Source organism: Semicossyphus pulcher, unplaced genomic scaffold (assembly GCF_022749685.1).
Source record: "Semicossyphus pulcher isolate SPU_LCO1_2020_fin unplaced genomic scaffold, fSemPul1.0.p SCAF_15, whole genome shotgun sequence".
NCBI lineage: Eukaryota > Metazoa > Chordata > Actinopteri > Labriformes > Labridae > Semicossyphus > Semicossyphus pulcher.
In genome coordinates this window covers 22322416-22466594 of record NW_027211659.1, presented here as the reverse complement: position 1 = coordinate 22466594, position 144179 = coordinate 22322416, and the positions used below count along the sequence as shown (strand labels likewise).

General features: G+C 41.5%; 2 protein-coding genes across 2 annotated transcripts; one reads left to right on the top strand and one right to left on the bottom strand.

The window, feature by feature from the left end:
* Positions 1-39313: 39313 nt before the first annotated feature.
* Positions 39314-104226, top strand: hdac4 (histone deacetylase 4). Its single transcript, XM_069663165.1, has 26 exons — positions 39314-39395; positions 46897-47094; positions 47199-47344; positions 47846-47996; positions 51634-51754; positions 53368-53486; positions 60747-60875; positions 61234-61340; positions 61427-61546; positions 62932-63145; positions 64344-64561; positions 71826-72098; positions 74057-74240; positions 74725-74858; positions 75584-75686; positions 77567-77613; positions 80927-81034; positions 82868-82923; positions 83064-83151; positions 84702-84821; positions 84918-85015; positions 91845-91963; positions 92618-92751; positions 100959-101043; positions 101169-101310; positions 102668-104226. Exons 1-26 carry the CDS (start codon positions 39392-39394, stop codon positions 102705-102707), a joined length of 3258 nt encoding a protein of 1085 aa, XP_069519266.1. The 5' UTR covers positions 39314-39391; the 3' UTR covers positions 102708-104226.
* Positions 104227-118756: 14530 nt separating this feature from the next.
* twist2 lies at positions 118757-122100 on the bottom strand. The gene is made up of 2 exons (XM_069663283.1): positions 121407-122100; positions 118757-119242 (listed from the first exon to the last, which is right to left on the bottom strand). Exon 1 carries the CDS (start codon positions 121931-121933, stop codon positions 121439-121441), a length of 495 nt encoding a protein of 164 aa, XP_069519384.1. The 5' UTR covers positions 121934-122100; the 3' UTR covers positions 118757-119242; positions 121407-121438.
* Positions 122101-144179: the final 22079 nt, after the last annotated feature.

Sequence of the window (144179 nt, the reverse complement as noted above, 5' to 3'; positions counted from 1 at the left end):
TTGATGAATTATAATAACTGAAAGGGATGTTCTGACATTTGATTGAGCACTGTAGGGGAGGGGGAAAATATCAATATGGCAATGTATCGTCCTGACTTGTGCTGTACAATTATCGACAGGCTGGCGCCAAATATCAATGTTTTACTTTACAAATATACTGCGCTCTAAACAGATGTCCTCGTGATTTGACTCACCTTGTCTCTACTTAATGACTCCATGTGCGGTGGCACTTATGACATAAATGAGGGTGACGGAAATTGATTGGCCGAAAAAGAAGTTAATCAGATATCGTGATGTATCATTATATTATTGTCTTGCAATATATCAATTATTGCAGAATTGCTGTATATTATCGTTATCGGTATCAAGTATTGTATCATGAGTTACCCTGCGATTCCCACTCCTAATCGCTAGGCTTAAAACCTAAATGAATAAATAAATAAATATATAAATAATTATTATAACTTGGAAGATGCTAGTATTCTGACATGCCTAACTAAAACAATGACCATGCTAAAGATTAGGATTATACGTGGTCTCTTTGAACATGTTGCTGTGCAAACATTTGTGAAGTACAGCCTAACAGGTCCACCCATGTGATTGTAGCCTTGTTTCTCATATGCATTTAAAAGTAAATGCTTCAGAACTGCTCGTATGTCCTCAGTGCAGCCTCTGAGTCCAGGTGGCTCCAATAGCAATGCTGCAGACGGGATTAGCCAAAGTAAAAATGCCGGACAAACGCATGGTTCTTATAATTAAGCCTGTAGTTATTCAGTCACTGTTCTTAGCACTCCTAAATTATGTTCCAATTTAATTCATAGACAGGGTCAGTCAAGCAGCAGCCCCAGCTTCATCCGCAGTGGGTAATGTTAGCAGAAGTTAAAACCGTTGTCTATCGCTAAACGAGGGAGAATGACACAGGAAAAACATGCAGAATGTCACAGAGCTGTCGCCAAGTTTATTATAAAAGATTTACTTCACTACAGTTGAGTCCAGTTGGTTTAGGTAAGCTAGTAACTGATAGCTCACCTAAATCTGGATTTTAAGTTGCCATGACAGCCAGAAAACTATTTTTGCTTTGCTTATGATTATTACTTTTAATACATTTACTGTTAACTGTAGAGAGATGACCACAGCCCTTAACCCCAGTTACAACCACCGCTTCCAGAGGCAAATTATCCGAAACCTTAATAAGGACATGTCTTTATTTTTTGCCCCAAATAACATGGAGTAGTATCAATAGTAAGAGAGTAATAATAAGTATCTATATCGATAAGCAGTATCGGTATCAATACCGGTATCCATTAAACCCTAACAATACCCAACCCTACTGAGAAGTAAAAAAACATTGGTCTCAAAGATTTGCAGGACATCAAGAGTTAGACGAGGAAGAAGCTGATGGCACTAAGATTGCTGTGTTTGACATAGCTTTTAATTGGTTGTTTTTTGAAAACAAATGTTAATGCTGGGTCAGTTTGACATGACTTTTTGAGGTCTGCAATATGCATCCTCAAAATAGGCTGGTACATGAACACATGGAACACGTGGTTATCTGTGATCATGGGCAGTAGAAAGCGTTTTATGTACTGGGATTTGAACCAACAACCTTTTAGCTCCAACATGGCATGTGGAACCAATCTGCTAATAATCTGGCCGGAGAAAAGGTCAGGCTGAACATAGGCCCCCGTTATTGAAGGCCCTTTTGTCAACACGACCACAATAAACAAGCGAGCCATTCTCAGCTCTGCTCTGGTGTGCTTCTGCTGCATGAAAACAAGCGTGACTATTTTAATTGTAATTAGAGGGAGAAAATTGGTGTAAAGAAGGCTGAGCCAATCAAAGAGAGTGAAGAGGGTGACTGTGTGTGTGTGTGTGTTTGTGTGTATCTGTTAGTGTATGCTGATATACTCCTTGTATAGTTGTCCAGGGCAAGCACAGTCACAGGCCCTTTCATTTCTCCCTTTTGTGTGAATAGTGAAGCTGTCATGACTGACACTTCATGAAATGGCGCTTTAAAAACCAGCAGTCAAAGGGCGTAATTGTAGCGTGTTTAGTCATACTGTTAATATATTAGTTAGTGTGAGAGTGTTCCAGAGGGGTTTATTCTACCTTTATTCAGTCACTGCTTCATTAGTATGACTCACATCCTGACATTTCATTGCCTGTGTGTCATCTCACTGTCATATCAGCCACTTAAAATCTGCAGCGAGCTCTGCTGCTCAGTGAGGCTTTCAGCAGTGTTCTCACTGATGTTTCATAAGGCCAGTATGTGAACACTTTATGAAACACCGGACACGACCACTTGGATGGATTTCTTTGAAGAATAAAAGCTGAACCCCCCCCCCCCCCCCCCCGCTGTGTGGGCTGTATAATTGGTAGCAAAATGACAAACTGATAGAACTAGGCATAAGTTAGTCAGATCACACTTGATGTATTTGGTTAAACTGCTACAGCACTATAATTGATTCAGATTTTCACAATGCATCAAGTGCACAGCAAGCAACAATGAAACTCACTGCAAGCCAAACCAGTGCAGGTGATAATGTAAGCATTGTTACATATAGGTTACTAACGAGACTAACAACCAACAGCCCTGCAAGCAGCTCTGCGGATAGGCACAGCTGTGTTTTAAGCTAACTGCTAATGACAGCATCCCGGGTTGCTTGGAAAGACGTAGGCTTCATGAAACATACTGATTTCTATCAGGTGTAATGTTCTACAATGTTTCCATTTTTAGCCTAGCTAAATGCAGACATTTGCTGATGAGTAATTAAAACAAACTACATCCAGGGATGATGCAGGTATTTGGTCATAAATGACAGTTCATGGTGGAGTTTGAGGAAAAGTCAGAGAATCACCAAAGACATTAGGATACATCCTCTGGGCTCCGTGGGTATCTGTACCATACGAGATGACAATCCACCCAGTAGTTGTTAAGGATTTCCATCCGAACCAAAATAGTGGCCAACATTGCCATCAGTACGGCCATAATCTTTATTGCAAATGTTCTGGTGTCTGTTTTTACTATGCTTGTAGTCAAAGTAATTTTGACCAATCAGGTATCAGCAGGCTGCGACGTATGCCGGAAAAACAGTTTGTGTGGAGAGCAAAAGCAGGCTGAACATAATGTGCCGTAATGACATCCTGGCTCCCATCAGCGGCTATCTGACAATGATTAAGCTTGTAATTCAACTTGAGACAAAAACCCTTGACGTAGTGTCACGACAGCGGTTCGGCGTTCAGGTTTCCCGACTTCCTTGAATGCATCATGATCGATCCGACCTCCGTTCAACAAACGAGCATTTTAAAAGTAGTTTTCTTCTCCTCTTGAGGACAGACCTGACAAAGCTTAATTTAGTCTTTTTACTAATCTGCATCATGCTTTATCGTCAGACTATAGCTGATGGGATCCGAGATTGCTACAGCCATGCTCATAGAATGACAGCAAACACTGATGCTTTTGTGCTTGCATGATTGCATGTCAAGAAAACATGGGCGACAAATGGCAGCATTGTTTCTGTTTTGGAGCCATAGCCCATGTTCTAGATAGTAGACATGCTGCATTTGTTTCAGTTTAATATAGCACCTGTTTTCATTAGATTTTCTTACAGCTCAAAATAACCCGATATGCTGTGTGATGTTACCAGGCAATATGTAATACACTATAATGTACATTTTAGGTCATACTTCCCCCCTAGAATAAATATGCGGATATGACCTCAAGCTTCTAGTTTGTTTTTCTAAAGGATGATATATTCTCCCCTTTATCACAGACAAAGCCTGATCTTCCTCAACCCCGCCCCCTTCCCCACATCCCTGCATTTGCCTCAGTCAAACGATTTATGTCTAATTACCGGTTATAAGCTCTGCACTTCCTCTGACAGGCTCCATATTAGAAACCAAATCTTATAATTAACCCATCCTCTCACATGAAAGTAATGGCAGTGCTCTGCCTTGTCAGAGGCCCATGTTGATAGTTCTGTCATCTCAGCCCAGCCCTCCCCACCACTGCCTTTCCAAATATCCTAGCAGTTTAAGGAAAGATGAGCTGCCTAATGGCCTGCTTACTCGTGGAGATGAGTGAAGAGATTGACCTTGAAGGTTTTTTTTAGTTAAGTTGTCTGAACAGAGAAAGCATCCTCCAGATTATACAGCTAGTGAGCGTGCTGTGACTTTCCATTCATATACCACTGAATTTGTTTAATCTAAAATCTTGATATAATTTCAAATAACATGTTCAAAAGTTTTAATCATTTCTCAAAAATCATTAGTAGTCCAATCACTAATCTGATGTCTAATTCATCATATTTACCTGGATGCCATTTTCCGCAGACATCACACTCATCATGGAAAGCTCAAACGCTATTGTAATGTACTGCTGTGTCACAGGTTGTAAGCTACACAGTATAAACACCAGCTTGATTATTAACTGAAAAGACAAGGGGTAGTGAAAATCAGGAGGGACATCAGGACATATTTCAGGGTAAAACAACATATTGCAGTACACAGCCAACATTAGCATTCAACCACTTCCTAGTTAACGGTTTGATAGTGTTAAACGATACAGTAGGAAAGACATAAATTCCTGGCTTATGGTAATGTTATTTGCTAGACGTTAGCTGGTTATACTAAGCTGTCGGTAGCGAACGCGTTATCAAAAATGTTGTTTTACCTGAAAATTAGACCAGATTTTCACTACTTTAGAGTAAGCTAGCTAACCTGTAGGTAACGGCTAATAAATAAAGGTAATGGCTTATTAAATCTGTTGTTTTAACTTGAAATATGGCCCCATGTCTCTGCATATTTTCCCTATCCATTGTCTTTTCAGTTGATGATTTATAGAGAAGCAGTGAAATGCTAGCTTTAGGGCCTGTGTCCACTAACGGCGCTTTTTGCACTTATTTTCTATACAAAACCAATGCGCAAAATGCAGCGTTAGTGGACACAGAGCCTTATGATTTGTCATTTTAAGATTATAATGTTAGGAAACCTGGAACACGGCAGTATGAATTTATAACACTATTCGAGCTTTCGACCCCGAGCGTGACGTTGGTGAAGGAACCATGTTTAATTTAAGAGAAGTAGTTTTGATTGTACATTAAGATGGCCTAAGGAAAAAAATTATGAGGTGTAAAGAAATTTAAAAAAGAAATTCATAACTTAAACATCACTTAGCTGTCTGCATGTACAGGCAGCATTGTTTTCATTGCTTATCCATATGAGACAAAGATATCTTTTAAATGTCCTTTTTTTGGCTTTGGTAACGTCTCCTGCTTTCAGTAAAGCTTCAGTCTCAACAAGTGATGGACAGTACCGTCCGTTAGTAATATGTTAATACCATTTATTTATGAGGTGATTTCTTGCGTTTTAAACACCACTTGTGTGAGACTTGGCTCTTCTTCAGATCGCTGCCGCTGCTGACTGATATAGGGGAGTTTTTGGAGTGGATTAGTGTTACTGAAGGAGCTTGTTGACATCAGATGGCATGGGAACTACGAATCCACACACAAGGCTCAACGGAGGAGCTCATGCAAACCTGCAGCAGGCACGTAGAGAGGGGGAAAAACAAATAAACTAAGCCCAAAGCAAGTATCCCCACACTTGGCATGTTCCCATAGACATTTGGAAGAGAGGGAGGACGGATACAAGAACATTCTGGTTATCAGAAAATGACTTATAGATGTCTCAGTTTGTGGTTATGAAAAACAAATAAACATGCGTACCAATATAAATAGATCTGAAGATATGTGTAAGTCTGTTATTTATGTTGAACTGAAAACCAAAACTATTTTATGTCACAATTAAAACAGTGCAATATATCTTTAGTTTTTACGAGGATGGCGATTTATGTGTCATGTGACAATCCATGCTTGTGCAAACATGGCACAAGAAACATACAGTGTAAATCACAGAGCCCGCTATAATAGATGATATTAAAAACAATAATAACAATGATAATCACAATGACGGCGCAATCCACTCAGCATCAGATTGTCGGTAATCCCACGGTAAACTCTCACTAAAACCTGAGTGAATCAGTATTATTACAGATAATCCCTTGGTCTGGTTTATGTGACGTGCTGGTGAACGCAGTCCTACAACACACACACACACACACACGCACACACACTTTCCATACTGATGCATTTCTGCTATTGTCTCAGTTTCAGCAGCTACACAGATCACAGTACAAAGCAGATGGCAGCTGTGTATAATGTCACTAAGAGATTGTTTTAGTTTATTGATGCACTGCTGGCTGAATGCTGTCAAAGTGTCATCAACGTAATGTATGAACCAGTGTTTACTTGCACTAAAGGACATCTGGTTGTCATCAATTGTTTCTCTGAGCAAATATACTACTTTAAAACAGTCATTTCAAGAATCCGGCCTGTTAGAGTTACTTATAGCCTTCTGCTCTGCTGTTGATCCCCGAGTTTGGTCCAGATTAACTTTTGGATTGTCGTTAAATTAAGTTCAGTTCGTTTAAGCCAAAGTACCTCCCCTTTTGGTTGACTCATGGGACCTCCTTCATAGTAATTATGTACGGTCAGTTATGTCACCCTAAAAAGTTCCCAGTTTAAAAAAAAAAGAAGCTTAAAACTAGAAAAGTGGCATTTACTTTGGTGTTAAACTGCTCAGTGAACTGCGTCTCGCACAATAAACATCACCAACACCTACGTCCTCCTGGCGTTTCCACTTCATTCTTCAGAACGGGTGAAAAGTATCAAAATAGGTTCAAGTTAAGACACTAAGTACGGCTTCAATTGTTGAACAGAAAACTGGAACTTTCTTTACATGGAAAATTATCTTTTAACTGTTCAACATCAGATGTCTAAATAATGGCACAATTAAAACAGGGTCAGGATTTCTCTCATCATTGACTACCGTACATCAGTCTTCCGAAATGGAGTCCCATGGTTCTTTGGGGGGTTAGGGTATACCATTGAAACTGATCATATTATCCTGATCCATTAGCTTTAGCTGCACATGGGTTTATCGCTTATTAGCACATGTTAGCATGCTAAACTAAGATGCTGGAAACAGGGTTAGTAAACAGTGAAGATGTTACGGTGGTCAGGTCTTTATTGTATCTATTACTCTGTTTATCAAACTCGGCGCCGACAAATTTGGAACGATGTTCGAGCGCTGCTTGGATGGAGACGGGCGTAATTTGTAGCTGAGATGACAAGGAGTTACCAACGGAGCACAGCATCGTGCCAGAAAGGGGCGGAGATTAGCGTGTCGACACAGGTTTTGTGTTCCCATCATTGCCGATCGGAGCCGAGGCCATAATTACCTGTGTCGTCATTTGACCTGGGTCTGAATGCTGATTGTAGCCTTTCCCACTAAGCAAAAAAGCTGGGTGTTAGTGGGTTTTTTGACCAGTGGGAAAGCGGCTTCGGGCTTAAGTCTTGTCGCAAAATCTTCCCTCTTTGGTCCTGACCTAATTTAAATGCATTTGCAGTTTGCAGAGAGATATTCTAAAACGTCCTCTTCAACATGTGCATTACTACCAGTTCTTTTCTATTTATTTGTAATGAATTGATTCATTGCTGGAGCAAGACAGAAATCTCAAACAGAGGAAATGTCATTAAACACAAGTCAGGAGACCTTGCATGGCTGCATGCAAATTCAAAGAAACTATTTCAAAAGGACCTGATGGAATGATCTTCTGAGTGTATTTCAAAGGAATTGTTGCTTTACCTGGAAATGTATAATGTAATAAGAGCTGTGTCCAGATTGAAACTATTGACCCAGTTAGTTGTTGTAGAAAGTTAAAGTAGGACTCTGCTATCATACTCGGCAGATATGGTCGATTTGCATAGAAACATGCACTGATAGAGAAATGATTTTCATTTGTTTCTTTAAATTCAACTCGCCTCAGTCGGGTGTTTTTAGACATGGCCACATATAAGGTCAAAAGAGCTGAAACTTCACAAGGAATTAATCATGACTTCACCCTCAGTGATCATTTTTACTGCACTCCAGTCCAGTACAGAAATGGTCTTTAAGGATTGTCACTGAAGTTCCCTGACTTTTCAGCACTTGGCTCTAAATATCCCAAACTTTAAATCCTCTGGGCTGCACTGATGTGGCAATAGCCAACATACACATAAACACTGTGCAGAATCACAGGAGAGCCAAATACTTGAACTGAGGTTACCATGCTCATCCTTGCTTGCTTTTCAAACAAGCAGAGAAACCCCACCCTCCCCCCTAAACCTCCCCCAGCACCCAAGTCCAGGAGCTTTGCCAAAAGCAGTCTAACGCTAAACATTCACAGCGCCGGGGAAGAGAAAGCAAACTCTGGGAAGGTACAGGATTGACGTCAGAGAGAGCCACATGTAAGAAATTCCTTCCTAATTACTGGGAATGCTCTGGCTTATTGTATAATAATGTTCTGGGTCATATTCATCTTTAAAAAGGTGGGTCTTTGTTTTATAGCCCTCGCAACCTTTCAGTGTTGTAATCCTCTCTGCTCTTCCACTTTAGCCAGCCCTATTATTTCACACCCTCCCTATTAACTCCTTATTTTTCTATTCCCCTGTGCCGTTTCAATTTCTCCGTCCTTCTTTCTCACCATATTTCTCATCCTCCTCTGCTCCACTCCTTCTTCTTCCAATCCAACTTACAGAACTGCTTTACACTAGATAATTTAAATTTGCTGGCTGTCACGTACACCCTCTTCTACAGGATTTTTTCCTTGTGTGCAGTTTGGCAGATGTGTTTGGATTATTTCTGCTGACCAACTGGTCTTGCTGCTGCACCTGTTATTTCTCCTTCCAGGAATGCACACGCACTTCCTGAGTCGTGCATATGGCCTTGTTTCCCATCACTTTTTAACTGGACTCAACTATTTAGGCTCACTCTTTATTGTCTCTACAAGACCCTTTATCTCTAATGCTTTTATAGTTTTGATGAAGTAGCACTGCATGTAGGAACATCTTCTTTATGAAGTGTGAAATAGTTTATGTTTTTACAGCGTCTTAAAGTTTGACATAAAAAGGGAATACATTATAGAAGGGTATATCTGTCTGAGAAAGTAGTGCGAGGGTTTATCTCAGTCAGAGTTATATCTGATTGGAGGGATATTACGTTGGTGGTTTGGTATGAATTATGCTAGCTTGCTCAGGATGAAGAAGGTACACTGTTGCCGCCATGTTTATTGGATTTTGATTTAAAAAATGCATGACATAAGTTTACTAGAAAAATTCTGAATCTGTAAGTATAAATTATTTTAAATAATAAATTTAAAACACATTCAAAACACACATACCTTACAGCCTACCATCTCTTTTCACCATGTCAAGTTTGCGATCCTGCTGCTAGCGGTAGCTGGCAGCCTACGGTCACGTAAATTGTTGTGAGGGTGGCGGCTGCAATCGCGATCATGACCGTGCATGTCCGTGACGAAGCGTTAGCAACAATTAAGATAGTTTTCTTCGGAGAGGAAACACAAAACAGCTGTGCGTTATATTGTAAATAGGAGACGTTGTAGCGACTTGGACCCGGAAACAGTTTAATGCAGAGATGTGGAGTCACAAGTTAACAAGCTGATAGCGCAATCGTCTGGGGAAAATAAAGTATTACAATAAAATACCTCTCTCTGCATTTTATACTGGTATATTGGTCACAGTGATATAAAGAAAGTAGCCCACTTTTTAGATGAAAAAAAAAAGTATTAAAAATGCGTCTTATACACCGAATTTTACGGTAATACAATTTTACAAGAAACTGAAAGAAATTATGACACTTTTGTATACAGACACAAAAGTGCACATTGCATTCTCCCTCTATATCTTAAATATGTTGGAGACATTAAAACCCTACCCTGCTTTGAAATTCTGTTCCTATACTCATTTACAACTGCAAATTAATTCTGCGAGGAACACTATGATTTAATTTGTTTTCCTAGAAGATGTGCATGTTACTGAATAAAGTAATTTCTAGAAGATAGAGTTGGAAAGTGATGGAGCAAAACAAATCTAAAATTGGAACAGGGTGTCTGTAAAATCAATCATTTTACAGTCTTCAGAGATACAGTACTTTAGTGAAGGGGGAAAGAAAATGGGATTGGCTTGGAAAAGTGAGCAGCGAGTTAATTTAGGAGAAAAGGAGTGTGATGTGAGGTGTGATGGAGTTTCACACACGCAGGAAGTATTTGTGCTGAAATTGAGACAGGATGGAACCTGGGGATTTGTGGAGGCTCCCATATCAGCTGGAGGAATGCTTTTGAAGCTTTTTCTTCCTCCCTCTGCATGCATTTTATTAGATGGGGACAGCTACTGATCGGACACATTCTGGTGGAGGGGAAGACAGATGTTGGAAACAAAACAGAGTTGGCAGGAGGAGGAGGAGGGCACCAGCTCTTGTAATATAGTGATGCAGCAGCCCACTTTGATTTCCTTTACAGGCACTGTGCTTCAGCTCCAGTTAGATTCATCAGTTATTTTGAGAGAAGCAAAAGTGCACGGTGGTGGTTTTCTTAAAACATTTCCTGCACCTTCATTTTAACCAAACCACCAACTGTGCACTGATATGCACGGGAAAAAAATGTGCTTGGCCTCAGAATAATGGTCCAATAGTTCCCAGTGAATATGGAATGGTATTTTAGCTTGAAATGCCCATCCCTAACACACACCAAGTTCTGCTTAGCTTCTCACCCAATTATGTGCAATAATTATGTTTCTTAGTACTCAGTGGTGACCAGAGCAGACTTAAGTAGACAACCACGACAACTTGATAGAGAATAAAATCTTAGCTGGGTAATTTTCTTTTGTCCTTTTGGGAAAAACAATCACCGCAGCTTTAGAACATGCAGGAAAAAAGCAACGCTTCTGGAAAAGGACTTAACTTTTGAGGAAACATTGAGATGCTATAGCTTTAACCTTGTTCATCCACCCTGTGCATGTACGCACACGGCCCTCAGAGAGTCACAAACTAATCACAGGCCTCTAAAACAAGCGCACACATACGCTGATCCTCAAAGCTGGTGGCTGCAACACACACTTAACATGATTCAACATGACTGGACATGTTGGAAATCACACCCATATTTCAGGCATCGACACAGTGAACTCAGTGCTTGTGAAAACAGACCGTAAGACACAAACGGTGTAATTAACTGCAGTGGTTTACAGCCTGCTGTGTCCAGTTCTATTTGTCTCACTCTCTCTGTTACATCCAGTTTTCTCAGTGAACGTAAGAAGGGTTTAAGTGGCAAGCCCCAGAATTAGGTTGGAAACCAGAAGAAGTTAAAGGGTGTTTACATGAACGTTGGGTTGCCATTGTGATGGCCTCTGTCGTGCATTTTAAGCTGATGGTGACAGGATACTGTGCATTTGGAGGTATTAAAGTGGCAATCTCGACGATCTCAGTTTCTCTTTGGCAGCACCTATGGCGATATGTTGCATGTGTGACGTCCACGGTTGGCTCCAGTTGTTACTCTTGATTTTCCTTGCTGACTGTCGCTTTCCTTTTCAGACTGTTTGCCTTCATCTGAGCGTCGATTTTGTTTCTTTTTCTTTGGATTTTCACTTATTTTTTAAGTTGTATCTGTAGTCATCGATCTGTTCTTTGTTTGTTCAGCCATAGTAGATTACCGTTTACACTTGCAGAGACCGGAAAAGCAGCCGCTTAGCTCCACCTACCCTCTCTGGCAGACCAACCACTGCTGGGTGATGGAAAACACGTCACTAACTGGGCACCGCTTGTGATTTTTTTCTGTGAAAGTCAAAGTACAAGGTACAAAGGCTTTCATCAGTGGGCCATAGGCTCAATCACCATTGTGTTACCTCATTCGGCTGATTGGTCTCTTTGGTTTTGTATGATATGGAAAAACAAGGTTTTTTTTTAGGTTTTTTTGTTGCCATAAGGCTAACGGCAGGCTACGTAGCTTAGGTATCCTGAGTTGAATCAATCCTGATCTGTCCTGAAATTTGTACTAACTTCTCATCCTTTGTGTCTCGCTTGTCCCTGTCAAGGTCAGAAAAACACAAATGCAGTAAAAATACTGTGAAAACATCCCCACATAAAGTAATCATTGCTTTGGTCAAAGCTTGTGGTCACAACAAACAGAGGATTTTGGGATATTAAGGGTTTGGAGAATGTAATGATTTGTCCTCGCAGGAACTTAACAGGCCTCGATCAAATGGTTTTAGTTACAAATACAACAAACATGAACATGTTTTATTGTTCTATGATTAGATTTGCAAAAAGGTCACTTTTCCAGTGTAGAATCTGATAATTTGCAGATGTGCTCAGGTCCCAATGCCCCTCTTACAGTAGAGGTAGGGCTTGGATCATGCACATGGACTGTACTTTGCCTGAGTAGTATTAATATGTGTATTATAGACTCATATATGCATATACTTAAATACTTTTGTCCTTATTGTGTAACCAGTAAGTGGAACTTACCATGTGATGACCACATGTGTAATGCTCTTACAAACAGAAAGGCCCTTCTCTCTACCCAGTGACCCCTCCACTCCTCCACAGATGTCTCTGTTCCTCTCAGCACACTCTCAGCCCTTTCAATAGAGAAATGCACAGACACGCACACACACAGCGGGTCCGTCTTAGGTATCACAGGGATCTCCTGTCTCCCTATGGATTTACCTCGTGTTGCTTGCCTGCTGCCAGACCACACGGCCTCTCTATGTGGACTGTTATTGTGTGTGTGAGGCACAGTGAGAGTGATGGATAGAAGGGCCGGACAGCCTGACTTAAAATCTATACTGCGATAAATTGTCAATCTTTACTTGATAACCAGTGAAACAATATGTACATCAGTCATTTATTTCCTTTCCTTTATCCTAGTTAGTTTAAAGGAAACTTTTTCTGGACTCTTCGGAGGATTGGTTGAATATTTTGTTGCTATTATCAGGTTGTTTTTTTATTCAGACAATGTATGTATTGATGTTCCTAAAGTATATACACAAAAACATTACAAACACCTAAATTGTATTTTATTTTTCCTATTAACAAACAGTACTATACTACACAAAATACTATAACAGGACACATGCAGGCAAACACATGTACACACACAGACACACCAGCCTCAAAGGTGAGTAAAAATGAAACAGGCTGTGGTTTGTCTTCTAGGTTTAAAATGCCCAAAGGAAGTGCTGTGCAGCTGACCGCAACAAGTGGTTTTGTGCAAGGCAGTGGTGGTCGTGGTTAAATGGGTTTGATCCTTCACACAGAGAAAGTCTCTACTAAAAACTAGAAGCTCTTAAAATCATCTAATTTGTTCTTTATTTCACTGATGTTACAAATCTTTGATTTGGCCCCAATTTTGCCCAAATCCACTGCTTGCATTTGTCCTCACTATTATTTGAACCACTGAGCAAACCAAGTTTTTTCTCCCATTGGAGGGGGGTGAACAGTTGTTTAATTTGTATAACATAAAGAACATGAACAATAATCTTGATACAGATCCCTTGCACTTTCTTTTAAACAATTGTGACCAAGATAGATCGGTTGTGGAACTTTGTATCTTGTAGAAATAGATTAAAGATCCTGTGAGGAGTTTTTCACTGGTTATGTAGCAGACTGAAATTAATTCTGATGACTGTATATGACCTACGAAAGCAAACCAAACCATCAGCGACACGATTTATTATTTCTATATAGTTATTTTTAATGCCTGAAACTGCTGGCGGGGGGTAGGTGTCAGATGAAGTATTAACTGCACGCTGCCTTTGTTTACATTTTCCAGTGCAAACATTTAAAGTGAGTGATACATGTGACTGTTAAAGAAAGCATTAAAAGATTGTTTGTTTAAAACACTGCTTCAGAATGTACAGGACAAATTCAGCAAAGAGAGAAGAGGTACAGCTTTGTCCAAAGGGGGCGCCAAAATCAACACAAGCTGAAAGTTCCTCAGCAGCCTTAATGCTCTGTGGTTGACAAACGGTAACACTTTCTTATTTTCCTCAAATCAAAAAGTCATTTCTGTTCTGCAAATGTCGAACACTCATCACCAGAAATGTACTCACACTGATACAATATATCTGGAATAAGCTGGTAATGAACTATCACATTGACCTGCCCAATATAAAACTGCCTATGACTCACTATCAAGGAACTTCATTTGTTCAGATGTTGGTGTAGAGGTAACTATACACTGAAAACATATAATATGCATCACATGGTTCAAATGTGAGGAATATTGTGTTCTACCAAGGTGAACCCTTTCTCAAGTGCCTCTGCTGACTCTTGGTGTACAGATCTGGCTGTGGTTGTGGCAGCTTCACTTGCTGCCATTAACAAGGCAGCAGGACATGTTTTACAGCCTGGCACCTACAAGTGTTGTTGGGAGGTTCAAGGGCAAACAGAAAGTATACCTCCACTAGAGTCAGGTTAGAGGGACTTCTTTTCAAGCCCATGAGTCTTATGGTGCGTGCAAACGGTCATCAAATAAATAAACTAGACTAAGCGTCACTTAGATCCCAATGAGGAACCTGCCTCTTAGAGAGAAAGCATCAGAATTTTGAAAAGTAAGTAGTGAAATTGCGTTTCAACTTTTTCAGAAAAAATAGTTAATTTGGTTTTCAGTCACATGATGATATCTCATTTTGGGAATGAATCTCCTCATATATTGGCTTCCCAGCAGGTTATCTTTGGTTTGGAGTGGTGGTGACAGGTTGGAGTGGCTGGCACACTCACAGACTGGCTCAGAGTTTGGTTGCAGCAGAAGGGCAATTTTGGTGGAGCCTCGGCAGACAGGATGGCATAGTTGGCAGAGCGAAGTATGGCAGATATCTGAGGCTGATATGGACCGCTCAGAATACACCAGACTGAGATCTATTGGACTAGACTGGTTGACGTGGCATGGGACAATGTTGTGGGGATCGGATGTCAGGTGGAAGTAAAGGTGGCCCAGAACAAGGTGATTGGCTACTTCATGGGCCAAAGTAGCAGGAGGAAAGGTGTGTGTACTTTGTGCCTTTGATCCCAAGTGTGCTTTTATGAATGCTCATGTGTGTTATCTTCTCTAACATCATGTAAGGGTTCTCCCAACCATTGTACACCGGGTGTGTATCCACTGAAGCAGGCACTCCTGCTTCCTGCTAGCCTCTGAGCCAAATTGTCTTCATGCCAGACGTCGGTAACTTGGCACACCATCGTTTCCTTTTCCATGTGGTGATCACGTATGTCCGTCCACAAGAAAGTCTGTCGACACACTTAGGCTTTAACTAGTGGGATATGATGACACATGTAAAAAGAACAAACGCTTGGAGGCATGCATGTACTTTTTTTTGTTGGCGTTTATGTGCTTTTATACACCATATGTATCTTCCTACATGACACTGGGGAGATGGAATATGCTTAACTGAAGCTGAGGGGCATGCATATGGCCAGGTCACACAGGTCAACACATTAGAGTATCCATCAGTGTCCAGAGTCTGTCAGAGTAGCGGCGTCCTCAATTGTAAATCTGCTACACACAACTCTGCAAAGCAATAACACCCTGAAGGACATTACTTACATAATATCACATTGCAACATACATTATGATGTCCGTATGTTCTGCCTACCAGTCTACAATGGTACCAGCCAAAATCGGAATACAGAACGAGCTGTGAGAGATAATGAACCTCTCTGTCTCATCTCTCTTGAACTTTATCTATTTTGTCGCTGTAACAGCAGATAATAGTTTTACTGTAGAGAGGGAAACTATTCAGTCACTACTCTGAGACACTGACGTCGGTTGGACAGGATGGATGAGTACCTTGTTTAGAGCGGACAAGAGTGCTTTGCAGGGAAATGAGTGGCTGTACACACAGTATCTAGTCCAGAGTGGACAGTTTATACAGGGACATGAACAATTATGACTTTAAAGGCAGTGAATCAGTTGAGTTGTTCCATTCTGAAATATCTCAACAACGACTAAATGGATTGCAGAATGTTCATGGTTCCCAGATGATGAATCCAAACAGCTCCTCTGACATTTGCTCTAACACCACCATGAGGTCCAAATTTTGATTTGTCCAATGAACTTTTATGCTTTTATAGACTATGTTGCAAAATGCTCCGCACATCCGTTTTAAAACAGGTGCGTAGGAGAGGAAAAAGTCAAACAAAATAATGTAAACTCCCACACACTGTCTAACTTGCAGAAATGATATTTATTTCAATCATTGTTTGCCTGATGAAGGCCTAGTACCAAAAAGTTGCAAATAAATATTATTTCTGCAAGTTAGACAGTGTGCAGGAGTTTACACTTTTTTGATGCTTTTATAGACTAAATACCTCCAAAACTAATACCACACATTGTTCTTTGGAGAGCATGTAATTTGTTTCAATAAAATAACAACTGAAAATCTGAAGTGACCACAAAAGCTACAGATAACTTAAGGAATAGTAAGATAAGGAGCTGATTCTAATTCACTCGTGTCAATTATATTATATCAGAAAAAATACTGCATACAGTGTTCCCCATGTAAAAATCTTGGACACTTTGATGATAACATTTCAGCGAAGGTTCCCAGTCATCCAGGTCATAGTCATTTAAAGTTAAATCCAAAAGGCAACTGGACTTTCGTTGAAGATCTTGAAGATGTTTCACCTCTCATCCAAGAACTTCAACCAAGTCCAGCTTCCTTTTGGATTAAACCTCCAACTCAACAATTTTTGCTTAATTAATGAATGAAAATATTAATTGGATATCAGAATTGCTGGCAGTTTTGACTACACTGAAGCTCTTTAAACATGGTATGAATAAACTCATATCATGTTCAAAGAGCCAAAAGATTCAAATTAGCTTGTGAATTATGGAGACAGCATACCAGTGTGTGCAGTACGTCTTTTGGCAGATGCTGAACAAATGGCAACTAAAATGGCTGAAAGTGGGTTTAGCTCAGCGGTTAAATCAGCGACCCATATGCAGAGTCCTCGATGCGGCGGCCCCGAGCTTGACTCCCACCCTTGGCCCCCTGCCATGTGTCCTTCCCTTTTCTCTCCTCCCCTGTTTCCAACCCTATCCACTGTCCTCTCTATTAATAACAGCATAAAAGGCCAATAAAAATCATACAATGGCTGAAAGTCATGAAGGAAAATGGATAGAACTTGTTGCTGGATTTTGCTTATATCATTCTAATGGTGACCTCCTTTACATTGTGGATATATGAAGTTCTTAACAAGGCTACTACAGTTGTTTATCAGGGACTGTTTGGTATTTATCTGCTGCCTTGAACAGAGAAAGGTAAATGAAAAACAGCTTGCATTGACGTCCCTTGTGTACGTCTCCGTGCTGTTTAAAGTGCATCCTAAACTTCTGTCAAATAATAAGACATCAAGGCAAATAAGTGTAGTGCAAAACTAGATTTACAATAATAATGTTCCTTTCCCGTACACGGGTGTCCTCTCTCTCACTCTGCATATTTGTTTGTGTTTGTTACCATGGAGATCCTCTCTCATCACTGTGTGCTAAGGCAGAAAGCACTTGACCCGTCTTCCTCTCCAGGCGCTGGAGGTCATAATCTGCTGCTTGGTCATGGGTGGACAACCAATAAACCTGCCTGGTTTCCATGAGATATGTTTCCTGTACACATAGAGATAAATACACACATCCATACATTCTTCCCTCTGGTTTTGTACACAGTCTGTGGCTACATAGACACACAAGCAAACTCACACATACACATTAGCATTTATATATAAATCTCAGTTTTTCTGTTCTAACCTTTTTCCTTGTTCATTACTCTTGCAAAGGTTTAAAGGCGACCAAAGAGGAAAATGAAGAATAGTGGTGGCCTTTACGTAGTGCAACAGAGGGAAGATGCAAAACACTCACTTACACTTTCAGCTCTTGCGTTGTGTGTGTGTGCGCGGGTGCGTGTTTGAGTGTGTGATTGCTTGGCCTGTCTCTCGCCTATCAAACTCTGGTGTTGTCTTTCTGCCATCTGCCACTGCCACCCTACTGACATGCACACACACACACACACGTTCGCAGACACGCACACACACATGGTGCTTTCACGTACTGTAATACTTAAATCACAAGTACATCTTTTTCTTTTCCTCCTGTAAAAAAGTTAGCAGTTATGTCTCCCCCTCACTGAGATAAGGATATGCTGGTGTTAGTTTAATCTTGTTTTCTGGTGTTTATTCATGTTTTCTTCGTTTGTTAAAGAAACAAAGAATCCGGCTTTGCCTCAAATATGAAATTCAAGAGTATGCATTTGGTGTGTGTGTGTGTGTGTGTGTTTGTGCGTGAGATATGAATATTTAATTCAGCCCCTCCCTCCATCATGTATTAATCATGGAGCAGTCTGCTAAGGCTGAAAATAGCGCCTAGCAACCCAGAAAAATAAAATCCATAGTAGTGCTGGGTATGTCATGTGCTGCTGCTCGTTCATGTGTGACACAGCACATGGCCTCCGCTCACATTTTCCCTTTCCTCAACACTTAAGTTCTCTCTCCTCATATCTGTCTGGGATGGTGGCGAGTGGAGATTTCCGATGTTTGCATGAGGAATACTGGCAGTTTTTCAGTGTTGCAGTCTTTAAAAAAAGTTGTTTATCGCTTTTAGACTTATTTGCTTGTCTAGCACAGATTTTTTAGCTGAACTCTGAATGCAGCCTGCTGTGTCTGCACTGCCTGACACCCACTGAGTATAGGCACAGTCGGAAATATGTGACTGTAAGAAAGTCTGCTCGCTGAAAGTGGTGGTAATTGCAGGATTACTGACCCCACCATCCGAACCAGCTGCCAATCTGAAGTGAAACTGATGTTGTAGGCAGTACACAGGATGCTGCAACACACAGTCTAATGGCTTATCTCAGAGTGGAATTATTCCTGTCATTGACTGCAAGGCATATATGCATCTAACTTCAATATGAAAGTTACAATAATGATGAATACATTTAAAGGGGCCATGTCCTTCAAATGGATATTCTCATATTTTGCACGGGTTTCACATTTTTGGGTGTTTATTGTTCACAGCGAAAAAGTGAAAACTGCATAATTTTGTGTTTTTCCAGAATCACATTTTTAAAAAGGGCCGTTCAGAACAGCTGCAGGTTTCTACGTAGAACCTTGCTTTCGCTGAAATCAATCAATCGTCATTCACCTTTATTCACCTCAGGCTGCCTTCTTGCTCTAGCTTGTTGTCAAGTCGATTTCAACTCACCATTCAGATATCTCCTGGCGATTCTGGCTCGTACATATCAGGCCGAATAACCGATCCTAGAGCAGACAAACTTTGGAGTGACAATGCGGTGCGACCGCTCCCCCACGTGGGATCGCTATGCGGTCACTCCAAACATCGTCAGCCAATCGTGGCTATGGTCTAACCTGTAAATGGCAAAACAGCTTGTTTGTTTCAGGAGGAAGGAGAGGCTCCAAAAATATTTTTTCTAAATTTTTAATTAATTTTTAAAATTAAACAATCTTTTCCAACGTCATTCAAAAACACAGTAGAATAATAGAAAATTGATTGCATAGCTAAAATATGTCCCTTTGAGTCTTTTTATTATAAATCCAATGTGCTTGAATACAGAGCCCATATGTACTTAAAAATAGTCTTTATAGTCTTCATAGTACTTTCCTCGCCACACTGTTTTTGTTATGTGACACATGCCAAATCCAGGTCAGATCTTGCCTTGAATACAGTATATCGCGTCACCTTCTTTCAACATGTTAACACCTGGTTGTAGTTCAAGGGGACTTATTGTCCTCCCTTCACAGCGTTAGACAAGAACAAGAACAAAAAAGATAGTATTCATCAGAGGTTATTCACTAAATAGCGCAGATTTGTAATAATTGAGTCTTCAATTGCAGCAATTAGTGGAATAGGTGAGAAGAGGACATTCGTCTGAGTGTATTTCATATCAGAGCATTTGCAGAGAGGTCGTTCAGGAATTTAAGTAGTTATCTTTTTCTGTGAAAGCTATTTTTTATTATCAGCTATCTCTCTCTGTCTCATATTCGGTTGAAAAGATATCATCTGTACTGAACACTGCTTTATTCTTGTCACTTTTTCCACTCATTCATCACTCCTCCTCCTCCTTTTGGTTTCTCAATACCCCTGTCTAATAGTCTATACCTCTATTACCTGTGAGCTGTGATTGTCATTTGAATCTATTTAGCTGCTGATTTTGATCCCACACTGAACACCATCCCTTCCCTCTCTCTGACAGGTAGCTTGAACATTACCGAACAGCCACTGGAGCTTCTGAAACCAGCTGCTAACAACCATTTCGGTAGGAAGTCTATGTTTGCATATATTTGTGCGCTAATTTCTTTTGGACTTATGAATAGATGGATGATGTTGCAATTGTTGGAAACCATTGCCCAAACGATTTCCTTTCATCACCCTCAGAAATCGTTGACTCAAATGAAGACGGCCCTGAACCTTCAGCAGCATGATCAAATTAATCTTTTTGCAGGCTGACGTATGAAGAGAAATTCTCCAGCAAACAGGACGTGATGCCTTATCATGGCCAAATTCTAACTAAATTAAAGAGCTTTTAGTGTGATATCTAATCAATGTCATACCCTTAAAATCCACAGCCTTGGTGGCCAAAGTGATATATTAATAGGTGACCTTTGGAGTGCAGAAACAGCTGATATTAATTTATTTATAGCTGTAGTAACCCTGATGCTTCCTTACTCACGGCCTTTAGAGATTCACTCACTCTGAGCTGAGTGATGGTTGCCGTCATGTCCTCTGGTTAACTGATGTGTAATACACCACAGGTGACAGCAGGACATCAGTGTGGTTTGTGATTTGGTGATACCGTGCTCACCTAATGCACGGCTCAAGAACACACTCCGTCAGTACCTGTTTATGAGGAAACGTATCATTTACTCCCGAGTGTGTGTAATCATTTCCACCAGCTGACGTCGCACGTTGTTTTTAGTAAATGGCACTGTATTATTCAGTGAGCGCCTCCTTTTAGAATTCGCACTGCGCATGCAGGAGCACATGTGCCCGGAGGCCAAGTACATGTGAAAGGAGACAGTTTGTTGGAACTTCACGCTCTTGTTGACAGGAACGTGGGGTGATCACGCCACATCAGCATGTCATCAACCCACAAGCGGTATGTTTGTCCCATGTGGCGCGAGGAAATGCTGATGCAGCAATGATGTCACAGACATGGTTGCCAAGAGCTGAAGCCTTGGCCTGTTAATAGCATGTTTCTTTGCACGCAGGAGTGACACACAACTGCATAAACACACATGCAAGTAATGCACATGGTCATAGTGTTTAAATGCTTCTTCATGCTTGTTTGGAACCTATCTGATGTTGATTAATTTAGGACATATTTTCAGGAATGCAGAAAAAAAGCATGATTACTTAATCAGGAAACCATTTTTTGAAGAACACAATATAAAGTTTATAGTTCTTAGACCTGGAGTTAGAAAACTGAAGCCTCGCGTAAAATTTGTCTTGAATTGTATAATGAAAAGATTGAAGAGCATTTTAGCTTAGCTTAAAATATTAATATTAGCTCTGAAAATATAAATGCATCCACTCCTCCTTATACCATATAAAGACAAATGGCTGTTGGAGGGATCAAACGCAGAGATATGTATTGAGATATGTATGCATGCGTGGATTCTCTCCGGGTACTCAGGCTTCCTCCCACAGTCCAAAGACATGCTCGTTAGGTTAAATGGTGACTCTAAATTGCCTGTAGGTGTGAGTGTGAGCGTGAGCGTGAAAGGCTGTTTGTCACTATGTGTCAGCCCTGTGATTGATTGGCAATCGGTCCACGGTGTACCCCGCCTCTCCCCCCATGACAGGTGGGAGCCTCCAGCCTCCCCGCGACCCTGAACAGGATAAGCGGTATAGATAATGGATGGATGTTTCAGATTTGTCTGCTTTCATAACAATTAACATATTATAAAGTTCTCACATTAATTGTTTGCTTTTGCTGACTTTTGTAACAGAATATCCGTTATTCTTTAAAGTGCTGCTAATCTTGAAGATAAATGTACTGTACTTATATAGCGGTTTTCTGGTCTTTGCAACCACTCCAAGCTGCTTTTACACTACATGTCACATTCACCTATTCACGCGCACATTCATACACTGACGGCAGAGGCTGCTACCCAAAGTGCCCAGTTATCAGTTATAACATCCATACCCGTTGGCTATGCCACCGGGAGCAATTTGGGGTTCAGTGTCGACATGTACTGAGGGAGCTGGGGATTGAACCTCCGACCTTCCGATTGAAAGACGACCAACTCTACCACTTAGCCACAGCTGCCCCACAAGTTCTCAGTTTGGTTCTATTTGGCAGCACTTTATGGCAATATAAGACAATTGCGGGCGCATTCGTCCCAAATAACCAGACGTCCACGGTTGGCTCTGGTTGTAACTCTTGATTTTCCTTGCTGACGGTCGCTTTCCTTTTTAGGCGTCAAATTTGCGTCACTTATTTTTGAAGTTGTATCTGTAGTCATCAATCTTTTCTTTGTTTGTTCAGCCATAGTAGATTACTGTTTACTCGCAGCAGAGACCTGAAAAGCAGCCGCTTAGCTCCGCCTACCCTCTCTGGCAGACCAACCACTGCTGGCTGATGGAAAACGCGTCACTAATTGGGCGCCGCTTGTGATTTTTTCTGAAAATGTCGCCACAGACACCCAGTCCTTAATACTGCAAATGCAAAGGCTTTCATCAGTGGGCCATAGGCTCAATCACCATTGAGTTACCTCAACAGACATTTATTCAGATGAAAATCTTTGATGTGATCTTTGATCACATTTAAAAACTTTTTCCCTTATTACTCAAATGTTACAGACAAATGTCAAGTTTAAGGCACCCACGCTTTTTCAAGTATCATTTAGCCTTTTAAATGTTGAGAAACTGCAGATTTTCATCAACAAGGCAAAGCTCAAGCAAAGGTATCCGAATTCAGTTTAGTAGGTCATGTGATAAGTTTAATACACCGAATTCAACAATAGTCAAATAATCAGACTCAGTCTGCCAATCAAACAACACTTGAAAAATTCAGCGTTTGGTACAGCCCTAATAATAACAAAATGTTTAGATGCCTGCCAAAAAAAGACAACAGCATTTTATTGGAATAAGTACACTACAATGCTCTATTAACACATTCATGCGACGTGTTAGAATTAATTAAATAGGTGCCAAGAGCAACAGTAACACTTCCTGTGTGCCTGTGTGTGTTTGTCCCAATTTGCGAAGTCCATTTCAAAACAGAACCCAAAGAGACGGCAACAGCTGCAGCCGGCGCTGCTGACCTTAAAGTCACCCATCTGTTTGTGTGTGTGTGTGTGTGCATTTTTGTGACAGAGAAGTTTGCGATCCAAAGTGAAATGAGTGTCAATCAGGGCGAATGACTTAATTTGTCAAATTGAAAAGGAGGAAGAGTGAGGTGGAGGAGGCTGATGAGGACGACTGGGTGATGGAGACAGATTTGGGTGCATATTAAGCAGGATGAGTAAACGGTGCACAGGAGGAGGTAGTGTAAGAGGAACAGAAGTCAGCACCTTTCAGAGTCACGTCCACACTTAGACGTGAATGTGGGTTTGAGCATCTGCACATGTCACATGAGGAGAAGGAGCGCAATTTAAACAGCAGATAAACATGTTTTGATGGATGTGTGTTTTTGTGTTTGCGAGGCGCGTCTGTCTGTCCGTCCATCCCGCAGTATAGCCTAAACTAAGCTCTTTTCTCCCCAAGCCAAAACAGCTTTCTCCCACTCTGCACAAATTAGCAGCAGCCCACGCTCCACTCACACATAACTGTCAGAGCACAGACACTGTAGGGAGTGAGGAGGAGTGAGGGGAAGGTGAGAGAAGTGATGAGGAAGGAGGAGGGGGGGAAGAAGAAGACAAACTGGGAGAAGAGGATGGTAAAATAGAGGAGAGGAGTGAGAGAAGGAGCAGAAATGACAGATAATGTAGACCAGAAGTGTTTCGGTGCTCGCAGACGGGCTTCGTTCTGGCTCCTTTCATCGCGGCCTGGTGTGCACCGTTGGTAATCATCAAGGAACGTGACAGTTGTCTTTTTTTAGTTTTTTAGTATTAATGCTTTGTGCACATGTCCATGTTTCTGTCTGCACGGCGCTGATATTAAGGCTTAGCAAAATGTAAGGCGGGGAGCAAGTTGAGAGAGACGGATGAAGAGCTGTTTGCACAGGAAGAGGCAGACCTGTTAACCAGCTTCTGTTTTTTCTGAATGAACTGCATATCTTTTTTTTTTTTTGCTGTTGTCTCTTCTCTATAAGCACTTAAACCTGAGAGAGGGAGGGAGAAGTAGGTGGTGAAATAAATGCCATGAATAGAGCTACATCGGGGGAAAGAAGAAGACGCATTTTTGCAGTGTCTTGCACGATTTGCATTGGCAATTATGTGTTTCAATGTGGTCAAGCCCATAAAGGCTCTTTGAATTAGAATTTGAAAGACAGAGACATGGGAGGAGAAAAGGAGAAGAGGGGTAGATAAGTAGAAAAAGAGGGATGAGGAAAGGCACATTATGCAAATATCAGCATGCTCATTACCATTTCAAAACTCTGGGAAGGAAATCGCGAAGAGTGGAGAGAAGCATATTTTTGGGCGACGCCAAATTCACTCTCGCTCTCTTTAACTCCATTTCTCTTAACTCCTCTCCTCCCTCACTCACACACACACATCACCAGCCATCTCTCTTGCTTTTGCACTTAACTCGGCTCTTATTTCTCAGTGTGTGATTTCTATTTCTGTGCTCACCGGCCTCTGATTCTCCATGTTCAGTCTGCACATTAAGCTGCACTCAGTGGCCACTTATTAAGATACACCTCTCAAGAACAGGGTCTAAAATCTCCTTGACTTCGTTACAGCCTTTTGTTGTGACATCTGAATTACACCTGAAGTCATTGTCACGTTTGTAGGACCACTTTGATGATAAGGTATGGTTGTGACATTGTGTTTTCCTGCCGAAAGTAGCCGTTAGAAAATGGGAAGAATGGAGCCATTAAGGGATGCACATGTTCAGCAACAACACTCAAATTGGCTGCACTATTTAAACAATGCTCAATTCATTATTCATAATGAAATTAAATATTAAGGGGCCAAATATGTACAAAGACGACATCCCCCACAGGTTACACTAATAACATCAACCTTAGCCACTGACACAGCTGGATAGATCCTTGTATTCATGCAGCTTGTTCTTGTTCCCAAGTCACAAAAGCAGCACTTTGTCACAGCCCTGGTTTTTCATACAGAATACACAAGGTACCCTTCAGCGTCTCCATAACAACAGGATTTGACGCTCACAGTAACCGCTCTGAGGGGCGGAGGGGGGATGCACGATTTTATCGGTACGTTATCGGTATCTGATTATGATTATGTTTTGAAAATGACATATCGGCATCGGCAGATATGTCTTTTTTCTGCCGATCAAACAGCGCTTTAATTCTGCCTAAATGCTCGATGATTCCCTAAAAAACTTGACGTAATGCTACGACATTAACTCAGCACCAGTGTGCGCAGGCAAGTTATTAACAATTGTACAGATACAGACTCAAAAGTCACAGAAACAAGAGCCAATGAATAGAAGTTAAACAACCTTTACAACTCTTAACTAGCTAACAGTTAGCTCACATTCTCCTCATTTAACCAGACTTAACAACATCAAACACGCTGAAAATACACTCGCGGCCAAAGCCAACGCCAACAGAGAGTAACATAAACATCAGTGCAAAACTAACTTACATATTCATGGACGCACACACGATACAAAGAGTCAGTCGGGGATCACTGATGTCTCCGTACTAGGTGCAGTAAACAAGTCCGGGCATGTCTCCCTCACTGCTGTGTTTCGGGGGGGGGGTGCGCTCAGAGACGTGAGTGATCAGACATGTGACCTTTTGTACAACGCCTCTTCCTTCAAGCGTGATGTCTGCTTTATGGCAGTTTTTGGCCACTACAATAAGAGTAGGCATGATATCACTTCCACTACAGGGGAGACCTGATGTTCTCTGCAATTAGGCGGAAAAAAAACGTATGTATCGCTATCGAAATCGGCAATCAGCCAAAAGGGTTGGAAAATATCGGCATTTTGGACATTGGCACACACAAAAAAAATTGTGCATCCCTAGGGCGAAGTAGAGAGAGCTATGTGTTAATTAGGGCAAATGGATGGACCAAACGAAAGAAGACTTTTGCCCAAGAGACCAGATTTCAAGTCCCGTTTGAAACCCAAAGTCAACTTCAAGTTATTTAAACTCAGCTCAGGATGTTTTTTCTAACCACAACCATGTCACAGATGCTACCATATGCGAGAGGGTTGTGAAAACGTGTCTGTATTTAACAACCCAGGATGAGTATGTTTTGATTTATCTTGTTAGTCCCAAATCCCAACCCTACTGTCTGCATATCAATGCAGAAAAACATTTTACCACAGACAAAACTCTTTAGATCTCTTGCTGTCCAATTTTGGGTGGCCTGTGCCCTTAGAAACCTCTTGCTGCTGGAGCCAATCCATATCAGTGTTTGACGTGTTGAGCTTTCATAGAGGCTCATCTGCATGCCTATATTTTTACATGTCGTAAGTTACTGTTTAGTTTCTCTCAGCTTGAACGAGTCCGGCCATCCTTTTCTGACCCTCCTCATGACATTTTGACTACTCAATGGATGTTACCAGTAAATCTTAAAGACTGTTGTGAGTGAAACCTCAGGAGATCAGTGGTTTCTGAGACATTTAAACCATCTGGCGCCAACATTTATTGCATTGTCAAAGTCACATAGACCACTTTTTCTGATCCATTTTAGTGTCTGACCTGAACAGCAACCAAAGTCGATCATGTCTGCAGGCTTTTATGGATGAAGTTGCTGTCAAATTGGACCAATATTGGCCCAAAATCAGGACAAAAAAATGCCGTAACATATGAAAACATCAATAAGCCTAACTTTTTTTTGCTGTTGATCTGTATTTTCAGTATTTTCCATCTTGTTTCTAATAAGCCCAAGTAGTGATATAGTAGTGACAGAGCCCCTTTAAAAAGACAGACTTGGGATGACATCCTCTGATTTAATCGCTCTTATTTCCTCCTCGCTGTGAATCTCCTTGTATTTTACCTTTAGTGAATGCAATGTGCGTGTGTAGATAATTGACGTACCACATGTAGAGAGGAGATTATAGAAGCAGTTTAAAGGGGATTAGTGTTGAGATGCCAGAGATGGAGAGCGAGGTGTGTTCCAGAGGACACTCTGTCTGTAGGTCACCATGACCGCGCGAAGACACTTGTGCGACAGCCAGACCCCTGCTGCCTGCCTCCCCACTCTCTGGAACATGTGTGTTTGTGTGTGTGCGGGACTGAATGCTTGACCTTAATCCTGACATTGCAAATATGTGTGTTTGTGTTTGCTATGTGCATGTAAAGGAACATGTCCTACACTAAGATTTTTGGGAAGTTGGCAGACAGATCATCTGTTCTGCTTCTGCACACAGTCTCTGAACTATTTCTTGCTTTTGCTGCAGTTGATGCTCAAAATCTCACAGGGAAGAAAGACCTCCCCCAGGAAAAGTACTATCTGTAGTGAGTCACAACAATCTGTCATCTTCAATCATAGTTAAATTCAAAAAGTTCCGATCTCCTGACCAAATTCTAGGTCGTCATTTTCCCACATGGGTAAAGTGTAAACACAAAAGAATGAGCTACAGGACCACCACTGCTTAACCCTTAAATCGGATTGCAGTCTTAAATCAAGAAAATGTCGCCACTTCATCGTGAATTTTAGTCCTACACCCCAACAGTGTCAGACACAATCACCATGTGCTTGACCTGTCACTTTTTCCTAATGGAAGACAACCTGTTTTGTACACACATGCTCACCAGGGAGCGCACACGCCCCCTCGGCCCTGGTGCCAGTTCCCCAGATGGGAACCCAAAGCCCCCTACCACCCCCACACACTCCCTGACCTGGCATGCCTGCAGCAGACTGGTGCCAGTTTGGTGCAGGCAGGAGTCAGTGGGCAGCTGCTTCTTTTCTACTCAGCCACCATCAGGCTCCCACACACACACACACATACACAATGTCAAAGTCATTGCCCAGGGGATGTTTCTAAATGGCTCTCCTGAACTTCTGATGAACTAAAATCTGAAATAAAATCTGCAGCACCTTGCTTCATCTCATCTCCCTAAATCTTTTGTACCAAACAGTTCCACATCCTTTACCTCCACTTGTAATAACACTTGAGGCTGAATTTCAGCAAGTTCACCACATTTGTGCAGCAGTTTGCCAGAAGGTAGAATATTTTGTAAGACCAAGCTTTAAATTCACCTGTAATTTTGTTATAAAATGAAATTCAGTGTAACGTTTAACAACTGCAACCATATTTGATCTCTTCACGCCCATTGGGCTGGGCACTACTTGAGCATGACACAAACATAAATCTGTAAATCACGAGTTAAGGCAACGTTTTTAAAGCATGCTAAAGCGAACCTGAGGATATCAAAGAGCAGAGGTGAAATCAGGTTTGATCCTGAGAGACAGATCGTAGTTATAAAGGGAATACAAGGCAGTGTACCAGTGCCTAATTATATCTACAGACATAGCCCCAGGTTTTGGCCTTCTTGTCAACCCCAGACACACACACTCACATTCACACTCTTCACATTCGGGCTCTAAGAAAGTACGACAGAGTGCTCAGAGCCAGACTTGTTTTTGTCTTCCAGCAGACCAGGCAATGCCTTAACCTACTTTGTCTGCATCAGTGCCATTATCCTGACAGCTATGGCAGGCTGGATGGTGTGTGTTGGTGAGAGTTTGTGCCCATGTGGTTGCTGAAGAGAGAAAATGATTTTACCATGTTACCACATCATGAATTTTGTATACGGCCTGGTGTGTTCTGCCGTGCTGGCTGGCTGGCTGGTCTCAGCTTTTGGAGACCCAGACGTCTGCAGAGCCAGGTTGTGTTTGTCGTTATGTGTTTGAATGAATTCACAGTCTTAAAATAGACGTCTTGTTAACATTAAAGACTGAGAAACAGCGTAAGACCATGGATCATAAGGAGTTTGAAAATGAAATATGTAGCTCATCATTTAGTACCAACTTTATTTGGAACTGGGGTCACATCAAAGGTTATCAGTATTGTTATCAGTCCAAGGACACAGACTCTGGTGGGTTTAATGTTCGATAATTGTCAGCTGCAGAAACTAGTTGCAAACGACCCCAAAAGTGATAAAGGGGAATAGGTCCTCTAAATCTACTATCATTGTTTTCAACCAAAAATTGATGAGACTTTCTGCACCCTTGGAAATTCCACAATTGTATAAAAAACATGATTAATTATTGTGGATGCATTTGTGCTATCCACTACACTCACAACAACCTTCAAAGAATGCATCCTCTCTGCTGTGAGCAGATAATACTTTGGCAAAGCATTTATTTACAATTGGATGATGCCTCTGGGAACCCAACTTTTTGGGGCTTGCAGTCTAGCCAGCAGTTAAAAGACTTCCGACCAAGACTTACTTTTCCGTGCTTTGCATTGTTTACAGTTCGACCGACAACTTGAGATGTGAGAATGTTGGAGATACCAAGGGATTGTTAGCTGCACTGGCATGCTACAGCATGCTCTTACGGCAGATTGAGTTCTACCATCTTTGCTCTCCACACAGGCTGTTTTTCCTGCATGCAACCAAAACCTGCTGCTGCTCAGTCAAACGCACTATAAACGTAAACCAGAACACTTTCAGATACCACAAAGGGCCCCTCTGCACAAGCTATAGTTTGTGCATTTTTATGCAGGCTCTTTGCAATTTGGTCAGGGGTTCAAATTTGCATGTCACAGTCCACCTATGTTAACATTTACAGGAAAGCTCCAGCTAAACTTTTCAGAAACCACTTGCAGAGGATCTTTATATCAGTTCAAATTTCAGTCTGAAAAGTCCAATAAGCAGATTTCAGCTTGGCTGATTTTAACTTGTTAATGTATGACTGTTGTTTCACTTCTAAACGGATGTCTGACTGGGGTTGGGGTTTCAGGGGTTAACAGTAGTGTCTATAATGTTCACAGTAAGATATTTTGAGCTAGGTGTCTCTAAGTTTGTAATTTACAGTGTGTCTGTTTATGTGCACAAAGATAGACAGACGGATATTATGTATATGACTCGGGCTTTGCCCTTTCACTTCCTCTTAAACGCACTTGTTAATGCAGAGGTGTGTTTTGTAAAGGCTTTTAAAAGCCCAAGCAGAACCATATGAATCCAGAAGAGTTCTCTAGAAGCTATCTATTATGGATGACCACTCCAGGGTTCAGACCTTTGTTTTACTCTCGCAAGGGGTTTGCTAGCTCCTGGCCAACAACACCACCATGACCAGAGGCCGGCCTTCCCTCGTCCGGGAAGAGGAGTTCATTACAGCCGAGCCCACAGCCTTAATGGCTGCAGTGTGGACAGCAGTGATAGACTGTATTTTACCACAAACTCATTTAAGAGAAGAAATAGACCAAGCTTTGCTCTCTGCAATCATTTATACCGGTTTTCTAAGTGTGGGGATGTTGAAAGAACTCCCTGAGAAAGGACTTATATAAAGTAAGTGTAACAATAGACTGTCTCCTCTACATGTACTGATAAGCAGGCCTCACTAGTGCAGTAGATATTTGTAAAACACAGAACATTGGACACATTTTTCGCTCGCAGTGTAAATCCTTCATCTGATTTCTCATGGTTTAAACCTGAACTCGTCTTTTTCTGAGATACCGTCTTCTATTTATATCCATTTGTCTTTCCTACCTTTCTATCTGTGTACATCCCCAGGATATATCGATAGAGCCCGTGTTAGGCGGCTGCAATCTGCACCGTACATAAAGAATTTGTAAGTCTAGCTTTAGTGCACAGGGGCATTCCCGTGACCCATGTGATTTAAAGTGCATGTGGATCAGTGTGGTAAGCTGACATCTCTCATAACTTCAGTTTAGCATCGCCGACAGCTAATGGCCCTCTGTCTGCTGCAAGCTCGGCGCAGACTGGGAAGGCATTACCATTGAGACGGAAGGAGAGGGCGTAAAATATGAATGAACGGAGCTCCCCACAGAAGCGTGCTCGCTCAAAACAACTCTTTGTCTTACCTCGTCTGTTTTTTAGGAAGCCTGTTTCTAAGCACTGATATTTTGAGGTTTTTTCTCAGAATAGTCAGGAGGTGATTCTTGTGAGGGTATTTTTGCACGGCCTGTTACCTCAACAGTCTGAGGCAGAGTTGATCTGAGGATTGTGTGAGCTCCTTTAGCGTGTGTGTGTGTGCACGTGTAAGTTTGTACAGCAAAACTTTTAGGTAAGAAACCCGATCTATGTTGTGCTTTTATGCTTCTGCAAGTGATGGAAGGAGAACATTTTCAAACCTGCAGTTTAGTTTGCTTGTTTGAATCTTTTAATGGGTTAGTAAACATGTTGCTTCTTCTCTTGATTCAGTTTCTGTTCACAAAAATGAGAATTTGAGTGAACTAGATGTAGCACTAAAAGCCATGTGAGAACCTTAGCTTTGCTCATAGGTAGCTAGTTATTGGGGCAGGAAGGAAAATGCAAACTCAGAGCCAAGTTACGGGATAGCGTCCTGTCTGCCCACCTTGTTTCATGTTTCACTCACAGTCCGAAACATCCAGACAAGCTAACGCAGGTTGGATCACGCCAGAAGGAACGTACCTTTATCATATTTCTTTTTGTGTGTGCTGCCCTGCAATGCATTGGTGTTGCCTTTTTGCGCATGTTTTTTTTTAATTTTTGCAATGATAGAGAGGTAATGGTTAATTGATGATTGATTACTGGTCATTAAGAATTCGGTCGATTATGTGGAATTTTTATCGAGCTGACGTTGGTATCAAAAGCCTAAGAGTTGCCCTTTAACACATGTCCCTCACAGCAGGAGATTTTCCCTGTCGAGGACGGGGCGGGCAAGTATGACGACTACTTCTATCATGTTTCTTTTTTTTTATCTACCAAAAAAAATCATCATCCACCCACGATAGATTAACTCACTGGACACTCGCCCCTTGTGTTTTGTCTCTACCACACACACACACACACACACACACACACACACACACACACACACACACAGAAGTCCCCTGGGACATCCGTCCTGTAAATGCATTGATTGAGATGCGACGTCTTCTGTTAGATATTGAAGTTCTTATTCTGTTTTGAAAGATTGTAAGTGCAGCTGTGTCGTGTCGGTCTCATTAGTCTGTTCTAATCGTTTCGACATGCAGCGTCTTTAACGACGAGCCTCCTTTACGTGCGGCTCACCTGCTGCTGTGGTAGAATTATATCACTGGAAATAAAATTGTAAATCTCTTTTTTTTTGTTAATGGTAATCAAGTGAACTAAATACCCAAAAATGGCCTAATGCAGTCATTCCAAACATTGAGCGTTGGGACGAATAAGAGCACTGTCAATCTGTACCTTTTTTCCATCTCTTATAACTGAATGAATTCACCTCTTCAGGTTTGCATCAATCAGCTGCATATATCCTCGTATTCTTCAACTCTTCATATAAACAAACAGTGTACAGCCCTGTGGGACAGCAGCTTGCTTCCAAGGATGTTATACTGTCGCTGTTTCACAACAATGAAGTTTATTGTCATTCCGCCAAACCTCTTTGTCTGTGTAGCTTCGGCGTTGATTCCTATCCCCTTTTTTTCATAGAAACATGACGCACAATACACTGTGGACGCACACAAACAAATAAAACAATACATTAATTGCTATAAACACTTCCTTATTTTGAATTCGCCTGCAGCAACTCAGGTCAAATGAGGTTCTTCTCCTTCAGGTCTTAGAAAGGTGTTTGTAAATCTTTATCCGGCCGTCTTGCACTAAAGAACTGTTTGAAAATATAAGTGTAAGTGTAATATAAATGAGGGAGAATTTTAATAATTGTTTTTTTTTAATAGGGGCATGCTCTGCCTGTTTTTTAATTGCTAACATATTTAAATAAATTGAGAACAAGCCTATGACAGCTGTAAACACTGACCGCTCACACTGCTCATAGATAAGGATCTCCTCTTGTGCTGATCTGTTAAGCCTGCTAAAATATTCTTTTATAACCTCGAGTCTGCTGCCATGTATCGGCTAAGAAACTTGGCAGAATATGCGAGGCAGAAAGTACAAGATTTTGGCACTCCATAGTACTTACTTTACACTTCAGCAGTGTTTTTGTAGCAGTATTAAATTAAGACATAAGAGTGTGCTGTCAGGGCAGGTTTTTATATTCTGCATCAAATGAACATGTTCTGATTTTCATTAGAAATTCACGGCACTGCTGGAATCTGTGTTTATATTTGACAAAGGTTTTGGAAAAAGATTAATTTAGAAAGCGTAATGATTGCTAACAATAGAAGTTTCAGATTTAGAATCTGTATTTTGAGGTTCCTAGAGATAGCGATCAATGGGACGAGAGAGGGAGAGAGACGGGGGGGAGAGAGAGAGAGATATGTAAAGGGGGGTTGCAGAGGGAGTGAGTGTGTGTATTATAAATAACCCGAATCAATAATGAACGACACAGTTCCTCACATATTTGGAGTCAGGTCTGGGGTTCTCAGGGGAGATGGATGAGAAAAGCTCCCCACCTCCCCCCTCCCTCCTCCCCCCTGTCTCTGGAGAGGGGGGAGAGGGGGGACAAGAGCATACGAAGACACAAAAATAAGAGTTGCTATCGCTTCCCCCTCTCCTGAGCGTGAACCAGCTTGTGGTTATGGTTTGCATGGATGCCTGTGTGTGTGTCTGTGTGCGCACATGTGTGTACATTAGGAGGCGGACGCCGTCCATTACTTATTCATCAGGCCTGTCTGCCTGGCTGCCACACTCTGTATTTCAGCATGCCTTGCAATCATTATGCCACATGCATTATTTAAGGCACACGCACATGCTGACTCTGATGCAGATAGCTACATGAGCTATTTATCTCGGGATATGCTCACTTATCGCCTTGTCTGGCTCTCTCATGGGCTACAGCACATAACTGCACGAGGCTTCCTCTGCAATAGAAGTTCACTGTCTCATCTGTGGGTCCCGCACCACAGTGACCCCTCTGCCTCTTTTTGATTAACATCAAAAGAAACGTGATACATCAAGCTACAAAATCACATTTCGGTGTAAATACATTTGACTACAAACTATATGAATTAAGATCTGGATGCTAGTCTGAAGAAGAAAAAACCCCTCATAAAACATGTAAATAACGCTTCAGCCATTCATTACAGAGTACCAGATCTTTCATGAATTGCAGATGGTTCATTATGTTGTGCAGGCCATTGCATGGAGTCTCATGCAGCGCGTCACCCTCTCTTCTTTTAAACAAGGTAACTTTGATTGCTTGCGTAGATCTTTGCAGTTTATCCCGATAGGCTCCTGTGCCTTGTAATGTCTCAAACCTATTCTATCAGCTGGGTAGCTGCAGACCCCGGAGCCTTACTTTTTGTTTCTTTTAATCACAGGTAGTGTTCATTTCGTAAACGAAAATTATGACGATAAATGTTCGCCAACAAACATGTTATTTTTCCATGACGTAGATGAGACGACAAGACCGGAGTGAAATGTTACTTGTGGGCTATCGGACATTCAAAATCCATTATATTCTAAAGCCTCAAGCCCCGGTTACAGATTACATGTACGATGTAGTTATGAACTGTTTCACGTGGCGCCTCTTCTGCACAAAGAGGAGCGATCGGCTGTCTGCCTGTTTAGATGAGAAGCGATGATAAATTCCAAAAAGTTATGCAAAAAGCTGCTGCAAATCAGGCAAGAGAGAAATGCTGCAGGAAATGATTGTGTTTATAGGTAAATTAATGTATTTATTTTACCTCACGAAACGCTCTCAGTGCCTCCCGTTTATTTCTAATATAACAACTACACATGGCACAACTCTGTAACAATGGTACACATGATTTCAGTTGTATAGTCAGGAACTACAGTTAGTTTGGATACTTTTACTTATTGAAAAATCATAGAAATAACTTGAGTATTTTACCAAAAATAATTAACTTTCTGTAGACTAAAACTGGACTAAAGTGTTATGACGTGTCGTCGACTAAAACTAGATTAAAACTGTAAAAAATCACAAATGTGACTAAAACTAATTTTAAGACTAAATCTAAAATAGATGCCAAAATGTACACTGATCACAGGTGTTTGGTGATGTTTTTGAAGCCTGTGTGGTTTTATTTTTTCCCAGTGCCTTCATATCATGTTTTTTCCCTCTGGTTTGGTGCTTTTTAAAGAATACAAGTCTGTTGAGGTCGACAAGAAACTCAGTAAAAAGCAACCAAATCTGCTCATGCACTTTTTTATTCATAGGGATTTTTAATGAGTTCATGGTTGCCATGGGTTATAAGTTAAAGTATCGCACACTAAAGGAGGAACAATGCACTCTGCCAGTCAATTTGAGGAGACTGAAACAGATGCACACAGACCTCCAACTTGAGTCTTGAGCACAATCTCATTTTACTTTGCATGTGATAATCTGCTGTTTTCTCCTGATGACATTATTCCCTAACTAACAATGTTTGAAAGAAATAGGTTAGTATTTTGCTGTTCTTTAAAGTGATAATCTCAAAGATTGCCATTTAAATTAATGTCTGTTAAGGCACTATCTATCACAGAGTCAGGTAACACAATGATGAGCCTATGGCCCACTGATGAAAGCCTTTGCAGTAGCACAGACTGGGTGTCTGTGGCGATTTTCACGGAAAAAATCACAAGCATCGCCCAGTTAGTGACACGTTTTCTATCACCCAGCAGTGGTTGGTCTGCCAGAGAGGGTAGGCGGAGCTAAGCGGCTGCTTTTCCTGTCTCTGCAAGTGTCGCGATCGATCGATGACTACAGATACAACTTCAAAAATAAGTGAAAATCCAAAGAAAAAGAAACAAATTTGACGCTCAGATGAAGCCAAACAGTCTTAAAAGGAAAGCATCATAGGTGCCACCAAAGAGAACGAAACTGAGATCTTTGAGATTACAACTTTAAGAGCAAAATGGTTTTAATGGTTAAATCTTGGGGGTTGCAACCCAGCCATGTTGGAAGGTTGACTATGTAATAGCCGGGAAAAAGGGCTTTTTACAGGCTGCCCACTTTAGTCCCACTGCTCACTTTTGTTTACTTAACTTTCTTCTCACCGCCACTGATCTGTTACTGACCATCTAACCTAATATCCACACACTGATTTGTACCCCAAAGTTCACGTGGTTCTCCTCTGCTCTGTGTCACAGGCTAGTCACTGCCCTCCCTGATTGTGATTCTCTGTGTTCTAAAAAGGAAAAGGTGTTTGTGTGCGTGTGCGTGTGTAATTGTGGTTTTGACTCAGTAGCATTTGCTGTTATCAGTGTCATGGCTGCATGAAGCCTCGCTAAGCCTTTGACGTCAACACCATACAACCAGCTGATAAGGCAGACCTTTATCGCAACCAGGTGTGTGGGTGTGTTGTCTGATCAAACAAAACTTCCTGGATTCTACTCTGAACTTCAAAAATAGCTCCTGCAAACACACATGGAGACCCCCTCATGCACACCTGCATGCACGCACAAACACACACAAAATACATAGAGAGATGTCTGCACAAAATGCGTGCGTACATGCACTTAGATAATTACTGTTCTTCTCTGAAGTAAACGGATCTCTTTAATAGTTAAATGGAGTTCTTATCGGTCTTGTTTGAGAAAAAACAAAGGCAAGTAAACGCATTACAGAGCAAGGAGTGACAGCTGAGATCAGGAGGATTATGCAGTGCCTCATCTTATGCAACATGTTCCAACACAAGTCTGACTTGAATTGAAACTAGTTAAAAAGGTATAAATACATCTGTTTCCTCACCTGTCAGACTCCTCACACCCACACAGGTGTTCTCACTTGTCGTGCCTGAATAAACTTTTTCCTAAGACTGTAAAGGTGTGGGCAAACTTAATCGACGTCTCTCTTACTTTCCTGTTAATTTAGTTTTACCTGGTAGGGTGGGTCAAATTGCACCGTAATCATTCTTATACAGTTTTAGTGACATCACATAATAACCAAATTATCTTTACCCATCCCTAGCCAGAACAGAGGTGTAACTAGTCAGAGTAAGAAGGCCAGCTGCATGTGAATGTGCAATTGTTTTAGGTTGTTTGATCAGTGTCAGATGGAAGTAAATGTGTCGTTGGATGTTAGTTCATGCCGTGGTGTCCAAAGCTGCTCTGAAGACGCACCCATACTGTCCTCTATTGTTCTTTTAATGCTTACACCTTGTTTACTCATGCGTATTCTAAAGACTTAATACCCAGTTAGGCTTCTCAATTTTATCGGACCAGATTTGGCTTTACATCAGTCTCGTGTTCTACCTGTAAGATGCATGTTTCATCTCTCTGAGTGCCGGCTGTACATTGACATTAAAACGCTTCCAGCAGACTATCTTAGGCTACGTTCACGCTGCAGATAAATGTGGCCCAAATCTGATTTTTTTTTTTGCTCATATGTGACTCGGGTCCTGTTTGTTTTTTTTCACGACAGCATGAACAGCACAAATCACAATTTTAAAGTCTGATTTGTGCCACTTTCATATATGTGGTCCTGAAACAGATACAGGTCAGATTTTTTGCATTTTTTTGCATTGATTCTGAACTCTCATATCGGAATTCATGCGACTTTTACGTCACCCTCGATCGATATTTGTCACATTCTGCGCTGGCTGGAGTTGGATTGTCAATATAAACATGGAAGAGGACTGCGGCCCCACTTCCACACACACCTCCGTACTGAAGTAGCAGCCATTGCTCCACCCTTCCCTTCCTCACCCTCTTATCATCTGCTGTCGAATTCGCTGGCTTCCACGGCACGTCAATACATGAAACCGTAATTGCTGACTTCCATGGCACCCATGTTTGTTGACGAACGACAGAGTGTTGCGCGTAGTCTGCTATTGTTCTTTTGCACATGCGGTTAGTTCAGGACCGTGACAGGTTCACACTGCAATCTGATATAGATAAAAAATTTGTTCTGAGCGATACATTGAATTGAGCACTAAGGCTTGCAGTGTGAACGAAGCTGTAGTTTGTCGGTGTTGTTTTTAAATATGTCATTTAACTGGTTCAGGCATTTTTGTCACTGGACCTGAACACGTCTTTGAACTGCAGAGCATCTTTTGACTCGTTGTCTGTTTGCTGCCAACACCATCAGGACCAATTCACCACTGGCATCCTGTCACTTCTCCAGCCTTTGAGTCCCTGTAATTAAACTGGGATTATAAAGTAGCCACTTTTGCAAATGAGGGCTGGCCTGCATGTGGTAATCTTAATACAATTAGCCCTTCTGCATGTAAACAACTATATATTCTGCAGTCAGTTTCCATCCAGTCCTATTGGCTGAGTGTCAAACTGCACTTTAATGTGACAGAAAGACATATGTCAGGTGTCGCCCCCAGAGGAGCCCTTGTCACTAGTGGACTCTGATGCCACTCAATAGATGAGTCCTTCAAATGCACTAATTGCTCCTCTTTATCATTCGATCCAAACCTCTTCACTCATCTGCAACTCATTTTTTAGACATCCATGTGTGAATCTGCGTCTCTGGTCTGATTCAAGCTCTCATCATGTGAAAGATAAGTTGTTTAATGATTAATCTCATTACATTTCTATTCTAAAAACATTAACAAGAGGCAAGCTAACATACGTGCATTGCAGCGTGCACAGTGGACAGAAACAGATGTGTTATCAGTGGTTGTAAAGTATTCCAGTTGCAAGACCAAGCAGCAACCATTATCAGCAAGGCAACGTCATAACAACTGTGAGCTCTGTTCGGCTGCTGGTGTGTGGGAGGGTTTCACATAGAGAGGATCCACAAATGTGTGTGTGCAACAAGTAAAACACGAAATTGAAGCAATAAAAAACTATATTAAAAAATGCAGAGGTGGTTCATAAAAGATACAGCGTTTGTCTAGTCAAATGAGAATGTCGTCCTCTGGTCACAATCTGACACCCTCTGCCTCTCTGCTGGTCGGCGTGTTTGCAGGCAGAGAGAGAGAGAGAGAGAGAGGGAGAGAGAGACTCCCATAAAATGCTCAACATGCCTGAGACTGCCCTCTGATGTCACTGACAGAGAGAGAGAAAGAGAGAGAGAGGGAGAGAGAGAGTGGGAGGGAACCAGAGGAACAGAGGGAGGGAGAGAGAGTGGCAGCCGGAGGGCAGAGCGAAGCACGTCAGTGAGAGAAACAGAGAGAAGCCGAACGTAGAGTGAGAGACGGAGAGTGTGAAAGACAGGGAGGGAGAGAGATCTGTTCTCACCACGGAAAAAGCCAGGTCGCTCTGCTGTGTTTCCGCGCTGCAGTGGACTTTACGGCTCTGTTTTTTTTTGGCTACAAACACACACTTTCTCTCTCTGACACTGTACATTGCACACAGAGGCAGACGCACACACATAAACAAACGCACTACAAGCGGACAACTCGGCACAACTGATGGGTAAGAGCTCTGGTTGTTCTGCACCGATCACTGTTTGTTTGAATAGTGTGTGTTGATGTGCTGTCATTCACTTTTTGTCATCTGTTTTGTAAGTTTATGTAGTGCTCATGTGTGTGTGCTCAATAACTGTACTTTGTTGTGTAATGTTAAGTGTGTGTTTGTCTTCCTGAGGCATGCATGTGTTTATTTAAACTAATTCAGCCCATGGTTACCCTTCTGTGTGTGTGTGTGTGTGTGTGTGTGTGTGTGTGTGTGTGTGTGTGTGTGTGTGTTCACGTAAGGAGAGAGAGAGTGTGTGTCCCTCCGAGTGTGCGTGCTCAGTTGCTGTGTGGGTGTGCAGCTTTGAGTAGTGGCAGTGTTTATTGAATGGTACTGATGTATGGAGAGTCTTGCTCAGCACCGCTCAGTGCTGCCTTTAACTGAATGGAGCAGATGGCAGTTGGCTGCGTCTGTTCCTCCCCACAGCCTTTTGTGTGCATGCGTGTGTTTATGTATCTATGTGTGTGCGTTAGTGTGTTTGAAAGTTATTTTGATTTATCGTTTTGGGAATTTTTCAGACATTATATTTAACTTAACTTTAAGCTTATTTGCTTGTTCCGGCCTCTTAAATGTAAAGGTTTAATGCTGTTTGTCATTTTGTAATTTAAAACGGTTTTGAACAGGCGGTTTGGGGAAAAAAGCTATTGAAAGTTGTCACGTAGGGCTCTAAAAAATTGTGAAAAAATGTTCCCCGCTTTCTGAAATATTATAAAATTATCAATTAATTGTAAAAAAAAAAATAATAATAATAATTGGCAGAAAAATACATGACAAAAATCATCATTAACTGCAGCCCTACTTGTATCCTCTGATCCTCCAAACTTCAAGGACCACAGTGCTCGTGTATGAGTAACTTTTAACTGGATTTCTGTGCTAGATTAAATTTGCTATCCTTGCAACATTCAATAATCAGGTTTTTGTTTTTATTTTGGTTGGTAGCCAGAGGGCCTGCAGTGTGACCATGTGGCTCCATGTGTCTCTGTCTTGGTGTATCTGTTATGCTTCTCAGTATGTCTGCATCCCAGTCCACTTAAACACTCACAGTTAAGGTTTAAAATGCACACATCTGTGCAGGAGCTTGGTTGGAAAAGGCCCTGTATGGTTTTACACGTCTCTATATGCTCCTAAAACAAACCATCCATGAATAATGTTTCAAAAGTTGCTAAGAATCGCTGTCTGAGAACGCTGACAAGCCGCCCTCAGATGGAGAAAAAAAAGAGATGCAGAAAACAAAGAGGTGGTGACATACAGTACCACAGACTACCACGCTCCAGGGACCTTCAGTGGCATACATCAACATGCGCACACACCCATCCCAGACCTGACGGTAAAGCCTTGAGCTGAGTCCACATGCGGGCCATGTGTTGAATTAGTTGCCTTACATCATTGGTTTATCCTCCATCTGTAGCCCCGCCCCTCCTCCCCTGTCCGACGAACCGCTGGCCACTATCCCACCGGTCTCCATGGTTTTTGCCTCCCTTCTCTGCCAGCACCTGTGTGTGTGTGTGTGTGTGTGTGTGTGTGTGTGTGTGTGTCAGCGATTACAATTCATTCTTAATCTTCAAGCATTACACAGCTTCCCAGCTGTCACTTATTTTTTAGGCATAGCTTTTTTCTTATCACACACCGAGTTGACATTTGCAGAATATTTTTGAATGTGAAATGAGCGTGCACGCTCAGCGTCTCTTGAACTGTGAGTTAAACATGCACAGGGGTTTTGACTGAGTGCAATGATGCCCGGAGGGGCCAGGAGCTCCCTCGGGAATCCTGGTCTATAAATAACTGCCTCTGTGTGATCCATGATCTTAGGCTGATCAGCGGGGGAGAGGGGGGAGGGAGTGGAAGAGGGAGGGACGGAGAGAGTGATGGATGAATAGATGAGGGGCAGAAGAGGAGACGCAGGCTGACACTTCACCAGCTGCGTTTGTGTCCGTTTTCTGTGAGTTCACAGAGTGAGACAGATTTCACTGCATCATGGTTGTAAATGTATGAGGAAACTGCACAACTTCATGGGGTTTACACAAAGTAAACACAATTTCCCCTCTGAAAATCAGCAGAGTTTATCTTACTTCCGCCCGTAGCTTTATGGCCTCTCTTCCCCTTAATAGTTTGGTAGCTTCTACTTATGACACATTTAGAACCTAATCAATACTTATATAAAATCACTTCTTGTCAGTCATGCAACAGCGCAGTTTTTATTAACTGATATTTTAGAAAAGTTTTCTTGCTGTGAGAAAACTATGATGTGATTATCACTCTTGTCACCTGCACAGCCATGCCTGAATCTTTGCATTATCATGTCCAGCCAGCTTGTGCATCCACCTCTCCTCCTGTTGGCTCATCACCATTACCTCACAGAGTGTCATTCTTGTAAGCTGGCCCGATTACTTCACAGGTGCCTGCGCCCTGCTGGGTGCTGTGTGTCGCTCTGTTTACCTGCCGTCATTCACAAAGCTTTTTTTACTGTAAATGTGCCTCTGATAGATTGTTAGTCAGATATCTGCTGTTGCTTCGGTCGTGGTACAAATGTAACAGTTCTGTGATCCTGTGGAGTGCGTCAGCCCGCGCAGGAACTGTCAGACAGATGTGACAAAGATGTTCTTCCTGTTACAGCATAAAAAACTTTGAAACCACCCAGAATTATCTAACAACTGGTAAGTGGACAAACACAGTTACAGCCTTGTGCAATTCAATATGAGATCTCAACAGCTGGTTTTGCTTGAAAGTTGAAGCTCCTTCGAGTTGAGCTAACATCTCAACCTGCAGATCGCTGTGTCACTCGGTACGATGTTAAAGTGTCAGCTTGTGTGGTCAGCCTCCGAGTAGCTTCTCTGGGGAGTGATTACACCACCTCTCTCCTCTTCTCCTCTGTACCTCCTGCTCTTGTAGCCCCTCAGCTTGAGGATAAGTGGCTGTAATTAGTCACCTTGCTTCAGTCTTGCAGTTTGCCATTGATCACTGGTCTGTGAGTGGCCATGCTGTGTTAACAGAAAGAGGCATATGGATAGAAATTCAAGTTTAGAATTTACTTTTTTAGCTCCATTTCAAGGAGACTGTTGGGCCTGGTCGATGACAACTTCCTGCTTATTCTAGTACAGAAAGAAACCCGATATGATAGTAGAGGTACTCAAAAGAATATCTGTGTAGACACAAAGGCTGTTTCATTTTTGTGCAAGCATAGTTTTTTGTGCTTGTTGTACGTGTTTGATTAATTCAAAGCTCCAGTCAAACAGCTTGCAGCAGTTGTAGGATGATTATTCAGATTAGGCAGCACAGTTACCATTTTGGCTTTAGGGTTCTGTCTGACATTTCCATGAACTCAGGCCCACCCTTGGCTCAGACACAAGAGCATGGAGTTGTTTTGATGGCTCCTATCTCTTTTCTCAATTATTATACTTTGTAAATGTTTGTTTTATATTATGGAAGCACGATATTACCGGCACGTTATCGATATCTGCAGATTACGGCTTGAAAATGACATCGGCATCGGCTGATATGTCATTTTTCTGCCGATATTTTCTTCTGATAAAACAATGATTTAATTATGCCTAAATGCTCGATGATTCCCTAAATAAGCTTGACGTAAGATGACATTAACTCCGCCTCTTCTGTCAAGCGTAAAGAAGGGTGCAAGATATTTGTCAAAGTCTCCGAAACAGACAGCAGGGTTGTGCTCAGCATCATTCATGCGAGGAGGGGCCAAATCTCGTTCGTTCAACACTACAAATGCCATCGTCCATCTCAAGGATCTGCTAGGTGGCCACTGCAGTAAGAGTAGGCATGATATCAATTCCACTACAGGTTAGACTTGATGTTCTCTGCAATTAAGTGGAAAAAAAACATGTGCCTAATACACTCTCCGGCCACTTCATTAGGTGCACCTGTACAATCGAATGCAGTTCAATACAACAGCACTGCCATGGATTCTTAAGTTTAGTTTTTGTTGACTTTTGTTTTGTTGAGAGTCGGAAGTGTGTAAATTCAATGTTTAGCACTGAGGCCGTAGTTAAAGGTGGTGTTGTACTGAACTCATATTGAGATGTGTCTCTAATTTTTTGTCCTCCCTATTTACAAACATGAGGGGGCCGGAGCATTAGAAACACCTCTGAGTATAATGCAGCTCAGGCTGAAATATCATTGAATTAACACCTCTATGACAGCTTAGAAAAAAGCTTGTACATTAATGAAGTGATTTCGGTATCGCATTCGGCAATCAGCAGAAAGGGTTGGAAAATATTGGCATATTGGATATTAGCAAAAAGCCAATATCGTGCATCCCTAATATACTGTATATTTTATTAGTGAGTCTACTGATCCCTAGTTTTGTCTCCGATACAAGCAACAAGAAAGCAAGATGTGTCTGTTGTCCGCAAAAATCCTGTCTTTGTTACAATTTTAGCTTTCTTGTAAATTGTGTAAATGTTATAGAATTTATTTACATTTACATTAAATTTTTCCAAAAGCACTGTTGAATGTCAAAGCATAGAAATAGAACGTCTAATCTTTTTTTAATTCTATAGTTTAGGGGGTGAGAGGCCCATTTGTCTGTGCAAACAAACAGCCTTTGTGCAGCCTATGGCATGCTTACTGAGTAAGGCACTTGGGGAACCGTATATAAATTGTGTGAGAGCGAGTGCTATAGGCTAACTCCGGGGGCCAGTCGGACCCCTATTAAGAACAGGGGATGGCAGGTCTTCTCGTCCGCAGCTCGTCTGCATGGGAAAGTGTACAGTAGAAAGGCGTTAATTGAAGGGCTGCTTCATGCATGTTTGGCATCACGGTGCTGGAATAGCTGGCGCCGGGGTCCCTCCGAACAAAAGGTTTTGTTTATGTGACCTTGGTGCTCATTAAATATGTGAGTAAACAGTTGACAGGCATGTGTGTGTAAATGTACAGCCGATGTGAGAGGTTGGTGTTGGGGGAGTTTAACATGGTTCAGTGGCTTTGTTTGGATAACTGGAATGGTTGGCACAGTGTTCAGAGTGAGAATGACAAACAGTGACATCCTCTAATGTGGCCGGCTTTCTATATGCTTGTTTATGTGGAAGTGACAAACAAACAAGTTTGTAGGTCAGAGGTCCAAGAATCATTTTGACACGCACATGCACACACAGCTTCCTTATTGATACGTGCTTGACCAATAGTTTGAAAAATGTTGTAAAATACATGATGAATGTTGATAAAAGACTCTTTCATCTTTTCAAAGTAAAAGTCCAAACAGAAGTATATATTTCTAATGTCCAGCTTTCAGACCGGCCCTTACAAGTAAAGTGAAACAATTACACATGCACCAGTAAAGCACCAGCATGTCTGGCCCGACCACACCCTTTCTCCTCTCCCTGCTGTCCCGTTGGGTGGTGTTAAGTTTCCTCCTGCACTGAAAACCTGCCCGGTACCAAAGATGTCATTGGCTATCTCAGCAAGTAACAGCAACTCAAATCGCCACCTCATTGGTCACTGGGGATGCCAGGAGGGCCCTGATAGGTCAGAGATGCTCTCCACTGGTTTGAGGGTTTTGGTGACTGGCAGAGGGCTTGGCATGGTGCAAGGTGGGTCTCTACGGAGCAGATATTGATCAGATGGACTGAACGATACACACGAGGATTTGATTACAAGCACAATTGAGAATTGAGAATTTGATTTGATCGGGTTTATCTTTAAATAGCTGGAATTACACTATAAAGCTCATGCTGGTACCAGCTCGTGTTGCTCAGCCAGTTTTAGCCTGAAAGATCCTGTCAGTGTTTAAAATAAATAAACGAGGATGTTTGATCACAGCGGGACATATTCCGGTTACAACCCTGCTATAAAGTTGGCAAATATTCTGTTTGCTTTCTTTTATCTTGTTTCTGTGACTTGACGTTGTGTTATACTACAGTTTATGGATAAGCTGCTGTGTTGTTTGCTTGTTTTAGAGAAATAATCTGATTCCACTAATGCTTTAGTTTTTGCATGTGAACCATGCTGATGCTGGGATATTACTATTCCTGTGTTCGCTCTTAGTGTCTGTGCTACAACATCACTACAGGCCTGCGCTACTTCACTGGATTATCCAGATAAAGCAGAATACATGTTGCAGATTGACTGGAACATGTATGTAACACAAACAGCTGTGTTTATTTTGGATTCAGGCACTTTGAATTGTTTTTACTGAGTGTGCAGGAAGTGCTTCTGTGTCTCACCCTCTCATATTTCAACTTTTTGTCCTTACATTGTAAGGCACATATTTGTGACCTTTTTGTTTTAGAATGACATTTCCTGTGTTTGAGATTGTGACCAATATTTTTGCTGTATTGTTGTCTCTATGTTTTCTATGTAATGTCTATATATTTGTCCAGATGTGTGATGGCACTGAGAATCCATTCAAATCATGCACAACGTTACTTTCTGTGTAGAACATATTGCATACTGTACAGCATTGCACAAACAATATAAAAAAGTAGTGTTAGACAGTCAACCTACAAAACACACACACACACACACACACACACACACACACACACATAAATACACACAGTAAGTCTATGTGCGTGTCAGCAAATCCCTGCTGCAAAACTCATGTTTCAGGGGATTGTTTTTGCTCTCTGCTGCCATGTTTCATCATTCTACCCGTGTGTGCGTGTTTTTGTGTGTGTGTGTGCGTGTGCTTCCCTATTTTGTCATTTGTGTGCAGAAAATGTGTGCAAGTGTGTGTACAGTACAGTATTATGTTTGCTTGAATGTGTGTAAACAGTACATGAGTATAGTATATTACACTTTGCGTCAGACTCTGCGTCAGCACAGGCTCACTCTCATGATCTCTGGTTCTCTACGTCTACACATTTTATATTTGTAGTGTTTTGCTAATGCTCTTACTCAGTGTACAACTCTAAAACAGGCTTAAGTCCCTCGTTTGCAAACACTACGAGCCCCCCCCCTCCCCTCCCAACACCAGTATGAAGTGTAATACATTGTGCAACAGTCAAGGCTGCGCTGACAGCTGAGTGTTAACATGTGTCTTATTTGGACCAGAGAGGACAGGGCTGCCGTCAAAAGATGTTACAACCGTACAATAAACAGGCATTCTTAAAGGAAATGTTGTGTGGATTTTATTTTGATTTATATTCAAGGTTTTTTAAGCAGTGTTGAGTCCTCAGAGACAAATCTGTTCTGTTGCACATTTTTGTGGCTAAGTTGGTAATCTCTACATGAAGTAGTAGTCATATGTGCATTTTATTTTGTAAGTGATTATATTATAAAATTTGGAAATCATGTGTGTATGATGGATGTGTGTGTATGCGTTCATTTATCATGTTAACAGTTGAGGGGGTGTGTTTGTTTGCAGCACATTTTCAGTCTATAATTTACTGTACATCTTTAATTGCTGCATGTTCTAAAACAAATTGTATGTCTTTGTTTCCTCCCCACTTCTATCTGTCCTCTTCTCTCCTTCTCCCTCTCTGGCCTCCTTCTCCTCCTCCAGTGGACGTGAGCTCCGCAGCACTGCCCATGCAGGTGCCCCCCACAGCCACAGCCATCCTTCCCATGGACCTGCGCGTAGTGGACCACCACCACCACCACCAGCAGCCCCCCTTCGGCCTGGTTCCCCAGCCCCACCCTACACCGCCCACCTCCACACCTTGTCCTGCATCCTCTGAGCCGGGGCGCGGGCCAGTCATTAGTAAGTGATCTCTAGTGGTTATATGTTGTGTTTAAAGTTATTCCTTACTATAAAATACAAACATAACCTGTTCTGAATAAGAAAGTCATTAAAATGTCCTACAGACCACCAGGAGCAGCAGCTGCAGCAGGAGCTGGTGTCTCTCAAACACAAGCAGCAGCTCCAGAGGCAGCTACTGATCGCTGAGTTCCAGAGGCAACATGAACAGCTGTCCCGACAACATGAAGTCCAACTGCAGGAACATATCAAGGTGAGTCCACTCCACTCATATCATCTGCTCTTGTCTGTCTTTCTCCTCTGTCTTTGTGTGTTTGTAAAGCCACTGCAGGACTGTTCTCAGCAGAAATGCCACTTGTGAAGGACAGAAGGAAGTATGTGCATGTGTTCACTTTAGTGATGTGAGGACGGTGGTGTAATCTGATCTGGTGGCAGTATTTTTCTGCTTAGACATCTCCATGGGAACCCTGGCCTCAGTAACATTGTGTGTGTGTGTATGTGTGTGTAAATTTTCTAAGCAACTAATTTTGCTAAGAAAACGAGCTGGTGTTCCTGCAACCACAAAATCAGCCAATAAGGACATTCAGTCTGGCATGAAAATATAACTGATGTCTTAAATTCCCTCAGGCTCATTAAAGGACTCGGCTTTGTGATGTCATGTCCTTTAAAATAGCCAACTTTCAAATCATTGATTCTTCACAGTACGCCATGGCTGCTCTGTGAATAAACAACGTCTTGTGTCTCTCTCCACCAGCACCAACAGGACTTACTGGCGCTCAAGCACCAACAGGAGCTTATGGAGCACCAGAGGAAGATGGAGCAGCAGCGGCATGAGCAGGTGCTGGAGAAGCAGCAGCGGGAATTCAAACTCCAACAGATCAAAAACAAGGACAGGGGACAGGAGAGTAAGTAGGAACTTTGTAAGATGATGCACAGCTGTAGTAAAAAAAAATATTTTATGGAGGTAACCCTTAAAGTGGTAATCTCGAAGATCTCATTTTCATTCTCTTGGCAGCACCTATGGCTATAAATGGTAATTGCATGAGCACACTTCCCAGATATCCAGACAGTGTTGCATGTGTGATGTCCACGGTTGGCACGATTGTAACTCTTGATTTTCCCCGCTGACGGTCGCTTTCCTTTTTAGTTTGCCTTCATCTGAGCGTCAAATTTGTTTCTTTTTCTTTGGATTTTCACACATTTTTAAGTTCTATCTGTAGTTATCGATCTTTTCTTTGTTTGTTCCGCCATAGTAGATTACTGATCACTTGCAGAGACCGGAAAAGCAGCCGCTTAGCTCCGCCTACCCTCTCTGGCAGACCAACCACTGCTGGGTGATGGAAAACGCGTCAGTAACTGGGCGCCACTTGTGATCCTTTCCATGAAAGTCGCACCAGACACCCAGTCCGTAATTCTGCAGATGCAAAGGCTTTCATCAGTGGGCCATAGGCTCAATCACCATTGTGTTGACTCATTCGGCAAGAGAGACTTAACAGACATTTATTTAAATGAAAATCTTCGAGATTATCACTTTAAACTCTGCATTGGAAGTGGTTTGACAGTGTTTACATCTTGGAGTATCTTCAAATGTTTCATATCCGAAAACATCTGTCCAACCCACAAAAGGTTATGTACAGTAAAGTTGTGCTTCAGCTGTTATGTTTTTCATATTAAGTTGATCTGAATAAGATTATGCAAACGTCGAATTCCTGTTTCCAAAAAGTGGTAGATCCCCTGCTGCCCACAGCTGTCACCGCGTTTTACACTGCATGTAATGACGTCATCAACTAATGTGAAAAAGATGGAGAAGGGCATGCTTTCTGTTGCAAAAGAAATTCTCAGTGTTGTAGCTATAATTGTTGATTCAGACCATTTAAAGAGGCTTATACAAGCAGTAATCTCCCACAGCTAATAGTACATTAGGGATTGTAATGACGTCATCATGGCATCAGCCGTAGTAGTTTTTATTCTTTGATGAATACAAACAGGGTTGTGGTTGTTCCTGTGGGAGGTCTGTTTTTTTAAAGGTTAAAGCATATAATTGAATGTCTTCATTTTTATAGTGCATCAGAGTATGAAAATGCACATTAATATACCCAGAGCAGTTCATACTGAATAATCTGTGAAAAAGGGGATAGGTTGGTTTTCCTGCAGTTAAGCAGTGACGTAAACATGCTCTAAATAAGCTGTCATGTTTGACCTCGCATATATTCACCTCACATCTCCTGAATGCTGCCAGCATCTGTTGAGCCACTTTATAACAGCAGGTGTCAGGGCGACGTGGCCCTTCCTGACCCTCTGTCACAGCACCTGTCCTTGTTGCCCTGCAGTCAGAACAGCCTGACCTCACGCCTTTACCTCAGGCAATTTTAAAATAAGACCACAGAGACAATGAGAGACGAGCAAGACTCTCAAGTGGGACCCCTCGTTTTCAGAACTTGTTCTTGCTTCCTTGTGTCGTTTTGTTTGAGGAGTAAAATGACAGCAATTCGATTTATGAATGCATTTCAATGTACTCCTACTTCTTCTTTTTTAGAAGGAAGTTTTCCTTCTGATGGATAATTTTAATTGACCATTCCAGCGTGGGTGGTATTTTTGTTGTTTTGGCCATCAGTATTGCATCTGTTATAACAACACTGTACTCACCAAGCTACTTGCTGAGTTCTGGAAACACAGGCATCTTCATTCAACAAAGTCAAAAATTCAAGCTGTCAGACGACCGGCAGGTTGCAAACGAGCTAGCTGTTTCGCCAGATAATCTGAACCATTTAATTTACCTTTATGGTCCAATGTGTGCAATACACGTTGGTAATCATCCCTTATTGCTAAGGACAATTGTGTATGGACAACTACAGATTAGGATGTCAAATGGTAAATTAAGTTAATGGTAAATCACTGTAGTTATGTAGCGCTTTTGTAGTCTTGCTACAAGTGCTTTTACACTGTCACATTCACACTCACATTAACTGATGGTAAAGGCCTAAGTGTGTCTTGCATAAGGACACTTGGACATGTGACTGTAACAGTCAGGGATCGAACCCCCAACCTTCCGATTGAGAGACGACCCACTCTACCACTGAGCCACAGCTGCCCAATGTCAAGGGTAAAACTGTTAGGGATCTTGACAGTGGACACTTGACTGACAAATTCCTTAAAAGACTTTTGCTGCTTTATCTTCCACGATGGGACTGATCAAACCTCTACAATGTTTCTGACTGGAAGTCCTGTGTATCCTGCTGTAAAGAGCTTTCACTTGGACTAACAATTAAAGCTGTCCTGATATGAATTTTCAATTTTAAATAAGCTTTGACACAGTTGCACATTTATTGTGGCAGGAGAAAATGTTTCTTTGAACTGTGTCAGGCTGATTGCTTTTGTTCCTGTAATTGTTTTGTGCAAAAAAAACAACTGCAGCATGAAAGAGTCCTCTCAGTGTGCACTTTGATATGTCTTGATTTTAAAAGCTTACGGAAAGTTTTACACATAGTTTAACTGTTCATACTTTGGAAAAGTGCCTATGTTAAGTATGCTTATCAGGAGTAATGGCATCAATTAACTACTGTTAATTCAGTTGGTACTAGCCATGCAATAATAATAATATTTTCTTGTTGATTTATATACTTAAGTAATCAGTTAATCAGGATTGTGTTTTTATAACATGATAAATGTTAAAACGGCTTCAAAATGTTCTCATATGGCTTCGTTTAGGCAGGCCATGTTGTGGTTTTCAAGCATTTTGTTTTTACACATGTTAATGATGGAGCCACATTTGAACCAATGATTTTCTTCCAATAAAGCCCTTTTGCTCAACCGTCCTCTGCTGGGCCATGTGAGCGTACGGTTTGACGTCTATGGAAAGAGCATTGGGTCGTAAACAGAGGAAGCTTTGTTAAGTACTGCTATAAATTGCATAGAAGGCAGTCTCATAAAAGCCAATTTGCTTCAGTAGCAAAGCGGACATATTGGGATGTCAGCACTTCCAGCAGCACCATGATTTAGAGAGCATATATTAGCTGTTGTCACTTTCACATACTGTATGTACCATTTCCTTTCTCACACTTGGCACATCACCTGTTATTTGCATTTGTAGAAAAACACACCTCAACTTGTTTTCTGTGTTCTCAAAACACTTTTTTTTTATCTTCTTCCTCCTGTTTCTTTCTTTCCTACTTAGTCTCTCGGTCCCTCTCACTCATAGATGTCTCCCTCCCTAGACAACTTGTTTGTAGCCACAAAATACGGGTGGTAATTGAGGAGAGAGTGGGATGAGAGTGAAATTTGTTTTTGAGGACAGTTGAAAAGCACCGCTGTGGTCTCTGTGGAAGTTCAGTGAAACTCTAATGCTAGAATTTGCACTCTGCATGTATTTAAAAAAACATTAACGGTCCAAGTAATGATGGAGGCTAATAAAACCTAAATGTTAGTGTTACATATTGGACAGCAGGTCCAAGTATTTTCATGTCTCGGCCGCTAAATGGAGAGAGAAAAGTATACAAACCTTTGCTAATGAGCTGCCCGTGTCTATCTCTCTGTTTCTGTCAGGTGCAGTCGCCAGCACAGAGGTTAAGATGCGACTGCAGGAGTTTGTCCTGAACAAGAAGAAGGCGCTGGCTCAGCGAAACCTAAACCACTGTCTGCCCAGCGACCCTCGCTTTTGGTATGGGTAAGTGTCCCAGCCCACGACTACAGAACCACGTATTGCTTGGGATGTTACTGGTTACTGGAATGTCTGCCATGTTAAATCCAAAAACGATTTACTTTGTCAAATACATTTCCAATTAACATTTGATATGATATGTGATAATAAGTGAGAGCTAAGCTTTCCTGTATTCTACATGAAACCTATCTGATTGAAATGATGATGGAGAATCCTTCCATTAAAAGCATCAATGCATGATTTTAACGTTAGAAAACATTAGTTTGTCATTGTAAAGTAAAAATATATGTATTTTTTGTAATTCTAAAATGCATACTTTTACACAATCTTAAAGAAAGGCTCCTACACTACACGAATTACAAACAGACCTGGAACTAAAAGAACTGGTCTCATTGGATGCTTTTAAGGTGCTCTTGAATAACTTGGAGGCAGACACATCTGTTTTGCTTGAGATATTTATGATTGTGGTTGTTTTAGACAAAGTTTGACTGGTTTCACTTATTATTTCATGTCTTTTATTATATTATAGTGAACTTTGTTAATGTGCTGCTGCCTGTCTTGGCCAGGACACTCTTTAAAAAGAGATTTTTAATCTCAAGAGCTCTTTCCTGGTTAAATAAAGGTTAAAGGTTATGCTAACCTCATAGGAACTTTAAAAGTCAAAACTTTATGATTTGTCTTTTTTTTGTTGTAAAGAAAAAATAATGAGAAAAAGAAGGAACATTCCATACAGATGAAACCTTATATCCCTGCTATTTTCATAAATATTTTAGTTGTAATCTAGTCCCAGTGTGGCAAGATATTGCCACACTGAGACAAAATCAAACCTTAATGCTCAAATGATGAGTGACAGAAAGGCCCCTTTTCCTCATGGCAAACCCTGCGGTGTTGTTCACTCCCTGCTGTGTGGATGTCCCTGCACTTACAACAACATTAGCTTCTCCTCGAGTCCTCGAGAGTCGCCTCTGAGGGAAAGTAAAGACAAAATGTTGAAGGAATGAAGCATTTTTCTATTAATGTTTGTAGTCAGTGATTGACAGCTGGTTGTCTTTGAGGTGTGTGTGCGCGTGTGTTTGAAGTGGGCAGAGAGAAAAAAAACAATGGCATCTCTCCTGCGCTTTAAATATTTGAAGAGGCTTTAAGCAGCCAAACATTTCTGCCAAGGCAGGAGATGAAAGAGGAATCTAAAAAGTGAGGAAAATGCTTTTCTATCATCATCACAACCATCAGAAATTCTCCCATTTTTTTGTTCTCCTACCTGTTTGTTCTACCTGTTTGCTTTCTCCTCAGATCTTCTATGAATTTATTCCCTCTTTGGTCTCATCTCTCCTGATTCTCAATCTCTCACCTTTTCATTCCCGTCTCGGCGCCTTTTTGTCCTCAGCATCTTTGCTGTCTCGACATAAAGGAGACAAGCAGTGGATGTTTTCAGCTTCCAGTCCTTTATGTTGTTCTTTGTCTCTTTCTCCATCCCAGTCTTTGTCACTAAACCTTTGAGTGCTTGTGTCTCTAAAAAGTCAGTTAATATATAGATGAGAGCCGGCCAACCATACATGGGGCCCACTCTCATGTGACATATTGCATGTTCTTTATGATATTTTTCAAATCTTTCTTTGTAGAAGAACCCAGCACAGCTCGCTGGATCAGAGCTCTCCTCCACAAACAGCATTGTCAGCGTACAACCACCCGATGCTGGGCACATACGACTCAAAAGACGACTTCCCTCTCCGTAAAACAGGTAAAGAATGGCAAAAAGATTGTTGCAGTGATATTGTTACTCTCTAATGTCCACGTCCCTACACCTTTTTAATGTCTAAAAGGGAGCTCTAATCTTCTTTTCCCCTGCATGAGCAATTGAAATGGCTAATGGGGTTTCCAAATCAGGCACATGAACCAAGAGTCAGCCCCTGGAGGATTAAAAAGAGCCCCTAAAATATATTAAAAAGAAGATACCAAAGGTTATTTAAAGCTGCCTTTTTAACCATTATTATGCAAATGAGTGTAGATGGACTGAGAGTGGAACCACTCTCAATTTGAAACCTTAAGATGAGTGAAAATTGTAATAAAGGAATAGTTTGACATTCAGGGAAATGTGCTTCCTAACTCATAGTTAGAGAACAGACTGACACAACTGTGGTGCTTGTGGTGAATATGTAGATGAAGTCCGCAGGCTGTTAGTTTAGCATAAAGACTTGAAGTAGGAGAAAACGGCAAATGTGATTCTGCGGTAAAAGTGAATCCACTTTTCACGACCTCTTGAGCTCACAAATAAAGTCGGTACGTCTGATATTTGTATTCTTTATGAAAGTGCAACATGTTTTTGCCCCATCCAAGATCTTTCCATATTAGCCATCCACCTGGCTTGCTGCTTCCTGTTGCTGGAGAGAGTGCTCATGTTGGTTATTGTTAATGTCTGTGTTATTGAACTTTACATTTCACATGAGCTAAGACTAAAAGCCTCTGATGATATCAAACATGTTTGATTATTTACACCAAGAAGAGAAAAAGACTGACGTAAGACAGTTCAGTTTATTTATAAAGCACATTTAAAAACAACTCATGTTTACCAAAGTGCTGTACAACCAAGAGAACCCACATACACAATGTTACACAAATAATAAAATAAATAAAATAGAGCAGTATAAAACAGATAAGCCAAGATAAACCAAAACAGAATAAATGAAACAGAATTGCTGGATGGTATAAGGATAAAATAGAAATAGTCCAGCTCAACTGGAATTAAAAGGCCATCGAGAAAAGATTGGTCTTTCGCAGGGACTTAAAAATGGCAAGCAACTGCGCAGTTCTTATGATAGCTAGGCTATTCCATAACTTAAGGGCAGCCAGCACAAAGGCACAATCCCCGCTATTTTTGAGTCTTGATCTAAGGATTTCTAAGAGGAAGTGGTTGGTTGACCTAAGTGCTCTAAAACTTGTTGAGTTTTATGATTGTGCCTTGCACCAAATAATCAAGCAGATGTACGTATGCCACACCTCCAGCAAAAATATTAATTTTGTATTCATTGGCATTGAAAATTAGTCTGCAACAGTGAAATACTTTCTGTAAATCCAACATGAAGTGTAGAAATGCCAATTTCACATCTCATAGGGAGTTGTTTGCTGAACTGTTTAGTTGGGATTCTAAGAAGTTATTGTATCAAGGATTTGCACCTTAATTTACTTACTGTAAATTCTCACATAACAGCCAGTAATCAAATAAAAGCCGGCTCTCTATTAATAGCTGGGGGCGTGATCGGCAAGAACAAATGAAGGCCGGTCGGGAAAAAAACGTAAAATCAAATCATTTATGAATGTATTTTTGACTTATTTATGAGTGATACATTTAATCATTCTTTTTATTTACAAATATGAGTCAATAATCATACAATCAATTTACTTTTAACAAATCGACACTTGTTGTTGTGGATTACTCATCTAAGTGTAGCAATAAACGACTTCCAGTCAAGACTTCCTTTTCTGCGTGCTGCATTGTTACAGAAAAAGAAAACATTTTTTCCTGTGATTGACTTTAATTAACGGGTCTTACCTTCACCGAAATTTCAACATCATGCTGCAGATTAGTAAAAAGTAAAAATGAAGCTTTGTCAGGTCTGTTCTCAAGAGGAGAAGAACTTTTTCTTTTAAAATGCTTGTTTGTTGAACAGAGGTCGGATCAATCCGATGCATTCGATGAAGTCGGGAAATCTGAACGCTGAGCGGCTTTCGTAACACAGCGTCAAGGGAATTTATCTCAAGTTGAATTTTATATCTAACATAGAGCTTTGACACTGATCCGAAAAGAATCAGGTGCTGGAAAAAAACAGCGCAAACAGAGCGGGTCATAGAACAATGACCATATGTAGAGAGGGAATTAGAATTTACGGCTTATCTCTAACAAGAGCCTGCTTCATATAAAGGCCTGGTATCCTCTGCAGCTGAGGTAAATAAAGGCCCCGCCTACTATTTGAGAATTTACGGTACATACTTCTGTCCACCATCTTTAGGTGTAGAATTGCTTGACAGGATAGAACATGTTTGTTTTTTTAAAGCCACTTCCATTTGTTTCAATTATCCATCAGAGATCATGCTGTTGAACCATACAACCCTTGACTGCTCTCAGCAGCATCCTAGAAGGCACAGAAAACCCACAGTCCCGGCCTTTGGGATGCATTAGACTGTTATTTTTCCATCCTTCTGTCCATGTCCAGTCCAGCCAAGCTGTGATTGTTCACTTAGCGTCAGCAGCTGCTTTGGCAGTATCGCTGCCTGCTTTCACAGCTGGAGGCCGAGCTCTGTGTACTCTGCACTCCTGCCCACCTGCTGTGAGCTGGAGGCAGGAACGATTTATCCTGGCACACAACCTCAGACAACCCGTTTCAACTTTCACAGACACTCAAATGTAATTCAGAAATTTCTTGGGGTGCCAGTTGTGCAGAGAAATATTCGCAACTTACAGTTTCACAGTTCATTCTGGCACAAAGTAGGAGCACTCTTGTAGGAACATGTTGCTCTGCCTATGTACAGAAAATGAGGAATAAAGGAGATTTAAAGGCCAAGCTCTTTGTGTTTGTGAGGAGAGGCGGAGGAAATACTGACATGTGCACATATATGGCACGTCTGCTGAGGAACTCTTGTGTCAACAGTGAGCAGACAGACATCAGATTAGACGAGCAGAGACAGAGATGAACTGTTCTCGGGAGGAAGTGAGTGACAGTGGTCACCACAGTTGTGTGCCGCTCTGACGACTGAAGACGTCACACATGACGTTTTTTGCCTGTGGTGACCCGCTTTGGTAATGTATGCGTGTAAATTACAAATGTATGTTAATAATTCTTTTTCTGTCTAGTAAGGCCAGGCGTACAATTCATTACAACAGGTTCATTGTCCGAGTCCGAGAGACTTTGTGATAATGACTCTGAGAACACAGAGGGCCACTTTGAATGCTGCAGCAGGAAGTCTGTTAGGCCTTCATGACAGACGCAGACTTGTCATGCTGACCCCCATTCTCCCTCACACTTTCACACATGTTCACATACACACGCACAGTCCCATACCACATTGTTCACTGAACATTTAAATCCTTCAGGATCTTCACATACAGTAGAGCATTTCTGTGCTCCTATGTTCCTTTTCATCCTGCTTTGAACCAATCCCCTGACCCACCATCAACCTACTTACTCTTAAGTCATTGGAGCTGACTTCCTTGTTCACTTGCCTCTCCACTTCCATCCCCACTGGTTGTTCTATTGGGCTGTAACCACTTTCAAGTATTTAACTGAACCACACTAACTGCTAAATGAATAAATACAATATGTCAAATCCCATTAAAATAATAGTAATCCTAGTAAAATAAACTTAAACTATCAGGGGGCAATATTAGCCTGCTCCTTGGTGTCTCTGTGCTTATACTGACTTTGTCAGGTCATAGGTGAGATAGTTATGTATTTGGTACCTTTTGGAAATAGCTATACTTTTAATCAGAACACCATGTTTGAACAATATCTTGTTCTTTGCAGTACCACTTATCTTGATTTGCTTTCACGTCTCTAGAAAATATGTAAGTGAGATGTGTCCACCTGTCCGTCTACCTTCGGTATGGTATGTTCTATCTTCTGTCTAATGTATCATCAATAGATGATATTTCTGGGAAGCTCCACTGATGAGTTTCAGAAAACTACTCTATTGATTTCCGTAAATCTCCCTCCCTCTCTGCGCTTACTTGGAAGAGCAGCATGGCTTCCCCCAGCTCGGGACTCCCATCTGTCAAAACAGATGAGCAACTGATCAATATGTTTAGTATCAGAGAAGCAGTTTCCTCCTCCTTGCCCTATTGAAAGATTAAGGACCACTTATAGACACTTTTAATCTGGTATTGATATGTCCATATATGGCTAAAGTTAGGATATTTCTACAGTTGGTTTCTGTGGAAATGCCTTTTTTGAGTTACCTTTATAATCCCAGGACTGTGGAAGTAGAGGCCCAGATATTTTTCAACCACAGGTATAAGTGTCACCATAAAATGATAAGTTATAATGAGGTAGCTTTTCAGTTGCCATTTGTTGCTTCTGGTGCACGTTTGCATTGAAAAACTGAAGACAGAGGCTCAACAATGGAAAAGGACAGGGAGTTATGCCAGGGCAAAGAGAGACGGGAGAGATGAGGGGATGGATGGAGGTGAAGGAGGGGGAAAGGGCTACTGTAAAATGCCAGCCTCAGCAGTAAAACCAGTCTGGGCCCTCTGCAGCGAGTGTGTTCGCACGTGTGCACACTGGTGTGCTTTTGCCCAGTCGGCACTAACACCCTTCAAAGTCACTGCGTCCGGAGGTGAACACCCCTGTGGCGGCCAGTGCCCACAAACACACTCCCCTACTTCACCTTCCCTCTCTTTCTCCTCTTCTGTCCTCCTAACCTCCTTGTGACCTTCCTCTTATCCTTCTTTATCTTTCTATCTACCATCTCTCTCTCTCTCGCTCCACTCCTCCTTTAATCTGTCCATTTCTTAATGACTCAGGACGCACCAACACAACCTTGACCACCCCCTCCTTCATTCTGTCATTGTGTGCGTTGTCTGTCCTCTCCTGGCAACCCATCAGATTTGTCCACAGTTTCTCTGACGTCTACAGCCCACTGTCAGATCACCTTCACAGTAATAATGTGTCCTGTTACACCTTGTTAATGCCCCATCAATGCATAGAAAAGAGTTGTCATATGTTTGTTTATTATTAAAGAGCAGTCATGTTTTATGACATATAAAATGCTTTGCTTGAAATATTAAATTGTGTCTGATGTGTTTTGGTTTTTTTTACCTTGTAAAAATCCTCCCAAGGCATCTCCTCCTTCTCCCTCATTAAAAATTCCCAAATCTGCATAGCCCCGCCCACTATGCAAATTTCCAAACGCTACCTCACCGCTAAAACAAAGCACGTCTCTGTCATCGTTTAGTGGCAACTTGTTGAAACTTAGCTAGCTTGAAATTTTATCATTAGTAGTAGTAACGTTAACGTTAGTAGTCAGTAGAGTTTGCAAAAATTACATTGACGGTTACAGCTGGCTCACACATCGCGGCAGAGGTAGCAATAGGTTGCACATAATGATATGCATAGCGTCAACCCGTCCATTAACAGGATTGGCTCCTTAGGTTTGTGACATCTCAAACCTGCCAATCTGAAAATGTGTTGTTTAGCCTGTCCTTGGTACAGTGCAGTTTAAAAGCAGACAGGCCCAGCCATGGAGATGACTGCTTATGTTGATATGTCGTGTAGCACATGAAAAACACCACATGGAGATTTTTACAGGGTTAAAAACTGGCGGGGGGTCTTTAAGAATGTATACGTTCAAAGGTGACAATCAGAGTTTTATTAGTCATATAATGAAGATGTAATGAGCATTGATATGATTTGTTAAAATTCAAACAAAGATGACATTTGCAGGTGCTCAAAACACTTAAACAGTCAAACAGGCAAATCTATCTATCTATTGAAATAATCTTGAATGCTTAGGACCGTGAGGCAATTTGTACCAGAAAATATTGGAGGATATCAGATTTTTTTTTTTTCTAATATAAGTTCATAATTATTTCAAAAATTGTGTTAATGTACGAAGCAAACTACTACAATTCACTTTGCAATAAAGTAAAATTGAACTTTAATGGCTTATGTTCCTTCTCCCATACTCCCTCATTTACCCACTGTCCCCTTCAGTTCAGCTAATGTACGTATAGCAATTTATCCTGACCCTCCCAATCCCTCTCAGCAAAGACTTTAGAAGAGTGCCCTTTATTTAGATAAAATATAAATATCTGAGTCGTCATAAGCTCAAAATGTGAATTGCATTTGAAACATTACTCTGACATTATTCACAATCGTTCATTCCCATAGTCAATAAGGTATGTAGAGTGCATTTACCTCTAAGTACATCAAAAGTTGTTGTAGCTTCTTCCTACCTTGGTAAGCGGGAACGCTACAGGAAGCAAGGGCCTAAGGGTTTGTAATGATATCTTAGTCTTTTAACAATAAATCCCTTCAGTACAAAAAGTAGAATTATTTGCTGAAGCTAATGAATGTAGCATTATTTGTTAGAAGAATGAGCATAGGGTCGACTTTTGGTCAACCATCCAACTTCAACTAATTGAGCGGAAGGAAGCCAGTGGAGGAGGGAATAAAGCTGCTTGTGTCTTCCAGTGAGGCACCAAAGCACGATTGGCCAGAGAAGGTCAGGTTCTATCCCTGACCTGACAAGATCCCCGGAACATACTGAATGCTCGCCTACTCTCTGTCCTTTCCAGCGTAGCACTCGCCGATACTGCTCAGCAGCAAATCCTAACCCTTCCCATACTAACACACATGAACTCGCAGTGCAATAGTTTTGTAATTGAAAGCGTCTGGAAACAAGCAATATTCATTAGTAGAGCGTGGAGCAAGCATCATTAAGCATGAGGTCAAGAAAGCTGCCAGTTGGCTGCTTCCCCTCTCGTGGCAGTGCTTCCCACTGTCACACGGTGATGGCTAACCTCAGCTCCACAATCTGTCGGCCAACACATACAGTGTAGTCTTTAGGGAGGAGCTCATTAGCCCCACTACATGCCCGCGAACAAGCTCCCTCATGTGCGGCCCAGCAATCTACCACAAAGCTGAGTGCCAGAGTGACAGTTAAGAGAGAATCTGTAATTTTCACATTTATTGGGCTAATTTGGGGGATATAACACATAAATATTTTTAGAATGGGTGGCCCAATTGGAAAGCACTTACTTAACCCTGCCAGTTCTTTGCTCAATCTACTTAATTATCTGCTACACATTTGTTTAATGGGTTTGGGATAAGGTTCATTTGAAGACACAAAAACAAACTGACAACACAGCTTATATAGTGTTTCATCAAATTTGAAAAAGGACATCTGAATTACTTGAAGTTTTGACATTCACTTGAGTGAAACTTCAAGTCCTCTTCAACTTTTCCGTTAATTTTCCATCATGTCCCTGTTCCTCTCTGTGTCTTGTCAGCTTCTGAGCCCAACCTGAAGCTACGTTCCCGGCTAAAGCAGAAGGTGACAGAACGCCGCAGCAGCCCTCTTCTCCGAAGGAAAGATGGTCCCATCACTACCGCCAAGAAGCGTTCCTTAGATGTGGCTGGTAGGCTTTTTGTCACCTAATTAATTCTGTTTAAAATAATAGACAAGTTAAAACCATTACAATATCCCCATTGTACCCCATATTTGGAACATCAGTGATAGATTTTGTGTGGCACATTTTTCTGGCTTATTTTTTGCGTAAAAAGAAAAAACCAAAATTAAGTTCTATAGTATTTACATGAGGTTTTAGAAGTTAAAAGAAGATTCACTTCCATACTTCACATTATGAATATACTCCAGAAAGGCTGTAACATAACAAGGGAAAGGATCAACAGAGTCATATTTCATCTCAGAAAGCTGATTGGCTCAGGACACCATGTTCTAATTAAAATCTAAACTCTGTGTTGTGCGTGTTATAGAGTCTGCATGCAACAGTGCACCTGGCTCAGGTCCCAGCTCCCCCAACAACAGCTCCAGTAACATCCCCAGTGAGAATGGAGTCACCATCTCCTGCAGCCCAGGAGAGGTAACCAACATTGCCGCTAGTGTCAGCATGTGTATGACTGAATATGTACATGTACGCTGTAATGCTGTGATGTTGTGTATCTACAGGCCTCCCTGCTTCAGAGGTTGGCTGCGAGGGAAGGTTCAATCAGCCAGCTTTCGCTCTACACCTCCCCTTCCTTGCCTAACATTACCCTGGGACTGCCAGCCACAGGCCCTGCTAGCACTGTGAGTACATTATGCATTATATATACTTTGATGGTATAATACAGCATACATCCTTACACCAAGAAACCAAGATTCCTGCATAGCAATAGAAAAAATACTGTATTACCAAGTGGGAGCATATAGATGGAGAATAAAAGAGGACCTTAAATTTAACCTTGCGGTACACCACATGTAAAATTAAAGGATGAGTGATTACCTACGGTGACTGAGAAGGTTCTGTTTAAAAGATAGGAATAAAACCAACAAAGTGCAGTGCCCTTGACGCCCAACAAGGTCTCAAGACATTCAGTTAAAATGGCATGGTTTACTATGTCGAATGCCCCCCTTAAATCTAAAAGAATTAAAATTGCGCTCTTTCCTCTATCAGCAGCTAAAAGAAGATCATTTGTAATTTTGAGGAGGGTGGATTCTGTACTATGTAACGTAGTGGGTCTCATTTTGCTTTGTGTTTCATAAAAGCTACAGATAAAATAGTCCAGAACAAAAAGAAATATCTCCATGCACAATCCCAAATGCCTTTAATTGTATTAATTGAGAACAACAAAAAAAACATAGTTTCTTTCAAATACAGTCACATAGTGCCTGTGTGGCATCATGATTAATCATGGCACATACTAGCAAACATAGTCTCAACAGTACACGCTTGTGTAGCAGGCCAAATGGCAGCCCTATAACACACACACATGCCTTGACACACCTCTACAGTAATTAGTAGATTTATGAATGAAAGGGAACAAAGTGAAACGGGACAATGATATTAAATTAAATTAAACTAAATTTAAATTCAACATCGAAATGCAGAGATTCAATGATTATGGCTTCTTTCTCACACAAATAAGCGAGACAAAGTGGAAGCAAAGGTAATGAAAGTGCATGAAATGTAGCACATTAAGTATGTGCTTGCCATACTTCCTGTGATAACTCAGAGCATTTTCTTCAAAGGGAAGTTATATAACCTTAACATTGAAAGCTAAATATAAAGGCTGTGCTTCAATCCATATAAAACTCTTTCCAAATGCTCAATGCCCTATTCAAGTACGATCAACATCATCACACTTCTACACAAACTAGACAAACACCAACGCGTCCACTGCCTGGTAAGTTAACTACAGTGAGTAGTAAAAGGGTTCATGAAAATCAACAACCCAAGGCAGTCTATGCACAAAGCGATTTCCACTTATGAATAGAAAAATGATGAAAAAAAACCTCTTATCAATAATTTTGACATGTCTCTCTCTCCATCTGGTTCCCTTTCTCCATCTCCTTCCCATTCTGTCTCATTTGACCTTTCTTTGTCTCCATCCATCTGCCTCTCTATCTGTCTGCCTGCCTCCTTCCTTCTCCGTCCTCGTCTCTCAATCTCTCTCTGTCTCTCTCTCTTGAAGTTGGTATCAGGACACCAAGATGGCGAGAGTCGTCTGGCGTTGCCTGCGTTACAGCAGGGCATTCCTCTGACCGCTCCGTTCCTGCCCACTGCCCACCTGCCCCCCTACTTGGCATCTACAGTTTTGGACAGGGAGGGGGCTGGAGGGGGCACGGCTGGTCACAACCCCCTCCTTCAACACATGGCGCTGCTGGAGCAGGGCCACAATCCAATAGGTCAGTGTGTACTATAACATTTTTTTTCTTAACTTGTCAGCTGTCAGTTGCTGATGTATGAATTAATGCTTGTGGATGTGTGGATCGTTGAAGCAATTTCATGCCACATTAATATAGAGCACTCTGTGTTGCTATCAGCTACACTACGGGGAGTCCACTTTTCCTTAATTTGACTAATTTAATATATGCAGAGAAATTAATCCTTGTAAGATGACAGTATGTAAGTGATGTGTGATTTTATTGGCTTGTGTTTTGTCACGACTATAAAATGTCTGCAATGGGGGCGCTGATTTAGCTCAGTGGTTAGAGCAGGAACAGCATATACAGAGGCTACACTCTCAGACACAGTGGCCGCTGGTTCGATTTCCCTCCTTGGCCCTCTGTTGCATGTCATCCCCCACTCTCTTCTCCCAATATTTCCTGGATCTCTTCAGCTAAGGCAAAATGGCCCAAAAAATAGCATTAAAAATGTCTGCAATACTTTTTAAATCAGTGACAGGCAGAACAAGACTAATTTCTTCTGCCAGTTTAAAGTACCACAAGTGTGAATATTGTAATAAAGTAGATAGTAGTAGCTTTTTGTAAGATGCATAGCAATGCTCTGATGTAATTTTATCTTTGCTGCGCTTTCTAAATTATTTTTGTAAATTCTGTGACTCACCTTTGGTCATATTTGGTGTCTTAATAGCATTTCACTCAAGAGCATTTTTGCAGGGATTTCAGGACATCCAAGTCTACTAGGCATCACAGTCAGACATTGTTTTCTACATAGGGTACTTAAAGCTACAGTGAGGAACTTTTGGTTTGTGTTGATTTTTGCGCCCCCTGTGGACAAAGCCGTACCTCTTATCTCTATGCTGATTTTGTCCTGTACATGCTTAAGTGGTGTTTTTTTTACAACCAATCTCATCCTTTCATATCTATCACTCACTTTAAATTTTTGCCCTGGTAAATGTAAACAATGTAACCGCTTTGTCTGACACCTACCCCCCGCCAGCAGTTTCAGCCATTAAAAATAACTATATAGAAATAGTTAGTCTGGTTTGCTTTTGTAGGTCATGTAGAGTCATAAGAATTAATTTCAGTCTGTTTAATAACCAGCAAAAAACGCTTTACAAGAGCTTTAAACCAGTTTCTGGTTTATATAAGATCAACAACAAACAATATTGTTCTCCTGTGACTTGTACTTTTACCACAGTTGGTCTTGGTGGCCTCCCACTACCATCACCCGCTGTCTCCAAACTCGCGCGGGGCCACCGTCCCCTGGGAAGAACCCAGTCGGCCCCTCTGCCCCAGCAGCAGTGTGGACAGGCCCAGGCCCTGCAGCAGCTGGTGGTCCAGCAGCAGCACCAGCAGTTCCTGGAGAAACACAAGCAGCAGTTCCAACAACAGCAGCAGCAACACATCATCAACAAGGTAGCCCAATTTCTGTGTGTTTGTGTGTGTGTTGGTGCCACATGCCATATGTGTGTGTGTGTGTGTGTGTGTGTGTGTGTGTGTGTGTGTGTACATGTGTCAAGACTGGTATCAAAGGAAACATTTGCTGTGGCAGATCAGCTTAATATATCTATGCATAAAAGTCTGTTCAGTAGTCTGTGTGTGTGTGTGCGTGTGTGTGTGTCTGGTGTGTGTAGGAGTATCTGTCCATCTTCGTGACACTGATTTGGTTAATGTCTGTGAATCCTGTCTTTGCACCAAAAGCCGGATGAATCAGCCTGCAATCAGCAAGTCTTCTAGCAAGTCTTCCTTGTATGTGTTCCCTACTTCTCTCCGTCACCCTGGCAACTGTGCTCTAGCGGAAGCTGCCTCCATATATGGTCACGCAGGAAATGTGACTCACTGCATCGTTATAGGAGTGCGTGAAAGTGCGTGTGGATGTGCGTGTACAGGGTGATGAGGGGATTTGTAGCATTATAAGGTCATTGTAGAGAGAGATGGTTGTTTGTGTTCGGTCTGTGTGTGTGTGTGTGTGTGTGTGTGTGTGTGTGTGTGTGTGTGTGTGTGTGTGTGTGCGCTCAAATTCCTGTAGGATTAAGCTCCATTACGTTGCGTTGTTTGGCTGTTAGTGACTCCCTTTGACACTCCGGGCTGTTGTGACTTCAGCTAATTAAGTCAAGCTTAGGTGTAATACCACGTTATTTTCATGTAGCATTAATTTGTGTTAATGCTCTTTACAAGGCAACTCAAAGGGAGAATTAGGACTAATAAGTTGCATTATGTGTTTATAAATAGAAACTAAATTAGAACCATTATGGTTATTTAAATACAAAATAATAACAGCAATGTTGTAACATGACAGTTTTCATTTCCTTATGTTATAGAGTTATGAGTTATTTTTTAATAAAACAAATACCACCTTCACATTAAGACCACACTCAACGATTACCATTAAAGGGCCAGTTCGCCGATTTTCAAGCTCACTCCTATCATGCTATTATGGAGAGCTAATGCCATTATGGTAGGAAAAAAATGCAACTTCGCTCTGTGCCTTTGGAGGACGCTATCCGCTTCTCCAATGGGCCCTGGAAAACCTCCACCAGACTACGTAAAACGCGTCATCTGACGGAGGCCAGGGAGCTTGCTAAACTACACTTCCTCAATCTAGGACGCCTGCCTCCGATGTCATGTCTTGTTCAAAATCGTCAGGTTTGAAATGTAGACTGCAAACCCGAAGATTTTTTAGATGATCCACCGGTATAATCTTGATATATTTCAGATTCTGCACCGCTCTGAGCCATTGTCTGCAGCAATCATGTCCTTGACTGGAAAACGGTAGTATTTCACTCCAGCGTCTCTCGCTGGGCCGTTCCTTTCAGAGGGAGGGGTGCAATGCACGCTGGGTGTTGTAGGAATGGAGAATGGGCGAAACCACGAGCTGTTTGTACAACTTTCTCCACAGCTATGGCGCCAATTTCAAATATTATTGCTTCTATTGATGACAGAGAACACCAGCTTTGACTGACAGTGGCTTTTTCCAGGGGCCAATTTCTCCTTTAAGGAAAAAGTGTAAACAAAAAACACAACCTCTAATTATTGTGAGCATGTTCTTACCCTGTGCTTTAAATTTATATGGCATGTGTGAAACAGGATTCCTTATTTATTCGGTGTACCAACAAATCACATCCCACTCTGTGTGGATCCATGTTAATTAAGACATTTCGAGCAGGCATTCCTGTTGGATAACAGCCAATTTATACATCATTGCACAGCACAAATCTAGAGTAAGAAATGTAGAGATGTCAAATAATGTAATGTTGGCTTATGAAATACAACTTATGTTTGCTTGCTGCCTGATTTTTAATTTCTTTTTTTTTATCTTAAGTTAAAAAACCATCCAACAAAATCTGGGCACAGAGTGTAGCGAACAGACCGTGACAGCAAGGCCAGTATCACATGGGCAAAAGATGTGTTCACAGATAACAAGGGGCAATACTTTGGCCCTTTTCTCAAACAATTAGTGATTAAATATCAATTGGTTGAATCAAAGGTTAATAATATCTAAAAACACAAACCACATGAATCTTTGGCAGGATAAATACCCCTGTGAGCTCAGCAAATCTGTTTTAAAGCTGCACATGCTCCAAGTTTGTGTGTAATCAGTGATTAAATGAATAAGGAACAAGTATGAAAATATGAAGCTGCTGTTAAGATTATGTCCTGCTCTTTCCCCTAACTACGTCAGAACCTTATAAATTACAGTAATACATAAAGGTGCTTTGTGTAACTTCCTTGTTGTTAGTGACACAGTTGGCCGTTGAGTGAACTGCAGTCAACATTCCTGCACGCGCTGATGTTATCCCCTCAATGGTATTTTGCTACATTGGCTAACTGGCAAATCGTCTGTGATAGCAGACAAGCTAACATTGCTTGTTTGCTAATGGTACCTTGTTGCCATGTATTAGCTATTAGAAAACAATCATTAGTTATACACATTTGCTTTGTTTTGCTACATAATTTGTCATGTTAGCTGGCAAAGTTATTTGTCAAGCTAGATAACTGACATACACACTCGGATAGTATTTTGGTTGTCATAATGTTAGCGAGCTAGCTAAGGTTAGCCAACTAGCTCTAACGTCAATATACTGCATGAATCTGGCATCATGCTTCGTAACCAAATGGCAAATTACGCCAGCGAACCAGCAAATCATCCCAAGCATGTTGACTCTAGTTTTCCCCCTGTCGTCGGTCACATTCCTGTCTGGCCAGACCGTCTTCACTAGATAAAACGTTTTGTTTTGTATTCTTACGTGTACTTTGTGTTGGTGTTGTTGTGGGTGGCGTCATTTGTTGGCATTGTCTGTCTCCATTTCACACCTTGCGTTGTCTCGTGTTGCACACTGTTGACTGTAGGGGCGGAGAATGAGCTCTTGGCAGCGAGGCGGGCAAATGGAGGCATGGAGGAAGTTGGGGAAAGTCTCAGTTTTTCAGTTCCTCTACTATCCCTTCACACATTGGAAATATTAAATCTTACACAATGCACCTCTAAACACTAATAATCTATAAGCTCCTGTATTTAGGAGTCACTTTTGGAAACACTGTATCAATTAGGTTCTTTGCTTAATATAACTGTAGTTTATAGTGCAAGGGCTGGCTGGGATGGTGGCTCAGTCAGTGGGAAGCCCATTTGACTCTCATACATCAGATTTGAGCCAGTCCACCAGCTGAGGCTTCTCTGTGTACAGTTTGTGTGTTCCCCCTGTGTAAGCGTGGTTTCCTCTCACTGCTCTGGTTTCTTCCCAGAGTGCCTGTAGGTGTGAATACTGTATGTTTTTTTTGTACAGTACTTGTGTGAGCTCTGTGATAGACTGGCAGCTGTGCAGCATGTACACTATCTCCTGCCTAATTCTTTTCCTACTGCATTTAGGCACACTCGAAGATTTTACTTTAAAGCACCAGTTGAAGCCATTTTCCACACTGTTCCCTTTTTAATTAAAGGCAGCTAGTCTGCTTTCAACAAGCTGTAAATGTTTAATTAACTTCACTAAAAAGTAAAAGCTGTTTCTGTGAAGAGACAGAGAGGATGGTGCTCATGTCTGTAGAGTTTGAAAAGGTCAGTTAGCTTTGTGGAAACTGTCATTTTACGTATGAAGCCAATACTCCCTATTCCTATATATCACCGGGAATAAGTAAGGGACTCTAGGGACTTTAAGTAACAAGACAGTGCCTTGAGAGATACTGTCTGGATAAAATTTGGCAGTCTAGGCTTTTACATTCAGTGGCTTGTGAGTGTACTCCAAGCCTGTGATCTGTGATTAAACAAGAATAACCACTAGCAGTTGCCATAGTGGCACAGATGATGCATAGCTACAGACCTGATAAGATGTTCAGGAAAATGTGATCAGTGTGTACACACATGCCCTCAGACGGGGTCTGATCAGGCAAAATCAGTGGAACATATGTGTGTACATTTTAATACAATAGTAGAAAAGCATAAATCTTTAAATGAAGGGGGGCTTCAATGGGCAGTGCAAACATTTTTATATGTACTTTTTATTCTGTAGGAAAATATCTGTTTCTGACAACAATTAATGCTGTTGTGGTGTGCACTTACAGTAAAATGAACAGCTGCATAACAGGTTCTGACAGTGGCCTAAATGCAGCCATCTCAAAGACTTGTCACTTCTTTCTGCACTGGAGGTAAAATAAAACCCAATTTAGTTTTCTTAATGCTCCTCCTCGTCCAGGATGAGATTTGTTTTTACTTAAGAATGTACAGAACAAAATCAGCAAAGAGATAAGAGGCACGGCTTTGTCCACAGGGGGCGCCAAAATCAACACAACCGAAGGCTCCTCACAGTAGCTTTAAATGCATGGTCTGTCTTCTTATAAGATTGTACAGCTCCACAATCAGTGGAGTTGTATATGCAGTAGTCCTATTTCTTACTAAATGAATATACAGTACTTGCATATCCCCAGCTAGACATTGCTTTGCTTAGTTTTCCTCTTAACGGCCTCTCAAACGACATAACAAAATGGAAAATGTAGAAGGACCCCCAAGAAAAACAGCTGCATAATAAAGTCAAGTTCAGAAGAAAAAAAAACTCTTGAAGAACACTTTCTATTTAACAGAGGTACAGTAATCAAGATTGTAGTATGTCTCTGCAGAATAGTTCAAATACCAGCTTTAATTCTCTGGAGAAGGACCTTCATGACTGCACTTAGATGAAAAGCTTACAATATATTATGCACATACTCTAAAACTTAGTTCCCGTGAACATTATTACAAATTTGGTGAAATCTTTTGAGTCTTAGCTGTCTCATTTAATGTTACTTGTAAAAGAGATGTCTGATTTCAATAGGAAAAATCAGGTTGAAAAACGTTAAATAGAAATAACTTCAATTCAGTGTCACAAACTAGCCTAATGTACCAGTGGTATGTATGTTAGTTTGACTAATCACCCTGTTCACCGGAGAACATCCACCACTTTGTATAAAATGAATCACCCACAGCCTTTTATCCTTTCCTTATTCATATTTTCATATTTATAGTCTAGGCAGCACTGAGAAAGAGGCCCTCCCTGCCACCTCAAAATTTGCCTTTAACATTTGGAAATGTTGGCACAAAGAAAGGAATGAAAGAATCTTGAATCAGTTCCAACCGGAGCTGCCTACAATTAATTACCTGAGACAGCTAAAACTGTTGTACACTCACTGACATCATATTGTTCTGGATGTGTGTGAAAGTGACAGACAGATAATGACATAAGTCAACTAGTGTCAAGTGTTTATGTATACAACCACCCTCTCCACTCCACCTCCTGCTCTCTGTCTTCCAACTGATTCAACAGGCTTATGTATTATCCGTTCTCCCGCATGGTTCATGTCCCGGCAACTATTTCCTCTGTTAAAAAGGAGGGCTGGAAGGAGAAAAAAAAACACGAGAGAAAGAAGAGTGAGAGTCAATGCAGCAGGAGTGAACGAGTGTTTTGAGTTTGTTTGGAGAAGAGGGACTGGGATGAGGCAAGAGCCTGCTCTCTGACGTCAATGGACTGTTCCCTGGGCAATATGCCAGCCGAGTGTGTGTGTGTCTTTGTGTGTGTTTCTCTGTGTGTGTATGTGTTCCGTGCACAAACAGTGGTCCACTCCAATCATGACCTACACATCAAGGTTGAGGTCTTTGACGACAGGGACAGGGACAGCTGCCACAACAAGATTCCCACAATCGCCCCTCTACAATTCTTCCTCTCTTTCTCCCTCAGGTCCTCTGTTTAGTGTTCTGCTCTCGTTCAGGCCCAGACTTGGTAAAGTTAACTACCTTTGTGTGCATTTACGACTTTAGATTCTTTGAAAAGTTCTTACATAGATAAATAACCAAGGTCATTGTACAGGTCCAGTTTATCTCCATGTGTACAAAAGGTACAAGTGGGTGGCTCATGTTAGCTTTTGTTTGGTTAAACTTTCAATCTTTTACATCCTTCTTTGTACTGAACCGGTCAGTCAGCTATTTTTGGAATGGTTTTATTAGATTTGATGTTCTACTTGATTTTAACAAGACTTCTGTCCCCTCTTTTATCAAGTTAAAGCTGAAGTTTCCTTTTTGTCCTTAAGCGATTCTGGTTTCTTTTTTGAAGTTTTCTGAAAAGTCTATATGACGAATACTTTAAACACAAACAATCGTCTTTCCTTAACTTAAAGTGATGATCTCAAAGATCTCAGTGTCATTCTATTTAGCGGCACCTTATGGTGATAAACGGCAATTGCGGGAGCACACTTCTCAGATAACCAGATGTTATCTGTTTGTAACTCTTGATTTTCCTCGCTGACGGTCGCTTTCCTTTTTAGACTGTTTGCCTTCATCTGAGCGTCAAATTTGTTTCTCTTTCTTTGGATTTTCACTTATTTTTGAAGTTGTATCTGTAGTCATCCATCTTTTCTTTGTTTGTTCAGCCATAGTAGATTACTGTTTACTCGCAACACTTGCAGAGACTTGAAAAAAAAACGCTTTACACACGTGAGTTTGTTACCTTAGCTCCGCCTACCCTCTCTGGCAGACCAACCACTGCTAGGTGATGGAAAACGCGTCACTAACTGGGAGCCGCTTGTGATTTTTTTTTTTTGCGAATGTCACACCAGACACCCAGCCTGTAATACTGCGAATGCTTTCATCAGTGGGCCATAGGCTCCATCACCATTGTGTTATCTCATTCGGCGATAGATAGTGACTTAACAGACAGTTATTTAAATGAAAATCTTCGAGATTATATCTTTAACTTAAGTAGTGTTGTTGCCCAAATCTACCTAAACTGCAACTCTGTCACATGGTTAAACATGTACTTGGTTTGATTTAGGCACCAAACTACTCGGTTATGTTTCAGAAATGATGGTAAGGATTAAGATATTAAGTCAACTTTGACAGTTTGGTTCCTATTGGACACAAATAGCTTTTTTAAAGTCCTGTATTTGACCTGTGGCTTTCATGGCCCAATACAGCACAGTAGAGCAGGGACAGGCGGCATTGTATTGGTTTAAAAGAAGTACACTGGCCAAAGTTATTCGTAAAGGTTGTTGTGGCTATATGTGGCCTGACTGTAATACCTGCAGACAATACTTAGGGCTGAAAAAACACTATATCTTTAATTTTTAATTACAGTTGATCCTTCAGTGGCCTAATTTAAGCGTGCATGACTCAGTGGAAATAAGTGGAAATCATCTCCGCTGAACTTCTCTTTCCTTCCCCTAGATCATGTCCAAGCCCAGTGATCAAGTCTCAGCTGCAAGCTCCAGCGCCACAGGACCAGCCCGGCAGCACCAGAGTCACCCAGAGGAGACGGAAGAAGAACTCAGGGAGCACCAGGGGCTCTCCACCTCATCCTCGTCGTCCTCTTCTACATCTGTACCAGAGACGGGGCCTCTGCGAGGGCTGGTCATCAAGCAGGAGCCTCCAGACCCCCAAGAGCATGATGACAGGGAGCAGAGGGAGAGACAGGCTGAGCAGGACTTCCTGTTCCGACAGGTAATGAAGTGGGGTTGGCAGAAGGTGAATGACAGGTGAAGTTGGGAATAAAAAGATGGTGGGGAACAATCATGCACAGATAGAAGATGAAGGTGAGAACAGAATGAGGATATGAGAAAAAAACGAGTGGATAAAAGAAATTGGAGACTGACTGGGCATGAAATTACAGTCAGTAAAAATGCCGAATCCACAAGTTCAATCTTCTTTTCAAAAGTAAAGAGTGAAAATACAAAGAAGGAAGATGAAACTGATACGCTTGCAAATCTGATTTTTGCAGACTTCTGAAGTTCCCCCTTTTTCTGATGCCCTCATCTATATGCATTTACCTTGAAAGTGACTATAACTAGACACTATGTAAGCATATTTTTAATGGTAACCAGAATGTTCTGGTGAATCTGCTTTAAAGATAAAGGATGAGAAGTATCTGACAGCAGCGACAGATGGAGCTGTTAGAGACGGACTGAAACACTACACTCTCCATTCGATCTGCCTTTCTTCCTCGCTGTCTGTCCTGCCCACTCTGCAGCATAATTTAAGCTGTATTTACATTTTTTTCCCCAAGTCACGCAAAAGATGTTTTACACGCACAACACATGTTCTTCTAAAGCAGAGTAGTGTGTTTTCTATGAATGGCTCAGGGCATGTGTACCTCCTCCACACTACTACCTAGCACGACTCCATATGGACCATCACATCCTCCTGCTTTTAAAATACTTACTGTACACCCACACAGAACTCTCTGTTGCACACACATTCTCCAGTTTTGCATAACTCATCCATGAACACATAAAACATACATTTTGTGTCTGCATATTGCTCACACTGTTTTTGTGGCCACACACACACACACACACACACACACACACACACACCCGCACACAGTCAGGACACCGTGTCCTCATCTGTCGAGCCCATCCCTGCTGTCCGCTCAGCCAAATTCAATCAGGCACTCCTCTCACTGTCGCCATGGCGCCCATAGTGTAAGCAGACACGCCCATCGGAATTGAACAACAGGATTGCTCTGTGAGACTCCTCTGAGTGGCACAATCACCCAAATATTTATGTCTCATACAAACAGATAATTGGGTAAAGTTCAAAGCGCTTATAAAAGACACTTTCCTATTTTTTAATTAATAATAAGTACATGTTCATAAAATGTATTTCTTTTTTTGAATATAATTTTATGGATTAATATTTGTCAGGTGTTTTAGGTTGCTTCCTTTAAATTCAAAAGAAATAAGTAATCATGAATTCAAGCAGAGAATAAAGTGGTATCATACTAATAGCATCCATTATCCTTGTCAAAAGACAACTTTAAGAATAGTATTTTCAACCAAAGACTCAAAAAACAGATATTTTTAGACATCTAGGTTAATAAAATCTCATTGGAATATTTGAAAGATCTCCTTTCACTACCATATTTACTGTAACAGGAACAGGATTCAATCTGATTGACCTTTCATAAGTGACCCACAGAGGTCTGACTTCGATTACTAAGCTGTTATAAAGTAGCAGGATACATATTATATTTATACTCCGTATTTTATTCAATATAAAGAAAAACAATAGAGAACTTCTATTGAGGAAACTTATTAATTTCCTTGATTTATCGGATTTTTAACTCGCCAGACCAGATAAAAACAGACCTGTAAAAAGGTTTCAAAATTAAAATTCCACAAAATACTATATTTAATACTATAAAGTATTATTATTATTATTATTATTATTATTATTATTGTATTTTCCTTTTAAAAACAGTCATGTGAACACATAAAGCTGCTGAATGCCTGTGTAACATAATATCAACTCAAAAGAATGCTGCATACAGTATATTGTGTATCATGGCAGCTTAGTATTTGCAGGGGTCTAGTGCCATCTTCTGGCAGCAGAATGCAACTGCAGTCCAGCAACTGTACTATATACTACATGTCTTCGTGCTTGTGTGTGTTTTTGAGCAGCAGGCTCTGCTGTTAGAGCAGCAGCGGATCCACCAGTTGAGGAACTACCAAGCCTCGATGGAAGCAGCCGGGTTATCAGTCAGCTTTGCGGGACATCGCCCCCTCTCCAGGGCTCAGTCATCTCCAGCCTCCGCCTCCTTCCCCCTTGTACAGGAGCCGCCTGCCAAGCCTCGGTTTACCACAGGTCTGCAGAGAAATAATGATAAGATGGGTCTTTTACATACACACTGCGCATAACTATGAAAATTGTGCTTTTTATTGGTGTTTGCACTGCTCTCACACAGAGATCTGTCATAAAGTCGACTGGTAAACAGCAATCTACACACACTTTCATCCTGCTGATTGCAGGTTAGAGGAAACCATTTCCTGGAACTGCACAGCATGATGAGCCAGCACACAGTGGTTGTGTATATGCACAGGACTGTTGCTAGGTATTTGGTTTCCCATGACGATATAAACCACTACAAGTGTAATTTATTGCACATAATCAACTCATTTCTATGGAAGCTCTCAACATGACATTTAGTTTATAATAAGACAGGTGCACTCGATAATCACACCATGAGGCTTACAGTGGGATTACAGGATTCTTGTTTTGACAAGTGTTCATTGCCTTTTCGGCAAAGATATACAATTACTGTGTGTGTGTTTATTTGTGTGTTTTCCAGGGTTAGTGTATGACTCATTGATGCAGAAGCACCAGTGTATGTGTGGTAACACCACCAGTCATCCAGAGCACGCTGGACGCATCCAGAGTATCTGGTCGCGACTGCAGGAGACAGGCCTCAGGGCGCACTGTGAGGTAAGACATCAGTTACACTTTGACTCAGAGGTTTGATCCAGTGTATGTCATACTGTATGACTTAGAACTGAATATATAGTTGTAATGGTATAGTATGGCACATGCACAGTATCATAACCATAACGGAGAATTAAACAAGTTAATAAGTAATTAACAGTCAAAGGTACATGATTATTAGGTGGCTGGAAAACAAAGCAGGCACTCTTCACCCTGACAATGGATGTTCTTGCAGCTATGCATGGATTGTTCCTCAGTTTGTTGTATTACACAAATTGTCAATTTGCCTCTTTACACTGCACGAATAGTGTTGTAAACACGTAAATGGTGTTTCATATCTATTTATGGCTGCTGTATTCTATATTTATTTCTCCCCTTTAGAATTATCTTAGAGAATATCTTTAACAAGATTTGAAAGCTTCTAGTTTAAAACATGCCATTATTCAACTCTGATGTGTAGGTTTTTATGATGACCAGAAGGGGGCAGTGTGTAGACATTTTCTTCCCTGACACTTAGATTTACTACTGGGGTTATTACTTAAAAATTAACCAGTGTTACCTCCTGAACTCTGATTTGCACATATAGACACTATGATGCAGTGTGATTACTTACATGCAGCTCTATCCTTGCCTTCATCTAAGGTGACTCTGGAGTTTTTAAGCTAATTCATAATTTTCTCCCTCTGTCTCCTCTCTCTGTCTTCTCCTCTATCCCACTCTGTGAGCAGTGTATCCGAGGTAGGAAGGCCTCACTGGAGGAGTTACAGACGGTGCACTCTGAAGCCCACGTCCTGCTGTATGGAACCAACCCTCTGCGGCAGAAACTAGACTGTAAGACACACTGATACACACACACACACAAAAAAAAAACTACAAACCACATCGTCTTCATTAGTATGCTTTACACTAAAGTTAATGAATGTTTGGATAAATCGTAATATTTTAAAGTACTTTAAACATAAAGCAAATCACTTTTAGCACAATAGCCGCCAAAAACATACGACACACTGTACTGTATTTCAAATTACATGCATACATTAAATATTAAGTATTAAATAATTTGTCCCCATGAGAAAAGAGCATCTCAGACGTACTTCTTTTTGTGAATCTGCAGCGTCTGTTAAAGGAATCTGCTTTAATGCTTAAACCGTGTCATAACAAAAGGTCCAATCTAATAAAGTCCTGGAGGTGTTACGATAAGGTGAGGACCCACTGACGCTTGTTAACTAAAGTCACACAGGCTGCTTAGTCACTTAGGTCTGGGCTTTGTGGCTTTAGGAGCAGGTGTAGCCAAGGCAGTCTCTCTCTCTGAGTGTGTGTATGTGAATGCATGTGCAAAAACCTAAGGGGCAAACCCCAGTGGTCATCTTAGCTTTCACTCCACTGGAGACATAAATTCCTCTTATTATTGCTGCTTCCACAGGAGAATTACCAGATACTCCTGTGTATGGTTCAGCCAACAGGTGAAGGAAGTGAGCAGGTGAAATGCAAACTGTTGGAAACCCAAAGGGGAGCAACTAGCCAGGGATTCAAATATCTATAGATGCTGTTTTAGATTTCTGGTTAGAGATTGTTTCTTTTTGTTGAGCACGTGTATTTTTAGCAAGTTAGCGGGTGGCTGAGTTAGACCTGGACCTCCAACCTTGGTCATAAGCGTGCCACACTCTCATTGAGCTTCACAGGTCTGCTGTTGTACTCATTAAACTTAACATTAAACCAGTTGTCAACACTCGATTGATGCCTCTTTAATGGATTAAAAATTTGGGCAGTTATGTTATTATATTAAAACATTTAGTGAACATTAAAGTGACAATCTCAAAGATTTTCATTTAAATAAATGTCTGGTGGCGACTTTCATGGGAAAAATCACAAGCAGCGCCCAGTTAGTGACATGTTTTCTATCACCCAGCAGTGGTTGGTCTGCCAGAGAGGGTAGGCAGAGCTAACCGCAAGTGTTGCGAGGTTAATCTACTATGGCGGAACAAACTAAGAAAAGATTGATGACTACAGATACAACTTCAAAAATAAGTGAAAATCCACTCCAATGAAGGCAAACAGTCTAAAAAGGAAAGCCACCGTCAGCGAGGAAAATCAAGAGTTACAACCGTTACAACCGTGGACGTCACACATGCGACACTGTCTGGATATCTGGGAAGTGTGCTCCCGCATTTACCGCTTGTCGCCATAAGGTGCTGCCAAAGAGAACGTAACTGAAATCTTCGAGATTACCACTTAACTGGGTAGAGTAATATTCCAACATCCGCTGAGGTAAAAAGTTAAACCTGTTTTACATAAAACATTTGTTGTGCAGTTAGAACAGACATAAAACTAAAGGTGAAGTCATTTAAATGTAATTGTTGTTTCCAGAAGAGTTGGGTTTATTTTCTCACCAGTCAGAGAAGTAAAAGTTTATTTGTTTCCGTTTTCTACTAAAACAGACCTTAAATCTTGAATCCCCGTGAAGACGGAGAGGGTTTGATTATCAAGGGAATGAGATCCTTTCTCCTTCTTCACCTTGCCCAATTAAAGCCTGCCCCTGTGTACGATTGCTGTTAGATTAGGTCACAAAGTCAAATGCACGTTTCAGGGGTCATGCACCCATTTGGGCCTGTGAATCCAGAAAGTTACCTCCTCACCTGGTAACCTTTTGCTCTTTCATTCTCTATTTCTCAATCACTCTTTCTAATTCTTAACTATCCTTTCTCTCTCAGGTTCAGTGAGTCCCATGTTTGTGAGGTTACCGTGCGGAGGCATCGGGGTGAGTTGTCATGATTAAGTCATCTCACAAATATTGTCCATGTATTTAAGTATTCCTAATTTGTGCGCCTGATAGATTTCTTGGGAATCATCTGTGTTTGTCACGCTTGTTTATTCAGTGGAAAATTGTCGTAATAGACTGTTGCGTTTTTACAACCTTAGGCTAATCTAATCAATACCCGTCTGGCTCTGCTCCATCGGACTTTGCAACGAAACAAACAGCTTCAGCCTCATCAAATACTGGTGTAATAACTGTGTTTCCCTTCGCCCACTTGCTCTCTGCCCCCTGCCTATATAATAGTCCCATTTGTTCTCGTTCCACCAAACAAACATGCACATACAATCGCAACATACACACACACACACACACACACACACACACACACACACTCAAAAACACCGCCCTTCAAGGACCAGAGGCAACAAAAGCTGTTGCTTGCCTTTCCGCTGCGTTTGTAATTATATCCAGATGTGTTCAGGCATACGAGCTGTGTATATGTGTGTGTGCGTGTGTGTGTGTGTGCATTGGTATGGTGGGGGGTATGTTTTTGCTTGTGCTCACAGCAGTGTGTTTAGGGATGTTTGTGTGCTAATGCAATAATTTAGATTCTTAATCAGAGTTGGAGGTGCTGTCTCCTGAAACGGATACACCTACTGTTGCATGTCTGTTGTTTTCTGTCTTTACAATTATGAGGATTTACAAACACCAGGATGTCCAGCGCAGAAACCTCCCACCTAAAACTACACTCCCCGTGCTTGCTTTTTCTACATCTCCAACTCTTTTACGTTTCATCCATGTTTCTCTCTCTCTCTCTCTCTTTATCTCTCTCTATCACTTGCTGTCCTCCCCCTGTTGCTGCTGCGGTGGGAACAAGAAGAGCCCGGGCTTCGTGCTGCTCTGTTCTGCTCTTTATAATGGCAAATGGGACTAAATTGTTGTCTTCCTGTCATACACACATATTTAAAGAGGAAGAGGGTTAAAATTAGCCTGTCAGCCTGTGGAGAACCATCATTCCGTCATACCAGCACGTTCCCGCTCTTTTCTCCCTCTGACACACAAACACACACACACACACACACAAACAATCCTTCCCTTTCACTTTCCCCTGACTAGCTTATGTGCCACTCCTGACTTGAGGTAGAACTAACATCAACATGGGAAATAATAAACCACTCATTCTCCACATGCTGATTTAGATCAGCATCTGCTTGTGCTCATTAACCTGACTTGTATTTATGATTCAGTTTCCCATTCGTTCACTCGCCTGATGCGTCATCTGCTCGCTTGCTCGATGCGTCATCTGCTCGCTCACTCCACCACTGACTCGGCCACTACACTGTGTCTTCCACCTAGTTTCTCTCTTGACTCTCACATCCACCCGTCACTCATCAAAAACACTCTTTATACCTCCTCACTCCCTCCTTTTAAGCTTTTAGTCTATGGGAAATGCACTTCAGTTTTATTTCATGACAAAGTCTTCTTGGCTCAGCTTAAAAAGGGCCTTTTTTATTCCCTGCGGATGCTATTATGGAGTCCTCCTCCAGCCTTGATCACCCCCGTCACTGGAGACAAGAGGAAAGTAAAGTTGGCCGGCTGGCTGAAAAGCTGTTGAGTCGCTTAACAAGCTGACTAGGTTAAAGGACTGAGGGAGTGACTTGGTTAATGCACAAGACGGCCAAAGGTGATCAGTGTGGATAAAAAGGCCAGCTGTCGGTCAGTGCGGGTGACTGGCAGGTGAAAGTTAATATTTCCAAAGTCAAAGAAGTCCAGTGAGTTCACTAAAGCACATGTGTGTACAGTTCAAACACGTTGACACACAGACCTTCCTTTTCTTCTCTTCTTGTGCCAGCGTCTTCTCTCTGTGTTTATCATGTGTTCCATCTGCCCTGCCTGACAGAGGGTGTGGATATTATCCTGTGCACGGCCCTGCTTACAATCAATCCCATAGAATATAATGGTCCATTTAGCTTGTGTGTGTGTGTGTGTGTGTGTGTGTGTGTGTGTGTGTGTGTGTGTGTGTGTGTGTGGGCGTGTGTGTTTGTGTGTGTATGTGTACATGCGTGTGGTTTACTGTTGTGTTGGGGCTGAGGGCCAAGTGTGCCTCAAGAACATTTGTATCTTCGCGTCACCAACTTAAATCAATATACATTTTACTTTACTAGCCTTGCACTGAATTTTTCTGCAATCCTCGATTTACCTGCCTTAGGGCCTGATCAGACAGAGTGCGTTTTGCAGGCTGTATAACGTATAACATCGCAAGCCTACAGTTAAAAAAAGCACCTTTCTTTTTTTCTGTTGTTAAGGCAACCACCGAATCATTAGCTGTCATTAACCTAACCCTTATATTGCCCACCTCTCCTTTCATCCGATTGGACAATGAGAAAAAACACTCATGACGCCGGGGCGCTTTTCTGCTTTGAGTTGAGGTTTTTCAACTTGTGGCGCTCAGCAACGCGAAAGCAGCGCGCGAAAAGCTTCTCATTGAAAACAGCTACAAAAAAGCCGCCCTCAGCTGCTAAAATGCGCTCTGTCTGATCGGGCCCTGAGTCAGTCTTCTCTGTCACATCTTCAACTAGTCCAAAATGCAGCGGCCAGACTATTAACTAAGACAAATTGCAGGTCCCACATTACGCCCATTTTAGCCTCACTGCGCTGGCTGCCAATTAAATTCAGAATCAATTTTAAGATACTTTCAATTACTTATAAAGCATGAAATGGCTTAGCCCCTGTTTATATTTCTGAGCTTTTAACCCCTTACATCACAGAACGACCTCTTGTTGTTGTTGTAGCACTTTGTAAACTGGGATTAAAAAGGTGCTATATAAAAAAGGTTAATTATTATTTTACTGTAATAGCATACATATGAAATCAGAGTAGTTATACAATTTCAACCCATTATTCCTTTTTAAATATTTTACTCAAGATTGTTTATGTATTGATAAACAGCTTAAAACATTGAGTTGTTTTACATCTGCTGCCTCTGTGAGCCACAGAAATGAGAACGTGCTGGACTGACCATTTGTCTGTATGACTAAGCTTCTAAGTATGTGTTTCTGCCTCACAGTCCGCTCTCTATTGTTTCCTGTCTCTGAAAAACATGTTCCAGCAGTCCCTAAATTGCCACTTTTTAAAGACCAACTTTGATGCAGTAAAACGACACAAGCTAAATAATTGCAAATGTCTTCAAAGCTTTACAACTGATGTCACACTCAAGTAAACCAAACCATCAAACATGCCGAAATAAATGGAAAACAGTACAATGTAACATATTTTTAAAAATGTGATACAAACAACACATGCATTTGTTTTGCAGGTGGACAGTGACACCATTTGGAACGAGGTCCATTCATCCAGTGCAGCTCGTCTAGCCGTCGGCTCGGTGGTGGAACTGGTTTTCAAAGTAGCATCTGGAGAACTGAAGGTAGGTTTGGATGCTTTGTGAGGAATGAGCTACAAAGTTCTTGCTGTTTGCTTGGCTTTGGAACGACTCAAGGATGTTGTGTGTTATTTATGTGATCTTTTATTTGTGATCTTTTATTTGTTATTTTGTTTGTGCATTTGATAACCTTCAAGAATGAGCCAACATGAAACAAAGCTTGGACACCACCAACAAAAGTCTGAGAGTAGATGTTTTTGGGGTTTGATGTTTTTCTGCCAGGCACTGTCATATATCTTTACTGACAGAACAAAGAATAGCAAATGCTCTCTGCACATGCATCTTTATGTAAATATTCTGTTGTGTTAATCTAAATATTTCTAATGGATTATTTATAAACTGAAGACTAATAGATGGAAGAACCATCCATCCACTCCTCCAAAACTTTAAAGAAAAGGGAAACCTCCTTTCAGATCTCTCCGTCCCAAAGTCTCGTTAGCACCTTCCAGACACACTTCCCCTCCCCCGTCATGCCTTGCCCACCAGCCAGCCTTCCTGTGTCTGTGGCAAAAGCTGCTTACTGTTTGAACCCAGCAGGGAGGCCCGGCGCACGGGCACTGCAAACGCCAACAGTCCCCACTTACAGGTCTGCTTTATTGGCATTACACCACAGCCACCTGCAGAGCAGCCGTCGCACTTTGCGTTAGCTTAGCACCAACATACCAAAGACTAATGACATTACACTGGGAGACAGTAGCATGCAAGCTGAGACACACATGGTTTTTGGCAGTGTGTGCTAGCATTTAAAGCCTTCTACATGTGTGCGTTATTAATATGGAGTAATGTACTGTATGGTACATTATGTTACTGGTAATATCTGATGTAAAAAACAATATATAAGGATTACACACCTAGCCAGAAATGCTAATTTTTTTCTGATACTAGGGTTAAAGTTCACAGGTATCGACTTGCCCTCAGCTTAACCAGATCTTAACACTAACATATACGCATACAGATGGTCCTCTGAGGATCCTCAAAAGCTAAATGACCAAATACCACCTGCACCAGTGACTCTCTGAACTCCACAGAAAGCCATAAATCCACTCCATACTCACACTCGCATCTCCACATCTGTTACTCTCCATTCCCCTCCACATGTCTATTTTAATTCACTGTTATTATTCCCTCTGCATAAAGAAACAATCCACCTTCCCCTTGTCTTTATTACACCTACATACATACATGCATTATGGGGCCTGCTTTAACCAAGCGTCTTCAAACCAGCTGAGGCAGTCGTCCCTTCATTAAACTCCCGGCCGGCTGCTAATCCACAGCAGCTGACTCAACATCATTAGTCCAGCCTGCCTCTCTTTACATCAGCCTGAACATCTATCTAATGTCCCCACATAGCAGTGGGAGACCCGAAAACAGTTGCTGGGAGTCCCCTAGGTTTCTGCCTTCACAAAGCTCCCCTTAGCTGACCCGATGTTAGCATCTGTGTCTGTGTGTGTATGCATACACGACTGCATGTGAGAAACTGTTTTGAGCTAAGGTATTGTGACATTATTTGAGTAATAGTTGTAAGAAGACACATTGTATAGGTTAGGTTGTTGAGTTTCATTTATTTCACTTTGAATTTATGTATTTATGTTGTTTTCTTGGTGTTTGATATATGTTTTTGTTGTGCAGCCAAGTCTTGACACAAAATTGGCTGGAACATGGTAAAGCAAGAAAGATATCTCAACTTCATCTGACCCCTCAGTCTTTCGAAACACAAAGCAATGTTAGATTAAAGCGAGCAGGTTTAAGGTCAGATCCAACCAGCTTCTGTGGACTATGATGCTTTATTAACAGTAAGATATTTGTTTTCTCTGTCAGAACGGTTTTGCTGTAGTTCGACCACCTGGACACCACGCTGAGGAGAGCACACCCATGTAAGTCAATTGGAAATTTAAACGAAACAAAATTTCTCTATGACTTTATTTTGTCCTTAAATAACATTTACTTTAGAACATACATTTGTCTTAGATTTAACTGCTTTGCCACTCTCTTGTCTTTCCATTCCTGATCTCAGGGGGTTCTGTTACTTCAACTCAGTCGCCATAGCAGTGAAGCTCCTGCAGCAGAGGCTTAATGTCAGCAAGATCCTAATTGTGGACTGGGTGAGTTCCTCATACAAAGCAGTGGGCTGCTTGTGACATATCCATCTACAGTGTTCAGAACATGCAAACCCATGCGTAGGTGTGCAACCCCTTACTTTCTCTGAAGTAATTTTGAGTAGATGAATATAAGTTGTACTCCCTCACATGAACCCAATATATTTGGCATAATAATAATAATAGTAACTTTATTTATAGAGCACTTCAAAATCCAAGTTACAAAGTGTTTTAGTATGTAAAATGTGTTTCTGTGTCTTTAAAAGTTAAAATAGACATCAAAGAGCAAAAAACATCAATGAGCTTAAGGTATTATTATATAGTCACAAAGAAATCACTTCTGGCGGGCCACTGCGAGATTGTTTCAAGAGATTTTGTAACTGAAAGTCTCAAAGAATCGATCTTGTCATCTGACAAAAGGACGATCGGACACGAGACATCTCATATCTAGTAGCCAGAGTCACATTTTCACCTTCCACAGTGGTAAACCTTTTGAATTTTAAGATCTTATGGCTGTCGCTTCAGCGAACCCACAGGAAAAATGAAACAAAATAGAAGTGCCCCTTGACTATAATTATGCTATAAAAATATTGAATTCAACTCTGTTCATGGTTTTGTTCATTATTTATGCAGTGTGACAAGTAAAGAATATTGCAGCCAGCAATGGAGCAATATATTATTATGCAGGTATGACCCAGAGGGGTTGTTGTTTGGGCAGTGAAACATCCTATCTGTTTTGTCTGTTTTCAACATTGTCTTAATTAATTAATTTATTCTTTTAGAAACGGGTTGGTACGTAAAATAAACCCCAGTCAAACCCAGGAATACATGTATGTGCTCATCAGGTCACTGGGTTCAGAACAGTTCAAAGCTTTCATTGTTTTATGAGAACAGAACAGTCACAGCCTGTGTAGTGTGCCTGTGGGATGAAAGGTCTTAAAATACTGGATATTGAGGTCAGACACTGTCCCTTTTTTTTTAAAAGCAAGACAGTAATTTTTAAGAAGGTATGACAGTCATGTCCAGGAGCACTTCTCTTCAGTGGCGTCCAGGACCGGTCATGGTCATTCCTGAAAGCCTTTGAAGGGCCTTTTCATTTCCTCTCCGTCTGTCACAGGGAGACTTTTAATGCTGCTAGCAAACTCAGTGTCATGCCACACTGCCTCCATCCAACAGGGACATCATGATCCCTGTATTAAAACATTCTTTGGAAACAGACAATGAGGTCATTTAATTGATGTCGTGTTGTTTACAAAAATGAGCAACAATTGAAGTTGAGTGTTTTATTGAATCCTGCTGACCTTCCCCTTTTGACATCACAGCAGAGTGCAGCTGAGACACAGACCTGACTGTGTGGAAGTATTACAGTCTCTGTTTCCCATGCAGTTGGTCATTCATTTTCAAATCATGTGATGTTGTTTTGCAGACTACACATGAGCCACAAGTGTCAAAGGCTAATAATGCGAAGAATATTCTTATATCCTTTCTGAAGATTCTGATAAATGTTTCTGTGTTCTTTGTAATATTTTAACATGTCTCTTTTTTTATATTTTAAGGATGTTCACCATGGTAATGGCACCCAGCAGGCCTTCTACTCAGACCCCAGTGTCCTCTACCTGTCACTGCATCGCTACGATGATGGGAACTTCTTTCCTGGCAGTGGAGCACCTGACGAGGTGGGATGGAAATCTGCATCTCTCTGCCTGCATGCCCAAGTGTTTCTTAAAATGTATGCCGACAAAGTAACCCAGTCAGGCCTGTGTATGTTTCAGGTTGGCAGTGGAGCAGGTGTAGGCTTCAATGTAAACATGGCCTTCACCGGAGGACTGGAACCTCCCATGAGTGATGCAGAGTACCTGGCTGCTTTTAGGTAAGACAATATCACCTGCTCTTCAGAGAGAATTTGTGAATGAATGGTCTTACTGTAAAATTCGTTTTAAAGTGTCTTGGAGGAAAGTCTGTGCAAGGTTTGACAATGATCTACTGGAGCTGTAGGAGCTTCTTCTTATGCCACGCATGATTCCTATTAGATCCACCTTCTGGGTCTATTTATAACGTCTTACCCAGACACACACAGTTTGAAAGGCCTACAAGTGTATAGGCATGGACTCACCACAGACATGTACCTGTCTCACACACATTTTTAGTTCATACAGCTGGCGAGGAGCAGGTCTGGATTGGTTCCAGTGCTCTTTGAAGATTAACTCACGTTTGCGTCCGTGTGTCCATCTGGCCTGAGCCAAAAATCAAACCGACTGGCCGCTGTCTTCTCGCAGCTTTCGGCACGCAAACCCCCGGAAGCACACCTTTACCCGTTAATGCACCCCAGACCCCCAGAGTGCTCCAACTCATCCTGTCATCCTCCTCTTTCTACCCTTTAATGTTATTGCACTGTTGACAACTGCCTGATTTATCATCCCACAGACGATATGTATAATGCATACCTGAAGCACATAGCTAGTTCAATATGCCTCACACGCAAGTTGCTATACTATTTTTTCAGTTCATTTTTATTAATCATAAAAAGGTGGCCCATACTGTCAAATATGTTTACTGTTTCGTACAATTTTTTAAGCAATTAATTTAGTCCATTATAGAGTGTGGAGACAGCAAAACTGTATTGTTGCGTATTTGCCTGAGAAACTACAGTTTACTGACATAAGATATAAAGTTATGAATAATAATAAAAAGTATTGATGCCTTTTAAGTACTGTGCCTCAGTTAAACCAGCCCATACTGTTTACATTTAACTTGCGGAACCACTTTATTATACAGTAGTTTGGCTGTGTGTATGTTTGTTCAGGGATACATGCAGCCATATGAGTGAACATGCATGTGGAGAGTGTGGAGAGGCTCGTACTGTGTTTGTGTGTTCTGTTATTGTAATTGTAGGTTATTAAATCAGCGTTCTTGGCATCATGGAAAAGATCCAAAGATATAAACTGAAAGCGAAGTAGAGTTTGGGTGGGTATCACCTCAGACCCAGGTGCCATTAATTCCCAGAGGCTGTAGAAGTTTCTGAGAATTCATAGGCCCCACAGGACAGCAGCAAACCTGCCTCATAGATCTACAAAAGCACACGCACATGCATATACCACACATGCACACACAAAGTATTGGTCATACAGATGCACATCAGCTCATAGAGGTGCAGAATGTCCTGGCTCAAAGGTACATAAAGTCGATGAATATTCACTGAAACGGGGAGAAACAGACACACACCTGCACCGTTTACATCAACCACATGCAGTCATACACATGTGCATAGACACCTGATACACACAGCCTCTCTCTCTGGCTTTCAACATCATTGTTTATCTATGTGTTGTGGTCATTTCCCTCTCTGTATTTGGGAGGGGATGCGTGCCTCGCAGTCGGCACCTTCCCATTCCTCCGCTGGCCTGTGCCACGTTGCATTTGCAGGGGATCAAGTCTGAGCCTCCAGAAAGCACAGAGAAAAAAGATAAGAAAATTGGCCCTAATGAAAACCAGAGGCACCGTCTCTCTCTCTCGCTCTCTCTCTCCTCCTCCTTTCACTCCCTCTTCTGCCATGAACTTGGAAAGACGAGAGAGGAGGAGAATTAAAGTTAATTCAAACCAGCTCTCCGCAGCGCCAGATGACAGGGCTTTGAAGTGTAAGTGTGCGTGTGTGAGTTTTTCGCTCTCTTATTCTCTCTCTCCTCTCCCGCTCTCAACTTCTTTTTTTATGAACGAAGGGGGAAAGCCTTGAAGCTCTGCAGTTTAACTATTTGTTGGCTGGTTACTACTCCTTCTAAAGGACAGAGTCTATGTTTTCTTTTAACAGGGGCCTCACCTGCCCCTTGACTGCATGGGTTAGACTGAATGTCCACAATAGTAACTGCTCATGGCTCAGAGGTTTCCTTGCCTTTTAATACGTTAAAACCATTAAAAACACAGGAATTGGTTGCTAATTGCTGTTGCCTCTGCTACATTTTGGTCTGCGAAAGTCTTCAAATTATATCTGTATAAAAAAGTTTATTGTACTGTATATATACAAAATAAACTTAAGAAATCAATATTTCAAATCTAAAATTTGTCTTGAAATATGAAATGCGTTATCTACAGCCCGCGGTCCACCGCGAATGCCACATTTCTGCCCTCCATGTTTGAAACCCGAAGTACACTGGATTAGAAGGCATAATCAAGATGTGGAAAAAGCCTAAATTATGGGCTAGAGTAATTACACAAAGATGAGTAGTCCCCAGAGAGGAAGTTTTCTTTGGCTCAGAAAATCACCACTATGCCAAGACCTACTACAGAATTAACCTGAGTACATTTATGTGCACTTAAAAATCATGTTTGATGACATTTGCCAAAAACGTCATGCACTCATCAGGATCAGAAGAGGAGTAATTAGTGGGAGCAAAACAAAAGGAATAAAGGCCTTTTTTGAGGTTTAGCCTGGTGAGGTTAGACGTCTATAGAATACAGTCGGTGTTTAGAGGGGTTGATTGGCAAAGGGAGATATATTGATGTTAGGGCTGGGCAATATGACAATATATATCATTAAAATGATATGAATCGTCTCTAACGTGATGTCACAAAACCAGCAGCTGAACTGCTTTACGGCAATGTTTACATCATTTTGACAATGCTTTACGTTCTAATCCACGCACGTGGGAGTGACCATAGAAGGAGGCGCTGTTTATTAACATGGACATTAATGTGCAGAAAAGGACTCAGGCTCAGCCCAAGCGAAAACAGAAACTTTTTATTTGTCAAGGATTTAATTCACTCAGGATTGTCGAAAAATAGGCTTTACCATGTGGTTATTTCATATTATTTAATTATTTGTTAAATGACCAGAAAACATGATATATCGTAATATATATCGTTATCGAGATATGAGAAATCCTATATCGTGATGTAGGGTTTTGGCCATATCGCCCAACCCTAATCGATGTTTTGTTTTTTTTGTCAGTGAGAATGATCATTCATGTGTCACAGTTTCATTCCTGTCTTAAATCCATTCCCCACCTGATACTTTGACATGTGCACCTGTTGCTAAGTAAACTAAACAATACTAAACAAAAGTTTACACTTTGTGCTTACTACGCTGATTCCACTCACAGAAAGATCCAGCCGTGATGGAGCCAGCAGTGTTTAAGATCGCAACCTCTTAATTCATGATGTCCTGTAGCTTACAGCTCCCTCGTAAACTCTCCATTCCCTCAATTAACAGAAAGGCCTTTTCATCTCCACATACAGAGCCTCTGATTCAGATGCTATTAGTCTTTCCTAAAACCACTGGTTTCCCTTTGTGCCAGATAATTGATTACTGGGGTTTTTATTTCCTTAACTGTCATGATAATATTCCAGGAGGTGGGGGCTGGAACTGATGACACCAGCAGTTTTCATGTCTGTTTGCAAGATAGCTGGGTGGGGGGGTGGGGGAGCCCTCAGTAGAGTCCTTGGCGGTCAAGGTTTCCTCCTGCGTCTCGTGTCAGCCCACATGTACGCCTGTGGCAAACTCCCTTTAGTGTTGGGTCTTTTATGGCCCAAATGTTAATGAGCCAAGGCTGTGTGTGGATGTTAGTCTGTGATTGGGCAGAAAAGATTGGCAACACAATGCAATAAAATGTTAAATGTTTGTGCTTTTTAATCCTGTCTGATTTAAAGTTTCTTAATGCCTTGCCCTATCTTTATCTCTCCTACCCAAGCTTGTTTTTCCATCCAGTGCCCTCCTCTTTTTACATGACGATTTCCTCTGAAATGTTGCCAGATGCATGCTAGCAAACAGTGACGCACGCATTCAGTGTATCCCTGCTGTCTGGGACTCCCAAAAGTTCCTAATACTGCCTCTCGCCTCTCCCTCAGACAGCTGTGTGTACGTATGAGTGTTGTGTTGTGGTGGGGGGTGTGGTGTGCGCAGTTTAGGGTTATAATTTGGTGGTGAACATAAGATGGAAAAACCGTTGGCCTCCGGAGTTTAGGGCACGCTGCTTGCCCACAGCCGGCAAACCAGCACCGTGTTCCTGAGGTCAGCAAAGTACAGAGGACCTATGACAGAACCCTGTGGTACTCCGTCACTTGCAGACCTCACAAAAACACCGCTTGACCAAATATCCCAGACCCCCCCCCCCAAAAAAAGCTCCTGTGTGAACCACTCATTTTGCCTTTCGGGAAGTCCCAACTATTTATGAAGTGATACATCCTAAATCATACTAAACCAGATTACTATGACACATCATACTTTAGTTCCATAACTACCTGTCAAATTATTGTGTCTTTAAGCAATGCATACATTTACAAGTTCTTAAATGAAAAAAAGTTGTGTCCAGTTCAGAATATTTAGAATTATTTGAGCGTATATAATCCAAAATAATCTTCCTGTGGCAATCTATCTTTGTATTAAACACACACATACACACACACACACACACACTGCGTGTTGTTTTTATCAAACAGGGTCACCATATAAACCAGACTGGATTTTCCAGCCCCAGCTTGCAGTGAATCATAGCACAGTACCCCGCTGTTGATTGGATTTATGGATGTATGACACACTGCGCACAAGAACTCCCTCCCTACCAGCTGTGTGTTAGACGAAGGTTGTAAACAAACAGATCCTCATTCACCACACCCATTCAGCATTCAAATTACCCTGCATACTTAACACACATACACACATGCAATTATAAGCTGTCTTTCCGATTCTCCTTTTTACTTAAGGATGTTTTAGTGTAGTGCTCGCTCCAAATTTCCAAACTGTAAACTCCACTTCAAAGGTGTGTGTGGTAGCTTCCTCTGCCACACACACAATGTATACACAAACTCATTAGGTTGATGTTTGCCTTGAAAACCACGAAAGGGAGTAAAAAGTAATGAAATACTTATACACAGCAAAAACAACATGTAGTATTTCCGGCTGGTTACACCTTTTACCACAATCCTCAGAAGCACAGCAGCCACTCTAAAGCCAGATACATATTTTAATAGTTGTCCTCTTGAAGTATAGTGCTCTTTTAGCCAGCAGAGGTTCTCGTTACTCGCTAGTTTTGCTCTTAAGTCAGCTGATGAATTTTCTTTTCTAGAATCAAGAAACTGTGTTTGTGAAGTTCTGCATGTGGTTTGTCTAAGTGGTGTTGTCGTACCTGTACCTCACGCGTCTCCATGCTTGAACGTAGAGCAATCGCTGAGCAAACGTCACACAGATCAGGCAGTTAATTCAGTGGTGGTAATGATGGCTATGGCAGAGAGGGATGACGATTCTCCATTTTTTTCTCTATTCTCTATTTTTTGGTTGTTCCTGTTATTGTTCCTATATTTTGGAGCTGCATATCTTGAAATCTGCATCATGTGAGTTTAAAAATGTAAATAATGTTTTCTAAATAAACATAACGTAGCAGCATGTACACCTATGTATTCTTGACTGCACTCATGCATTGTGAAAATACGTTTTGAGATTTTTTTAAAAAGCACTCCAGTACTTTAACTCAAGTAATAATTCGACTGAGCAGCTTTCACTTGTATTGGAGTAATAAACTTCAATAAATAAAACAAAAAAATTACCAATATGTCTTGTTTGTTCCTTGTTACTGATAGATTTGAATCATCCTATCTCCTAACAACACAAAACAATAGAGTCAACACCAACAGGAGAATAGTCTAAACTGTTTTTCAATGGGAGGGAAATTTGGCATTTTCCTTGGGACCTCACCGACTTCTCAGATGTGCTGGTCATCCCACAAATGCACGATCCTTACAAACGGGACATCGTTGGAAAGGGGAATGAACAAGATTTGCAATGATACCAGATTCAATGCTAATGATAAAGTGATAACAGAGATATGATCAACAAAACACCAAATTCCAAACTTTTTTTGACAAGTTTATTTGACCAGTAGTATCTATACTTTGACTCAAGTAATGACGCCTAGTGCAAGATAATCATTCTTCTTTGGCCATACTGCCAACACAATTTTCTCATTATCTGACTCACATAAGAAAACTGGTATGATATAATGTCAAAGTTAAGTCTGGTTTTCTTAGAATATTATATTATATATAATTTTTATATGTATGTACATATGAACTGTTGCCTTAGTGCCCCCAGTGCTGCACCTTTTCTAACTCTTGTCACTCCCTGTTTAGCTATGACTTTCATATTCCCTATGTTACACAGTTACATGCAACAGGATTATGGTAAATAAAAATGTGCCAACTGTTATATTTGCATTGGGTCCCCTCTTATAGGTATCACAAAGTCTTGAAAACATTGCTCATCAAGCTCGGTGGTTTTGATTGTACTTTATACAGATGGAATGTGAGCAGCCGTGTCTTATATCTCAAAATATGTGTTTTGGAGCAGCTTAAGTTTGGTTGCTGCCCGGTCATCCTGTCGTTCAGCCAGCCTGTTAAATCGATTTTACACTTACAGTTTCAGGACTATCTGTTAATGAAATGCAGCTTGACTATTTGCCTGCCTCAGAAAGACGTGACTCAACAGGGCAAGTTAGCAGAGAAGCTGAGCCTCTGCCAGCAGGACCAGATTTAACCTTACTTATCACCAAACCTTCTTTGCTGTTTGTGCTTTTGTTTGATGCTGAATCTGCCTCTTCTTTCTGAACTCACTTTCTTAAGAGTAATGCCATAATTCTTCTTAGAGATAGAGGTCTTCAAAACCTTCAGAATCTTAAGTTTTTGTTGACATTATTTTTTCCTGTTAATTATTCTAGGACGGTGGTGATGCCTATAGCCAACGAGTTTGCCCCAGACGTGGTTCTGGTGTCTTCAGGCTTTGATGCGGTGGACGGACATGCTCCACCCCTCGGAGGATACAAACTGACAGCCAAATGTAAGTACGGACAACAGCTACCCACTTAATTACTTAGTTTAGTTTAAATTAAGCACACCGTCACACTCTTTTCATTCATGTTCTCTCCCTGTCAATACAATTTTTGATAGCATGAAAGACTGACACACTCCCTGTATATACTTTGTGCCTCTGACTTGAGTATTCAGATCGAGACCTTGGCGTGCCAGCAAAGAGCTTTTCCTAAACCATCCTGCTGATCTCAAATAAGAGCAGGGGTCTTTGTTGTGAAGGGGGTGATATGGGTGGTTTAGAGTGGATTGCAGGATAAGGGGTTATGGGTAGAATTCAAGGGAAAGTATAGCTGAATGCATATATTTAAACTCCCCTCCTCCTGAAAGGAAAAAGATCAAAGGCTGTGACCACGTCTAAACGCAAAGCTGCATTTATTGAAATTAAACCTGGCTCATATTAGGGCTTATTTTTTAGCCCCAAGTAAATCCAGAGTGCACTCTCTTCCTCTCCTCCTTTCTCTGATGCAGTCACCCCGTTTCTAATGCATGCTCCAACCCCCTTTTTCTCCCTCTCTTTCTTTGATCAATATCCAAAAAGGAAGTTAGAGCTTGAACACCATACTTCCTCCCATCTCATTCCTTTTCTCTGCCGTCTCTTTGCTGTCATTTCCTGTGTGTCCAGGCTTTGGCTACCTGACCAGGCAGCTGATGGGTCTGGCAGGCGGTCGGTTGGTGCTTGCCCTGGAGGGGGGTCATGACCTTACTGCCATATGCGATGCCTCAGAAGCCTGCGTCTCTGCTCTGCTCGGCAATGAGGTAAGACGAGAGCCTGGAGGAGGAGGGATGAATTACTGTCAAAATATCCTCATAAATTACTATCAAAATAACCGTGAGCAAGGCGCCAGGATTTAACAATGCATTTGGAATTGTGGACTCAATCTATGGCTGGTGTGAGAAGAAATCGTGACTGACGTTTATAATGGGAGCTACGAACATAAACCAAAAATACCTCATTTAGAAAATAGGTTTGTCCAAGCTGCATAATTTGACATTTTACTGTTATGTTAATTTTCTTTCCTCTTGAAACTGTAAATTCTTTATGGTGTACAGGTTATATTAATACTAGCAAAATTATGTTCATAATTCATGTGCATAAGGTGGCGCCATATGGAATGGAACTGAGAACTTCGAGATTATGTCTTTAAGGTTAACAAGTAGGACTTTATGCACTTGAAGAACATCTGGTTTATTTGTGCTGTCAGCATGAAATTTGTGAATGAAGTTGCGCCCGACTTTGAGTCTCTGAGAATCCGAGTTTGAGTGTGGATGGTAACAAACAGTAAAACAGCAGGACAATTATTCAAATGCCTTGTTACGTAGACACATTACATTTAAAATACAAGATAGTCTTGTACCTTCCTCAACAGTCATCTTTTATCCGAGTCAAAACCACCACTATTTTTCCTATCTTCTTTAAGCTCTCTCTCTACCACTCAGAGAGAGGAAGTCAACACCACACACACTCACACGCACAAGCACGTCAGAGGCAGAGGATTTCCAGGCAGAAGGTTAATTGTGGGAGTGTGTAGGTTGGGCCGTGAGACTGAACAAACATCGGTTCTCTGTGATTCATGGCGCACAACAGAATAGCAACTCAAAAGCCGCCCACTCTTTTCTTCCAGCTAATGGAGAGCCTGGAGTGCTTTTTTGGACGGGCTGCTCCGTCTCTTTTTCTCCTGCTAGATTATTCATCCAAGATATCTCAATGCATTTATTTTTAAAGGACTACCGAACGGTGGTACAGAACCGTGATTATATAGCCTTACGGGAAGAACAGGGTGTCACTTTAGTGTTCGTGTAGAATAATTTCTTTGAAAAAGTATGTGTCAGTGGTCCAGAAGTCTTCCATCCAGATACTGTTCGTGCTGGCTGCATATCGAGCCAAATCAAACAGATTGTCGTTCTTATCTTGAGTGCATCTCTTAAGTCCATCAACAATCTCTGCTGTTTTGTTCACACTCTCTTTCACAAAGTGGGCTGAGATGGTTGTTTGGTTCCTTGCTTTGGGCATAATAAACATTCCTTTAATGTGTTGTAGTGGCTCGAGTGACTGTTTTGTATTCCTTTCCCAGTGTATCTGAGCTATCATATTGTGAACACACGGTTTGTCTTAATGTGTCAGCCGGGTGTTTCAATTCAAGTCAGTTCAATTCAGTGCAAATGGTGGAGGCAGATTTCACAGAACAGTTTGAGCAGTGTAGAGCAGTTTCATCTGTCCCTATTTCTATCAAGAAAACAGGCTAAAAGTAAGAGTTGTTAACTAAGAGTTACACCAAGAATGTCAAGTAAGTAAGCAAGAGTGATTATCCAGACTAACAGTCTTAAATTAACTTAATGTATTTTGAAAAACTGACCACTCTCAAGTGTTGCTGCAGACGTAGCCACACACCCTGAGTGTCGGTTACCATTGAAATGGCTACTGCACCTGCTAAAGCCATTATCTTCTGGCCTGCGAGACAGTTATTCCAATACATGGGTCTATAGTTTTCATTCGGTGTATACAGTACCTTATACAGCAAACAGTGAGACTAGTTGGTGACTGCATGCTGTCATTGTAATAGAGTGCAACAATTTATTTGTGTGGTGAGCAACATAAAATGCAGGTGCAAACAACATGGGCAGGTTAGTTAAAGACTGTTCTTGCCAATGTTTTCGTTTTAATACGGCAAGCATGATAGCTCAAATAAGTCATGTTACAAACTAAAAAGTAAGCATTCACACTCAAGTTGTATAGATCAAATAAAACAATAGTTTAGTTCAGTCAAATGTATCCTAAAAATAATTGTATTGCAGTCTACACTGAGGCCCCGTGTCCATATAACGCTGCAACCGATGAGCTAACAACAAGCTTACAACACATAGGGCAATAAAAGCACTTACCAGCAACATTTAGTGTCCAGCAACAAGTTGCTCCTCCATGTTTGATGGTTACCAGGGTGACGAGTGGCATCCCATCTGATTGGTTGTCTAAAAAAGCGGACACCAGCGCCTTTTCGGAAAAGTTCCGAGATTTTCAACTCGAAGCGCACGGAGCGGCCGCACAAAAAAGGCGGAACGCTCTGAAAGAAGACGCTGGGTGCAGCGCCTTTTCTCATACGCTCTGTCCTCATTGTGAACAACTGAAAAAAGATGCCAGCGCTCAGTAAAAGGCGCTATGTTGACACAGGGCCTTAGCCTGTATGAGTTAAAGTAAATGATTGGGCAGGCACTTCAATGTCAAGCTCTGAGTCTATATTTTCCTTGCGTAAGGTGGTATCTACTCATCCCACGGCCTCTTGTTCCAGCCCTGCAGACAGCTCGGCTATAAATGAGTTCTTGGAATCGTTAAAAAACCACATGGCCTTGTTCTGTGTAGATCTTGGAGTCAGAGCAAAACAAACAGAACAATAACACAGGATCACATTAATAAAACTCGGTCACTGCGACCAACCAGTCCATCATCTTGTGCAACATGTAGATATTGACCAACGCAGACAGATGACCCTTACAGGAACGGGACAATGAACAGAGAGAGGCTTTGTTATAGCACTGTGGAACATGTCGGCAGTGTTATTAACCCTTTAATGCGTCTTTGTAAGAGGAGAGCACTACTACGTGTTCAACCTTTGACAGATCTGTTGGAGCAGGAGAGGGAAACACACAAACTCGAAGCGTAACCTGTGCCCACGACTCAAAGGTGGATAGAGTAACTGCCATTGCGTCTGGTAAGGATTCAGGAATTCAAGGACACTGTAGCAGGGCGGATGCTTTTGGCTGTTACACATTTTGGACCCAGGACTTTTAGTTTGAAGGACGCTCTTGTTACTCACAACAACACCGCCCTGCTGCAAAAATACTGAATTGGATCAGGGGTTTTGCTTCTTGGGTTTCAGCAGCCTGCAGAGCACCAGCCTCAGCAGGGGTTTGGAGGAGTTCACTGGATGGGTGCCATAGGGAGCTGAAAATTCGAAAATAGGCAGGAGGCAGGGAGCGTCAATTGGCTCAGCCCTGCAGGATACCCCTCTCACCCTCTCGCCCGGGGCCCCGTCAGTGGTAAACATCTGAGAGTGGTTACCCTTGCACCTCTTCCAGCAGGGATAGCCTGGGCCTAGGGATCAGATAATACAGGGAAATAGAGTAATCATTTGAAGTCAGGAGAGAGGAAACTATTGTTATTAAGCAGCTGGAAAGAGTACAGTACCTTTGCAGGTCTTCAGAGTCTGGAAAGCTTTTGGATTTTAGTTATATGCAGCGTTTTTTTTTTAGTACCTAAAAATTGTGTAGGAAGTCTTGTGCAAAAAATTAGTCAGATATTGTAATTTATATCTGATATGTATTATATTCATTTCATATTCATTTTTTATTTCATTTCTGAAAATCCTCAAAGGAAACATTAAAGGCATCATGACAGAAGCCTGATAAAGAGTTGCACAGGATGCATCATTAGCAGAAGATGGTTGATCAAGTGATAAACAACACACATGTAGATGTTGTTGACTTGCTAAGTATAGACCCAGAGTTCTGACTTGCCCCGGTGTGTACTCAAAAGTGATGTCAGCTGTTTGAACAAAGGCAGATCCTTCAGTTATGTGGAGCTTTGATAACCGATAGCAAAGAAAAAAGAAAAGCAAAAATGTCCCTGATCACATCAGAATGGCAGGAAGCAAGTGTTTTATCATAATCTCAGCGAAGGCCTCTGTAATGGACCTGGAATGTGGCTGGAAAACGTCATTCAGAGATTGAGAGCTAGATAAAAGGCCTGGCGTATTTTGCAAATTTTTTTTTTCTCCATTTACCGACAAAGTTCGTCAAATGGAATGAGTTAAAAAAACGGAAGACTTTATCAAATTGAAAAGCCTCACCAACCAGGTTGAGCGAGAAGGAAAGTCTGGTCAGAGAGTGGCCGGATGGCAGATAAATGTCGACCAGGTCTGAATGTGACCACTGAGTGGGTTATTTCTAGAGGATATATTTTAGTTTGTGCGTGTGTGTTGGCTGAATATGAATGGAGTCAGTGAGTAGGCTCAGACAAGGGACCACAGCTGGATTAGCTGGTCAGCTGTGCTTTTGTTTACGAAGCTTCAAACTGCCTGTGGCTTTGTATTGTCTGGAAGTATCCAGAACCCAAGACGTCACCATAACGGTCTAACTTTAGCATAAACTAGTGCTTGAACTATAAATATTGGCATAATGCTACTCTAAATGCCAATATGTTTTGCTGATTAGTTTAAAAAAATGTATTCTGAATTAACATGATGCTGCAAACCCCACAAATTCTATGTTACATTTGTTAAAGGTATAAATTGTGTTGTGGCAGCCTGTAAAGGCAGATTTGGAAGCCAAAACATCCTGAAAGGTGTTCCTTATATCCTCTTCACCTCCTGTCAAGCTTTTACTTCCAGTATTTTACTGCTCGCTAGTGTGAGAAATATATCTGAGCTTTTATTGGCAGGTTAAGACGAGCTTTGCCATAATGAGCATTAGGTTTCCTTTGAAAGCAGCTCAAATTAGCTGGGAAAGAGAGGGATGGAAATTGTTGAATGGACTTTACAGGCTCTTTAATTCACCCCCACCAGTGTAGAACGTAATGATGAAGTCTTTTTAGTTAAATAGCTCATGAATGATGCATTTGCAACTCCACTAGTCAACTCTGAACTCGGGACTAATTGATGATTACCTGCAAACAGATGTTGGCCTTCTTCGAACCACAGTTGTTAGCAATTATATGATAAACAACAGGCTAATATGCTAATTGTTAGCAGCTGTCAATGAGGTTATTTGGTGTGTTTACACTCTTGTTACAGTAAGACGCTCGACTTCACCTGTGCCCCCCTTGGGTCTGTCTGTTCACCACCAGCTCCGAACTACAAGGCAGACTTACACCGCTTTCCCAAAAGGTCACATGTTCTGCACAATACACATCATTACCTTGTTCAGTTAGCATAACATAATCAACCGGTTTTAGTGACCGCCAGCATATGCACATGGACACAACAGTAAACAATGGATGCCTTGTGCGCGTTTCTTTTGCTGAACAAGTGGATTTCCTCGTCTTTCCACTGTTTTGGTTTCAGCCTCCCTCAGGAATGTTTTTACCGGGGTACATTCCTCACTCTCGGCTCATAGCTTTCCATGGTGTGTCAGTTTTGTTGGCAAGGACCGAGTGCGTTGGAAGGCTGTGTCACACTGAAAATCAAAAATCTGTCCACATAGTCACAGCAAACCATCCTTAAAGGACGTTTCTTTCTCTCTCTTCTGAAAAACTGTAGCGTATCTGATGGTATGAAGATGTAGAAGTGCAGAACAGCCAAGACCACCAACTTAAATAAACAGAGATGTCGCTATGGTTGATGTGGCAGACAAATGTGTGCTTGTATATAATGCACATGCATGGCTGTGTGTGTGTGTGTGCATATGTGTTTGCCATACCTGCCAGGTGGGGGCCCCTGGAGCTCCTTGACAAGAGCCATTAAAGTTTATAAGCGTGAGGCCCAGCTGTCAGTCAAGTTGACAGGCTGCCCCCGTCCAACCCTGCTCCGAGGTGAACCCCAGGAAACCCCAGAGAACCCCTGACCCTGCTCTGACAGCGAGCTGGGTTCGAATGGGCTGGGCAGGGCTGAGCTGGGGTTGGTTAGAGTTATGGTGAAAAGTTGGCAGCAATTGCCTGAAGGTTGGAGAAGCTGAAATTAATGGCTTGAGTCCCCAGACTGGCTCAGAAATTTCTGGGATGGGAGTGATGAATAAGTCCTGCTGTCTCCCCCACAATTCAAGTGCAGCATTAAAAGGACTCAAGAGGCTGTGTTGGTGTGGGCGTGTTATATGAGGCTACTTTTGTGCCTTTATTACGCATAAATCAGCAAAACTTTCTACACTGCCATTGAGAAATATGTTTTTGGAAGTAAAATAAATTTGTAATGAAACAAATTATATGAATGCAAATCAAAAACTTTTGCTGGCAGATTTAAATGCTTTCTGTCTTTCTTTCCTTTGATTCCACAGTTTTGCCATTGTTTTCATGGATGTTTTCAAAGTGTCACTCAGATTGTAACGAGCTAATAGAGATTATTCTTACAACTTTCAGTGTAGGTTCCTCTAAAGAGATGCAGCTCAACAGCAAGTGAAACTTTACAATTCAAAAGCAACATGTTTAGACAAAAGATTCTGATATGCAAACAAAAATGTTGCATTGTATTAATCCTATTTTATTCAACCATTTACTTGCAATATTAAATGTTTGTGTCCTTTGCGTCTAAAGTGGCCATAGTTTTATTCTCACCTATTTTTTTTAATTGCATTATAAACGCACAAGCAGTAATCCGACAAGTGTGCACTTGCGCATACCTGATCAACATCTTTTGCCGACTATTTCTGGACCTCGCTCCTTTTTTACCAGAGGCCTCTGTGCTATTCTGAATATACTAACATGAACTTATCACAGTATGCAAAGCAAAGCAAAGCAAAGCAAGCATACAAAGTACTTGGTCTTATGATATCAAACTTAAACCAACAGAAACAGACTGATGACTACCAGAAGGAGTCTTCTGAAAACTACTTTGAACACCGCACTACATGAAATGATTTGACATGTTGTGGTAAATCCCACTTTATAGAAAAAAAGATGTGGGCCAGCCTACATCTTTTATGTTAACAGAACGTTTTGAAACTTAATGTAAAATAACTATGGTTGGTTGTTGATGATTAAATAGTCTAAAGAGGTTAGAAAACAGAATCAGCAAGTTGCCTCACATGTCTGTCTTGCAAGTAAGGAAACTAAACCTCCTCTACTGTTGGTCTTTTTTGTTAGTAACTCTGAATGAGTGTCAGCCAAACAGCGAACAACACATTGTAAAATAATCATAGACAAGTTGTATGTTTATGTATGTCAATGCAAACACACCTCTGTCCATCCCTGTGCGCTGGATTTAGCCTGTCGTGCCACAGCAGGATTAAAGTATCCCTCTCCCTAGACTGCCTCTTCCCTCGGCCCCTGTGGACCCCTCCCACACATTATTTGTTTTAATTAAAAGAAAACTTCCAGCCTTGGCTAAGCAAGACCGACCGACAGTGATTTTTTTCCTCTTTGGCATTCTCTCCCAAATCTCTGGCCAACCTTTTTTTTCCTTCTTCTCTATGTTTCTCTTTACATGTGGGTCCTTTATTCCGCTGGGGTTTAGATTTTGCAGAAAGAGTTGCATGTCTTGTGAGTTGGAATGTAGAGCTGAGTGAGTCTGTTTGACAAAATGGGATGAGAAAGTGTCCTGTGTGCAGTCGGCCAAGAGGGAAATTGAATCATTCCGGGTTGGGAAGGCACATCGGGGAATAGCCCTGTTTCCTCTGAATTGTGGCTTGGACAGTTTCATCGGCTTAGCCGTGCTCCCTGAGGTAGGTGTGTGTATGTTTGGGAGTTTGTGCATGAATGTCTGTGTATGTGTTAGCAAGGGGTTTTCATGTGTATTCATCTGTGTATACTAATATGTGTCCCAGTACAAAGCCCACATTGTAGCTTGTGTCAAAGAGTAGCAAAGCTCTGGGTGAGTGGGAGGCGGTGTGCATCTGCAGAATTATTTTCTATTGTGTCAGCAGCTCCAGCTTGTTCCCCACCTCTTGGACTGATTCCTCATCGGGCAGTGGTCCACATCCAAAAGTGATCCTTTAAACCAGGAGGGAACCGCATTAGTTCAAGTGTGCTTTCCGCCATGTTTTGAAGCAGCGTTTTCTGAACACCTGTCAGTCACATTCACAGAAATACATAACCAGCCATATCCACCATATTAAAGTATGCTGAGGGACATTTAGTGCCCTTAGCCGATGTTCCCTGTACGCAAAGGTTCTGTGCCAATGCCCTCAGTGTCTGCCCAGCTGCAGTTACATTTCATATGTGACAACTGGAAATCATGCACTGCGTTTCTTCTTGTTTTTTCTTTTCATAGAAGAAGTACCGGTAAGCAGGAACTGTGTTAGAATGTTTTTTCTCTTTGTTTCAGTTGAACCCCATTCCTGACGAGGTGCTAAAGCAGAGACCAAACGCCAATGCTGTCCAATCTATGGAGAAAGTTCTTGAAGTTCAAGGTGAAAAGTTCATATACACTTGAGCACAGCATGCATCAGCATGATGTAAAAAAATCTTACTGAATGATGTTTGATTTCAGTGTGTTTGTACAGCTGATGTTCTACCCTGTCCTGGTCTTCTGTAGGTAAATACTGGCGCTCGCTGCAACGCTCTGCCTCCACACTCGGTTGCTCGTTGAGCGAAGCCCTCCAGCGAGACGCAGAGGAAGCTGAGACAGTCTCCGCTATGGCCTCACTGTCTGTCGCCAACAAGCACATTGGAAAAAGGTAGGATGTCTTTGTGTAGTTCTCCTTGCACTAAGCTCGATGAGAAGATGAGTACCAATCACTTGGAACCTCAGCTAGAGTTAGACATATATACTAAAGTTACATCTCAAAGTTTTTCAGCCAAATAAATGATTGTAACCTTAATACGTTAATTGACACTTCACTAAGCCCCTCCCTTGAACAGCCACTGTCCAGTCCTATATTAGCAACCGTAGCTAGGCACGGGAGGCCTGTCAAGCTTTCAGAACAAGGAGAAATGCCAAAATGGTGTGCATTTGGAATCTGCAAGTCTGACAGCAGATATCCTCAAAGTTTAGAGGGAGGTGTCATATTTTTCGCTTTTCCGAAGCCAAAAACTCGAGGAGAGATGTTGACATGGATTATAAATTGTGGAAAACCTCACTCGCAGCTTAGATCAACAAAAACTCCTTTGTTTGCTCCAAGGTAAGTCACTAACTAACTTGGCTAGGTTAGCATGTTAGCAAACAAAGATGGTTGAATATTAATTATAAGTTACTTAATTTTAACAACAACAACAAACAATATATTGACCTACACTGCTGTGCAGGAACATTGTTGTTCCTGTATATGATTGTCCTTAACATGAATTGTCAAGACGTGGCGACGCTTGCATTGGGACCGGCAAGCTTTTGCCTGGATGTTGTATGTCCTCTTTATTCTCAACACTTATATTCTGGATGTAGCTTTCAACTGTGTATTGTCGTCCTTTCTGTCGACTCCTCTCTGATATTTGGGAACTATTTTTCCCGAAATTTGCTATTATTTCCCTAGGAACATCTCTCACTGTTATAGTTGAAAAAGCCACATTTACATGCTGGTGTGAAAGCTTGACAGGCGTAGCAACAGTAACCAAGGGAGGCAGGACTTAGCGAAGGGTCAATTGTGATGGAGTCCATGGCTCACTGATGAAAACCCTTTTATTTGCAATATTTTTTCGTATTACAAACTGGTGGTTGAGCACATTTTTCCCTGGAAAAATCACAAGTGATCTCCATCACCATGCAGTAATCGGTCCATCAAAGAGAGACAAAAGTGGTGTTTTCTCTGCTCTCTGCTGATGGGTAACTAGGGTCGAACAAACAAAGAAAGGCTAACTGCAGACGATCAAATTTCAAAAACAAGTTAAAATTCAAGAAAAACAAACCGCTTTTATGTGAAGAAGTACAGTTTGAACCATCACTAAGGATGCTTTTTTTGGTCTCTGTTCCAGTGGTTGCATGCATTTCATTGCTGTATAATAACATGCAAAGTTCCTAAAGTATGAAGTCATGCAAAAAGCAAAAGTCTGTGAGAATATAATATTCAAAGAGTGTTAACTGTATTATCTTTTGTCCAGGGCTGAGGAGGAACCAATGGAAGAAGAAGCCACCATGTAAAGAAACATCTCTAGCCTTTGACCACTTGGACCAGTCTTCATCTTTGACAGTGTCCGCATCCAGTCAGTGTCAAATGAAATGCCACTCCTGCAGTACGTCTCACCCCTGCCGTATCAAGCTGGCGTCTTACCGTGGTAGAGAACAAGCAGAGCTGACAAAGGAAACGGAACACTGTAGATAAGCGATACATTCACTGATCAGCGCTGCACAGACTGATCAGCACAAATGTGTTTCTTCAACACCTTGGGATAGGAGAGGATTGACTCAACCATCCAACAATGACAACCTTGAGTGCCAGTGCTTTTTAAACACTAGACAAGATGTACTTTTTGAATGCCAGTCTAAACTATACACAGACTATCTGTAGTCACCTTTATTTGTTATTAGTCTGTTCTTTCTGTGCTTTCACTTTCATCAAAAACCACCAGAGCTAATGTGATTGTGACTCTGCACTACGGATGAATTATTCCTGCTCGTTTAAGATATCCCGAAGAATGAACAAAGAACAAAGATGTTTTCCAACACGGTTGGAGATTACAGATGAGAACACTCAGCAGGTGTTCGGATCCTAACATGATTGACAGTGAAAGACTGTGCGGTCGTGCCTTTTTTTTCCAAACCTGGTGGATTCTGTTGAACTCTACTGAAAGAGCTTTGCCTTAAAAAACAGGTTTTGGAACGAGGCCTCTTCTCCCCAACCCCTTAAACATTTCTACCCTGGCGAGACATCCGATGCCTGCATGTTGTTGGCACATACACTGGAGGACCTTGGCATGTTTACCTGTAACTCTCTGCAAGAAGCCTTCTGTCTCTCCCTGTACTTCCATATTTCCTTTTTTCCCTACATTTTTAATGATCAGAGTTCAGAAGGTAGTTTCCAGCCACAAGTTGGAGGTGGTTCATTTTGAGAGGAAGTTTTAGCTGGAGAATTAATCGTGCTGGAATAATGGAATTACACTTTGTGCGAAAGATTTTAATACTGACCTTGTAAACTTGTAAATCCCATGTTGACGAAACCACAGGACATTTGGGCAGCAAAAGAACATCTGAGAAAACTGCAGAGATCTTAAATGTACTTTCATCGGTATATCGACTATAAACTACACTCAGATTACAGAACTCAGATAACTGACGGATACAGTTAAGGGTAAAAAGTCATCTGGAAGAATGATGATCCTCGCAACAATTCAAACAAAACATATCTCGGTTGACAGGGAGACCTACCAAAAACAACAATATACTTAGTACATCCAACCCAACTGGGTATAATAAAGTGGTAATCTCAAAGAGCTCACTTTTGTTCTCTTTGGCGGCATCTATGGTGATAAACGGTAATTGCAGGAGCACACAAAGAAACTAATTTGTTTCTTTTTCTTTGGCTTTTCACTTATTTTTGAAGTTGTATCTGTAGTCATCGATCTTTTCTTTATTTGTTCAGCCATAGTAGATTACTGTTTACTCGCAACACTTGCAGAGACCGGAAAAGCAGCCACTTAGCTCTGCCTACCCTCTCTGGCAGATCAACCATTGCTGGGTGATGGAAAACGCGTCACTAACTGGGCGCTGCTTGTGATTTTTTTCATGAATGTCGCCACAGACACCCAGTCTGTAATACTGTAAATGCAAAGGCTTTCATCAGTGGGCCATAGGCTCCATCACCATTGTGTTACCTTATTCGGCGATAATGGCTTAATAGACATTTATTTAAATGAAAATCTTCGAGATTATCACTTTACCCCCTCTGTGTCTGTTCAATCATCAACTGTGCCATGAGTGCATGGCCTCAAACAGCAGTGTTTGGGAAAACTTCAATACTCACAATAACATTTCCTACATTGCAGTAGTGATGTGCCATAGGCCAACAACAGGACTTCTGAAACGTAGATCCTGTTCTTTCTGTGTGTAATAGTTAGACAGAAAAGAAGCCAAAGCATGATTACATTTCATCAACCACTGGATTTGTATATCAGAATCAGCCTCATGTTTTGCGGGGTAATGAGGCACAGAGAGGAATCAATCTCACATGGGCCAATTTGTTGAACCAGCCCTCTTTCTAAGACAACTGTGTCTCCGTGGTAACAATGACCATACCACCTGGGATTTTCCAGAGGGGTGTTCCAGGGCCGCACAGACTCTCACAGCTGGTTTAACATCTTTAGCCTCTTGTTAAGCACATCTGCTGCCCAAATGTCAGGTGCTGTGAGGCAGGTGTGTGTACATCTGTTCTCATACAGTGGAGCACAAACTGCCCTTTATAAATATCATAGTGTATACAGATATTTTTATAGTTATTGTTCTTTGGTAATCATTCCTTTCCTCCTTGAACAGCGATGCCGCCAGTCAGATTAGCTCATGCAAGTTTATCCTTATAACTTTCAAAAGCACATGTAGCTCAAATTCTGCTGCAGAATCTGTGTTACAAAGCTGAATCCCTTTGAAACGGTTATAAATATCTTGTTATTTAAGGGGACTGAGGTAACAAAAATTGTTGGTTTCATTAATCTTTAGTCTTAGGAAAATGTGGATGTCTATTTTGGAAGTTTAAACATCATAATTACGAGGTCTTTTTTCTTGTACTCTGAAAACAGTCCAAGTAGGCAGAAGTTGACTTCCTGTTTGTAACCATCCTTCCAACTTGTGTTTGGCCCCTGGGAAACTACTGTCTTACCCCTTTGTTCATCTACAAACAAATCACGTTTAATATATTTTGTTCAGTGGACAGGAAGCAGCGTGCCATGATGTTTACTGATGTTTACTGTACATAGGACGCCAATCCCCTGAGTGTTCCTGCCACACACGTTTGGTTAATGACCGCTCTACTCGTTCTATTTCCTCTCATCTGCCCCTTTTCTCTGCCCCTCCAGTGGACTCCAGTGACTTCTTTTTGTACTTTTTACTGTGTTTTCCTGTTGTTTTGTTCACTTTCTCCCCGCTGGCTCTGTTACATTGTAAAGCTGACATACTTCACAAGAGGTGAGGGTTCACATTCGGTTTTTAGTGGACATTACATGACTGTGTTTTGTGGGTTCAGGGGGTTTTGTGGGAGGGTTGGGTTGCAAATGTTTTTACTTTGTATAATGATGGACAATTGTGTATTTACTGTCTGTTCATAGTAGATTTATATATGAAAAGAAATGAGTATATTATATATATCTATACATAATGAAATATTATGATCTTGTTTTTGAAGTTGGTATTGAAAATGAAACTTTTCATGGGTCTCACATTCAGTCTGCTCTTGTTAGGGTGTCACTGAAGGCACCATGCACTGTCCTCGGTCACGGTTTGTTACATGTTGAGTAGCATTTTACTGGCTGTCTGTTTTCTCTTCGAACAATAATGACGACTTCTTGGCTTTCTTCATCCTGTTGGTATCAGGACACTGTTACAGTAGATGTGCCAATGCCCTTCATTCAGCATATTCATACATTCCAGGCTTTGTTATTTCATGTGTGTAGATTTTGTTAGGGCAAATAACACATTTTGGCAGCACCTTTCAAATTTTGAGACCTTTACAAGACATAAATTCAAAATCAGCACTCACATTGCAAGAATGACCAAAGTGGAGACCAATTTACTCCTCTCTCACAAAGGTTTACAAGTTCAGACTCTAAAAACAACAAAAATGGGAGGGGGAGATTTGAATTGGAATAGTGCCCTACATTAAATCACTCTGATGGGCCTTCAGAATGATTTCATATGATCATTAGTTATCTCCTTATCTAGCCAAATGTTCACAGTTTTAATTAAAGTCAACATTCCTTAAAAATCTAGTTAACATGTTATCTCATTCATCAGCTAAGGGTTGGCTCTGTGTTTCAGGGTGGCCTGATGGTCTGCAAATCTGCCCTTTAACCTAAAAATCACACACGATTGAGGTGATCCACACACAACACCAAAACTCCATTCCTGTCTTTATTTCACAACGAACACTTCTTACACAATATCTATGTCTTAAAGAAAAATACTGTATATCATTAGGAGTACATCTTTTCATTTTGACTGATGGTGTCCCGATCAGAGAGATGATGATGTCCCGATCAGAGAGAGTGCGTTTTGCGGGCTGTAAAACGGGAGGTGCACCGCTCTGCCTTTTCTGTTGAACTTTTGGCGAACAAAAAGAGCAGCTTTTTTTTTTTACTGTTTAGGCAACCACCAAATCATTAGCTGTCATTAACCTGAGTGTTTTTTTGTGAACTGATAGAAGGCCCGCCTCTCTATTCTTCCAATTGGACAATGAGAAAAAACAGCAATGACATCCGGCGCTTTTCTGCTTTGAGTTGAAGTTTTTTCAACTCAAGGCGCACAGAACGGAAAAACGCTAGGCTCTCAGCAACGCAAAAGGCTTCCCTTTCATTGACAACAACTACAAAAAAGGCGCCCCCAGCTGCTAAAACACGCTATGTCTGATCGGGACCTAATGCTGCACCTTGCTTCGGAGCTCCTTTAAATTGCTTGTCCCTAAATTAGCTCCAGTCCATTCTTCCCATATCTTTTGCAGAGGGCCTAAGGGTGCAAAATAAAGACTATTTCATACTAAATTTACAAGGAAAAAGAAAGATTTGTGGATATCAAGCAGTCCATAAAGCCGGTTTAACACTGAGTACACAAGAGATAACTAGCTCTAGTCATTTGAAGCGCCAAGATCTGTTATGCATCACATTGTGAGTCTTATTTATTTTGGTTTCAGCCATGTGGTAATTCTGTGATTTTTCTGTACATTCCCATTATATCAAACACCTACAGAGTCGGCACTTTCTCCTGCATGTTCTGTACTTTCCGAAAGGTTTGTTTCCAGGCAAACAGGGGTATTTGTGGTTGGAACATGAACATGCAAACAGTCAGGCTATCCTGAACATTACCTTTACTTGGATACGCTGACATTTCTGTGCATGTAAACACACTTGATGAGATACTTTTCGGTAACTGAGCCCAGAGCATTCCCAGAACCTTTGCACAGCAGTGCCAGTCATGGGGTTTCAACTTCTGAATGCTTTGGTTTCTCAATGGGAGCCAAAACTAGCACCGTCTGGCTACTCCCGCTGTCTGTCCTCACTGTTAGTCTTAACACAATGTCCAGTAACAAAAAACATTCCATTTGTTATAATTTCCATGTATTAGTGGAGGGCATATCTTTCTGTTTGAGCTCTCAGAGTTGGTTCCAGCCTGGTCCGAGAACTGTCTGTTTATTTAGGTGTCCTGGTCCGACTCCACTCCACTCCCCTTCTCTCTCTGCATGATCTGTGTCCGCATGCACTGCCTACCTACCTGTCTGTCTGTCCCGTACCACAATCAGCACAAGGGATCGAGCACTGAAGGACGTTAGTACTTTCACTGTATCCAAACAGTTCTCTCTTTCACTGCTCTTTGTCTCTGCTGGGGAGTTTGGGGGCTTTCATGTTGTGCTTTCTCCTGTAGGATACGGAGGTTCCATCAAACCTGGAAGTTGAATTTTTACAAAAAGGGGGGGAAGTATCGAGCACTTGTAACACAGACGATAGATTTTATTGTATTTATGTAGAAAACAAATCATTTTAGGGTGACGCTTTGTAAACTGCGACAACAGAATGGACAAACTTTTCTTTATACCAGGCGAGATGTGACTTTGTTGGACGATCTGGAAGACACATTTGTTCTTTGTCACATCTGGACTTATCAAAGGGCTCCATCCAGACGCCTGCTCTTTGCTACGGTTGTCCATTCCACTGAATAAGCCAGTTATCTATGACCACTGTGGTTCAACAACAAACAGTTCTAGGTTTACATTTATGTATAAAATGCATATTCTTTTTTTATCGGTTATGTTTTTGACTTGTTCCACCATTGTTACAGAAATAGTACATTTTTCTCGGGAACCTTTGCTCTAACATGTTGTCTTTGACATCTACAATATAAAGTATTGTTTTGGAAAACTGCAACGTCTGTTCATTGCGTTCTGAGTGTCAGGTTTTTGATTGCCAAAGAAAAGGCTTTTCCAGCCCAGTTTGCCGATTGCTGATTTCGATACCGATGCATTAGGCACATTTTTCCACCTAATTGTAGAGAACTACAAGTCTCCCCTGTTGTAGAATTGATATCATGCGTACTCTTATTGTAGTGGCCAAAACCTGCCATACTGCAGACATCTTGCACCCTTCTTCATGCTTGACGGAAGAGGCATGATGCAGGCAGTGCGTGCGCACACTTGCACCGAGTTAATGTCGTAGCATTAAGTCAACCTTTTTTGGGGAATCATTAATAATTTAGTCAGAATTATAGCGTTTCGGCAGAAAAATTAGATATCTGTCATTTTCAAGCCATAATCTGCAGATACCGATAACGTGCCGATAATATTGTGCATTCCTACAAATATGTCCTACTGTCAGACACGTGGGATGTGCATGTGTTCTATCTTTTCAGGGCTTCCCAATGACATATAGATGGACGATGCGTCTCCATCTGCCCCAATTGTACATAAGTGATGCCAAAATAGCCCCCTGTGATAGGCGCTGCCATCTTGCGATGGTGACGTCATATGGAGCCAGAGATTGTGCAGTAGAGATCGGTGGGTGAAGCGGCTGTAGCCACTTCCGCTAACCAAAACACACACTTAACTTACCGAAAAAACAGCAAGGATCCCGCACGCCGGCGTGTTTAACAGCAGAACAGCTTCTCTGTGTTGGTCTAAGGTTAACGTTCAAAGGTATTGAAACTTCAATGACTAGTGATTGTTTCCTCTCGCAGATCGTCCTCTACTCTCCTAATCAGGAACAGATCGGCTGCAGGAGCCGTATTTGTCAACAGAGCTGTCAATCATCATTTTTACAGCTTCAAATCACTAATTGAAAAAAAAGAAAAATGAAGACTTCGACATAAATAAACATGATAACTATAATGACAGAAACCCTGTTTGAGAAAAGTTTATTTGGTGTGTATTCTGATTTTATACTTTGGCTCATGTCCCATCTGTTAACATGGAGGAGGCGGGCTTTATGACCTAAACTGCAGCCAGTCAGCAGAAGTGTTTTGGCTTCACTTTGAGGGAGCTGTCATGTCATCCATCTTTTTATACAGTCTACGGGGCTTCCCCCTAAATGTTGATGTTTTGACTCATCATTCAAGAAGTTGTTGACTCCTTGCAACTTTTTTGGAGCTACATCATTGTACACAGAATAATGCATGACCAACAGCAGTACTGACTTGTACTGTAAATAAGTCTTCAGTGTTCATAGAGGTTTTTACCTGTAGCCGAATTATCCACAGAGGCCTCATCTTCATAAAACAACTGATCCTGATGGCTCAGTAAAACACTGAATAACCAAGTTTCACATTAAAAACAGGGTTTTTACTTGTCCCTTCAGCAGGGACAGGACAGCAGGAGGAGCTGTGAGCCAAGCTGCTGCTCCCTTGTTTGTAGGTGCTCAGCTTGTGCTCACCTTTTAGGTTAGGATTCCTCCAGTGTTCACCATTAATAAGGTTTTTACCTGGAGCCCACTCCACAACAATCAAACCATTATTTTAATCAGTAAAAACACTGAATAAAATAAAATGAGTGTCTTTTCATTGATGCTGGTTAGAGCTTCATGGCCAGCAAGATGAGGTTCTGCTAACTTTAGCTTAGCTTACTTCTATGTTTTCAGACATTATAGGACTAAAATCTTTCATACAGTTTAATAAAATACCGTAATCAAAAACTTTGGTCACATGATTATAAACATGAATTAACTTTGTTGTCTGGAAGTATTTAAATGTTGGCCAGAGTTTTCAGAGGACTGAATGATGTTAATTTCAAAGCTAATACCTGGGACTCGTAAGCTGAAACAGGAGTTTGCTGAACTGATACAAGGAAGGAAGGAATAGCATTGCACCCCTCCCTCTGAAAGGAACGGCCCAGCGAGAGACGCTGAAGTGAAATACTTCCAGTCAAGGACATTGATTGGTGCCGGCAATGGCTCAGAGTGGTGAATGGCTTCAGGTCTTCAGTCTACATTTCAAACCTGATGATTTAGAATGAGACATGACATCGGAGGCGGGCGTCCTAGATTGAGGAAGTGTAGTTTAGCAAGCTCCCTGGCCTCCGCCAGATGACGCGTTTTACATAGTCTGGCAGAGGTTTTCCAGCGCCCATTGGAGAAGCAGATAGCGTCCTCCAAAGGCACAGAGTGAAATTCCATTTTATTTCTACCATAATAGCGTTAGCGCCCCGTAATAGCATGATAGGACTGAAATTGAAAATAAGCGAACTGGCCCTTTAAAAGGGAAATAAGATATGAGTTCTATGAGCCAATAGCTTCAAGCTGAAATGAAGAGCAGGCTGGTAAATTCACTTCTTTCAAACAACAGATTTTGAGTCTTAAGCCTGACTGACTAGATAGCTCATATTTTTTTCACATACATATTGTAGTACTCTTTCAAACCTGTAGTCACAACTTGAAGTGTAAAATCAGAGGAGTTCTCCTCTAAGTCCAGAGGGAGGCAGCATCCCTGGAACAGCAACAAGGGCCCCACAGTAGCTGTGACTGGGATTAGCCACCCATTTGGAAAGGTCAAAGGTCTGAGCCAGCGTCCAAATAAACAGCAGTGAATCCCTGTTGGTGGTGGAACTAACGCTAAGACAACAGTCCAAAGGCAAACAGAGCCAATCCCGCGTTACTGACCCTCAAATAAACACACATTCCTCTGCTTTCCTGTCAAACTCTCAATTTAGAGAGAAACAGTGTAAATACTGACGTGGCCTCAGGCTTTGTAGACTCATCACTATCTCTGTAAATCATGGAGAGGTGAGACACCACGCAGTGTCAAAGGCAAACGAAAAGGAGCATGTGTGGTTCCTTGAGAGAATAAAGTTAAACAGAGACTTAAGGGACAATATTTACCATCATACAGATGCTGAAAAGAAGGCAAAAGGATGACGTTAAAGCTGGGAATGTGACCTCTTTATGGTTCCTCGGTGGCTGGGGATGCTCTAACGACCGGGCTCGTGACACGCAGACTGCCCGTCTCACCTTTAGCTCACTGTAGGTGTCGACACATTCGTCATCTCTGTTATGTAGCGACACACAACTCCTGTGACCCCTCACTGAGGTCGGGTCAGAGGAGAGGTGGAGCCCGGCTTGTTGAACTTTCCCCCCTTCTCGAAGGCCAGCCAACAAGATGGCCGCCTCCTCTCCACAACAAAGGCCTGAAATGTCAGTGAGGATGGAAATCTGGGAATCCCCCCTTTTTTTTTTTTACTTCCCTCTCGTTTCCCCGCAGTGACATTCTGGTGTGCGGCGGCTCTCTTGCCGTGCTCATCCTCCTGCAGCGTGGGTCCGTTGTCAGTTTGCTCTGTCATTACCCGCCACCGCTATATGTAAAAAGAGGCCTCGTCCTCCCAGCTGTGCTCATCACTGCGCCTTTTAATTGCAGGTTTGACTGACTTAAAATGGCGATGAGGCTTTGGCCAGCTGTTGGGATGACAAACAAAAACTAATTACAGATGAGTGTCATTAGAATCGGTTTTGGATCATCAGCGCACACAGGCATGCAAATCGTGGCTTGTGACAGATCTGCACCCAACACGTATGTCGGGGGAACATAAAGGTGGCCCAGTCGATTAATCATCTTGGACTAGGACACGCTTTGGCTTGTTCTTTACACAAAAGTTCATACAAATTCAGTATTAAATCTTCTGTTTCCCTTCATTTATTTTATTCCAAGCATGAGTTTGGAAACAATGGAAACGCACATGAGGGAGTCTGCGACTGTTTGCTGTTCTTTCCATCGGCTTTTGCACCAGATCCAGTTTGGACTTCTGATGTCCATGGTGTATTTTAAAAGCTGTGCGGCGTTTGCTTGTCTTGCTACTGTATGTGTTACGTCTGATGTTGAAGGTGTTGGAGGAGCGAGGCTACGAGGAGCTGTTGCAAACATAACACTGTCGCTGGGTCACTGACAGCTTCGGGTCTATTAGGCCAAAAATGATTCTGCTTAATCTTGAACTAAAACATGCTTCTATTTTTCCCCCTGTTGTGTTACCCGTCAGTATGGACAGTCTGTGTAAAAAGCAAGATCACAACGAGGGAAGTGAACGACAAAGAGAAGAGGGACACTGGCAAGGCTAAGCTATACTGCTAAAGACAACATGTTCGCCTGGACAGTAAAACACATGGTTCAATAACCACAATAACCACACTAGATAGTTAATGGTAGTTTCCTCAAACCAATATGACCCAAAGTTTTCAAAACACCTTCTATATTTAAAGCTTTGTATAAATATATGTTGGTTTTTTTTGCTCTTCACATCCAACCATGTGCATTGATATATCCATCACATGGTCTTCATCAGTGCTGGAAGTTTTCTCAGTTGTCACGAGCCTTGTTCTGATAAATACGTTGTAGTAGAGTCAAAACCTCCAGAAAAAGTTAGTTGATAATTCTGAGTTTAATTTACAACTGCTTTTTTCGATATTAACGTTCCAGAATTTGAATATTTATAGGCTGAAGATGAGGTTGCGAGGTTTGGATCTGGCATGAAATCCATGCAGTTGTTTGAAGATGGCTTTTATTTGTTTGGAGCGTAAACTGTATAAAAAGATGGACGACATGACAGCTCCCTAAAAGTGAAGCCAAAACATCTCTATCGCCCCCTGCTGACTGGCTGCTGTATAGGTCATAAAGCCCGCCTCCTCCATGTAAACAGATGGGACATGAGTCAAACTATAAAATCAAAATACACCCCAAATAAATGTTTCTCAAACATGGTTTGTGTCATTATAGTTAGTCAGTTCTTATCATGCTGATTTACGTCCAAGTGTTTGTTTTTCTGATAAGTTTATTTTTAATTAATTATTTGATGCTATAAAAATGATGATTGACAGCTCTGTTGACAAATGCGGCTCCTGCAGCTGATCTGTTCTGGAATAGCAGAGTAGAGGAGGATCGGTGAGAGGAAATGTAACTAAAACAATCACTACAGTCACTGACTAGTCATATCTGTGAACGTCTGCTTCAGACCAGCACGAGAAGCTGCTCTGCTGTTAAACACGCCGGCGTGCGGAATCTTTGCTGTTTTTTTTGGTAAGTTAAGTATGTGTTTTAGTTTTTGGAAGTGTCCACGGCCACTCCACCTGCCAATCTCTGCTGCGCAACTCTGGCTCCAAATGACGTCACCATCGCAAGATGGCAGCGCCTATCACAGAGGCTATTTTGGCATCATTTTCAGACAATGAGAGCAGATGGAGACAGTCGTTGGTTTGGAGCTCTGCCACTAAGGGGATTGGTCAGCCAAACAGCCAGAACCACAGTACGGAGACTGCATGTGAATAATGCATGGCCTCCGAACTGACCAAGTACACTGTGTCCTCTTTTCACCTTAAAATGTCCTTGTTGTCATACTTTGTACCTGATGTAGAGTCTTGGGATTGGAGGCAGCTTCATGAAGGGTTTGTTACAAACAATTAAGAGCAAACACTAATTTTCTTTAGCCTGTTCAAAGCAGAATCTCATTCTCTCATCAGTTAAAAAAAGTAACAGATGCTTATTTGTTCAGTTTTATGGTTGTGTAACTGATAGTGAGTCTCCCCTGCATCCGTACACGTTTGTTTTTCATCTGTCCCGAGTGAAAGTACGAGTGAAAACAAAGGTGAGAGTGTAAAAGTCGGCTCCAGAACTGGTGTGACCCACTGACCTCTGCTGACCCTGGCGGTCATCACTGCTGCTAATGAAGAGCCGAAGGAGGAGGGGGGACGCTGGCATGTCACCCCACAAACATACCCAGAAGCCCCCCCTGGTTCCTTCACAGCCCGGAGACGCATCAAGTTTCACAGCTGAAGGTGAGGAGGACGCTGGGGTTGTTACTGAGTCTGGGATGTAAATAAGGAAGAGAAACAGAAAGCAGCATGACCAGCCTCACATTCCTGCCTTGTGATTGGGTGATGGCCGAAGTGAAGGCAGTTCTATCTTTATTAGAAAACAGAGAAGAGAAAGATAAAACAGAGAAAGATGTGTATAGGTTTTTGTTTATGTGCGTATACAGTAAATAATGATGCCTGGAAAATTTGTTCCCCCCGCTTCTATGACATCCTTCAGCGTGCCCTTCAACTGAACCGGTTTGGAAAGCTATAATTATTGTTTTGCTAACATCACTCGCGCTAAAGTTAGATATTTCCTAGCTTTGTGGACACTGAGATGTAATAACAGTGATCCTCTCCTTCCAGTCTACACCCTCCTCGAGCGCCCCGAATAATGCCAGCGGGCAAAGACGGATCGGCTGATGAAGGATGATTTATTCAGGCGAGGAACGGATGAAGGAAACACAGAACCAAGCAGTTCATATAATATTGTTATTGTCCAGAGCATTCGGTCTTACACGTTATGCGTGTGTGTGTGTGTGTGTGTGTGTGTGTGTGTGTGTGTGTGTGTGTGTGTGTGTGTGTTTGTGTGTATGAGACCAGATGGACATAAGACAATGCCAGAAGAGAAGATGTGCTACAAGAATCAGAGCAAAGGGCCAAGCTACACACAAGAACATAAAGAGTAATGCAGCACACACACATTCCCTGCATATGCTCTGAAAACCTACTCAGCTAACACAGTATTGAGAATCTATTTTATTCAACAGATATTATTAGTTAATTTGCTTTATTTTTTTTTTTCAACCATATAATATAATTATGCTCCATATCTGTGCAGAGGAGTCTGCACAAACATGAATAAGCAGTATATCTCTCTGAGGCCACATACAGAGATACAAAAACAGTGAGACTTTGACTTTATTCGCATGGCAACAACATCAGATGAAAGATATTTAGTCAATTTGACACACATCATTTTTCTCTGACAGTGCTATCTCTTGTGAAGGATACGACAGCATCCCTCAGAGTCCTAGCATGGCTGCTTTTACTACTATTTTCCTCTCCGGTTCATTTCCCCCGGCCTTACAAAAAAAAAGCCTGATCAGCTGTTACATAAGCAGGACATTTCTACACCTACAGTAACATACAGTCATGTAAAAATACTGTGATCATCAGGGGATTGTTAAAATGAAGAAATGCCCTCTGCATGGTGATATCACATCTTCTCATTAACTTTCACTGTATGTTGAGGTGTTTCCATTTTCACAACATCAGTGGCTGCAACACCAAGAGAAGAGAGGGGCCTTTTAACAGGTGTGTGGACGATAAGCTCTCTTGAGTAAGAGAGTTTTTCTGTGCGAAGGAAATGTCATGTAAAGCCTCTCCAAGGTTGTACAGGTTGTGTGCCATTTGCCTGCTTTAGAGAAATCATGTCAGACTCGGATGGATTGATTTAAATCATCCGACCAGTTTGAATTAATAATGCCCTGTATATGTATGTGACCAGAGAAATGAAGTCTTTAGAGAAAATAGCACAAGCCCTGAGGCCTGATGGTAATGCGGCAGGGCCTTCTGTGCAGGATCAAAGTCTTAGAGACCCTGATTAAATGATGGAATGAAGGAAAGGCAGAGACGAGCCGAGGAAAACGCCAGACTCCCTGTTAACTCCTTCTCAGCCTTCACAACTGAGTTCCTCTGAACTGCACGAGGCATCTTACTCTTCTTTCGTTAAAAGAGTCTTTAAAGATTCCTGCATCAGGATAACTCTATTCATTTAGCTGATAAAACTGCAGGCACCGATACCAGAGCTTTTTCCTCTATGTTCAGTGCATAAGGAAAAGTAAAGTAGCACCGCACTGCGTGGTGCTATTTCACTTTGTTCCCAATGAGTAAACATTCAGCACCTGTTTCAGAATATTAAACCGCAGCAATGGTAGGATTTGGAGGTGTAAAGGGAGGAGACACAGTGAACAGGATGTGGCTGCAGTGTAACACAGAAGCATCTAGAAAGACTAATCATAAAATTGCTATAGAGGAATTGTTACAATCAGTATTAAATCATTTATGGTCCAGTTTTATACGTAAGCAGTTTCTTTCCTGTAGTTTTTGACGTCAGTTCTTGACATGAACGTTACGCCATTTCTTGTGAATGTGACTAACAAAGACAAACATTACAACAGGGTTCGTTGCATGGACTTCATCTGATCTGATTTCACCAAGAGAACCTCCAGAACACACAATGAGAGATCGACAGAGGATGATCAATACTTAGAAGTTTGAAGTCTGAGTAATGCTCTCCGTATATTGCAAATCATGGCAGGAGAAACAGCTGACATTCAGCTTGCCAACTCTCTCTCTCTCACACACACACACAGGGGAAGTTCAGTCATGCCGACATCAGCTTCCAAAGTGGTACAAGCTAACCTTCAGATTTTTTACTGAACCAGACGAACACAGGATTCGGTTTGAGGCGCAGAGAGCGTAAACCTTTACTTTATTCCCTTTTTACTGCAAATTAAAGTTTTGTAGCTTTTTCCGTCTGATTTTACGGGAAACATCTGGATCTCTCGCACCGCTGAAGCGGTGGCCCCCGGGTGATTGTGCTCTGCTCAGCTGTGAGGGCCCGGGATAATGAGCAGGTATCAAACGGGCTCCTATGGATAAGCCGGCGTGGGTAGGAAGGCCTGTCCAGCGGAGTCTGAGACCACCATGGCAAAAGTCAAGACTTAGTCATTGTTTGCCTGTTATTAGGAATATTTCATGAGTCTAATTACAGAAAATCTGATTTTATATCATATGTGCATGGTCACAATAACTGTTTGCTCTCTGCTGATCAGGTGTGTAAATCCAGCATGTGTAATTACACTGAAATACTGATGTGTCCCTGACTTCATGCAAGGAGGGCTGTGTTATTCTTGATGCAGGTGTATTTAGAGATTACAGTGTCATACAGTTCTTTGTGTCAGATAAATAACTTGCCCATCAAAATGCATAAAGTAGATTTTGTTTTTAATCGCCTCCTGTGCAGGTACACCGGTGAATATCACGTTTAAATAAAGAAGCAAGACGTGTTAGTTTAGAGAACATAGAGCATACGCCTTCTGCATTACACATACTGGACCTTCCCTCTTTTAAACTGCCATATATACATGATGCATTAAAAGCAGTGTTAACCTCATATATAAGTGGATAATGTAAGTTTGTTGCATCGGCAGCAGGAGGATAAAGTCCCTGTGGTCGCAGGTGTTTCCCTTCATATCACCAATATAAAGACTGTGACATTTCCACTCAGGATTAGGGTTTATCTGTGAAAAACAATAGAAAGATTACAGCAGCATTGCCATGCATATTTATGATACCCTGCATACTTTATTTTATAATGCAGTTTTCCACCAGGGATTTGTATGAAGTATTTAAAGTGTGACATATATTGGCCTCCATCCAACTAAAATGCTCCCACACATTTTGTGCAGTGAAAGTGAACGCGTGCTGTTTGTTTTGCTGGTGGTGAAATGATTAAGCTGTTTATAAGTGTAGCTTGAAAGAGCAGATTTAAACAGCAGACCTGCACAGAGGGAGTCAGTCTACCATTTACACTAGTAGCCCAGCGTTAACAATGAGCTCCTTTCAGCGTTTAGATTGCATCTAACCACGTCTGGGAAAACGAGATGTAAACAAATTTAATGTTTCAAGAGTGAGGGGGAAACGTTCAAAGGCATTTCTTCAGTGGTCTAGTTTTTTAAAGCTGCGAGCGGAGGGATATAGTCCTTATCTGCGCTTGTTGGGGCTCCCTGCTCGTTAACGAGCCTGAAGGCATCGCCATTTGAAATGATTACTCGTTATTTAAGTGGACACGCATTTTATATGGCTGAGTTTGAAACTGGCTCACATTTCCTGCGCTGTTAATGAAGCTGTATTTTTTTATGGTCGTTTTTTTAAGTCGGCGTTTTCTTTCCATAACAAGAGGAGGGGAGAGAGAGAGGGTACAGTCTCACACCCAGGAGTGAAAAAAAAAATGCTGTTGGTATTTCTTTTTAAGCACCAGGGGAACCTGAACAAGCGGACCACGTTGTTTCAAGCTAGCCAAAATAACTGCCTTTTCATTAACGTCTTGTTACATTGGAATGCACCGGAAACTTGCATGAAATCGACTGATTTTATTGGCATTCATTCAGCCGAACTACATGCTGTTAAAGCTTTGATTTGACTGTTTGTATGAAAAAAAAATCAACCAAATTTCGTTCAAAAATATGTGATTTAATAAATAAGCAAAAACAAAAATGTACATTGGACGGAGTTTGGAGACTTGCTAAAGAAAGTCGGTGAAATAAATCCATGCAGCAAATGACTGTAAATTGCATTGGTCCCTTTACAGGCTATAGGCGTACTTACACAGGTATGTACAATATGCATTAATCTCTCTTTATATTTATACTTTGGTTTAAAGTCTTTTGAAAAACAAAATATATCTCCTTCATTTAAAGAATGGCTTTGCTGAAATGCAGGCCGAGCTATTCGCCTTTATACATAACAGGTCTGCGTGTGTTTCTCTGCCACAAACAGCTCCAGACAGACAGAAGCAGTGTGATGAATCTGCATCCACACACACTTCCTATAAGAGTTTGTAGTTGTGGGTCACATTACGTCTCTCCGCCGTGCCTTTGAGGTCGATGGGTTCTTCAATAATCCCTTTGGTCTTCATACTTTGTAGAAGTAAACAGTCTGTAATAAAAGGAAAGAGACACATGTAAACAATATTATAGAGACAGGGGATCAAACTGGATAACTTTACGCATGACGCATTATGATTCTGTCTTTCTTTGTGACGGTACATGTGATGTTTTTTAAACATTCACTGGCTCGCTTAGCACGAGGGAAGTCATTAATGAATCAATTATTAGCCACTGAGCTGAGTGAAACCATATGGCGACAGAGACGCACGAACATTGTGTGTATGTGAATGTAGATCTGCAGCTGCAGTGAGACGCAGAAAGACAGTTGGTCCGGCTTTTATTTTGGAGATCCCGAGTACTTTCACGCGCTACAGCACGAGCACAATCCTTAAACAATAAAACATAATTCCTAAGAGCTACATTAAGACCGGGGCCATTTTTTAAATATATTTTTTAATATTTATAAACGCAATCAAATGAATGTTCATTCCCAGAGAGCTGAGACTTTCATGTCTGTGTATGCGAGCTGTAAAAAAGGCTCCCCTCAATAAATGTTTTATTTTTTATACATTCCGCGGAGGTAAAATACCCTCAAAATAAGGGCTGCCCACCTTCAAATTACCTGTGCTTACACACATCCCTGTAATGCTTACTCTTCTCCCCCACAGCACCAGGTTTGATTTATACTGTATAACAAAGCCTCGCTGATGGGCGGTCTGCTAACATGTCAGCCCCATGAAAACTAAACAAACCCTGCTTCTGGTTCATTTAAGCCAAAGTGTTATTTAGTGTCATCTGATTTGTGCTTTTACACTGAAAAGCTTCATTCAACCCATCATATAAGCACCTTGAATGAAAGGCTTCTGTTACAATACCTAAATGGTTATTTAGAGCCGTTGCTGGGGCGTCAGTCCAATCAGTATTAAATAGGAGCGTCTGCCAAACTTTTAATGCTTCGAAACGGGCTTCAAAGGGACATGTTGGGGTGTTCCCTAAAAATGATCATATCATTCGGTCATGGTGTCATAATTTAGCAAACTGTCACGGTCGAGTTTAGGTCTTAAAATCACCCCAGTGATAAATAAAACATCAGCTCCAGGAAAAGTTTCCTCTCAGCTGTCAGGTGCCTAAACGGCTCTTAACTTTTAGTGCATCTCTGACATGGCCACCTCTCACGAGCACACACAAACCCCGAGCTACAAATCTGCAAAATAACGTGACCAAATCCCGCCTGCTTGTTAATACGGGCCTGTGTTTTTATTGTCTTGCGCTGGCTTGAACTTTTCATGTCCAGCCGAGCTGCCCATTCCTGCGGTCTGCGCACAGGAAAGCTCTCCATTGTGGATATAAATTACCCGTGGTGGCACTACAGCTGCGTTTGGTGCGGCCCTTTACTGTTTTATTTCTTACCCCACTCATTATGAAATGTTGTTAAAAGGAACCGAATAAAAACTAACAAGAGAAAAGTCACAACCGGCCGATTTAATATGTTTCTGATCCAAAATAGAACAGACGTGTCATTTTTGGTTAACGAGGCATATTCTTATAAGGCCTGGCGTGTGAAAATGTTCCAAAACTATTATTGTGTTAATCCGCCTACTTCCCTGCGCATGATCCCTCTCTATTAAAATAAAGACAATGTTTTCTTTTCCACATCCTGAGCTGAACTTAAGCGTTTGGGTTTAACTGGATCTTTCTCTGCCTTTGCGTGTATTTACACCTAAACGGATGGTCAGCCGGGCCTCGCGCACAGCAGCATCCAGATGCGGACGCACAGATGCTGAGGCCTCGGTGTGAAATCTGTCACACACATGACAAGCGCGCTCAGTACAGGACATGCAAATTTAAATGTTGGTGCACAGTTGATCTACAGAAACGTTGGGACGTTGGGAATCATCTCACCATGTGGTCACAGCTTGATTGCTTGTTATATACTGTATATTATGTGCATCAAAATGTGGCAGCAGGCTATGAGTTACAGCCTGCAAGTACAAGACACGTGGCCAAACCTCCACCACACAACTACTACTTTTTAAACACAATTTACGCAGGGAATTAAATTAAGTGTCTATGCAATTCGCAATTTTCTCATAACGGTACTTAATCAGTCACAATTGGTCTCATAATTAAGACAACATTGTAAGCAATATGTGAAACCTTTATGTCTACAGATAGGCCTACTGTTAACCTAAGCTTCTGTTTGTGGTACCCACCGCTTTGGCATTGTAGTGAAGCACTCTGGGTGCTAGTGAGATGCTGACATAGACCAGGCACCCTCCATCCTCCACACGGAGAACGCGTAACTGAGTCTTTCGTGCGCAACGTAGCTGCAGCTGGACATCTTGTTGTCCATCTCGTCGCTCTGCAGCACCTGACAGAGAAAGTCAATGTATCTGGAGGCGAGCTTCAGCGTCTGTATCTTGCTCAGTTTGTCCGACGGCAGCGTGGGGATAATTTTGCGCAAAGACGCAAAGGCCTCGTTCAGAGACTGAGTCCGTTGCCTCTCCCGGACGTTGGCCAGGACGCGCTGATTCTGCAGCTCCTCGAAAGACTGGGTGCTGCTCGGGCTCGGTTTCTTCCCCCGTTTCACATCCCCCGGGCTGCTGCCGCTGCTGTCCTCGCAGGACTTTTTACTGTGTCTCCTCTTCCTCGGGAAGGGCTTCTGCTGCCTGTCCAGCTCCTCCTCGCTGGTCACCAGACTATCCACAGGGGAGACCGGAGAACTGGAGCCCTCTTCCATTTCTTTCTTGAAGAAATGCAGGGATAGAGCGGAGAAAACGGTGTCCACCTTTGAAGCCGTGGTTACAAAAATGTGTAGATATCCGAAAAGATGAGGAGAATATTTGCAAGACGCCTCGCTCTCTGCGCTTCAAACTGAAGGTTGGCACGCTTCTCCTCACGCAGGAAGTTTTTTCCTTAAATTTTTTTGGAAACTTTATCCCGGTTTCAGATGCTAAATAGTTTTGAGAGTGGAAGGGGAGGGGTTTGCAGGGTGGAGGGGGAGCTAGTGTGCGCTCCGGTCCGCTAATAAGCAGGAGGGACCAGTCATGGTTTCATGTGTCGGGATGTGACTGAAACGAGGCAGTTATTTACCGTCCAAAGCAACGAAATTCTCTTTAATTTTTAATTTAATTTCCCTCCTTAAACGACTTATTTTCTAACTTGTTATTTCTTTTACTGTAATTCTGTTTTACAGCACAATTAACCAAATTACGAATTAAGGATTTAAATATTGCAAAATGTCCACAATAAACGTGTTGCGCATTTATTATAATTATTTTATCTAGAAAGAATGATGATCTTTTATACTGTTAATAGGCTGGTTTTTAAATAATTTTATTATTATTCCTTAATAGAAACATCTCAGTGATACTTAGATTTTCTGAAGTTTGGCTTGTATCACAATAAAACATCAGTCGAGCCATGCAGCTCAATAAAACTACTGAATATAATTGTTATAAAAAAAAAAATACATTTGTTCTGGGAGAATTAGGGCTGTGTGCCAACACTCTGCAGGGCCTGTAGGATCTGGACTTAAACCATCCATGTACAGTAAATGTGTTTTCCTCCTCGGTGCAGAGTTTTTGCTCTGTGGAGGCCGATTTACGCACCGATTCATCGGGCTTGAGAAAATCTATCCGCTTGATCTTTAATCGAATCAAGTGTGTACGCGCTCACAGCTCCTATAATGTGGAAGTCAAACAGGAAGGAGGCTTAAACTAACTGAGGAGTTCTCCGGTTTCTGCGGATACCTCCAGTGGACGGTTCCTCCATGCGTTTTGTCAGCGGTCCACCTCTTCATCTGTCATGTCATGTTTTCCTGCACAGAGCGGCGCACAGGTGGCTCACATTATACGGCTGAATTTATCCTCTGCCAGAATGCACAGTTTGTCCAAATCAGCTGACTGACCCCTGGAGATTTCTCTGGTTCTATATTGCTGTGGTTCTTTGGCTGTAGCGCCAGTGTTGTCCTGTTTCCACAAACTGAAAAATATTATTTCAATAGTCATATTTTTCTTTCCTTCAAAAGAACCAACAAGTAAAAACAACCAGGTTTAATGGATCAAATGGATCAATTATAGATTTATTGACACACAGGGATCTGCTTAATTGTGTCTTGTTTTAATGAAAATTACACTTCTCAAACAAAATTGGAAAAATGCACGTGAGACATGATTTCTGCTTGTTTGAAGGGAAGAAGACGTGGGAAATCCCTTACCTAGTTGCAGAGTTGGCCACTTCACCCACAAAAACATGATATTGGATGATGTTCCCCAAATTATAAAGGAAACAAGGCTTTGAGTACAAATGTTAGTCTGCCATTAATCAAATTGCTCTGAATAATTGCCTCTTATTAGGAAGCAATTTCGCACATTTACACTGCAGCGCACATTTAAGTTCACAGAGAGTATCTGAAAATAATCACACTTCAGTATCTGGGGTGCATGTGCCCATGTTCTGTGTTTTCTGGTTGCTGTAAATGGGGCAGAACCTCCTGAAAGTTGCACAACGTTGTTTAAACTCATGGGCGCTCGCTTGGTACTGGGACATATCCTGCTTTTCCCTTGAAAGCCCCCCTGGCCGACAGGAAACCCTGGTCTGCTTTGTGTTTTGGCGTCCTCTGGTAATGGTGACTGTCACACTACTTTTACTCCGTGCCAGAGCTCTTAACTCAGAGCCTGGCACGCCTCAGCTCAGGTCTAATGTGGTTACATTTTACTGCTTCATACAACCCTTTAATATAAAGGAGGTAATGTTTCACACATGCAAATATGAAAGAAATGTCCAAATATGTGTGAGTGCATTGCACAGAAAAGAGAACATGCACATGAGACAGCACACACACACACACACACTGACACACACTTTCCCTGATTATGCCCTCTGACCTCGTGCTCCCCGGCTCAGCTGCAGGAGGCCTCCACGCCCAGGGGAGAAGGTTGTGACTTGCAGAGCGGGAGGCTGATCCTGCACAGCGTCTGTGAGCTGCAGGCTCCACATATACACACTCCGCAAGAGGAAAAAGAGGAACAAGGGGCCCCTGGTCGGCACTTTTCCATCCACTGTGTAACTCTGGGAAATGATAAGCTTGCAAATATTCAAAACGGCAAAGCATGCAGCGACTGATGAGGATGACAACTTGCACCAGTGCCTACCTGATTGAAATACAGACCTGGTCATTTTCCAATGCAAAACAAAGAACATAGAACATTTAAATTAAATAACTCAAAATACATTTTTACATAAAAACATATTTTTATTTCATTTAAATTTAGCAACAATGTTGGGGAGTAAAAAATAAAACATTTGGAGCTTTTTTCCAAGTAAAATTTCATTAAATATACTAAAACTTCACAGAGAATTCATCATTTATTCCCACAACAATGTATGCGAAAAACGTTTTGATACGAATAAAAATACCTTTATGAATCAGAGGAAGTTACTGGCTCATTTGTTCTTTTATCTCTGGTGAATGTCTTCACGTGAATCACGTAAATCAAACTGAACACTCACAGAAGAACCCCCTGAGAGAGAATAAAGGAGAGGCAAAGACGGGAAAATGAAGTGAGAGCTGAGAGACGGAGGGGGGGAGAGAGGGATGACCTGCCTCTCAGATCAAAGATGAGCTCGGGTCATAACTCAGCAGAGCAGAATGACGTACCTCTGTCTTGTCTGACACCCTTAAAACCAGCTCCACATGGATGGAGGGCACGGCCTTGATGAGCCCAGATCCTGTCTCTGTCACGTCACAGGAAACACATCCTTGTCGCATGCACGGCCTTCTGCTTCTACATCAAGCTTGGACATAGAAACAACTGATCGTGAGGCAAGGGGTGAGACGGAGAGGTGTTGAGAGATAAAAACAGGTTCAGAAAGAAAAAGAAAGGACGAAACAGAGCAAAACAGAGGAAGGAGGCCAAATGTATGGATGTGTGATGATTCACTAGTCTTTGATCTGACACCGAGGGCTGTGGACGTGTGAGGGAAGTTATGGAGGAGATGATTTGTTAGAGGCCGCGATGAGTGGAATTTTACTGTCCATGTGCCTGCCAGGATCGGTTACCTTTGACTTGAACCCCCCCAAAACACTTGTGAGGCTCACCCCAAATGATCTTGGCAAAAGGATCTAAAGACACGGCCTGTGTGCAGGCGTTTGCACGTGTCTGCTTGTGCATATATATGTGTAGGTGCTTTTTAAACGCATGTACTGTATACATTATCACCTGATTATTGTGTGCATCAGTGTATCTACATCTGCCTCTCTATACATGCACTTGTATGTGTGTGTATTAGTGTGCGTGTCTGAAAGCGATTCAAGATGAATGAAAGATGTTCAGCAGAGCACAGGCCCAGCTGCTTCTCATTGCACACAATACAGCGTCTATTAGCAGCAGGGAAATCGCTTTCGAAGCTACTTGTAGCCTCCAAAAGAGCAACCATCTACTTATCTGCTCTGCAATGCAAACTGTGCCATGGGACACCTGATGACATGTAACTGATAAAGTGTGCAAGAATCAGGCACGTGCACAGATAGGACCCAAGGGGGGCTTGAGCCCCTGCCCTTGTGCCCCCAGTTGAGTTGAAAAGTGCCCTCAATTAAAATAATAATTATAATAATTCTTTTTTTTTTATTCTATCAAATCTAAAGCCTTATCACTTTAGGAAGTACTCCACATTCCCCACCCCGACACCCTCCCAAATGATTTTGTCACAATCAATCAATTAACTTTTCAGTGTATCTTGACCATAGACTGTATAAAATGATGGGCGGCATGACAGCTCCCTAAAAGTGAAGCCAAAACATTTTGAGCGCCCCCTGCTGACTGGCTGCAGTATAGGTCATAAAGCCCGCCTCCTCCATGTAAACAGATGAGTCAAACATAGTTTCTGTCATTATAGTTAGTTCTTATGATGCTGATTCACTTCCAAGTGTTTAATTAGTTATTTGATGCTGTAAAAAGGATGATTGGCAGCTCTGTTGACAAATACGGCTCCTGCAGCCGATCTGTTCCAGATTAGCAGAGTAGAGGAGGAACGGCAGGAGGAAACTTAACTACAGTCATTGAAGTTCCAATATCTGTGAACATCTGCTTCAGGCCAACACTAAGAAGCTGTTCTGCTGTTAAACACTCCGGTGTGCGAGATCCTTGCCGTTTTTTCTGTAAGTTAAGTGTGTGTTTTGGTTAGCTGAGGTGGCTACAGCTGCTGATTTCTGCTGCACAACTCTGGCTCCAAATGATGTCACCATCACAAGACGGCAGTGCCCGCCACGGGAGCTGTTTTGGAATCATTTTCGTACAATGAGAGCAGATGGAGATGCGTCGTCCATCTTTATATACAGTCATTGGTCTTGACTTATGAAATCAACCAACTTATTATGTTATCCATTATAAAAAATGATTAAGTAGGTCAGTTGGACTTGGCTCATTATTAGCCTCTGTAGTCTGTACTCGCTAGCAATCAAGTTAGTGTAATTTTCATTCAATGGTAAATGGACTGTACTTATATAGCACATTTCTAGTCTTTGCGACCACTCAAAGCTGCTTTTACACGACATATCACATTCACCTATTCACACACACATTCATACACTGCTGGCAGAGGCTGCTACATAAAGTGCCCAGCTGTCAAGCTGGAGCAATTTGGGGTTCAGTGTCTTGCCCACTTCAACATGGAGCCTGAGGGATCGAACCTCCGACCTTCCGATTGAAAGACGACTCCACCACTGAGTCGCAGCAGTGTGTGTTTCCTGTTAAAATAAAAGTTTTAATCAGTCAATAAATACATTTTGATTGGGAAATAAGAAGCAGTATAAAAACTGCTAGAAGAGGCAAATACACCTTTATCCAATGAAAGGCAAAATACATCTTTCTCACCTCCCTGACCCTGGATTAGTAAACCATGTGCACCGATGTAACAAATACATAACAGAACTGAATCAGTCTAAACACACTGACTGACTGCATTACTTTCATGAAAACATGTCAGATCTGTGGTTTCTTTGTGGAATAATGTGGTTCAGTAGAATATAAACAGTTCCCATGTTATCAACATAATGTGTGATTATGGATGGAGGCGTTGTGACAACATCAGGGTGGGTATTAGTGCATGATGGTGGTGCAAGTGCCCTTTTCTTTGCTTGAGCCCCTGCCCCCAAAAATGTCTGTGCATGGCCCTGGCAAGAATGATATATGGTAGTTCAATTTGTGCTGGTTCCCATTAAAAAAATCTGACCATTACCGTCAAGAGCAGAAAAACTATTAACGATCCTAAAAATGATTCGACTCCACTGACAAACAACATTAATGTGTCAGCTCAGCTTCTCCTTCTTTAGCCCTTATTTCATTCTTTTCTTCATTGTGTTTCTCATTCTAAAACCCTGTTCTCTTTACTAGTAAGTGGGTTAGCTCCCAGTTTGAGAAAAACAAAAGCTATGTCTGCTTTATTGCGCCATTCTTTTCCAGTAAGTTGTTAAAATGTGACTCACATGTCGGTTCTGAAGAAGAGCGCGCACGTAAGACCCGATGGCGACATGAATTTAGCTTTGAATTAACACAAGATATGTATGAAAAGCATTACAGCTCTTACATAAAATCAAACGATTCATGACTTCAAAAGAACAATGGACGTATAAAACATTGTTTTCTTTCTTGCTTAAAATAGTTTGATGTTCTTCGAGGTCTTCCTCAGCTGTTTGTGTCCCAAAGGCCTCAGAAAACAGCCTCTTATTTTCATGCACGTCACATTATCAGTCAGTGTTTCTAATAAGAGCTGTGTTTAGCAGAGGCCTCTGCAGAGAATGAAACAACAGGCAATATCAGTGAGAGCTATATATTGGGCAATAAAACCATAGGCACCTCCACTCATACAGTCATTCTTCAGTAACGCCGAGAGCCCATTCATTCATACATCCACACTTCTCCATTCTGCAGCTCCGGGGCTGATGACAAGGTGTTTCTGAAATCGCATTAGGGGCCCTTTCATAAAGGTTTCATTGGGGAGTGTGTAACAGCTTGAAGCATTTAGGCTTTGTTTAATACGATGCAGACTCGCTGCACCATGCTTTGTCTCCTGTGTGGAAAGGGGCCCGGGATGCCAGAGACCCCCACTGTCAGAGTCCGCTTTGATATCTGGAGGTGGAGGGGAAATAGGGCAGAATAACCCCCCAACAGACACACCACCACCACCCCCCAAAACCTGTCCGCTCAATACCTGCCTCTGCCCTGCTGCCCTGTAGAGTTATGGCCATCGGATGAACCAGGCGGGCTTTGAAGTGCAGCTCTGCGAGGCTTTGGGAGATGTGCTTGGAGAAAAGAAATCATGATATACAGTTCTTGGTCCATCTCAGGCACATGCTGTACCTGTTAGATAAGGTTACCTGTTCCAACACATTTACTTTTCATCAACATTGAGCTGAAATATATGAATACATAAAAAGATCTTTTGAAAAGAAATATATCAAAATATATTACATGAATTTCAAAGAGGCCTGTGTTGACAGCGACTAAGGCTGCATTCATACTGCAGGCCTTCATGCTCAATTTGGGGCTCATATCTGATTTTTTGGGGTCACTGTTCATATCTATTTCAGAATGTGACCCAGGTAAGTTATCAGTGTGAACACACAATGATTTTAAAAAGACACACAAGTGCGATAACAACAATAACAAAAGACGTCACATCCGTTGACATTCGTTGGATGGCTCTCGGGTTGTTGTTGTTGTGCATAAACTTGTTGGGATGTGCATAAACTTTTGTGAACGTAAGCGACCATCAGAGACAAAACGGACAAGAGCAGCAAATTTATCTGGAAATATTTTCGAATAGCAATTAAATCTGCTATTTCATCGTCTCTCCACTGCTGCGTGTCGCTGTCCTCCATGGTCAAGCAGAAAAGGAAGTCTTCTTCTTCTTCTTTAGAATCCAATTACCAAGGCAACATGGACCACATCCAATTTGAGTGTTCAAATACAAGTCGCATGCAGGTTGCATGTTTAAGATTCCGATTTAGTACCACATATTCAAGTAGCCCATTTCTGAATTTAAAAAATGCAATATCAAGCAACTTTTTGCTGTTCACACTGATCTTAAAAAAAACGGAATTGGGACACTTTTAGCTGCAGTATGAATACAGCCAAAGAGTTCTTTCCTTTATACAAAGAAACTAGATGTTCAGTGTGTAACTCCCAGACACTTGGACAGGGCAGAGATTAAATGGTAATGGACTGTACTTATATATATATATATATGTATATAGCACTTTTCTAGTCCACTCAAAGCTGCTTTTCACATTCACTCATTCACACACGAATGGCAGAAGCTGCTACCTAAAGTGCCCAACTGTCAATCAGTTATCAAATTCATACCCATTGGCAATTGGTGTCAGTGCTTAAGGACACTACAGCATGTAGCCTAAGGTGAGCTGGCGATCGAACCACCGACCATCCGATTGAAAGATGACTGACTCTACCACTGAGCCACAGCTGCCACTGATTAAAAAACAACACACAGATACTTATGTACAAACAGCCTACTGACTACACTTTTACACTGAAGCCCTGTCCTGTTGTGCAAGTTCTCCAGGTCCAAAATGGACATCACATTAACCAGACGCCTCTTCTACGCCATTATTTCTTAATATGTCTGTTGTGTCATTTATGTCATGATACTTCTGTCATGCATGATATGCATGATGGATTTGCAAGATATTGTCTTTACTATGTGTTAGTATTAGGGATGCACGATATTATCGGCACGTTATCGGTATCTGCAGATTATGGCTTGAAAATGACATATGGGCATCTGCAGATATGTTCCACCGATTTTTTTCCTCTGATAAAACAGTGCTTTAATTATGCCTAAATGCTCAATGAGTCCCTAAAATAACTCTGCGCACTGCCTGCACCACGCCTCTTCCGTCAAAAGTGAAGGAGGGTGCAAGATGTCTGCAGTATGCAGTTTTTGCCCACTACAATAAGAGTAGGCATGATATCAATTCCACTACAGGGGAGACTTAATGTTCTCTGCAGTTAAGTGGGAAAAAACATGTGCCTTATATATCGGTATCGAAATCAGCAATCGGCAAAAAGGGTTGGAAAATATCGGCATATTGGAAATCGGCAAAAAATCCAATATCTTGCATCCCTTGTTTTTACTCCATCTATTCAGGTTTTAGGTTGAACTCGGCCTTGATGTTGGGAAGCAGTCCCTAATGATGCAAAATAAAAGTTCCATCCAATGCATGAAGCTAAAGTAACAACGCTGTTTTGAAAATGTAAGGAGTAGAAAGTGCAAATATTTGTTTTAAAATGTAGATAGTCATAGAAAAAAGTTGTCAGAAAAATAAATACTCAAGTTAAGTACAGATACCTGAAAACGCTACTTAAGTACGCTTATAAAGTATTTTGTACTTTGTTACTTCCCATCTCTGTACAGGGGATCAAACCATCAACCCTTTTGATTAATGGCTGACACGCTCCACCACCTGAACTACATATTTACACATGTATACACAAACTGATTAGTTGTGAAAGGTGCAGATTGGTGTGATGTTTATTTGATCAGTTTTGTCCAGTAAGAGCCTCTCAGCGTAAAGCAACAAACCTTTAGTTCAACCCACACTCAGCTCAAATGCACTTCATTGACTTGACAGTTACAAAAAACAGTGTTGCCGGAGCAATTATGTTGGCTATAACACAATTATATTAATTATGCATGTACTACTTCCAGAATCTGAACTTTAACCAGGCCTAACAGGGGGGAGGGGGGAGGGGCTTGTCGATAGGGTCAGAGTAAATTTGCTGAACAAATGACAGAGAGGCTGTGCACTCGGGTGCTGATGGGGCAGCCTCCTGCACAAATAACGCAGCGTAATTAGCGCTGCACTTGTGACCCTGGTGCCAAGGTTAGCACGACGGCCGGCCCAGGTTCACAGTGTGATGTGTCATCCAGGTGGCCCGACGAGGCTGGGCTACAGCGAGGTTACACTCAGCTCAGGCAGTTTAAAGGGGGCAGTGCAGGGGGGCTGGGCAAACACTGCTGCTGTTTTTTCTGCTGATTGGACTGAGACAAGTAGGGTGAAGATCAGCGGATGTCAACAGAGGGGTGTCATTTACAGTCAACTGTCACTCCCTCAGTGTCACCTGTGTCACCAACAGCACCCTCAGCTCTGCTAAAGACTGGACTGTTTGTTTACACGGAAGCTACGGGACAATGACTCCTCTCTGGTCTTTAACAAGAAGAATAAATACATCTAACAACTAAACTGCCGGAATGATAAAATTCAAATGGCCAGTCAGTCTGACCGTTCATTCTTTATTTTCTTGTAATTTCAGTGATTAATAATCTAAGAAAACATGGCTCTGTAATGATATGATAGGTTACACAATAGATCCAAACACAAGCACAGACAACTTATATTCCATGATACAATAACTTCACCAATGATATGAAATGTAACTGAATTCATAGTAAAAATGTAAAAAACACATTTATCCCAAGACAGCAAAAATAGTCAACAAATAAACTTACACAACAAAATGATTAAGAAACCAGTAATCTTTTAAGTTATCAATAACAAGTATCATGCTATAATGTAAATTCACAATAAAAGTGTCTCCTCTCAGTAGGTTTACTTTAACAGGGCAGTGGGTTGTTTGGTGGGGCAATGTCCTCCTTGGTTTTAACACAAAGCTAAAGCTAGATTGCAATGGTGTAAAAAAGAAAAGACTAGACAAACATTGCAAGGAAATGGTGACGTGCAAAATCAAGAGCGGGAAAACACTAAAATGAGTCAGGGTCTGAACACATAAGGTCAGTATGACAACATAACATCTGTCCATGCAAGGTAAATTCACTCAGAAGTCTTTCAATGTTAGAATAAAATATACTCACATATAGCACATTTTAGGGTCCTTTAGTGACATTGATTTTCTTTCTTTGTTTTTTTACTTTTCCATTTAAAGCTCCTGTGAGGAACTTTCGGTTTGTGTTGATTCTAGCGCCCCCTGAGGACAAAGCTGTACCTCTTATCTCTTTGCTGATTTTGTCCTGTACAAGTAGTGTTTTTTAACAACAAATCTCATCCTGCTTTCTTTAACAGTCATATGTATCACTCACTTGAAATTTTTGCCCTGGTAAATGTAAACAAAGGCAGCTTGCAGTTAATCACTTCGTCTGACACCTACCCCCACCCCACCCCAGGGGTTTCATGCATTAAAAATAACTAGATATAAATAATCAGTCTTGTCGCTGATGGTCTGGTTTGCTTTTGTTGGTCATATAAAGTAATCTGAATTAATTTCAGTCTGTTTCATAAACAGCGAAAAACACAGGAGCTTTAAGTCCCTTGCAGATTCAATCCTTCAAATGTTTCATTTTGAGTGCCAATAGAGAATAACAGTCAAACATTGGTGATGAATAGTCTGGTCAATTATTGTAAATTTTGTGCAACTGTGTCCAATTAATTCTCAGTTTTTTCCATGTTTATAGAGCTTGCACTTTTCCTTTTCTTTACTAAATAATTGCATTTTAACTGGCACAAAGCCTATCTATAGGCCGGCACACAGCCTGCAGTGTGGCTCTAGCCTAATCTATGGTGAGGTGAAAAATGTGCATACCAAGATTCTTAAAAAATGTATGCACCCATGAAGTAATTTTGTTCTGTCTCAATTTATGACAATGGCTTTCACTTGTTGCATATGATATTCTAATTTCAATTCACTGCATTTGTTCATGAAGCCATTTAAAGGGCTAGAAAGTGATACCAAGTCGTGAGCACGTTGTCATATTGTTCTGATTTGGAGGTGTTGGAAGCTGTTAGCATGAGTATACACATATTCCGTGTTCTCCAACTGTCACATCTAGTGGTAGTGAATATGTACTTATATGAACTACTATGAATTGATTGAAAATAATCAACAACTCCTGTGTTCATTGTAATAGACGGCTGTGGTTCAGGGGTAGAGTGGGACATCTCTCTAGAATCTGTCTCCCTGAACAACCTTGTAAGCAGTCCATTTTTCCCATTTCTCAATAAACCCTGATTGTTAAATTCTCAGTACATGTGTAAGTCTTTCCATTTCAAATTTCGCTTCAACAGTGTGTAGCCACAGTGTCTCACAGGAAAGGGTCTTCTTTGCACCACTTCCAAGTGATTGCTTTCCTGGTTGCATACAACGTTTACCAAATATCAGTCTTTACACTGAAAATGTTCCTGCATCAAATTGCCCAGATATAACACCACAAATGTCTTTGGTAATTCATAACCCCATATCACTTTCAACTCTTCCCATACAACATCCCAGCATCCTGCATTTTTCTCGCGACACAGTCTCCTGCGCATCTGTTGTCTAGATAAAAATGTACCTTTAGGCCTCGGACTAATGAAGAATCTGAAATTCTTTCACATCCTGGAGTTGGTGGTCGATTGTTGTATGTCTGTTGTTATATATTATACCCGCTTTCATTGCATTATTGTATTTTACTTTCTTTTTTCCATTTGTCTTTGATATATAGTGTAGAGAGTCCTCTGCTTGATGAAGCACTGATGCCACTCTGTATTATATATGTATGCTAACACACAATGTCATAATCTATTTCACATTGAAATAATTTCAGCAAAGACATTATGTTGCAAAACGATCAAAATGACTGCCTTGATATCTCAATGTAAGTTTCATTAAACCACCAACCCTGCTAGCTCTCTATGCTAACACTGCTAACACCTTAACCCCTGAGAAGCTGACAGTGTTTACGTTGGTGTTTGCTCTGTTCACCAGGAGGCCTGCACTTCTAATCTAAGGAGGAAGTTATTGAACGTTCCGGTGCTCATCTGCGAAAGATTCACATGCCCCCTCACCACACTGTCCCGGGACAGGACAGGCCCCTGAGACACGTCATAAAGGCGACACTGCGTTTCTCCCTCACACGCTCTCATCTGAGTTATTAGTTCTGAGTCTAACAGCGTGGTCTTGTGAAGAGGAGCTGTAATGAGGAAAACAGGTGAGCGGTTTAACTGGAGTTTCACAGCTATTAAAGTGCCAACACACTCGGTCACCATGGTGATGAGTGCAGGGTGTGAGCTTTCTGGGGTGTCAGCATATTTGTCTTTTATTTAAGAGTGGTGGATGTTTGTTTTTTGTAAGTCAGTGGGGTAAGTCTGCTTAGCAGATTAAGTGGTGTTTTCTATGACCCCAGACTGCGTCAGACTTTTTGTCAGCTGTTACCTGCAGTTTTGCAGCCTATATGCATTTAGAATATAGAAAGGTACAGCTTGATTTAAAGATCTATTACAACATGGAAAATGATATGTTACTCATGTGATGGATGGTAACTTTATATAAGATTTTTTAAAACTTTTCAACAATACTTCTGTACTTTACTTTGATTCACTCCGCTGTATGTGTTTAGTTCTAACTACCAAAGTTTAAAATGCAAATTATTTACATGTGAAAAAAACTGTAACACTCATGTGGTTTAAGGACCATGAAGGGTAATTAAAACAGCAGCAGTATTTTAACCCAATAACCTTGTCTAGTCCAGCTTTAGCTCTGTATTCAGTTCAATCTATTCCTTCTAAAGTTTTGAATGAAAAAAAAAGAAATTTCTTAGCAGTTGTGTGTGTAGGTTATAATCACTGTTGCACAGTCTAAATATGTTTTAACTTCCAAGAAAAAGCAGATAAAACTGCATTTTTAAAGACACGTTGCGGCTGTTAGAGTGTGCACAGTCACAGGTTTTGTAAGTGTAAGAAATCTCCCTCTGCACAAAATATTGCTTAGTTAAGTGCTGTAAAACAATTTGATCAGAATTTTCATTCAATGTTGAGGGTAAACTTAATAAGCAATAGATTCCTCATTGCATGCTATAGACTGAGGAAGATGAGTTGCTTACAGAGCAGTGCAGGCAGTGCCTACATGTTCCAGGATGCATTGGGAGCAAGGAGCCTCACCCTTGTCCTCACTGTGCTAATGACTGTCTCCTCTCTCTGGAATTAACATGGCTGACTAACCAGTCAAAACACTGTAAAATGTATCCCTGTCCATTACATCCTCTGCAGTTGTTTTTAGTTATTTAGTAGCTGGTTTGCAATGATAATGAAAGTGAAGTTGAAGCTGAATTTCCCTGTAAGCTGAGTTGGTTTCGGTTTGCAAATGACAAGCACCTGTGCCAGGAAGAACAGAAGATTTTACAGAGATCATGAGCAACAACTGAAGGAATTTTTCACCCTATAAACCTAACTCTGAGAGAGAGAGATAATGTTGAGAACTTTACCTGAAACATTGTTGAGAAACAGTTTAACATTGCCATCTCCTGTACATGTCAGCCAGGCTGGAATATGCTGACAACTGAGTGTTGAAAAGATGCAGCATTTTAAGGATCAAACAACCACATGAACATAGACTTTAACATTGTGAACATTTTCTCTTTTAAGCAATGTTCTTTTAAAAAGCAAAAACACGCTTACCATCCTGGAGTCTGCTTTACTGAACAGCACAGGTAGTTTATTTTATGGATCTAGTATTTTTTCAGATGCCCTGTTATTTAATCCTAAGAAAAATGTGACCTGAACAATGAAAACTCCCAAATGAGTCTTTTTAAAGAAAAACCACATACTTAATGCTATTTGACATATTCCTGACCTTTTGTCAGGGCTGTTTCAGATCTCCTCCGTCCACACGACTGCATTGTTCAACAGGATGTGATGCACTAATTATATTTACAAGTGCAAGGCCGGGACTCCAAAGTTAACCTAACATGATAAACACACCTGCCGGCCGATGGCTAAACAGCCTCACAGTGTTTGAGCAAGTCTGTCGGATGTTAAATCAATAAACTACCTCAACACAGAAAAGAGGCCTGATGCAGTCCACAGGCCGGGAGAGTCTTATTCATACCGCCCCCAAAATTTCCCCTCAGCTGAATCATATCTCATGTGAAAGGTATTCAGAGCGGCTTTTGATGGGTCAAGATCTCACGTAGGTGGCCATGAAAAGTTTATACATTCAGCTACATAAATACTAATCTCTAGTCTGAACATATGTAAAGGAAAACATACAAACTTAACAAATAAAACTATTTGTCAGCTCACAGCTCACAAAGCTATTAAGCACCTGTAACTAGCTAATCAACACCACTAGGGGGACCCAGGGGTCACTGAGCATTAGATAATCACTTACAATTATGGGACTGCAACCATTAAAAGAGAACAGGCTTATATAACAATCTTAAATGTGTTCTAAAACACAGCCATACGTGATATTTCTTAAAAATTCATGTTCTTAAGCAAAGCCACAAAAACCTGTGTGTTACATAATCCAGAGTCTCTTGTGTCCATTTCCATCTAACACGTGTGCAGTAAGTCACTGCATCTGTGACACCTGTAAGAGCAGCGATTCACTGCAGCACGTGCAGACATACACGCTCCAACGCAGAGAGGCGAAGAAGCAGAAAAGGATTCAAGTGTCTCCAACAGGACAGGTTTTTCCTTTCTTTACTTGTCCTTTTGTATGTTACCACACTTATCAGTACTGAATACTGAAGCACCTCAACCCAGAAATACATGAAAAATATCAGAACATATTTGCAAGTTCAGTCTTGAAGAAAAATGTTTCAATCTCATTAATTGTGTCTCCAGAATATCTGGACCCATTTTTAATTTATCGTGACTCCCAAACCAGATATTCATCAAGCATACATCACTCATAAGCTATGTCTGAAGTGTAGCTCCCATAACGTGGCTGCCTCTTAATTGTTCTCTCAGGGCCCTATTAGTGGCAGTAAAGTCACAGGTGTATAAGAAGAATGGGCATGTTGTTGGCTCATATCACCTGTTTTATACATCTGACTTGGAGCAGACACCATGGACTAATCAGGCTATGAGAAACTACACATGCTGTCGTATAAAGACTCATATTAATCTGTATTTACAGATTCTGCATTTGGCGCCTGCCAGGATTTTAGTTCAAAAATATTCTGGTTTCTATTTGTAGTATGTTTGTAGTCCGAGTAGTACTGACCACTAACATAGCAGCAGGCTTTGGTTGCATGCAGGAAAAACAGTGAGTGTGGAGAGCGAAAGGGGCAGAACGCCACCATTATGCCATCCGGTCTTCCATCGTTAGACATCTGATGACGATTTAGCTTTTAATTAACAGACATGAAAGTGCAGCGAACAATCAGTTCATGGATGCTGTATCTCAACTCCAACTCCATTCTCAAGTAGCGAGTCAGACTGTAAACGATGCGGAGGACAGAAAAGTCTTGACGTCTTATCCCCAAAGCCTCGAAAAGTTCGCTCTCATACCCAGAGACTATATCGTCATCAGATTAGGCCGATGGGTTCCGAGATTAACATCATTTGAAGCGGCAGGCTAACAAGTTTCAGCAGTGCAAATGTGGTGCTTTCATGTTACAATGTTACCCATCACCCATCTACAGCTTATGGCCTACTGATGTTGCACTCCTTTAAACCTATGCCCTCAAATTTGCAGGCAGGACAGGTTTCTTGACAGTGGAGATATTTCCATTGATGCTGATAGGAGTTTTTCCTCTTCACACTGCGTTAAAAAACATTCGTCGAACATGGGGATGACCTGTTAAGTTAGTCAGGCGGCACTGAGAGGTTAGTAAACAATACCCAGAAATGTGCTTGTTAACTGAGACAATTCTTTTCACTTTCACACAGGGGCGGCTGTGGCTTAGTGAAGTCTGCTGTCTCTCGATTGGAAAGTTGGCGGTTCAATCCCTGACCATGTCACATGCTGAAGTTTCCTTGGGCAAGACGCTGAACCCCACATTGCTCCCAAAGGCATAGCCATGAGGTATAAATGTGCGTAAATACTGATTGGGGAGTGGCACTTAGGCCTCTGCCATCAGTGTGTGAATGAGAGTGTGAATGGGTGAATGTGACATGTAGTGTAAAAGCGCTTTGAGTGGTCGGAAGACTAGAAAAGTGCTATATAAGTACAGTCCATTTACCATTTTTACTTTACAAATTGGTATTACTGTGGTGACAACCCACAACATTCTTTATTCAGTATCTCTCCAGCCATTTACAGATTCTACAATAGTCCAGTGATGAAGCCAGATGTAAGTGTTACTTCAGGATGCTTGTGATGCCGCTGCATAGTTATATGCATGTCGCTAGATGATAACATGTTTATTACAAGCTAAGTAGAACCAGGCCATAAGAGTTGTTTTTATTTCCTTGTTAAATGATCATACGTATCCTTTAATATACTGTAATCTATGAAAACTAATTGGGAGCCATGAGAGACATGAGAGAGATAGATGTTTGACTGACCCTGTTACTGATCTCAATGCAGGACTCATTGTCAACAAATACATGCAGCTATCTCGGAAAGGCTCTGTGTAAGCTTGAATGTGGGGATTCATCTGAGGGAAAGGACACATTCACTTTGCATGAAAGAAGCTTCAAATGTGCAAAAAATACCTCAGTAAAAACGCAGTCATCTTGGTTGAGTTGCAGAACTTTAAATAATCACAGTTTGTACATATACATTTAGTCATAAATAGGCAATAATTAGAAATAAATAAATGAATAAATAAATAAAACAGCAGATGATAGAGATTGCACATGAAACAAAGTACACAAGAGGCCGTGTTGCCATGTTTGGCAACAGCAGCTGACATGCTAAAACACATCAGCAGGCCCATTGTCCCATTTACATCATCAAGGCTCTTTTTAACACATCGACGCGCAGACTAATGAGCGCCAGTCCAGAGAACACTTGAGTGCTGCATGCAGAAGTATGAGCCCTTAGGAAGTCCATTCAGTCCCGTGCCAGTGTGCCCCTCTCTCTCTGTGACAAGTGCCATCCATGTGGGCAAACAATGCCAACCCCCTCTCCCTCTCCAGCCGCAGAAACAATGGCTCTCCATTACCAGTCAACAATAAATTAGAATATTAAAAGCCGTGGGGGGACGCAGGAGTGGAAGGGTTGAGAAAGCCTGAGGTGTGCGACCCGGTGAGAAGTCTGCAGATGTCGATCGGTTGGCTCTGTCGTGCCCACCGGCCGCCTGTCTTTGACAAGTAGAGAGAGAGGGAGAAGAGGGAGGAACAAATCTGAACCTCAACACTCGGGGTGCCCCATGATCCTCAGTTAATCCCACTTTATCCAAGAGAGGCGTGCTGTCAGATCTGGGGAGGGGGCGCAGAGGGGGGACAAAAGCAGGACAAACACATAAGTTTAATACATTTTAATGACTGTTTAACAAGTTCTAGGTCTGGGGCTGAAGAATGGGGGCACACTTACTGCTGAAAAGAGCTAAAAAGAGGCCTCGGGGCAGATTCCCACAGAATTAGTTAAACACAAGGAGGCAGGAAGAATACAGGTACTTGTGCTTTGGTAATATGAGGCTCATTTAAGAGCACAGGCACAAGGAAAATACACCTGGGGATAAAAGTGTGCTGCAAGCACACAACAAGCTGCTTGAAATTACATTATTTTGAGTGAATAAAAAACAATGAATTCTCCATTAATTTGATATTAATGAACCATTAAACGCTTCTTTGTAAGTCTTAACAATGTTACAAAGATGCAGAATAAGAATGGATCATTTTACTGTGTGATCATGGTATATTTGTTTTCTCAGCAGATGCATGTTCACCAGTGAATCTGGATCTGCTCAAGGTTTTTCCTGCCACTGTTGCTAAGAGCTCAGGGTGGATTAAGTCGGGTCTTTGTCAAAGAGTACAGTCTTGACCTGTTGTAATATTGGGCTATAAACATACATTAATTGATTTATTGACAAATGTTCTGTGTTGGATGTGATAGGCTTCTTCCTGACCTGTGTTTCAAGAGTTTGCTTTTTTATTTCATGAAGACGTGGATTCAATGAAAATTAATTCGAACTTTTATTATGTTACTTATTAGTAACAATGAGTGAATAAGTTATAAGTTGAGTTCTATAATGTTAAATTAATATCTATATTATCTATCAAATCTCTAAAAAAAAAAAAAAAAAACATAGATAAGATGATTCTAATGTGACATTAATAACTTAAATAACTTGCTAAATCTCAAATGCTGAAGTTAGATATCATTACTTTGATCTTAGGACGTAATAATCTCGGGTTAATGTGGGGTTAAACTCACCACTTGTGTTCCAGATTGCGTTGGTTCGGTTCTTGTAGCCGCTCTTCATGCACTCGTCCACGTAGGATTTGGGGTCGCAGCCTGACATGAGGATCTCTCTCAGCAGGGCGATGTAGGCGATGGCCAGTCTCAGCGTGTCTATCTTTGACAGCCGCTTCTCGTAGGGAAACGTTGGTACATGGCAGCGCAGTTCCTCGAAGGCAGAGTTGATGCTGAGCATCCTCTTCCTCTCCCGGATGTTGGCGGCGTGTCGCTGCACCTTGTAGGGCTGATGGGCCACCAGCCGCCGCGCCCTGTGCTTGGCCACGTCCAGGGGTTCGTCCACGGAGGAGTTCTCGCCCTCAGCGCAGATGCCCGCCCCCGGAGAGCCCACGTCCAGGTCGGTGAAGGTCAGCTGTGCGTCCGGGAACATGGACTGACTCCCGAAAGAGGACCAGGGCGAGAGCTGGCCGTTGGCCGCTGTGTAGTCCAGCAGGAAGGTGTCCATCTGGGTTTGAAACTGGATGTTTTGGTCCATCTGTCCCCAAAATGCAAAATCTGTGGCGCCATCCTGGTCAAAGTCAAAAAGCATGTCCTCCATTTTTACAATTAATCAATTTCAATGCTTTTTCAGGCAGGAAATGTTTACTTTGCAGGAGTGATGGACCAAGTTTCTGAAGGCAGACAACAACGGGGCTGCTTTTCTTCCGTAAACTATCTGCATGTGCCAGGATCTCTGCTGTGTGACAGCTCCATGCGCACATCTCCTGGATTAAATACTTCCAGGGCCTCCATGTTTCTCGGCGGGTCGCCCCGGCCTTTTCTAAAGGCTGAAAGGGAGCTCTTAAGAACACTTTACCCCTCCTTGTCGATCGCTCATTGCTTTAAAAACGCATTACAAAGGAATCAGTTGATCCCAAACGACAAAAACCAAGGGGAACACGTGTCCAATTATAAACTTTCCCCCCAAGTAGTCCCGCTAATATTGACAAAAAACACTCAGTGTTCAGCAGTCATTGGAGGGCTCGTGCGGCGCATTAAGGCGCAGCAGGCCGTGCAAACCCGGTGGCCTCTGAATGAGATTGTTTTAACTATTAAAGCTCAGCTGATAAAAAACACTGTCAAAAACACATGAAAGCTCTTGATCAGTAAATGTAACGAGATGTTAATGGAAAAGAAGCCCCTTTCCATTACTTGCCTCTGGGTTTAATCTGGTCTAGACATATTTTTACGCACTGAAGTTAGATACCAAGCAGACCTACAAGATGTAAAAATTTCCAGCAGCATCGCCACAACTCGTCCCACATAATTTGGGTCTAGTAGCCACATTAATAAGCTCCTAATTTGCAAATGATATGACTGACTAACTGGCAAACCATGGAGAGGACGCACGCTGTAATTACGCTGGGGTTAATCAAAAAAGCCAGTTCTCTTTCTTGGAGGTTGGATGGAGGGCAGCTCGGGGATGAACTTTAATTCAACAAGGCTGTATGTTTGCGAACACGTGCTTTTGATTTGACAAAGTCCTTCAGGATGTTAATTTAAGGGGAATCTGTTTGTTGCAGTAAACACAGGCTGGTAGGAGGCCTTTCGCCGCAGCAGCTGGTTTAACCAGGCTGATCCAGTGGACCAACACTGAGACAGGTGAAGCTCGGAACTGACAGATGGAGGCAGAAACAGATCTTAAAGCCTCACAGGTGGAGACTTCAATCCATTGTGATTCAAACGTCTGCTCTGCGCTTTTGCCAGAACTTTATATTTGTGTTAATTTTCGATTATTGACTCAAGTATAATTATAAACAATAAGAAACATTTCCTGGTATTTTGGTACTATTTAATGCTCGTTTTCTGGGTGTTATAGATGTATCCAAGTTTGATAAGGCGTTGGAATAATTTATTCCTCCTAAATAGTTGCAGATGTGATTTCTAATAAAAATAAAATCCTGCATGAATGAATGTTTTTGAAGATTGCGCACAGACAAGTTGTTTGCTTATTCTGAATGAACAATACAAAAAAAGGTCCAAAATCCTGTCGGCATTCTTCTTCTGTGAGTTTGATTTCCCTGCAGGGACCGCACTATTTGTTTAAGGAAACACATCAAAGTTGCTGCTTTTTTCCAAAGGATTGAGTTGCAATAGTAAATGAACTCACAGTGTTGTTGTAACAATTTTCCATGTTGCAGTTTAATCAACCAATGAGACAGACACAAAGCAGAAATTACACAAAATAACATTCGGACTAATGGGTGCGTTTGAATCGAGCTAAAAATCTTGTTTTCACTCTGCTGTAAATTGGGCAAAAACGAAAAAATGTGTTCAGTGACTAATTTCGGATTAACGCGTCATCAAGTTCACCTTCTTTACATTCGAATCCCGGATGTCAAATAATTGTAGGATTTTGGCTGATGGTGGAAACAGATTTTACTACTTTAAAACAGGTTTAATCACACAGGAGCCTCTGTTTTAACTGTTCATTTTTAAATGAATAAGAACAGGTACGAATGCTTGGCTTAAAATAAAGTGCGACATAACGTGCGCGCGCTTGTGGTTAAAACATAAAAATATTTATGTTACATCATATTTTTCTGGAGGGAAATTTGTTAAAATGTCCCTTTTTACATTGTAAATCCCCTGCGTAAACGAGTTATCAGTCAGTCATATTGCGCCTTAATTCTAAAAATGAAAATCTTTCATAAACAGGTGAAAAAATCTCATTCCATCAAAACGATTTTGAGACGCAGGAGCTGGCTCATCGCGGTAAAACAAACAGAACAGCTCTGCAGCTCACGCATTGTTTGTTATACAGGCTTCTTAATGACTGAAGAAGAGCTGACAGCCTGCACTGAGAGGCGCGGACCCTGTCAGGACCTTCTGCCAGGCTGCCAGCAGCATCCCTCTCCCAGCTGACGGTCCATGTTTGGTTTGATCCGGACTGAAGAGACTCGCCTGTCAGATTCAGATCCGCCTTATTGTGTATACAACAATTCAAGAGGGCTGAAGGATTTGAAATGAACAAACGACAGCGACCCTTCAGAAAATGTGAAATAAATAAGTGGAAAGTAACTCCACCCTGACTGAGCTGTTTTATGGCTAAAAACGGAAAATGATGCCTTTATATCTCCCGATTGAGACGTGCAGTGTGCTTTTTTGTCATTAACATTTGTAAAAGCTTTGAGTCTGGGTGTGTGGCGCTTTAATCATGCCCCACCGACGCGCGTGCTGTAAAATCCCGTCTAGGTCTTCCAGCCCAGAGGACCGGACAGTGCGTAAAAAGTCAAGTGCGCTTTGGACGCTGCGCCGGGCCACATGCTCGTCATTAGGACTGCGGTTTTGAAGCTGTTCCCCACCTGGGTGTTACTACGTGGAAAACAAGGAAGTTAATGAAGCTGCGAATCAAAAGCACATCAGACTTGATCCCCACCTGCTCTTTCATGTCCTTTATATTATGACATAATATTGTGATTTTTAATCAGCGACATATTTGGCGGATAAGAGTGGACAATGTAGCTCACACAGGGTTTATGTCATTTCCTACAAATTATAAAGCTGTTTTCTAAACTCCACAATCAGAGCCAAAACGCATTGCAACAGTCCGCCCCCTCTCTCCACTTATTTCCTCTTTGTCTCTCATTCTTTCTCTCTAATAGGCCTACACTTTAATGTCTGTCTATCTGTCTGTCCACTCTCTCTCTCCCTCCCTCGCACACACACACAAATGCATCAGGAAAAAGAAACAAAACAATGAACATCTCATAGTTCTGCACAATGACGCACATCTTGTTTGTTTGGGTACAGGTCTGATAAACATCTCGGTTCTGGAGGCCTCTGGGATCAGTCTTGGCTGCTATGAGAGAATGGCATTGCAGCCAAGTGTAATCTCCAGCG

Bases quoted from the DNA above. Each gene is read 5' to 3' on its own strand.
- hdac4 (XM_069663165.1), top strand. The intron at 72,099-74,056 runs GTAATGAAGTGG...GTTTTTGAGCAG, and splicing joins AGGACTTCCTGTTCCGACAG to CAGGCTCTGCTGTTAGAGCA. The intron at 101,311-102,667 runs GTAGGATGTCTT...TCTTTTGTCCAG, and splicing joins AACAAGCACATTGGAAAAAG to GGCTGAGGAGGAACCAATGG.
- twist2 (XM_069663283.1), bottom strand. From the start codon at position 121,933: ATGGAAGAGGGCTCCAGTTCTCCGGTCTCCCCTGTGGATAGTCTGGTG.